We start from the raw sequence: 120,715 nt of genomic DNA, 5'->3' as shown, positions 1-120,715 counted from the left end.
AACTTTCTCCAAAGTACTGAAAATACCTGCAGGTTTATATAAGGAAATGTGGGACAAAGGTCAGTGGACCCAGGCAGGTGGGCTGTAAAGGTCAGGGCGTCATCGTCCTGGGGTCAATCGTGGGTGGGGTCTTGCTGGCTCCGGGCGGTCCTTCTTGCCTGAGGGGGTAGTTTTGGTTCCCATTAGGGGATGCTTTGCCCTCCGGCCTTTTGCCTGAGTTAAGAGATCAGCTGGAGGTAACTTAATCAATGAGAATGTTTGAGGTCAAACTTAAATAAGGTCAAAAATAAATTAATTAAGAATAAAAAAAGATGGGGCGCCTGGGTGGCTCAGTCGGTTAAGTGTCTGACTCTTGGTTTCGGCTCCGGTCATGATCTCCCGGTTTCGTGAGTTTGAGCCCCACATCGGGCTCTGTGCTGACTGTGGGGCCTGCTTGGGATTCTGTCTCCCTCTTTCTCTGTCCCTCCCCCACTTGTGCTGTCTCTGCCTCTCTCAAATAGACTTAAAAAATTTTTTTAAATAAAAAAGAAATAGTACAGTTTTATACAGTTTATAAATAATAAAGATATATATAAATACCGTAATAAATATGACATTTACGTTGGGGGGGGCAGGAATCTGTACATTTGATCGGATACAGGAGGCAGAAAGGGAGAGGCTAAGGGCTAGAAGGTCTCTAGGTGGGGAAAAACACAAGTTTTAAAACAGGTCTTCTGGGAAGGTCTAACCTCTGTGCAAACTCCCTCCAGCATTAAGTTTCTCTTTAAAAATGTAACAGACACCGCCTACTGCCCGTTAGGAAATTGACAAAAGACCTGACTAAAAATAAGTAGACCATAAAATGTAGAACTCAAGGAACCCTATGGCCATAGACCCCCCCCCCCTCATACCACCGAAATGGTCATGGGCATTCACTTCCCAATGCCCCCTCTCTGGAAAGAGAGCTTTCATACTACTCTTACTTTCTGGTCTTTTCTTTTTTAATGTTTATTCTCGAGAGGGAGGGAGACAGAGTTCCAGCAGGGAAGGGGCAGAGAGAGAGGGAGACACAGAATCTGAAGCAGGCTCCAGACTCTGAGCTGTCAGCACAGGGCCTGATGTGGGGATTGAACTCATGAACTGAGATCATGACCTGAGCCGAAGTCGGACGCTTAACTGACGGAGCCACACAGGCACCCCTCTTGCTTTCTGATCTTATACTCAAATTAACTTTTTCCTGCTGCTCATTTTATTTTGTGTCCACCTCTTCATTCCTCCAAGCAGTGAGACAACAAATCCCAGGTATCGGGGTAAAAAATCCTGCAACAATTCCTTAATAAAATAGGACAGAATGTGCCAACAAGGAGTGTGCAAATACAGCCCGTGCTTCTCTGATGGCAAAGGCTGTTGTCCCCGCCCCCCCCCCCCCAAATACCACCTCCCAGCAGCTGGTCCCATTCTACTGTTTCCACCGGAGAACGCAGTCCCAATGTTTCCAAAGTGCCTGATTTTAAGAGAAATCCCAAAGCCTGGTTTTTATGTATAAGGTTCGGCAAGTAACTCGATATTAACAAAAAAGTTAAAACATTGTAGTTTGTGAGACGACTGGGTGGCTCAGTCGGTTAAGCATCCGACTTGGGCTCAGGTCATGATCCCGCAGTTCATGAGTTTAAGCCCCACATCAGGCTTTGTGCTGACAGCTCAGATCCTGGAGCCTGCTTCCGATTCTCTCCGCCCCTCCCCTGCTGGCTCTCTGTCTCTCAAAAATAAAAACATTTAAAAAAATTGTAGTTTGTAATCGCTGATGTAGCAATTTATAAGAACCTATATTTGGTCTCCGTGCCTGTTTCTGGCACCAAGCTCCCAAATCCCTTGGAATTTTTTGAGCTGATGAGAGAGATCAAGGTGACTTTTGTCATGTTAATGAGGTGACTTTGGGACCCACCCAGCAGGGTAGGGGCTGGGTGTGATTAGGGTTTGGAGCCGTCGGTCCCACCCGCTGACCTCTGGGGGATCGGAAGTTGAATAAATCGCCAATGGCAACGAATTAATCAGTCATACCTGTGTAATGAAGCCTCTATAAAAACCCAAAAAGGACCGGGTTTGGAAAGCTTTTGGGTTGATGAACACGTGGGGGTTGCGGAAGAGAGAGAAAGAGAGAGAGGGCATGGAGCTTGCACCCTTTCCCCCACTGCCTTGCTCTACGAGCCCTTCATAATATACAGGTGATCTAGCAAGTAAAACGTTTCTGAGCTCTTCGAGCCACTCTAGCAAATTAATCCCACGTGAGGAGGGTGTCTTCATGTCCCATCTATACTGGGTGGGTCAGAAGCACAGGTGAAGTGGGGGAGGGGGCAGTCTCATGGGACTGAGCCCTTAACCTCCTCTCCAAGGAGACAGTGTCCAAATTGTGTCGAGGTGTGGGACACCCGCTGGTGTCGCAGAACTGCGTGGTGGTGTGGGGAAAAACCCACACATCGGACTCGAGGTCAGAGCGTCCCTCGGTGTCCCCATGTCACACCCCCTCCTACTCTGGAATCCAGGCTGAGCTCCTCCAGGTTGGAATTCCTTCCCAAGTTTTCTACAGCCTTTTAGAAACCCACCTTCCCCCACCGCACACTTAACCTGTCAATGCTGCTATTTGTTCTAACAACTGAAAGAAGGCAAACCCTAAGCCCTGCCGCGGTAGGCGAGCTTTCCTGGGTGGTTCAGAGGAAACCAGGTACGTCTAGTAAAACCAAGTAAATAAAAGCAAGAGGAAAACAAGACACTTTTTTTTTTTTTTTTTTTTACTTAGTAACTGTGAGACATGGGGCAAGTCACTTTCCTCCCTGTCCAAAAGGATGTTTTTTTAAAAAAAGTGTTTATTTATTTTTTAATTTTCATCCAAGTTAGCATATAGTGCAACAATGATTTCAGGAGTAGATTCCTTGGTGCCCCTTCCCCATTTAGCCCATCCCCCCTCCCACAACCCACAAATATGGAGTTTGTTCTCCATATTTATGAGTCTCTTCTGTTTTCCCACCCAACAATGCAAAAGAGACCCTCTTTCTCCGCATCCTCGCCAACATCTGTTGTTGCCTGAGATGTTAACGTTAGCCATTCTGCCAGGTGTAAGGTGGTATCTCATTGTGGTTTTGATGTGTAATTTCCCTGATGATGAGTGATGTTAAGCATCTTTTCATGTGTCCGTTGGCCATCTGGATGTCTTCTTTGGAGAAGTGTCTATTCATGTCTTTTCCCCATTTCTTCGCTGGATTATTTGTTTTGTGGGTGTTGAGTTTGATAGGTTCTTTACAGATTTTGGATACTAACCCTTTATCTGATACGTCGTTTGCAAATATCTTCTCCCATTCTGTCGGTTCCCTTTTAGTTTTGCTGATGGTTTCCTTCACTGTGCAGAAGCTTTTTATTTTGATGAGGCCCCAGTAGTTCATTTTTGCTTTTGTTTCCCTTGCCTCCGGACACGTGTTGAGTAAGAAGTTGCTGTGGCCAAGATCGAAAAGGTTTTTGCCTGCTTTCTCCTCGAGGATTTTGATGGCTTCCTGTCTTACATTGAGGTCTTTCATCCATTTTGAGTTTATTTTTGTGTCTGGTGTAAGAAAGTGGTCCAGGTTCATTCTTCTGCGTGTCGCTGGCCAGTTTTCCCAGCACCACTTACTGAAGACACTGTCTTTATTCCATTGGATATTCTTTCCTGCTTTGTCAAAGATTAGTTGGCCATCTGTTTGTGGGTCCATTTCTGGGTTCTCTATTCTATTCCATTGATCTAAGTGTCTGTTCTTGTGCCAGTACCATACTGTCTTGATGATTAAGCTTTGTAGTACAGCTTGAAGTCCGGGATTGTGATGCCTCCTGCTTTGGTTTTCTTTTTCAAGATCATTTTGGCTATGCGGGGTCTTTTCTGGTTCCATACAAATTGTAGGATTGTTTGTTCTAGCTCTGTGAAGAATGCTGGAGCTATTTTGATAAGGGTTGCATTGAATCTGTAGATTGCTTTGGGTGGTATCGACATGTCAACAATATTTCTTCTTCCAAAGGGATGTTTTTACTGCTCACTTTGCAGCAGGATAAATGAAGAATAAACAACATCTGGAGAGAAGCCCCCGACCTGGCACATCGGCTCCTTCCTTCTCCCCACACTTAACCCCATAGTTAACCATGAGCTGCCTGGTTGTCACTGAGAATCTCAGGCCTTCTTTCTCTCCATGTTGGATCCAGTGAGGAAAAGGTGCACTTTTTTTCTTCTCTCTCCGCCTCTCTCTCTCTTTTGCAGTTTTGTTTGTTGCCCAGGTCCCGATTCTCACAAACGTGGGGGGTCTGCCTTGGCTGCAGGACAGTGGTGGAGAGCAGCGGGGCGGGCGGGGGTGGGGGGGGGGGGTAAGATGCCAGAGATGAGGGGGCAGGCCGACCCCCGTCCTCATTCTGGCTTCTCTGCTCCTCGCTGTGTGTTCTGATAGACAGGACTCAAGTGCTCTGAATCCATATTCTCTCCTCTGCAAAAACGGGATGTCATAATCGTACCGAGGTGTTTTGTCAGGAAGACTCAATGAGGCGGTACCTACAATGGTCTTTATAATACTAAGATGCCACGTTTCTTGTTTTCTCTCATCATTTCACGAATGTCCAGTGGAGTTTTCCAGAGGCCACGTGACATGAGCTGTCACAACAGACTGAACACAGGAGCAGGTGTGAGAATCCAGCCGTCTTCTATTAACCCAGACATTCAAGAGCTGGGCCAGCATGCGGAGTAATGCCACGCTTCTCACCAAATCTTTCAGGAAAATACGGTTACTTTTCATAAGAGTGTAATTTATTTAACATGCAGTGGGTTTGCTATTGTTACTTTTTTTTGATTTTTTTTTTAACGTTTATTCATTTTTGAGACAGAGGGAGACAGAGCATGAACGGGGGAGGGTCAGAGAGAGAGAGGGAGACACAGAATCCGAAACAGGCTCCAGGCTCCGAGCCGTCGGCACAGAGCCCGACGCGGGGCTGGAACCCACAAACCGTGAGATCATGACCTGAGCCACAGTCGGACGCCTAACCGACTGAGCCACCCAGGCGCCCCTAAGTTGCTTCCTCATTTAAATGTTTAGTTCTATAAATTGCTGTCGATAGAACCCACATAAATGAGAGCTCTTCGGGGTTCTTGTAAAAAGTCCTAGATCCGAAAGTCCTTGAGAATTGTTGACAGGAGTCTGCATTTAGGGAAAGTCTCGTGGATATTCTATTTAAACCCAAAGGCAAACAAGGTGTGGAAAGGCACGTTCCCTCCTTGGAAAGCGCATTTGTGCACGAGGGGCCGCGCGGCAAAGTTGTTTGTACCTCCGTAGACCTTGCCGGTCAGCGTGGAGTGGGTTGTTAATGAATCAACGAGGCCACTGCTTAATCACTAAACGCTTTAACAGATCCTGAAAGATCTGGTGAGAAGGGTGGCATTCATGACAGAGAGGTTGAAGGTTGGAGCGTCACTCCTACGCACTTGGAGATCATCAGAGTGGAACAGGGCCCCGTGGAAGCCAGCTTTGCCAAAACTGCCACCTGTTGGGCCTGGGCTGCATGGAAGAGCCGGAGAGTCCAGGTGTGGGGCCAACTGTAGGGCCTGGACCAGATGCCAGGGCTCTGCCTGCCCGCTTTGGTTAAGTCCTGGCTGTTACAGCAAGTTGCCTCACCTGTCTGTGCCTCAGTCTCCCCTTCGTCAAAAGAATGATCTGAGGGGTGCCTGGGTGGCTCAGGCCTGGGTGCAGCGTCCAACTCTTGATTTCGGCTCAGGTCACGGTCTCACGGTTCGTGAGTTCGAGCCCCGCGTCGGGCTCTGTGCTGACAGCACGGAGCCTGCTTGGGATTCTCTCTCCCTGCCTCTCTCTGCCTCTACCCCGCTTGCTCTTTCTCACACACAATAAATAAACTTACAAAAAAAAAAAAAAAAAGGATTATCTGAGGTGGGGGACTGGCCAGCAAAATCTGTCCTTCTTCCTTCCCAGATGCCACTGGCCAGCCCCACAGGCGGTGGTGCGGCCAGTGGATTGAGGGGGATGTGATCTATGTGGTTTCTGCCTCCCTTGCTTAAGAGGGAGCTCCAGGGGCACCTGGTGGCTCAGTCGTTAAGTGTCCGACTTCGGCTCAGGTCATGATCTCGCGGTCTGAGTTCGAGCCCCGCATCAGGCTCTGTGCCGACTGCTCGGAGCCTGGAGTCTGTTTCGGATTCTGTGTCTCCCTCTGTCTCTGACCCTCCCCCATTTATGTTCTGTCTCTCTCTGTCTCAAAAATAAATGTTAAAAAAAAAAAAAAAAAAAAGAGGGAGCTCCAGGGCAGGCTCCTGGCTGGCTCAGGCAGAGGAGCATGTGATCTTGGGGTTGTGAGTTCGAGCCTCATGTTGGGTGCAGAGATTACTTAAGAATTAAAAAAAAAAATCTTTATTAAAAAAATTTTTTTTAATGTTTATTTTTGAGAGAGAGAGAGAGAGAGACAGAGTGCGAGCAGGGGAGGGGCAGAGAGAGAGGGAAACACAAAATCCAAGCGGGCTCCAGGCTCCGAGCTGCCAGCACAGAGCCTGATGCGGGGCTCGAACCCATGAACTGTGAGATCATGACCTGAGCCACCCAGGCACCCCCACATCTTTATTTTTTTTTTAATGTTTATTTACTTTTGAGAGAGAGAGTGAGAGAGCAAGCGTGAACAGGGGAGGAGCAGAGAGAAAGGAAGACAGAGAATCCAAAGCAGGCTCCGAGCTGTCAGCACGAGCCTGACGTGGGACTAGAACCCACAAACCACGAGATCATGACCTGAGCCTAAGTCGGACGCTCAACTGACTGAGCCACCCAGGCGCCCCTTGAGGATTTTAATGTAAACGTAATTCTTCTACATCTTTGTCTAAGCCATTGAGAAAAGCACCAAACAGGACAAGATTGTGAACATTCTGTAGAGACTTCTCTCTCTGCTCAAAAATCCCAAAAATAATTATATCGAGGGGAAGAAACCAGATCTAAAAAAAAGAGGATATACCAAATGATTCTGTCTGTGTAAAATCCTAGGAAATGTGACCGAATCTGTTACAACAGCAGATTGATGTTCATCTGGAGATGGCGGTGGCAGGATGTCACAGAGGGATGTGACAAAGGGGAACAAGGACACTCTTGGGGGTGATGGATATGTTTACCAGCTTGATTGTCGTAACGGTTTCTGTCACTTACACAGATGTTGAGACTCTTTCAGTTGGGCATCTAAATACACACAGTTCATCATATGCCATTTATTCTTCCACAAATTTCTTTTTAAAAATTTTTTTTTCAACGTTTTTATTTATTTTTGAGACAGAGAGAGACAGAGCATGAACGGGGGAGGGGCAGAGAGAGAGGGAGACACAGAATCGGAAACAGGCTCCAGGCTCCGAGCCATCAGCCCAGAGCCCGACGCGGGGCTCGAACTCAAGGACCGCGAGATCGTGACCTGGCTGAAGTCGGAGGCTTAACCGACTGCGCCACCCAGGCGCCCCCTCTATAGATGTATTCTTACAGAGAAACATAAACCACCGCAGCGTGAAAGACAAGTGTCCAGGATTAAAGCCTGGATAGGAGAATCAGGCCTGGGGTACCTGCCCGGCTTCTAGGGGTTTCCATGGAGTCAAGCACGTGCTACAGGTGTGCTAGGAAGGTGGAGAGAGTACTTGGATGTCCTGGTTCCTCTTTTCAGAGCATTTCTGCATTTTATTTATTTATTTATTTTTTATTTTATTTGAGAGAGAGCACACACAAGTGAGCAGGGGGAGGGGCAGAGGGGGAGAGAGAGAGAGAGAGAGAGAGAGAGAGAGAGAGAGAGAATCTCAAGCAGGTTCCATGCTCAGCATGGAGCCCGATGTGGGGCTCGATCTCACAACCCTGCGATCATGACCTGAGCCAAAATCGAGAGTCAGCTGCTGAATTGACTGAGCCACCCAGGCACCCCTGCATTTCTACATTTGAACGGCATCTGTTTCTTCAATTCAGTGTGAAAATTTATTCATTCACGGATTCAGTCATTTATTCAGTGCCGTTCTGCGCCGGGCCACGTTCCGAGCTCTGGGGATTAAGCAGAAAGCAGGGCAGACCTGTCCTCACGGGGCCCCTTTGCGACGTTATTCTTCTGCAGTCTCTCCTCCAGGGGCTCCCCCTCCTTCCCCCGAAAACCACACTCCAGTGTGTCCCAAATTATCAAATGCGGAAGCACACAAAAGCTTTGCTGGCCCTTTGTCTCCCGCTAGCCGTCTCTCAGTCTCTCCCTCCATAGACCAATTCCCTGGGAGACTCTTCTACACCAACCACTTGTATGTTCCCCTTCAGGGCCAAGGCACCTACGCCCCCAGCTGCCGGGAGACTGTCGCCGATGGCTCCCTGCCGAGTGCCTCACTAGGAATCATCCCGGACCAAAGGGAGCAGCCACCCTACCCCTGCATCCAGTGAGGGTCATCCCAGCTGCACAGTCCCTGGAGGTGAGCTAAGTCTCTGTTGTGACCTCATCACAGTTCAAATCCTCCTGCTGCCCAATCCTGCCTTCCTCCCTCTCTCATTCGTGTTCCCGGGGCACTTTCCAACAAACCACCTCCACTCTGAGCTCCCTGGTCTCGGACTGTGACTCTCAGGGGACACAGCCCACAATACCAGCCCCCACTTCCATTGTCCATTAGCCCCTTCCCCCACTGGGATGCGGCTTTTGCAACTACCCCACTGAAGGACTCTCACGAGTCCAGTCATGGCTGTACCCCCCCCACCCAGACTTTCTCTCTTCACAGGCAGCATTTGAGAACGTGGCTCTCTCCTTCCCTGAGATTTCCCTCCCCAGATTCGGAGATCCCATTCTCTCCTGCCACCCCTCCATCCCGTGCCTCTTTGAATTTTTGATTCTTCCTACTCAGGCACCCAGGCTCCTTTCTGTTTCTCCGATGATGGTGTTACCCGAACCTTCACTCTACATGCATTTCCATTTCCACAGCATCAGCCTTCATCTCTGATTGATAACCCCCAAACTGATCTCTCCGCTTGTAACTTCTTTCTTATACATACATACAGCTCTCTATCCATCCCTCTACCCACCCTGCCACCCATCCATCTGTCCATCCATCCATCCACCCATCCTTCCTTCCATCCATCCATCCATCTATCCTTCCATCCACCCATCCATCCTTCCATCCATCCTTCCATCCATCCTTCCATCCATCCATCCATCATCCACCCATCCATCCATCCATCCATCCTTCCATCCATCCTTCCATCCATCCATCCATCATCCACCCATCCATCCATTCATCCATCCTTCCATCCATCCATCCATCCTTCCATCCATCCATCCTTCCATCCATCCATCCACCCACCTGTCCCTTCCTCCTTCCCTCCTTCCATCCTGCCTTCTTTTCCCCTCCCTCCCCCTCTCCTCCCTCCCTCCCTTCTCCCTCCCTCCTTTCTTTCCTTCCTTTCCTTCCTTCCTCCCTTCCTTCCTTCCAGCAAATATTTTCTGAGTACCTACTATGTGCCAGGCTCTGGGCTAGGAGCTAAGGACACAGCAATGAAGAAGTATCGTGCCCACGTTACTAATACCCAGCTGCCAACTAGACAGCTCTACTGGGCTGTTCCCAGGCTCCTTGATTCACCAAGACCCAAATCAAACTCTGCTACCCCCTGCACCATGAAACCCACTCTTTTCCTCTAGGACCCCTGCCAAGATAGTAGCCGTTAGCAAAATCAGAAATTCAGGGACATCCTAGACTCCTCTCCTTCACTCTTCACAGAGGCAAGTCCATCCCACCGGTTCTCCCTCTTGCATTCATCTATACCCTCCCCTCTGCACCACCGTCCTGGTTCAGGCCGTTATAATTTCTTGCCTTAATTCCATTCCAGTTTCCCAGCGAGGAGATGGTCAATCTCCGCAGTTCAGCCACATTGTGCGCCCTGGATCTTTTTTCCACTCTTCCTGCCGGGCTCTGTGCCCCAGGAGGCTGATTTCCGTGGGCTCTATCACCTGGCCTCCTTTGCTGTCTGGCATCCAGTCACATTTGGCCAACGGGAGGAGCCCGCAGGAGATCAGAGGGTGCGGAAGGGTAGCCGAGGTATTGGAGGTGTTCCTATTTCCCCTTGCCCCTCACCAGCCCTGCTCTTTCGCTGCCTCCCTGGGGTTCCGGAAGTGGCTGCACTCTTCTGGGCCATGGCTCTGCAGAGTTCGGTAACACTGCTCCCTAACCCCTTCAGCCTTGGAGTGACTGCGCCCACGATAGCTAGACTCCAGGGGCTCCATCAGCCCTTGGTGCACTGAACGCGGCAGAAATCTCAGGAAACAGTCTCTTTATTAAATTACCTTAAATTCTTTTTTTTTAGAATTTTTTTAATGTTCATTTATTTCTGAGACAGAGAGAGACAGAACATGAGCAGGGGAGGGGCAGAGAGAGAGAGAGAGGGAGACACAGAATCGGAAGCAGGCTCCAGGCTCTGAGCTGTCAGCACAGGGCCCGACGCGGGGCTCGAACTCACAGACCGTGAGATCACGACCTGAGCTGAAGTCGGGCGCTCGACCGACTGAACCACCCAGGCGCCCCAAAATTAGCCTAAATTCTTAAATTCTCCTTTTCATGCCAGAATCTTGACTCACAAGGCATCCCACAGTCAGGATAAATTCCACGTGACACACTATTGGGATTATTCTCCCAGTTGTTTAGTTTCCCTCCTCTGTTACTGGAACTCTAGATGTGCAAGTACTTTGATTTTTTTCTGCATAAGTTTAAGCAGCTTTCCCAGGAGAGAGGTTTCCCTGGGTCTAGCTCTCTGCTCTTTCAAACAACAATTTATTTTTATTTTTTTAAATATTTATTCATATATTTCTGAGAGAGAGAGAGAGAGAGAGAGGCAGAAAGACAGGGAGAGAGAGAGAATCCCAAGTAGGCTCCATGCTGTCAGCACAGAGACCAATGCAGGGCTCAAACTCACAAACTGTGAGATCATGACCCGGAATCAAGAGTGAGATGCTTAACCTAATGAGCCACCCAAGCACCCCTCAAACAGTAATTTAAAGAATTCTTTTTTCCTCTGGGACACCTGGCTGGCTCAGTCAGTAGAACATGAGACTCTTGATCTTGGGGTCTGTGAGTTCTAGCCCCATGTGGGGCATAGTTTGTCTTTAAAACAAATTTTTTTCTGTAATGTTTATTTTTAACACACAGAGTGTGAATATTGGGGTCAATGTGGTCTCCTAGATAGAATCTCTCTAGGTCAGATCCTCGACGTGGGATGGCTGGTCCATGGAAGACGGATCTTTGCAAAAGTTTTTGACAGTGGTTTGTTTGGCTGTTCTCGATTTTGTTTTTTCAAGGATTTAGGTAGGATTGTGTGGGAAAGCCTGCGAATCTCTCTCCTAGTGAAACGATTTGTCAAGGCTTCTTCCAGAAAAAGGGAGTCACGGTGCGCCCTCTGGTGGCTGCTTTCTCCACTTACAGGCAAATAGGTCCAGGCCTAAAAGACCCCAAACCCATCAAGGGCTAGAAAAGCCACAGCAAAGGAGGGTTCCGCTCTCGCCGCCGCTGGCTGGGCAGTTTCAAGGCCACTCCCCACCACCTTGCAAGAGTACTTTTAACACTGTAATGCAAGAGTGACCAAAGGGAGCCTCTTTTCTTTTCTTTTCTTTTTTCTTCTTTTCTTTTCTTTCCTTTTTTCTTTTCTTTTCTTTTTCTTTTCTTTTCTTTTCTTTTCTTTTCTTTTCTTTTTTCTTTTCTTTTCTTTTCTTTTTTCTTTTCTTTCCTTTGCTTTCCTTTTCTTTTTCTTGGTCTTAAAAAAAAAAAGGCCATATGGAGGCATAATTGATGCATAGCAAACCATGCATTTAAGTGCCCAGTGGGCGCCCCTGTGTGGCTCCGTATCGTTCCTGTATTTTACCGACACGTCAGTGGGGACTGGGGCCATTCTCCGTCATCGAGCACGTCACTGTTTCTGCAGTGAGACTGCAGAACTTTTCACGCTATAAATAAGACCCGTGAATAGCCTCAAATCAATTTTGCACCAAGCGAGTTTGCTTACAAACTCACCAAAAAGAATTTGGTCTTTCGGAGCCTCCTGGATTTCGGAATGATAGACTCAGATTGTATCTCTATTTTACAGCCGAAGAGGCAGAAATATTAAGTATCGTGTACAGGGCCACCCAAGAAAGCATTCACGCCCTGTGTCGTCCCTGTCTGCTGGCCATGAACCACGTAGTCTCCCGGGGACCGGGGAGCCGGAAGTAAGCAAAACAGACAACCGCTTTCTCTTAGGAAGCTGGTGTTCTCACACAAACACTGTATGTGAGTGTTCACAGCAGCCTTATTCACAACAGCCAAAAAACGGAAACGACCCAACTGTCCAACTGATGAAGGAGAAACAAAATGTGGTCCATCCGTACAATGGCGTATTGTTCAGCCATAGAGGGTATGAAGTACTGATAACGTGGATGAAACTTGAAAACATCATGCTCAGGGAAATTTCTGCTGAGCCAGACACAGAAGGTGTCACCATACGTACTGTGAGACATAGAGGGTTTTATAAGAAGTGTCCAGAACAGACAGATTTATAGAAAGTGGATTAGTAAGTTGCCTGGGGCGGGGCGGTTGGAGGGGAAATGGACGATGATTGCCATAAGGGGGACAGAACGACGGAAATGTCCTAAACTCGACTACAGCCACGAGGGCACCACAGCCCATTAACAAGCTCTCGATAAAGCTGTTTTAAGGAGTGGATGCTCTTGGAGGTGGGGACAGATTAGCACAGACAAAAATGAGGTCAGTCCTTCCCAGAAGTCACCACCCACTGGACACATACACTTGAAACAGTTCTAGTTTTGCTGAGCACTGGTTTCCTACCTACCGGGCGTCCAGATACTCACCAATCGTTCCGGCCCAGCGTCCACATGCTTTCTATTAGGAGACGGTTTCACTCTGGGATGCATTAGGGTATTACAGAAAAAGAATGAAAACAATAGAATTGTGTATATATCGAGAGAAAGAGATTTTTTTTTTAAGAGTTTTTTTTAACTTTTTAAAAATATTTATCTATTTATGTTGAGAGAGAGGGAGCATGAGTGGGAGAGGTGCAGAGAGAGAGAGAATCCCTAGCAGGCTCTGTGCTGACAGCACAGAGCCTGATGCAGGGCTCGAACTCACAAACCATGAGATCATGACCTGAGCCCAAATTAAGAGTTGGACACTTGGGGCGCCTGGGTGGCTGAGTCAGTTAAGCGTCCTACCTCTGCTCAGGTGGTGATCTCATGGTCCGTGAGTTCAAGCCCCGCATCAGGCTCTGTGCTGCCACCATCAGAGCCTGGAGCCCGCTTCAGATTCTGTGTCTCCCTCTGTCGGCCCCTCCCCCACCACTCGTGCTCTGTCTCCATCTCTCAAAAACGAATAAACATTGAAAAGGAAAAACAAAACAAGACAAAAGAATTGGATGCTTAACTGAGTCACCGAGGCATCCCTAAGACTTTAAGTAATCTCTACACCTAACATGGGGCCCAAGCTCACAACCCTGAGGTCAAGAGTCACTCGCTCTACCGACTGAGACAACAAGGTGCCTCCAAAAGGGATCTGTTTTAAGGTACTGGTTCACATGATTGTAAAGGCTAGCAAGTCCAAAACCTGCAGGGCAGCTCAGCAGGCTGGAGACCCAGGAAAGGGGTGCATTTCAAGTTCAAAGACTGTTTGCTCCTGTTGCTCAGGGGAGATCAGCCTTTTCGTTCTAGTCAAGCCTTCAACTGATTGGATGAGGCCCACCCACATGGAGGACCATCTCTCTACTCAAAGGCTACCGATTTAAATGTCAGTCTCATCCAAAAATACCCCCACAGAAACATACCAAGCTGACACATAAAATTAACCATCCCGGATTCCATCCTGTTTATTCTGAAACTCCACTCTCAAATATGGATCTGGAACTTCCCCTTCTGGTTTCCAGAAACTCCGTTCCCTGCCTCTTCCAAGCGGGGCTCCTCTGGGCGGGTTGCACTCTTATCCGCGCATGCTCCCTGGCCTGGCCAGGGCTCCCACTGCAAGCCCCTCTCCGGCTCAAGCTCTTTCTCCCACTGCCATTCGTGCCCACCGCCCAGCTGGCTGTCCTTCTAGAAGAGCAGGATGGCTCAGAAGCGGCTCCCTTTCCCGGGTTCCCACAACCCCCCTGAAGCTCCAGGCACCGCCTGGGAGACCGCATCTTCCCATCCCTGAATATGGACCGATTCTACTTTTCTCAGCCAAGCCTTGTGTGTGTGTGTGTGTGTGGGGGGGGGGTGTCTGCTCCCCAGGGCTGTGACCAGAGTAGCAGGATGTCCCCAGCCCCCTTGTGGGGAGTGTGAGGGGCCAGGCAGGAGGAGGGCAGGGCCTCGCGGACCACGGAAGCAGCTTGGGGTCCGTGCCCAGTGCAGGGGGACCACCCCCCGGGGGCGAGGGAAACCTGGAGCTTTTTATTTTTTTTAAATTTTTTTTTTTCAACGTTTATTTATTTTTGGGACAGAGAGAGACAGAGCATGAACGGGGGAGGGGCAGAGAGAGAGGGAGACACAGAATTGGAAACAGGCTCCAGGCTCTGAGCCATCAGCCCAGCGCCCGACGCGGGGCTCGAACTCACGGACCGCGAGATCGTGACCTGGCTGAAGTCGGACGCTTAACCGACTGTGCCACCCAGGCGCCCCTGGAGCTTTTCAAAGGAGTAACACCCCCTCACAGGCGAATGCAGCCTCGCCCCGGCAGGTGTGTCCCTGCCACGTCGGGCAGGCCGTCTCTAATTCCCCCCCTGACTTGGGCCGAATCACACCAGAATCGAGCAGATTTGTGTGTGAGGTTTTTATAGCTCCTGCTTTTTTACGGCAAGTGGCACTGATTTTCCACACAGTGATGACATCGCCAATTTTCCTTCACCAAGCGATTGTTTTAAAAAGTTGGTCTTAGGGGTGCCTGAGTGGCTCAGCCGGTTGAGCGTCCGACTTTGGCTCAGGTCATGATCTCGAGGTTTGTGAGTTCGAGCCCCGCGTCGGGCTCTGTGCTGACACCTCAGAGTCTGGAGCCTGCTTCGGATTCTGTGTCTCCCTCTTTCTCTCTCTGCCCCTCCCCTGCTCACTGTGTCTATCCCTCTCAAAGGTAAATAAACATTAAAATAGAAAATGAGTTGGTTTTAAAAACTACAAAGTCAGTGGAGACTCAAGGTGGTTCAGTGATGTGGTAATGTGACAGGGGGTCTGAGTTGAATTCAGCCTACAGACTGTTCAAGACCCAGGGGCATTTAAAGCTTGTTTTTTTTGTGTGTGTGTGTGTCTTTTTCTGTGAGTTGGTTGGACCGCGGTACAGCCTCCCTCTCTATCCGAAGCTGGGCCCTCATCTACCAGCAGGTCTGGGTGCTCCCCTACCTAGTAGGTCCACAGCCAGCCAGGACAGGGGCATCCCCAAGGCTTGGACTGGGCTCCCGGACTAGGGGAATCACTCTCTTGCCCCTTTGCTGGAGCTCAGTCTCTGCCACCCAAGCTGACCCAAGTGGGGCTCCTGGGGCCTCACCATGGCTTACCTTTTGCAAGCATCAGAGCAGGGCACCTGGCTTTTTAAAACACTATCTGTGGATGAAAACAGCGACAGTGCAGAATGCAACACTCACATGTTTTTTTGACCCGAAGATGCAGAGCTTAAACCTGGGCACCCCAATCCCGAGGAGATGCACTTCTCCGCCCTCTGCTTAACTTTGGGGGTGTGTTGGTGGGGGGTTTGAGGGTTGCTGCGCTATGCTTTGTTTCCTGTTCCAGGGCCGCGTTGGGGTGCTCTGAATGAAGGTCAAGTGAGACAACGTGTGCAAAGCACTGGGCATGCGGAGGACCCTTGAGTTACCATCACTCTTGTTCCCCCTTCCCCATGACCTTGCAAATGTCTGCTCGGAGGAGGGCCTGCCAGGGCCAGAGGCCAGGTCTCCGGAAGGGGCTCCCAAGGCTCACTAGGGTTGTGATTCCGGCTCCTGTCCTGCGACCCCGCCGCCCGCACCTGAATTTAAGGGCTCCACAGAAGAGCGAAACTCTGGGGAAGAGGGAGGACGGCACAGAGCCAGTGCTTCGGGAAGTGGTGTCTCAGCCCAGCGGTGAGCCAGCTTGCTGGGTGCGACTTCCCTTTGTCCTTGATCCGAACATCCGCCCCCTTCACCCCAATCCCCTATCTTCACACTGTTCCCTCCATACCCTTTAACCTGAATTTGACCCCACCTTGTCAAGAACTTCACCCCGACCTTCCCTGGTACAACCAGTTTAACAGAGAGGCACCATTGCAATTTTTGGTCCTCGAACGTCAATGGGCAACAGCGGTTACGCCTTCCAGTATTTACTTAGCACCGACCACGTGACTGAGCACGTGGCTTCCACAGGCGAGTCGGAGCTCACACGGTGGCCTGGCCCAGAGCCTCGGGATGACGACCAGGGAGGGGATGACGATTTTGTAGCAAGCGGCAATGGCAGGGGGAGGGGCGGAGGTGAGGCGAGCTCAGCAGGACCGTCCTCGAGGGTAGGTAGGGTGGGAGTCATTGGGCAGGCCCGCTTGGGGACAGCAGCACCAAAGCAGCAAAGCAGAGCAGCTCAGGACATCCAGGGCCCGGCACGCGTCCAGGGGCACGGGAGCCACGCGACTGTGGCGAAAGGTCCTTAGGAACGCACGACGGGAACGGTAAAGCATTTAGGCCGCCTCCCGCAGGCAGGCGGCGACTCGAGGCTGTGGGACCAGCACGGGGCCCGGGGGACACATCGAGGTCGGGCCCGGACTGAGGCCCGAGCGCCTGAGAAGGGTTACGGAAGACTGAGGAACACGGTCGCTCGGGCAACGGGAGTTGTAGTAACGGAAGGACGGGCCAAAACTCAAGACCACTTTTTCATTTTTTAAATCAAACACTTTATTTTCCACATAACAAGCGCAAAAAACTCCCAAACACTTTAACAATACAATTAACGCAGTTATGAATTCAATTATAGATACTACTCAGAGCCCCAAAAGGTCAATCAGCTTAACGTTCCAAACATTTCCAAACGTGGTTTTTCAAAGCTACCTTTGGTTTTTGGAAAAACCAGTATGGAAGTCAATATACACTGAATGCACTGAACATTCGCTCATAGGAAGGTGTCCAGTGGCAGCTCACACCCGGCAAGCTGGAGCGCGATTTGGAGTCCTCCACGGAAATACACGCGCAGGTTTGCCCCCGAGCTCCCGCGGCCGGGACAGAGGGCCGTGAAGGGGGGAGAAAAAGGCCAGTCCAGGTTGTGGCGTTTCTCGTTTTGTAACAGAGGTATGAGTTTGACACTAGAACACTGTCAAGTCATTAAGCTTCATGTTCCAAACGGTCTCTTGCTGAGGCTTGAGGTGGGCACAAATGGTGGGGAAGATGAAGTCACAGAAGAGCTTTGGGCAACCAGATCCCAAAGATGCTCAAAGAGGGTAGGGAGGAGCAAGCTACAGTTTCCCATTGTTCTCACATTATTTCAGGGTGAAATCGTGGAGAAGTTCGGATAGAATGTTCAAATATTTGCTTAGATTTTTACTCGGTTGCTCTATGAGGACCCTCATACACAGCAACGTTGAAACGTTCATTGTAAAAAAAGAGCGTACAAATAAATTCACAAAAAAGAGACAATTAATGTTGAGCAGCCAAAAAGTCATGGTTTATTATACTGGGAGGGATTTCATAATTCAAACACAACCAAACTGTACATTTTACAATCACATTCTATTTGTAAACAGTTAAAAGCCACTGACTTCTTTTGCATCTTAGGACACAAACAGTTAGCATCAAGGCAATGAAATGATGGCAAATTCTGCGCTGTTAAAATGTTTACCCTCGTTTGGCCCGTCTTCTTTGACTAAGCAAGCATTATAATACCATTTGTGGGCAAAAAAAGGGGGGGGGGGGCGAGGAGAGAAAGGAAGTTTAAAAACGGTGTAACTCGTTAGTTTGCAACAACATTTAAAATCTTTATACAACGAACAATTCTGTGAGCCCAATACCTTGGCTACAGTATGCATAGTTACTGATTTCGGCTTTAAGGTACAACAGTTCAACATTAACACAGTCACAAGAGAGCAGAAACAGAGAGCCACTTGATGGGATTACAAAAATTATTATCACCTATTGATTATTAGCAAACCATCATCACTCACTAATAAAAAGACAGCATCTGAAAGCAGAATGTCGACTCCAGCTTCAAGCGTTTTTTTTGTTTTTTCTTCTTTTTTATTTTTTTTTATTTTTGGCAGAGAAAATTCTTGAACAGAGCAATGTGTAGTATCAGTGCTAAAAGTCGGGGTTTTCTTTTTTTCCTATAAGAAACTACAAGGAGGTTTTTTTTTTTTTTTTAATTTTTTATTTTTTTATTTTTTCCTAACTGGGGAACTGGTTTTCCTGAGAACCATGCTCTTCGATTTAGGACAGGAATAGAAAAACAAAAGAACATGGCCAAATGCTGCTCCTTTTTCCCAGAGATAGAAAGCATCTTGTAAATCATCCTCCATTTTTTTTTTTTGTCTTTTACATTTTTTTTAAATGATGGAAGAGTAAACATTTTTTTTTTTTCTCAAAAAACAAACAAAAAAATCTGTAAACAAGAAGGTTCAACGTGGGAACCTTCAAAACAAAATGGAAAGCCTATTCAAAGTGCAGGGCCCGTCCTGGGTGGCAGGGGGGGCTGCAAGTCACAGCTGTGGCCACAGTTTTTCAAACTGCAGAGCGAAATTCTTTAGTTTTAGAACATGAAAACACTGGTGCAATACTTTCATTATAGTCCTAAGTCAGCATCAGAACTCGATGTTTTAAACTCCACAACACCACAATAAGGTAGGCAAACATCAAGGCATAGTAGAGAGCGCACACCTTTTAAGAACATCCTTGAGTAAACATTTACACTGGAACAGCTGCCCCCCCATATTGCCGATGAGACGGAGAGAACATCATTCAGTGCAAAGTTAAAAGCTCATACATTATCAGCCCAAAAAAATGGTTTTGCCAAAAAGAAAAAAAAAAAAAAAAAAAAGGAAAAGAAAAAAAAGAAAAGGGGGGAAGAAAATGAAAATGGGGTAAGGGAAGGGGAGGGAAACAAGGAAGGCAAAAAACAAAAAAACAAAAAGAAACCAAACCCAAAGGCTAAACATGATGACTATACACGTGAGCTCATTCTATACGGTTTAGCATGTATGGCGCTATTTGGGAGTGTAAATAGATAGATACCTTTTCACATTATAATATTGGCCTGCATGATTCAAGTATTCAAACTGATATGTTTCAGGGAAAACAAAGTGGAAAATGTGCAGAGAATAGCTGTTCCCACAGGTGGCCCCTGGCTGCAGGCGGCGAGCCCAACTTAGTGCTCCTTTCTTTCGCGTCTTGAGGTCACAGTTCGTGAGTCTGCGTCTACGCGCTACATGGACTCTCCACCCCCACCCAGGTGGTCAACAGAAAGAAAAGCATTAATGGGGGACGGGCTGCTCATTCCCCGGGGGTCGCTGCTGCTGGGAGGCCCCCACAGGCTTGTGGAATAATGGGGGGCCCCCCAGAGTGAAGTGCCGTGAAGGTCTCCACAGCTCGTTCCCGACAGCCCAGCACCATTCCAGTGATTGAGATCGGTCCGGCTGGAGAACGAGTGCGAACAGTCGAGGGAGCCCAGCCGGCTCTGGCTGGACCCGAGAGACTGCCAGCCGGGAGAAGGGGTCAGAGACTGACTTTGTGCAAAGAAACGGCTGATCTCCTCTTCACTGGCAAACTCAGCAAGAATAGTAGTGTTCCCCAATACACACCTGGAGGGAAGAGACACGGGGCGTGGTGAAAACTCAGGGTGTCGAGGGGTCTGACCCTAAGTGGGGGGAGAACTCAGCCTCTGCTCCAAGGGTCAGGGGAGGCGGGGAGGCGGCGACAGGCTGGCTGCCGGGGCGAAAGCTGCCCCGGGAGTGTGGCTGTGCCACCAAGACCAAGGCTCCGGTCTCCTACAGGTGACTGAAGACGTCTGGGGGCCACTGTGGCGGAAGACGCTTCGCCTCCGAGTACTGACCCGGGAGCCTGAGACACGGCGAGGCTGCCGCCCTGTGAGGCGCTCTCACCGCGGGGCCCTGCACGCGGGCCCGGAGACGCCGCACAGTGTCATCGGCTGTGCCCTCGCACAGGGAACCCCAAACTCTTGCATTGTGAGGACGCTTTGCGGGCGTCCTGCACCGGCCGGAACTTACATGTGCAGAGACTTCTGTGCCTTCACTACCTCTTCTTTTGAGCTGTAACGGACCAGAGCATTTCCATGTGGGAGGTTCAGGTGGAATGTTATCAGTGGGCCGTGCTGCATGCACAGAGTACGCAGAGTTGAGCCATCGATCTAGGAGACAGTGTGGGGAGCCGCCCGTCAGACCAGCGCCACGGGGACCATCCAGGGAGGCTGTCCCCGGCTGGGACGCCGCTGCTCTCTCTCCTGCTGCCACTGGTCACTGGGGCTCACTGCTGTGATGGGGTACAGTGCCCCCCTCCCCACCTCCACTGGTCCCAGAGCCGTACCTCTGTGGCCTCTAGACTCCTGGACACTCCCCAGATCCCCACTTCCTTAGTTAGCCATATGCCCCTGCTGTGGCTTCGTGTCTTCTCTCTTCCCTGCCCTGAGGACAGGATTCATCAAGGCACTGCTCCCTGGGAGAGGAGGGGGTGGGCTCTTAACATCCGGCCTCCAGAGGAGGGTGGTCCGGGGACTAAGGAAATGTTCTAGTCTGAGAGGGTGGACCAGGGTTTCTCGAGTGCAGGAAGGACCAGGACCACCTGCTCCAAACTGCTTCAAATGCCCTTATGAAATGCAGACCCCGAGGAACCTGTACTTCGGTTGGCTCCTGGGTACATTTCACAGGGTAAAAAAAAAAAAACCCAGGTCGGACCATAGCCTGCCTGAGGCACCTGAAGATCGTGCCCTGTTGTGTCCTCTGCCCGGCCTTGACATCTGCTTTGTCCCACTTAGCGGGCCTGGGCAGAACCTCCTCTCAAAGCAGACTGGACCCCTTTGCTCCTGTGCTGGCTGGCGTGTGCCCAGCAGCCAGGATGCCTGGAACTCTTACCTGAGGTGTAAGGTTCTTTAGAACAAGCCAATTTGTTATTCTCCCTGAGCTGCTCTCACCCCAGCTGGAACCTAAGGACAAAAAAGGGCGAGTCAGTTTTCCAAGGCTGTGGCCTGAATGTCTTTTAGGACACACACTTCCCAGTCAAATGACAGCTATTCAGGAGCATCACCTGGGCCCGTGGCACGCATCACTTCCCTCTTACCTGCACTCGTACACGGGGCGCTCTCCCCCCAGGCTCAGAATGCCAGCTCACCCCAGCTCTGACTGGGCCTGACTTCCTGGGACACGTGGCTCTGCCTCTGGGGAGAGTGAGCTCAGACAGCCCCCAGCTCATCACTTGGCAGGCGGGTGAGGTACAACAGGCGAGATCCCTTTGTGACCTTTTCAACTGTAAAGCTAAAACTACCTCAAAAGGGTGCTCTCTGGGAAAGGCCTCAGTTTGGGACGACCTCGGGTATCCTTCCATGACTCTGCATGCCTGTCGTACAGAGCGTGAAGCTCTAAGGGGACATAAAAGCTTGCAATCGGTATCCATCGACAGATGATGGATAAGGAAGATAAGGAAGAGGTGGTTATACACACAACGGAATATTACGTAGCCACAAAAAAGGAAGAGATGCTGCCGCGTATGGATGGCAACAACACGGATGGAGCTAGAGAGTACGATGCTTAGCGAAATACATCGGACAGAGAAAGACAAACACGTATGATTTCGCCCATATACAGAATTTAAAGAACAAACAAACGAACACACAAGGCAGAACCAGACCTATACGTACAGAGAACCAACCGCTGGCTGCCGCGGCAGGGGGCGGAGGTGGGCAACCTGGTGGGTGGGGGAGGGTAGGCATAGGCTTCCAGCTGTGCAATGAATAAGGCACAGGAAGGAAAGGCACAGCATCGGGGACACGGTCAGCGGCACCGGAACAGCGTATGGGGACAGACGGTCGCCACACCGGTGGCGAGCAGTGACGTGCAGGATTGCTGCATCATACGTCCTGCACCAGAAGCCATTGCAGGGCTGTGTGTCAGCTGCACTTCAGCTACAAAGAGAAAGCTTGCAATGGCCCAGATGTTCCCGCTTCTGCCTGGGGGGGCCAGGAGCCCCGAGCCTGGCCTTCCGGCTCAGCCCCAGGGCACCTGCTCCCAGAACTAAGACATGCTCAAGTCATCCCTACGGGTATCCAGGGTGCCTCACAGAGTCTCCAATATGGCTCGGGAAGACGCCGCGGGACAGGGCTCCTGCCTGCTCCTTTCTCCCCCTGCGTCTCTAGTGACTCCGCCCAGGAGCACCTGCGCCCCAGGCACATGCTACTCCCTCTGCTCTGCGTGGCTTATTCACCCTCAACTGCACCCACCCTCATAAGGGGGTGGGGGTGGGGGTCCCGGGGCCACTTTCACCATCTCCCCTCCCTGGGTACTGCCACCAGCCACTTGGCCATGCCCAGCCATGCCTGGGGCCTGAAAGATCCACTCACACACCCAACACCAATGACATTCATTGGCATTTAGCAGCTTGGAACACATTCAAGTGTTCTTTTCATGTAATTAAAACTCCACCCCCCCCCACTGTCCCCCCAAGTGAAACACTGCCAAGCTTTCTTTCAGCCAGTCACGGGTGTAAAGATCAGAAATCACTGGGAGGTTTTACTACTCTTTTCAGCCTAGAGATGGGAAGGCGGCTACAGTTCTGGGCCTGGGGGAGAATGAAGACTGGAACTGTATTTACTGGTAGAATCGGTACACAGCTCTGAGTTAAATCTGTGGCTGTGTGAGTGTGTGTGTCAGGGCGGGGACACAATGCCCGCCCAAATCCCGTGCTAGGGGAAGGGAGGAGGGGAGGCGTGTGTGGCGGTGTCCTGGGACAGGCTGCCCTGTGCCTGCTGGCCCCACGGGGTTAAGTCAGCACCGCCTTTCACCCTCGTGTGCCCCTGCTGAAACAGCAAAGGTCAGCATCATCTGGATCACAGGCCAGGCTTCCCTGAACAGGGCCCAATTTGCAAAGCCAGGCGGCCTGCTTCCATCTTGCCCAGCCTCTACGTGTCTTTGTGACACGGCGATCCTCTGCGGGATACTGCGACCCGGAAGCTGTCGTACGGTTTCAGATGCGTTCCCGAGGAACCTCTCAAAGAGAGGTGATGCCCGTTTCGTGAACCGTGCCACTGACTGTTGTGTGTGTTTGGGTATAAGTGTTCCTAAGTAAACCAGACACAAAGTAAAATTTAAGAGTGACAAAGACATGGAAGTTGCGGAAGATGGCGATGACGGAGAACCGTGTGTTTATTTAAGGTCTAATCCTGCTCCACAGAGGGTAATGCAACATATGCTACTTCGGTCTCTGTTAAACTCAACTGTTCGTGCCGGTTCTTGTTCAGCAAATAAAGCACACGAGACCACCCTGCACATCTCCTCCATCTTACCTGGGGTATACCTGGCGTCAGAATTTCCCCATCCTCCACCTACACGAAGGGGAGAGTTATCCCACGTAGACAAGGGTGGCTTCTGACCAGTCAGTCCCGGAGGTGGGCGGGACGGAGCAGTGATGTTTTTAGGTGGTAAAGGGACCTTCCACAGCTCATGAGCCAGAGAGGTGTTTGTAACTGAACCAGGAGACCATGTCAATTTGGAATCACTATTTCTGGCTACTCACAGGGAGAAAACACAGCAGAGAGGGGGGAAGATAATACTTTTAGAAAAGAGAAAACTTAAATAATGATAGCACCCATTCTCCCACGAAAAGCAAACCAATCAAAAGACTGTCAAAAATCCCCAAATCAAACTAAACAGCCCAAAAACCACAAAAACCAAAATGAAACTGCTCCCTTGACTCAAAACTCAGACCATTCATCTAATATTCTTAATAATTTCAAGACTTGTGAAATTCTTAGCCCAGTGTACATTACTGTAATCGAAACTGAAACAAAGCTAAAAACACTCTGAATTACACTAAAATAGCAACTGGGAGCACATTCCCTTCATGACCATAACTGAGCCACTCGAGACCGCCACATGGATCATTACACAGATTTTAGAACTCTCTGGTTTACACACAGGAAAAAGGACCACAATAGTAGTCAGGCGGTCTCCTCAGGGGGTCTCCACCGCAGACGTTCACTGGGGGCCTGTGTGCGCTAAGCGCCCAGCTGCTGGGCACTTGGTGTGTGCTCTCTCTCTAGTCCTGACACACATCCTACCGAGGAGCACAGAGGTTAAGCAACTTGCCTATGGGTCCCGCACACAGCCAGGATTCAAACCTAGGCCTGTGTGGCTTAAAAAAGAAAGGGGGAAAAAAAAAAGCCAGGAGGCTCACTTCCTGAAGCATGCAGCCTCGTGGCAATCGGGGTGCGTGGGATCAGGCACACGGTAAACTATTTCAAAATAATGCTAAAAAACCCTGGGGGGGGGCGGGGGTGCAAGAGGATAGAGAATTTTATAACTTCTGTCACTGTCCACCATTTTTCTACTTGATTCATAACGTGCACGTCCTGTAAGTCAGCGTGACTTTGAGTGTGGTCAGAAGACTGGTCACAACAGTTTCCTACTGGTGTGTGACAGCCGAGTACAGAAATTCAGAGTGAGTGTCTGTAAACTGACAGCAACGTGACATTGCCACAACTTGCACTTTTCCAGCAACTCCAAGTTCAGATTTACTACACTTCATAAAATTATCAGTCTGTGAAGGATTAGAAATTACAAAAATAAAAGCTGCTTCATTGGAGAAGCGCTTTGAGAGAAAGCGCACTAACTAAGCTGGCTCTCAGACAGGAGTGACAGCAGGCTGTTTTCGGAAAAGACTGCTGGGTACGGTCCATTTGAAAAAGGGATCAATGGGTTTACAAGTGCTTTCCCAGGCTCAGAAATATACTCTCCTCCCTCCCCGAAAAGCCTTTAGACAAAAAAGAGAGGGCCCCCCCCACCCGCTCTGATGGGGCCTCGGCAAGCCCGGACGAGCCCACCTGAAGTGCTTTGTGCTGTACTGCTGAGGGGAACGTTGTAGTTGGAGGCACGAATGGATGACCAGGCACTAGTTGAAGGCAGCGTGGTGTTCAAGGATGAGGATGACCCTACGTGGGGGAAGAGCCCAATTAGTCATCCCCAGAGCAAGGGACGTACGTGGTGCCTGAGAAGCAGCAGAAGCACCCGGTGAGGCTGCAACGCGACAGCACGGCCCAAGAAAGGAAAGCGGACGCCGGGGTCCGGGGCCGCTGCCCGTGCCCACGACTGCACCTTCCTGTCCGCTCATCATCCTGCTGCGGCTCGGGGACGTGGCTCCCCTCCTCCGCCTGATTCTCAGCACTGTCCGTGTCACTATCCGTGACACGCTCGGGGACAGCGGGCCTCCTAGTCCCAGTCCCCGCTCCAGGAGGGCTCGATCCTCCTGCCCCCAAGCCCCGTCTCAGCTCCAGGGACTTCTTGGTACATGCCCCCTGCCCAGCACCACTCGCTACTCTGGGCTGGACCGTGACAGCTCTGTCCTGGCTTCCCACTCCAGTCCCCCCCGCTCGCCGCAGCCAGCCCTCCCGCCCACCTGTGACCACAAGTCTGGGGCTCAAAACCTTCAATGGTGTGCTTTTCTAACATCGAATCCAAACTCCTCTTCTGGCTATCTTGTACAAAAAGAAGCCCGTTTCTGCAAGCCACCGGATGCTTCCGTTAAGAAGCTGTGAGGCCCTACGCTTGGCTCTGTCCCGCTTTCCTCTGGGAGAGCAGTGGGTACGTCCACTACTTCTATACAGCGGTCTAAATTCAGCCATTTTACAATGAGGAGGATGCCGTCCTTACCACTGTGATATGGCCAACACCTGTTCACGAATGATGCATTTACTGTAAAATGCTGACTGCTTTACATTTTATTATAAGCTGGCTAGCGGAATAGGAGGGATACAGGTTTCAGAAACGGAAAATGCTTCCATCTCATTCATCCTTCTCCGGGAGTGTGCACAGAACCCTGCAACTGGGCTGAAGAATAACCCTATGGGAGGTGGCGGGACGATTTCCTCTGATACCCCACTAAAACGTGTGTCTGAGCGGGACCCTTAACATGGCCTTAATTTTCACTTTCGGAAAAACAAGGAAAGCTCAACTGCTTCTTCCCACGAAGTCCTTTAACACCCAGAGTGCATAAACAATTAACGACAGAAAATCTTTTACAAAAAGCAGCACCCGTTTCTTAACCATGTCAACACTGAAGCCACATATAAAGCAGATAAACACCTTTTAATTGTTACTACAATTACTGGAGAGCAAACGTTTGCTGGAGCTTTGTGTTAACTGATGCAGTGAATATGTTTGTTTACCATATCAGGTGCTAATAAGTCCCCATCGTTTCTAAAGTGGCAAAGAGTCACCTCTGGGAAAACGGCGAATTCTCTTTTTATGTTCACTATTCCCTTGGATGTCAGGTGCTGTGCTGTTAAGTTTCACATCTGCTTTGAACCATTCTTAAACCATATCATCCAGCATCATTCAGAAATTCTGACTGGTGCCGCCTACGTACCACTGTTCCTGTCCCTGAGGTGGTCAACTTCCCGCACAGTATTAATTGAAAGATTGTTTATGACACTGCCAGGAGTGACGTAAGGGTCAGTTTCAGGGTCGATGTTTGGATAACCTTTCCATGGTTCACCAGGGCGAAATTCTGGGAAGGAAATACTTAAAATTAGTTCAGGCTTATTTGTCACTTAAAAATCCGTTATTAAATATCCAAAACTTTTATTCCTAAAGTCCACGCAATTCTCCTGATTCAGTTACCAGAATTAGTGTAACATAAGCTGCTACTTATGAATAATTTGCACATTTTTGCTAGTGAAATAATTTCTCTGCGCTTGCATATTTTTAAACACTAACATTTTAAAGCGCTTTATTAAATCACAAGCCATAGCAACGCAACAGAAAAGGCGGCCGTAAGTACATTTCTGGTGACTCTTCAGCCCACACGGTCAAGTTGGTCCCCCAACACGGCGAAGAGGAACAACGAACGGAGGTTTTGTGTTATTCTTCACGCTGGCCTGCGGGACTGACTCCGCTCTCGCCGCCTGGAGCACAGGGGCACTGGTAACGGGCCAGACCCGCTCGCTGGCCCAAGACCTGATGCTCAGCTTTCCATGCATCCTATCCGTGTCCCCCCTACCCTCGGCCCAGGACTGGGCTACAGTAGAACCTACAACCTCTAGAGATAACGCAACCTTACTGGGAAGAAACCCTCACGGAGGAAGCCGGCAGCACTTTACCTGGTGGCCAATTAACACTGCTAGAGCCGTTAGGCGATTTGGCACGTGGCCAGCCGTCTCCTATTGAACCTGGAGGACTGGCTGGAGAAGTACTGCTGTTCATAAAGTCATAGGGAACAAACGGAGACTCTTCCAGCCTGAAACCACTTGAAATAGCACCTACAGAGGGAGACACAGGGCGGTGAACATGAGGCAAAATATATGCGTGAATTTATCTCTTGCGGTTTCTCCAATAGCAAGAGAGAACTCGTCATGGGTCTGCGGGTTCCAAGTTGTGTTCTGCAGGCCATGTGAAAAGGCAAGGTGAAAACAAGGCTCTGCACTCGCCCAGACTTCAGTCACTTTTCACGCTCTCATGTACTGAGATCTGGAAATTATCATCATGAATTTTATTTCCGGAAGGATAATAAGGACCAGAGCCATCAACAAGTGACCCGGGTACGAGTACACACTTATTTTCAAATCGTTAAAACACTGGTATCTTGGCCTAAATGGAGAACGAGCACAGTGAAGTTTCTGTCCAGGAGGTGTGTGTGGGGGGAGGATGGGCAAGGGGTGATGAGGAGTGATGGAGAGAAGAAAAGAACCGTGGAAAAGGAAGAATGACGGTGGGGAACACTGTGAGTGCCAAAGAGGTGTACCCGAGAATCGAGACTGCTATGCATGTAATGAAGACAAATATCCTTTTTTTTCAGGATGTTTATATTTCTACTTATACACACCCCCTCGTGACTATACCACATTAGTGAAGCTACCTGTTATCAAAATTGAGTGTGAAATCCCACAAAAAGGCAATTTATGCTCACTTAGAAATCGTCACTTGTTTCCTGATGATTTATTCTCCACACTGATCTTTGTTTTGCCTTATTAAAATTTTGTTTTAATCTGTATTTATTTTTTTGAGAGAGCATGAGTCGGGGAGGGGCAGAGAGAGAGGGAGACACAGAATTGGAAGCAGGCTCCAGGCTCTGAGCTGTCAGTGCAGAGCCCGACGTGGGGCTCGAACTCACAGACCGTGAGATCATGACCTGAGCCAAAGTCAGACGCTTAACCAACTGAGCCACCAAGGGCCCCTGTTTATTTTTAATAGATATACCTTGTCTATTTTTTGCTGACAGCAGAGCGCCTGACGCAGAGCTTGAACCCACAGACCGTGAGATCATGACCTGCACCAAAGCCAGACACTTAACTGAACTATGCGGGGGGCCCCTAATTACCTTCTATTAATCACTTCATGGGAGAAGGTGCAGAAGATGGGAAGTGAGATTGCATAGGCGGCAGGTGTAGTTGAAGCAAGCAGAGCTGGATTTATGCCACAGAAATGCTGTGTCTTAGAGGCGGGGCGTGTGAGCGGTGACCATAAGGAAGGCCAACACCGCCTGGGCACTAGTGTCTCACCCTGTCCTAGTGCTTGAGTGCTTCTGAGGTGTTGCCTTATTCACCCTCCAAACACCATAGGAGGTATTATTATACTCCCATTTAGCAGGTAAAGGTTAAGTTACTTGCCAACAGCTAATAAACAGCAGAGCTAGGCCTCAAATCCCAGGTCTGTGTCTATTTTGCCATTTTGCCATCATGTCAACTACCACTCCCACGCTGAAGAAAAATTCCAAATGTGATATGCCACTGAGTGGAAAATGTAACTTAGAATTCAGGTCTGTTTGATTCAGGGTTCGATGTTCTTTCTACCATGTGACCATTTCACCTTCCGTTTCTGATAATCATCAGTCCAAGGTTCACAAACTAGCAAACTGACCTTTAAGCCAAGTTTAGTCAAATAAAGTTTCAAGATACAAATCCACTGGAGAGGACCGAATGTCACAAACGTGTTAATCAGAGGGACAGATTTGATGCTGCTTAGGTTAGAAACCAGAGAGCCTCTCCTGGCTGCCACCCAACCCCCCCCCCCCACCCCACCCTCCACCCGGCCATTATCTTAAATCACTAAGTCCTATCAATTCTGCTTCCTACAATTTTTTGTTTTGCACAACTGCAACAATTTAGCTTTGATAGAACGCGCATGCTGCTGAGCGAGTGAAGGCAGGGCAGAAAGAAGAGGGAGAGAGAGAATCCCAAACAGGCTCCAATCTCAGTCCAGCTCGGGGCTTGATCCCATGACCCTGGGATCATGAGCTCAGCTGAAACCAAGAATTGGATGCTCAACCGGCTGAGCCACCCAGGTCCCCCAAATGCAGTGATTTCTGAATTATTTTGTTTTGGGTCCCTTGTATGCAAAGAGTTGGATTTTGCTTTATGATTCAATCTGAATTTATTTTGATAAATTACTTTGGCTCATTTATGCTTATCAATTTTATATATATTTTGGTTCTAGTTTCTCATATTATTTTATATGATGCCTTTTATTTCTTCACAGATTCTTTTTTTTTTTTTTTTAAGTTTACTTATTTTGATAGAAAGAGAGAGAGAGGGAGGGAGAGGGAGGAGAGAATGAGAGCAGGGACAGGCAGAGAGAGAGAGGAGAAAATCCCAAGCAAGCGCTATGCTGTCGGCACAAAGCCCAGACTTGGGGCTCAAAATCACGAACTGTGAGATCTTGACCTGAGCCGAAATCAACCGTCGGGTGCTTACCTGACTTAACAACCCAGGAGCCCTGATTTCTTTATAGATTCCTTAAAAACTCTAAAAATATGGTACCTGTTTTTCTCTTTTCTGAAAACGTGGAAGGCTTACGTTTTTGTTTCAGTGGGTGTCTTTGTAACTTGTTTAATCTCGTCTTCAAAAAATTCCGAGATAGAGCTGACGTATAGCACTGTGTTAGTTTCAAGTGCACAACGTAAGAATTTGATGCTCTTATGTACTGTGAAATGATCATATAGCTCTTGAGTAATGACTACACTGGGTCAGGCTACACTGTCTCCTGTTTGGCTAAGCTCTGGATCAGGCACAGAAGTTTCCCAGCTGATCTCCACTCCCCAGGTCTCCACAAAGCAGCCAGAGTAATCCCAAACACAAAACATGCCACTTCCCAGCTGAACGGTCTCCAACAGGTCTCCATTGCAGAGGGGGGAATACTCAAACTCTTCAATCATTTATAAGGCCTCCACCCATCAGCCCTGGGTTCCCCTCTCATCACCTCTGCTTGGTTAACTCCTGTTATCTTTCGTATCTCAGCTTAAGAGATCACAACCTTCTTCTGGAATCCTTCAGCTACTGCCCCCAACCCCAAGACGGAAATAAATATTCTATATATGTACCCCCACCACAGAACAACGTGCTGGGTGCTGACGAGGGGAAAAGATTTTATCAACTGCCTTCTAGTTGTAGGATCTTAAGACCATAAAGCTTCCCAGATAACCTGGTCCAACCCTTCTGCGACGCACGCACAACTTCCTGGTCAGATGTCCTTGCCATTCCACCCTACCTCACTTAACGAATCTGTCTTTTCTTACTCCGGAAGGTGTGAAGTAAAGAGTTAGGACAGTAGGCCCAGAGTACACATTACAAAGAGCTACGAGACTGGCCCTCCCTCACTCCTGGGCTCCTCCAAGCCCACAGCATATCCTGCAGATAAGAGTACCTTTGCATACCCTGTACCTCAGCCAAGCCAGATAATTTCTGGTAACAAGGTGACTTCTGGTGAACATCTACTTCTGTCTGCCCGAGGCCTGGGTCATACAGTATTTTTATCAGATCTCTGAGAGGTCTGCGGGGGTTGGAGACCGCATAACACAACCACGCAGGTGCTAATGCCTATGTGACTGACCCCCCGATAAAGACCCTGGATGCCAAGGCTTGTGTGAGCCTCTCTGGTCGGCAATACTTTGTATGTATGTGGTTTCACACACTGTGGCTGGAGAATGAAGTCCGTGAAACTTCACTGGGAGAGGACAACAGGAAACTTCTCCTGGACTCTGCCCTATGCGCCTTTTTCCTTTGCTGACTTCCGTCTGTATTCTTTTGCTGTAATAAAGCATAACCATGAGTCATACAGCTTTCCTGACTTCTGTCAATTCTTCTGGCAAACCAGTGACCTTGAAAGTGGTCTTGGGGACTTCTGACACAGAAGGTCTCCTGGGCTCACCCTTTCTTCTCTGCTCCACAAGTAACTTATTACTAGCTCTCTATGGTGATAAACAGAGACCCCATCTCAGACAGTGTTGTGAGCAGTCAATGCTGGCCAAAGCCTTCCCCACAGGCGGCTCCCTTCCCCAGCCTCAGCTCGGGTCTGACGCGAGCCTGAACACTACCATCACATCCCTCCCCCTTAAAGATGATCTCTACCCCGTTCCACTGCTAGGGGACAACAGCCCCTCTCTTCTACAACATGGAAGCACAAATGCCAACATGAACTCAGGGTTGATGAAGAAGCGAGGGAGGTTTGCTACAGGCAAACTCCCATGGTCCTTCCCCAAATGGGAGCATGACTAGAGAGCGAGATCTCTCTGGTTAGGGACCGTAGGAAAATCTCTTTCCCCCAGTGGAAGGGAGGGCACAGGCGTGAGGGGAGGGAGAAGAGAAACGGAACAAGCCCCGCACTCCCAAGTACGTGCAAACGCAAATGGCAAATGCTGCCACCCGGGCTGGGCAGGGGTGGGGGTGGTGGGGACCACGGGGCGGGGCAGCGAGCGCACCAGCAGGCAGCTACCCCGCTCCGGGTGTGCACTGCTCCGGAGCTCCGTGCGGCCAGGCCTGCTTGTTTCTAAGAGACGCCACAAGTCTGAATTTGTGCGTGAAGTTTTCTGAATGTTTACACGGATGTTGAAAACGATGATTTCAAAATCGTGAGGGTCTAACAAAACATAACACGTGGGCTGGCACCTAGCTGAACACCGACAGCCAGGTGTGAATTTTATTATAAGTGAAAAAGGCAAGCCACAGTGAACTATCAATAATGGGAATAGGATGATTAACATTCCTCTCCCTCTTCTTAATATAAGGAAAGGGGAAAACAAAGCCAACAAATAAGATTCCGAGTCTCCGCTGGGAGAGAGGCCAGCAGGAGCCACCGATCAGGAAGGAGAAGCCCCAGGAGGGGAGAACGTGAGAGTGTGAGGAACTGGAGGGTAGTAGTGTAAGAAAAAGCACTTCTTTACACAGACTGCAAAGCTTTTTGAAAAAGCCAACACTCTAAGACTCGACATTTAGCAGGCTCTCACATACAGATATCAAACCGTCTTTCCTTCTGGAGCTGAAGACCAAAACCACAACCGGGTCAAGAAGTATTTCCGAAATCATTTTTACAAAGGAGGAAAAAATACGACGACAAAGAAAGAATCAAAGCAACAAAACAGAATACATCAGATCAAACATTCTTGATTTTGAAGAAATTTTTGAGAGAGAAGGAGAACCTGTGCAGGGGGTCCAGGGGGAGGGGCAGAGAGAGAGAGAGAGAGAGAGAGAGAGAGACAGAGAGAGAGAGACAGAGAGAGACAGAGACAGAGAGAGAGACAGAGACAGAGAGAGAATCTTAAGTAGGCTCCATGCTTAGCTCGAAGCCCAACACAGGGCTCAATCCCACAACCCCGGGATCACGGTCCAAGCTGAATGCAAGAGTCGGTCGCTTAACTGACTGAGCCACCCAGTGCCCCATTCTTAATTTTTAAGGGGATGAAATGTAAGTCTGGAGATATCGAAATAATACCTATGAAACAAAAACCACTGGTCTTGGGTTAGTTACTGTCAGCTATGCCACCTGCTCAAGTACAGACAAGGAGAACATTCTGGGAGCAGAGAAGCATGTAAATATTAAGTAATTTGTATAACTAATAGAAATATTTTTAAGAAAAGAAAGAATGACTAAGTTTCAAGCATCAAATTAAGTAAATAAAGAACAGCAGGGATCTAGACTGGAGCAAAGAAAAAGGATCAACCTCTTCCTTATTCGGAAGAAGAGCACTTTCCTAGAACATATATAGGAATAAAAGTATTTACTGTTTAAGCTAGTAACTAAAAAACTTAAGAATTTACTGCTTACACTGCAGATTTATGCAAAAACAGTCCATGCGATAAAATGAGTGGAAAAAAAAGATCAACATTAAGTTGTAAAAGAAGATAAAATATAAATACAAAATCATTTGATTAATTGAAGCCAATGAAGGACACACGGGAACGGGCTGCTTACAGGAAGGCCCAGCCGCCCAAATGGCCACACGCCAGGTGCCAAGCCACAAGGGAAGAGCTTGACGGCTGTTACCGCATTCAGTCCCTTTAACAATTCTGGGAGGTCTCATTTCCTTTTGCAGGTGCAAACACTGTGGCTTAAGGAGTTTAGGAACTGGGATGAAATCCTAAGTGTATGTGACTTTAAAATCTATGCTGAGGACCCCATTTATGTGACCCACACCATGTACCAGCGTGCCCTGGGTCAGTATGCCGAGCACTGTAGGATACATGAGGGATGTGACACCTGCCACAGCAGAGCACGGAAGGCAAGAGGTCATTTTTACAAAGAAATTGAGGCTCAGATAAGCAGGGCAGACATGGAAAACTCCATTTTACCCCGAGAAGACAGAAAACCATATGACAGAAGCGTTTCTCTGGCTCTCTACATCTGACCTCTCCAGCTACTCCTTTCACTAGAGCCACACCCGGAGGCTGTCCTTGTTCTTTTCTAGGCCCCACTGCTCTGGGCAACCTTGTTCACGTCCATGACCTCAACATTCTGATGAATACCAAACCTTATTCTAGCTCAGATTTTTCTTCTGAGTGCTGGCCTCTATTCCTGATTTCTTTAGAAAACATTTGTTTTTAATGTTTTATTTATTTTTGAGAGAAAGAGACCAGGAGCAGCGGAGGGGCAGAGAGAGGGAGACACAGAATCTAAAGCAGGTTCCAGGCTCTGAGCGGCCGGCACAGAGCCCGACGTGGGGCTCCAACTCACAAACTTCAAGATTGTGACCTGAGCCGAAGTTGGACGCCTAACCGACTGAGCCACCCAGGAGTTACCCCCCCTTTTTAAAGTTTATTTATTTTGAGAGACAGAAAAAGTGTCAGCAGGGGAGGGGCAGAGAGAATCCCAAGCAGGCTCTATGCTGTCAGGGCAGAGCCTGATGCAGGGCTAGATCTCATGAACTGTGAGATCATGATCTGACCCAAAATCAAGAGTCGGGCGCAGGGCGCCTGGGTGGCTCAGTCGGTTAAGCGTCCAACTTCAGCTCAGGTCATGATCTCATGGTTCTAGCCTCACAACGGGCATTGTGCTGACCGCTCAGACAGAGCCTGGATCCTGCTTCAGATTCTGTGTCTCCCTCTCTCAAAAATAAATAAACATTAAAAAAAAAATTCTTTTTTTTTTTTTTTTAAAGAGTTGGGCACTTAACCAACTAAGCCACCCAGGCACCCCACCCCAAGCCCAGTCTTAAAGGTCAAGGGGTTGGGCTGAAGGAGAGAGGCCCAGGAGGTGGGTTATGGATAATCATGTATTTGCACAAGGACTTAAGTTAGTTACCCAGCCCTTCCATTCTTAATTCTAAGGCTGTTTTTGGTGCACTCTCTCCTCATCCACTGCCTTCTGCCTCACTTACACTGCTTGGAGTCTTCTGTGTCTCTGGGTTGAAAATTTAAGATGATTTACGGCACAAAGTGGTCTGTGATTTGCTCATTCTGGCCTCTGCTGTCCTAGATTCTTCTTCCTCCCTTTGCCCCCTCACCTCCGTGACAAGCGTGCATAACAGAACCCCGCGGGTTGTCCTGTGTTTGAACTTTTCAAATGCTCTACTCTTTTTGCCATCCTCTCTCTACCCCTTCATGTGGTCTGAAGACCCGCTTCTTAGTCTCCATATAAAAGCCTTTCCAGACCCAGCGCACCAAAAGGTTGTCGTTCCTGCCCCCTGCCACCCCCCAACAGTGGACCGCACACTGCCATCCCACGTGTGCCAACATCTCAGTCCGTCCGTGTTCCTGGCACCTACCACAGGGTGTAAAAGTTGTTACGTGCTGACTTTTGCTACCAAACCAAAGAGCTCCGTTCAGGGCAAGTACTGCTCCTGGCTCATGTATGCTCAATGGTGTGCATGCGTGTGCATGTGTATCCAGGTGGCCAAGAACGGTCCTTTGGAAAGCAGAAAATGTTCCACTAACATTTGCTAGATGGATTGATGTTAAACAGGTGAAAATTATATTTCTAAAAAAAAAATGTAATTAACGGATGAAAAGACAATAATATTGAATCTATATGATTTACACAAAGCAACAAAATACATGAAGAAAATGTGCCATTATACAAAACACTGACAGAAATCAAATTATGCCGGGAGTTTTTAATACCCTCCCCATCATACTAAATTAAGTAAATGTTAAGTAGAACACTAGAACGATCAAATCTATTGCAAAAACCTAAATGACCATTAAAGAGGGACAAATTTTTAAACCACAAATGTATACTGAATCTTGATTTTGTACAAAATCATTAATTGTGTTAATTGTGCCTTTTTAAAAATTTAACTAAGATTTAATAACTAATAAGCACTTTTTAATAATGAGGAAAGGGTCTAAGTGGATTTGGCTACAAATACAGACATTTAAGATAAAATAAAAGCCTAAATTTAATATTCTACAGGGTTTTGTTTTGTTTTTTTAAATACAACATGTAAGAATGTATTTCATACCATGTTTGCTGGAGTTTTGATCCAAAGATGTGTTCACAGAAATGCTGTCCACTGTAGTCCACTTCCTTAGTCTTGACTGTGGCTCTTTAATACTGTTCATATCCATATTTACATTCAAGTTTGAGTTCAAGCCTAAAAACAAAACAATATTTTAATAGAAAACCACTTTATAAAATATAACATGTTTTCCTTCCAATACCACGACCTCCATTTTCTAGAAAAAAACATGTAACTAATCTAATGTTTTTAATCCTGTGACCTGGGACTGTTCCTTAGCAGGTATCACCCTACAAATGTGCACAGCCAAATGATTACAGACAAGCACAAGGTAGGCAGAACACTCTGGGCCCCTGGCCAAGGTTGTGTAGAAATCCTCAATAGATATTCTAATATTCAATAACCCAATGTTTTCAAACCATGAAACTGTTAAAACTATAATTGTGTTAATGTGGAAAACTATTTCTCTGTAGAATATGATTATTTTAAAATTCCTTGGTGGGGCACCTTGGTGGCTCAGGCAGTTGGAGCATCCAACTCTTGATTTCGGGCTCAGGTCATGATCTCAGGGTTGTAGGATCAAGCCCCACATTTGGCTCCATGCTGAGTGTGGAGCCTGCTTAAGATTCTCTCTCTCCCTCTGCCCCTCTTGTGCTTGCTCTCTCTCAAACGATAAACAAACAAACAAATAAATTTCCCCGGTAAAAAGAGACAATTTTAAGGAAGCTCAATATTAAAGTTTATCTCCAATAAAATAGATTTCTTTAGCTATCCCCCAAGAGCACCACGCATGAAGAAACATAGGGAATCATGTTATCTTTTGCTTATAAACAAAAGTTTTCAACTGGCTTGCCAGCCAAAGGACACCGTCATTGGAAAGCAAAAAGGTCCTGGGGCGCCTGGGTGGCTCGGTTGGTTAAGCATCTGACTTTGGCTCAGGTCACGATCCCATGGTTCGTGAGTCTGAGCCCCGCATCAGGCTCTCTGCTGTCAGTGCGAAGCCTGCTTTGGATCCTCTGACCCCCTCTCGATCTCTGCCCCTTCCCCACTTGTGCTCTCTCTCTGTCAAAAGTAAAACAAACATTAAAAAAAAAAAAAAAAGTAAAAACGTCCTGCTCTAATAATTTAGAGACTCCCATATCTCAAGGCGCAACTTCCTTGACCTTTGGTGATGAAACACATCACACTCAGATATTCTCTGTTGGAACAGGATGGAAATTTCCATCTTGCATACTGTGGGTCAGAAAACTGTTAATCCAGGGATTTCTTCATTGTGATCCAGGGACCATCAACATCAGAATCATCTGAGATTCTTGTTAAAAATGAACACTTTTCAATGGGAGCCAGAATCTCTGGCCACATAGCCAGGTGGTTCGTATTTTAAAATTTCAAAACAAATAGTTTTCAATACTTGGGTTTGATGACAGTCCATGTGATATCAGGTCAAACTTAAAAACTTTAATAACGTGGGGCGCCTGGGTGGCTCAGTTAGGTGACCAACTTTGGCTCAGGTCATGATCTCACGGTTTGTGAGTTCGAGCCCCGCATTGGGCTCTGTGCTGACAGCTCAGAGCCTGGAGCCTGCTTCGGATCCTGTGTCTCCCTCTCTCTCTGCCCCTCCCCCACTCACACTCTGTGTCTCTCTCTCAAAAATAAATAAAACATTGAAAAAAAACTTTAATAATATAAATTCTCTAATATCATCCCAATTTTTTGAAGAGAGCAATTACATTTGCTGTTCTCTGGACTCATCAACCAGACCCAAGACTCGGCAAATTTTTCTGTGAAGCTTCAAATAGTATCTCAGGCTCCGTGGGCCACAAGGTCTGTGGGTCTCTGTGCAACTCTGTTTTAGCACAAAAGCAACCACAGAAAATACATTAACAAAAGACCATGGCTGTGTTCCAATAAAACTTTCTTTACGAAACCAGGCCACCGGCCAAATGTGGCCAACAGGCTCCAGTCTGCCAATGCCTGATTTAGACAACCATGCTGTGTTGGTATGGGTTAGGCAGACCTCTTAACCAGGAAAATGTATCTCTCTGTCCTTGCTGAGAGTCCGCAGCAAAACGAGGGGGAGCCAGAGTGAAGCGAAGCAGGGCAACAGCAGGCCCCACCCCACCCACGGCCAAGAGCAGGCTAGCTCATTAGCTGTCTTCAACACACTTGGGCTGGCAACCAAGCTGGCTTTCGAGAAGCCATTTTAAGGGAAAAGAGAGAAAGCAAAAGCAAAATCAACAATCAAGGCTCAAAATATAATCAAAGGCACAAAGAGAAAAGAGACCCAGGGAGGGGGAAAACATACAAGCCTGAAGTTTCCAGAGGGAGACAGGGAAAGAAAGGAAGAGGGGAGCTACTGCAAGGGCAACAGAGGCAACCCTCCCGCCTCTGTGTCCTACACTCAACACTCATGCCAGAAATCACCCCTAAAGACTCAGACAATCGTGACAATTTCAGGCGCTGCCCCACAGAAGCCACTCATCCCAGTTATTCCCCAAAGTGGCACTGCTCCGGGTGTCTCTGGCATGTGGTTACTAACCACCCTCCCCCCCCCCCCCCCCCACTCTACGAGGAAACCACCTGGGGCTCGAGAGCAACTTCACCTTTATTCTAACCCACTTTAAATGAGCAGGGAGTTTTTGAAACAGCACGGTTTTCTGGAATGGAGAGAGGCCTTCCTGGAAGCAGGGAGACAGGCTGACCCTGGGACAGGCAGGGCAGCTCCCGGAGAGGAACAAGCCACAGAGCCAGCGTGGTTCCGAGGGGACAGAACTGTGTCGCCAAGGGAGAAGACGACAGGCAGCGGCTCCTGGTGTCAGGTGAATGCCCCGGCCAAGGAGAAACCCACCTATAGGGAAGTTGCTGAAAGCATTTATTGGTGACGGCCCTTTCTGCAGCTCGGGTGTAGTGTGGGGCATGACGTTCTCGAGGAAAGGTTTCATGGCTGGCTGATGGAGTGGCTGCTGCTGAGCTGGCGGGGTCTGTTGCTTCACCAACAGGTTGGGGTCCAGTTGGCGAGACTGCTGCATCATTTGCTGCTGCACACTAAGAGGTCGACCCTGAAAACAACCAAGCGATCGGGAAACACTGGAGAGAAAGTCTTTAGGGATACCCAGGTATTCCCCCCTCAACTGCCGAATTCCCCTCCTCCCCGGCAGGAAGGTGAATAATCACCATACTCCAGTTAACACGACCTCCGGGCAAACAGGAGACTTAACGCATCACATATTTTGTCGTATCTTGATACAGGCATTTCGCCTCTCTTGTCACAAGCTCGAATGAAGGGAGTTCAGCGCAAGCGAAGCAAAAGGGGAAAGAAGGGTGCGATCTACCTGCTGGTCTTGCTGCTGCCGGTTCCCAGAAGGCACGCTTCTCTGACTCTGCGCCCTTTGCTGCTGCGCTAACAATCGCTGGAGGGGAGATGGCGAAAAGGCCGTCAGCGTCTCGTCAGAGTCGTGTCATAGAGCAAGCTTCGGGACGGCTGCAGGTGGACCTAAGGCGTGGCCTCATCTGGCGTACCCTCTTCCTGGGGCTCCCTGGCCTCAAGCCGTTGTTGAATTCGGTCTTTGGTTCGGTCTAAACTACTTGTGCTTCGGGAGGGACACGTCCCCACCCCCCCTCCCCCCCTCCCCCCCTCCCTGCCCCCATCCCACTCCCTCCGCCATCCCAGATCTGACTGGGTGGTGCTCGAAGAGCATCCCGCCTTTCCAGCTCACGACCTGTCCTCCCCGACAGACTGCAAGCTTCCTGGGGGCGACGGCACCCACTGTTTGCTGCCACGCTTCCCACAGAGTCTTGGATTTATTAGCACACAGTAGACGCTCAACAGACTTGCACTGAATAGGACTGTTAACCGACTCACCTGTAACTGGGAGATCTGAGAAAGCTGGTTTAGTTGGGATAGCTGGTTCAGCATGGCTACCTGTTGAGGGCCAAAGAGCGGATTCAGGCCACCGTTGTTTGGTGCATACTTCAGCAATGAAACTGGAACCTTAGGATCACAATGGCAAGTTAATAACGTTGATCAAATAACTCAAAACTAACTAAATGTGCTGTGTAGTCTGACTTGTCAATAGAGCAATTAAATCTGTGGACTATTACCATGGAAGGTTGGTTAAGTTCTTGCTTTGCTTTATCGTTCATATAAACTTTTCTGGGTTAACTACAAGAGGACAGGGGTGAAATCTTAAAGCGGCCAATTTACTTTGCTGTTGTCTTCCTCCCCTCAACGTGTTTTCCGGAAGGTAGTGGTAAATTTCAGGTGTAACTGAACTTGGACTCATTTTCTTGACCCAACCCACATCCGTTCGTAAGGACAGCTAATTCTGCATTAGCTGCGTCTCAAAGATGCCAGTCGACGTGATGAGGAGCACCTAACTGTCTCGTTCAAATACCAAGTGTTTCCAGGTACACAGGGGAGAGCATGCCCGCAGTCGCTACCTGAGGGGAGAGTAATGGAGGAGGCACTTGAGCACGGAGATTAGGCTGAGATGAACTAAGAGGTTGTGCTGGAGGCTGCTGCAGGCCCCGGGCTTGTGCTGCTGTGTTTCCAACACCGAACATACTGGGATTGCCATTCTGCAAAACCAAATGACAGCAACAGAACCCCAGTGGGATTCTTTAGGGATGGACGTCGCAATACCACACTGTAATATTGATTTAAACACAGTAACTACAAGTAAGAGAGATCTTATTACTTCTACAAAGCATTCAACAGAGAGTCCACGCGTGGACTTACCTGTCTAACAGAATTCAAGTTTTGCATACCCAGCCCTGCTATGGAGCCAAGGGCCTGGTTAGGTAGTGCACTATTTGAAGGGGGAAGCTTCATGCTTTGACTGGACATAAACTGCATGTTTTGGGATTCATCTGCTACAATGCCATCCTGATTGGACAGACAGAAAGATGTGCAACACCAGCCAAGCAAACAAGTAGAAGGGAGAAATCATTGCAGGAACAGAAGAGAAGTCACATGACATTCCAGCATCAACAGGAAACAGGTAGAGAACAGAAGAGATCAGATTAGTGTTAATTCTAGAGTACATAAAAAGAACCAAACACATTTTACGGGATTCAGAAGAAAATACAAAATGCAATCCCTATGCTAAATTGAAACATAAAAGGGAGAATGAACTACAAATCCAGTAGTAGGATTTGGCACTGGATTATAAGCAGTACCTTACATTAAATGCCCTAACCACTAATGAGAAAATTATGCCATTAAGTGTACTGGTTATTAGCCACAGGGGTGAAACAAACAAACAAACAAACAACAAACAAACAAACAACTTACCTTATCAAAATAAGGACTGCGCTCCATGGAAGACTCTTTGGAAATCTGAGGCCGAGAACCAGGGCCTTTCCCGACCGTTCGATTGTAATCACCAATATTTAGGCTATGTTTATCTATGTCCATTCGTTTGTCTTGTAACATTCCTAATAAAGGCAGAAAATGATGTTACCATGTAGGAAGACGATTCAGTTGGCTTCAGATAAATTTACAGTAGAAAGCAAAACATTTCCTCCCTGCGGGAGGACTTCTGCCTTGGGAAGGACATGTGAAAAATGCACTTGCATTTAGTAAATCTTGCATTCCTCACAAGTAAAGTTGGGTTTAGCAGACGCTGCTGTTTTACTGAACCAATTAACCTGAAGTAAACAGGTTAAGATGTCTTTGGTCATCTTTAACCTAAACTTTATAATAAAAACAATTTCCAGTTACAAATAACAAAAACAGCCACCACAAGAATGTGCCATCGGGACAGATGCGCGCGATGTGCCGGGCACTCACTGTCCCAAACGTGTGCTCTAATTTCATGCTGGTAACCCTACTCTTCTCGCCCCCATTCAGCAGATGGGGAAACTGGAGACAAGACAGGCTCACACCTTCTCCTCTCTCAGGTCTTCCTCTCCCCTTACGGTCCACATTCTGCCTTCTCTGCAACCTCAAACTCAATTTCTTATTCCTATATGTATCTCATCTTTAATAATAACCACGTATTGTTTACTGTCTCTCAGCTCCAAATTCACCCTTTCTGACTGCCCAGTCAAAGCACACCTGGGCTCTTTACAGTTTTTCCTTTGCCAGTTGGTGCAGAGGCTCTGTCGGTAGAGGGCGCCGGAGAGACGCGGTGGGAGGAAGTTCGATGTGCTCCCGGCAGCCCCCAGAATCCCCCCCCCCCATCCCTCCACGTGGCTCTGTAGCAGAGTCTCTAGTGAGACACCGCTCTGCGGACAGATTTCCACCAAGTGCCACCAGCACAACAGCACAGCGACTCGCGTGCCATTCAGTGAGCCATGGAGGAGGCGGGGTCTCCTCCTCACAGAACGGACCCACGGTCCAGATACGAATTTGTTTTTCCTGCCTGAAAAGCTTCTGCCATCCCCAGTCTGGCAGAAGGCCTTATATCCCCACAGCACTGTGTCTGACCACGGAACTCACTCCAGGGCAAAGGGAGGACGGTCATGGGATCACGCCCGTGGATCAAGCGGTCTGACCACATACGCCGTCACCCAAAAGTAGCTAGCCAAACTGACAGGTAGAACTGGTTACAAACCAAGTCGGGAGACAACATCCTTCAAGGATGGGCTTCTGCTTCATGGCACACACTGCCACCCACATCACCAGAACACAGAGGTCTGGGAATCAGAAGGTGAGAGTCGGCATGGTTTCTCTGTTATACCTGACAAGCCCCTCGGAATTCTTGCTTCCTGTTCCAGCAACTCTACAGATTTGGAGACCTTAGTCCTCAAGAGAGAGAAAACGCTTCTACGAGGAGACACATCAGGCCGCTGAACTGGAAGATGAAAACGGCACCCGGACATTTTGCCCTCCTTGTGCCACTGAACCGCCAGGCAAAAGGGGTTCATCTGCTGGCTGAAGTGACTCTGATCACCAGAGGAAATGGGCTTTCTGATACAAAACGAGGGCCGCGAGGACTCTAGAACCCAGGGGGTTCTCTGGGGGTGCTCCTTCGCATGTCCGGGCCCACTAGTAAAGGTCAATGAAGAGCCAGAGCAACCAAGAAAAGGCAGGACGATTAAGGGCTTGGATTCTTTGGGAACAAAGACCTGCATCCCTCCAGCAGCAAAGGAACCCGGGGGCGCTGAGGTACTGGTGACAGCAGGGCAGTGTGGGACGGGTGCCGACAGAAGCAAGCCAGGACACCAGCCACAGGTCCGACCAATCACAGAAACGAGGTCAGTACAAGCTCTGCACGTTTCCTACGGCTTGTTACATGAGTGTGGTTACCTGGATAGGCCAACCTTCTCTCTCCCATTTTCGTTTTATCCACTCTGAACTGATGAAAGTTCCTATCCTATCCAACTGTTGAAAGTTCGCTCTACAACTCGGTCTTTCAGTCTCAACTGTGACTAACTTTGAGGGGTAGTAATACCGCCAATGACAGTGCAATGACTACTGGGACCTGTGGGTCTCCTCAGTTTGGTGAGAGGGCAGACTTCCTCACCCGTCAGAAAGAGAAAGAGAGCCGCGCCTCGTTAAGACAGAGCCGCTCTGCCACTGTAGTGGGACAGGGCAGTGTGCGCACAGGGTGCGTGTGGAAGATGGTGGTCGAAGGGCGGGGTGAACTGTGCCATCCATCCACCTACCGCCTCTCAGCTCCAAATCCACCTCGTCAGCCCTGGACCCTTTCCGTATCTTTCCCTTGGCCGGCCGACACTGCAGCTTTGCGGGTAGAGGGTGCAGGAGACACTGCTGTCTCCCGGGTGCAGGCACCCCCTCCTGCGGCACAGACCTCACCCTGCCGCGGCACCCCCGGCAGCGGCTCTGGCGGTCTAGTGGCAGAGCGCCTCCCGTGAGACACCTCCCCACGGGGCACAGCTCCTGCAGTTCCGCGTGGGCGACACCACCGTGACTTCTCTGCCACGCGGTGAGCAGAGGCCAGGTCCAGGAGTCTGGACCCCCTGCACGGGCACGCCACCTCAGTCCTAAGGTCAGAGACCTCTCCTTGCCTCTGCTAGTCTATCTTCAGTGTGCTCCTCACCTCCTACTAGGCAAAACCTCGTCACTCGAATAATTCCTTAGATTTGTATCAAACCTTCCTGTTCAAATCGCTGCACAGTCCGCTCTCCTGCCCGGACTCAGACTAACAGAAAAACGGCACCACCTACTAAAGTTTTCAGGCAAGAAAGTGGAAATCAGCTTTTATCACACCCGCTCCCTCACCCTCCACAATGAATTGGTTCAGACTGGTTACCAACTTTCGTTGATTCTAATTCCTGAATCTCCACAGAATTAAGAGTCTTCCCACCTACTATCTTAGAGTTTTGAAATCCTCACTGGATTTGAAATCCCACTCCAACAAATCTCACACTGGTTCTGGTATCTTGTCCTTAGTCCTCTGCCGCGAATCTTTCCTGTCCTAAGACATTTTCAACCTGCAGCCATAACAATTTTACTATTATTATTATTATTTTTAAAGTTTATTTATTTTGAGAGAGAGAGAGAGAGGGAGAGAGACAGAGAGCATGCATGCATGAGCAGGGGAGGTGCAGAGAAAGAGAGGGAGGGAGAGAATCCTAAGCATGTTCCATGCTGTTAGTGCAGAGTCCCACACAGGGCTCAGGTGAGATCATGACCTGAGCAGAAATCAAGAGCTGGGCACTTAACTGGCTGAGTCACCCAGGTGCCCCTACCATCATAATTTTCTTAAAACATAAACCCAAATCATGGCATTCTCCTGCTTCAAATTATTTAATTCCGTGCTTTCAGAATAAAGCTCAAACCCCCCAGCTCCTTATGTTTTAGCCTCTGCCTCATTTCTAGCACCTTCCCTAGGCAAAGCTTCTTCATTACCACACTCCCACCACCACAACCAATTTACGTTTCTTCTCCCACTGCATGGAACTACTTGCCATTTCTCTAGCTGTCTTATACTGTCTCTGTCCTATCGTCTGAGCCTTTACACATACCATTCCCTGAATTACTAAGACTCTATCACCCAACCTGGATGACTCCTCCTGACAGGACTAGATTTGAGGTAATCACAGACTGGTATCACCATGACCTCAGACCTTGCACAGCGATGTGCACTTGGAAGGCTTATAAACCACCGTACTCTAACGCGGGCTGGAGAGCACAGGATACCGTAACGGGAACACAGACCTCCCCTCTCCTGGCCCAGGTCAGTGCTCGCTTAGTAGGATCATGTCACAGATCCGTTTGTCCATCAGTGATGAATACAAACTCAACCTGATTTACCTCCAGAAAGGTCCATCTTATTGCTCTGTACGTTTTCTTCTGGTGAGTCTCTCTGAAGGAAGAAAATGGGGGATGTTAGCAGGCCTTCATTCATCGATGAAAAGAAATTAAAAACGAAAACCTTTACTTCGTTATTTGTCAAAAGGCAAAGAGGATATGTGACCGATGTTTTTAGCTACGACTATAAAAATAAAGAAGGCTTCATGGCCCACTTTACTGTAACCTCCAGCAGACTCATAAGGCCTCAAACGTAAGTAATAATTTGTTAAGAAAACAAAAAATTAAATTAGGGTAATTTAACCACCATTATAGGTGGTTAACAGACCACCTATAACATTATGGGGTATCAGACCACCATTAAAAGGGGAGGGGGCTGCTGGGAAAACACACTTACCGAAAAACTGATATTTGAAAACTGTTTAACGAATGGATTTATCCATGCTTCTTCTTGTTTGTTTCCACCTTTCATGGTTCCCTTTGCAAAACAAAAGAGTAGAAAGCTGCCACGGCCACCTCTATTGATCTGGGTACAGTGATGGATTACTATAACTTCAAGACAATTCCCAACTCTCATTTTTAGCCAATTAATTTCTCCTTCAACCAACTCTTATCCGAGTTGTTAACAATTACAAATCAACTTATTTGATTTTCAACTTCCTTTGCTCCAGTCCTCTGGTATAGCTGTAATGTACAGAGAAATCCCTAAAGGCAAGCAGTCAGAAGGAAAAGACGGAAGCAAAGGGCCTTGATGACCCACACAAGGAAAAAAGGTCCTCGGACTAACGGAGAACTGCTCGTCACACAGTTTCCAGTTTATAACTGGATGGTGCTCTGAGAGCTTACTCATAATCTGGATCTGTGGAGCTCTCACACCACGCTAATGTAAAAGTAGTCATTAGGTTTCTCGGGTTCATCCAGAGAAACCCACATAACGCGTACTTTAGTTATGCTGCATGCGCTGTACTGAAAAAGCACCACACGTTTCCAAATGAAAGACTTGAAAAACTATGATCTGTGTTGCCAAGAACACAGTACCCCAGCAGCAGCTGAGGCTGGGGGCCCCCCTTCCACCCCGGTGCTGGCCGGGAACAGGCGGTACAGAAACTACCGAGACATGCTTCGATGGGGTGAATGGTCCACGACATGCCCGGTCGACCGGGAGGCGGGAAGCCACAGGGACCAAGGTGTCCCGTGAATGTGAAGACCATGGGGCCATTCTCGGTCTGCTGCCTTAATTTCCCTTTCCCGTTGCTACCGCCTGTTCCTTCCGACTGTGGGACAGAACACAGCTTCACAGTCCGCCCCCCACCCGCCAAGTGCAGGTCTCTGAAGCAAGCACCTAACCCTCGCCGTGGTTTCTGAAGTCGTCCTTGATTCCTCTGCCTCTCACTCCCACCCGCACGCCTAACTGGCTGCCAAGGCCTTCTGTCCCTTCCATTTCAAAATGTCTCTCCAATCAGTCCTTGCACTACACATCCATTCTTGCTTCCCCATTCAGGCCCTCACTTCTCACCCGAATGAGTGCAGAAGCTTCCTGAGATCCCCACCTCTGGTCCCTCCTCAGTGCCAATGATCTTTCATACGATCACTGGTTAGCTTTCTTTAAAGTGAGTAATTTAAAAAACCCAAGTTCATGTTGCCTTCTATGCAATTTCACTGGCTCTGTATTTTAAACAGAATAAAGTTCAAATTCTTTGGCACGGTACTGAAAAGACTTTACAACCTGCCCCTTCATCTAACTATAGAGCCAGATCTCTTGTCACCTCTGTCCAGAGATTCCACATTTTAGTATGTCAGGCTACTATTCTCCTTAGCACATCCCACCCCCAGGCACCTTCCAAATTCAAGTGGGCACTCCTCAGAGCTCTCCTATGGCCCCACACTAGACTCTGAGCTCCTTGAAGGTGCAGCTCATGTCCTAGTGGTTTTGAACCCCCAGCACCAAGCACAGTACCTGGCACACAGCAGAGGCTAAATAAATGTTTGCAGTTGCTTTCTAAAAGATTTTTACTAGCAGAAACAAAGGAGAAAGAGTAAAAAGGCTACACACCCTTTCCCTTCTCCTTTTTTTGCCACTCAGACCCTGTAAGGAAAGACAAAGTCACAAAACAGCATGGTCCAGTGGGAAGAACACAGGGTTTGGAACTGGAAGGCCTAAACTTAAGTTCCCGCTCTGTCACTTACTAGTTATGTATCTCTGGGCATGCCACCACCTTTTCCGGTCTCAAATTCCTAATCAGTATTCTATCTCAAAAGGTCATGAGGATCAAATGGCTTATGTAAAATATGGGAAAACACTTCATAAACTACATGGAGGCAACAGGCAAATTCAGCCAAATGAAAATCTTTGTAAAGGAAAATGGCAGGTCCTAGGCTGAGAATCCCAGGATTAAAAGGGAGGGACCCTGGTGGCCAGCTAGGGGAGCTACTGGATATTTTACCTGCAAGGTCCCTCGGGGTGGGGAGGGGGGCGTAAAAAACAAAACAAAACAAACGTTTCTCAAAAAGGTGGCGGGGGGGGGAGGGGGGAGATCCCCCGGGGGAGGGCCCCCCAGGGAGAACCACCTGGGGACTGGGCATATATTTTGAAAATGGTCCCCAAGTGAATCTGACACCAGCATCCAATACCATCTCTTAAGAACCTGTGCTTTGTGTCAGTGGTCTCAGACCTGGCTCTGCATCAGAGACATTTGGGGTCCAATTTCCAAAACTACAGTAAGTCTGGGGTACAGGAGGTTGTGCTTTTAACAAATGCCATTACGATTCTGATGTACCAACAGGTTTGGGGGTAACATTTGTCCACATATCGGAGACAAACCAAACAACTCTGATCATTTCTGGGCATTTCTGTCACAGGACCTTTCGGGGTGAGGGAAGGGCTGAGGACGGGGGATGAGAAAGGAAGACGGTGATTCTGGGTAAAGGGGGGTTGGGGGCTCCGGGTGAAGCGGAATGGGAGATGAGCTGGCAGTGGGATGGAAAGAGTCAACATGGAGATTTGCCCTTCTCTTCATCCCCACCACTGCGGGCACCACTCTGGGTGAGGGGCTGTCCCAGGCAGCACTGGTGGAAGGGGAGGAGGAGAGAAATCCCAAGCTGTAGCAGTGGGGAGAAAGGAAGTTCCTGTGGTCTTACGGTTTTCTAGGTGGCTGCCCGTACACGAGGCTACACCTAAATTGGGGACTGCCTAGACTGTACTGGTCGCCATAAATGGGCAGGCAGGACAGCAATTTTTTCTGAGGGTAAACTACCTTTGGAATTCAAAGTTTCAAGGGCTGTGCCCTTGAAATGTTTACCTTCGATGACATTTTCTTTGTATATGGTGGCCAATTTAAAGATGAGTTAAGCTCTTGAGATGAATTACTATTCCACATTCCAATCTCTACATCCTCTTCCTCTTCCCAGCCAGTGGGGCGATTTCCAGGCAATGGCATATCATCACCACACCAGCCATCTTGCATAGATTTTGGCCCTGATTGTGGATTTGTGATACAAAGAGAAACATGCTTTAATCAAACAATTCTTTCTAGAGGATGAGAACTCATTAACAGGGTGGGGCGAGACGGGGGTACCTAAAAAAACCCCGCTTTTACTTCCCTTCCCAAATCTACAGGGCAAAAGTGTATGTTTTATACTGAGTTGAAAGTTCCATTAGGCAAGAATTTTTTTTTCTTTTTATAAGTAATCTCTACACCCAACATGGGGCCCAAACCCACGACCCCGAGATCAAGAGTCGCATGCTCTACCGACTGAGCCAGCCAGGCACGCCTAAGCCTGAGAATTTTTTTTAATTAAAAATTTCAATGAAACATCTCCCATGCTTTTACAAACAGAAGGTACCTAAGATGGAACAATGGTAGCCTTCTTGTTCACCCTTAACACTCTGCATGGCCGCGCACAGGGCAGAGGATAGAAAAAATTTAAAAGAATTCATTTTGAAATACATTTTCAACGAGCACGGCCAAAAAGTATTGCAAATCATAAGCAGAAAGTATCTCATCTCTACACTCAGCCTTTGGAAGTCCTACGGGGTGCCCCCCACACAACTTATGGGACAGTGACTGTATTCATCTAAACAACAGGGGTCCTTCTTGAACTTTGTTCATTTTACATATAATATTCAGGGAATTATCTGAAACCTCAGCCGGACATTTTGGATATGCGTCTACATGACTATTCAGTCACTCATGCCAGACAGCATAAAAGTTGCTTGACCGTTACTAGATAATCTTATTTGGTAAAATGTAATTTAGATTTGGTGAAGTATATGCAAATCCTTAATAGTTAGCTCAGTTCTAAGGAAAGGTAAGAAAATTCACAACGATAAAAGAGCAAACCAAGTTACGAATTCAAAGAGTCAGTGAAATCATCCAGTATGATAATACAGGAATACATTTACAATACAAACATTAACTGATTATTTACAGTCCTAGTCAATGACCGATCACCACTGTGACAAAATAGCTACCAGGAATTATCAACAACTTACCAGATTTGCTTAACGCTTGAGGACCAACAGAGCTGGAGCCCCACGTGGACGTGCTGGATGCCGCAGCAACGGGCTCCCCCCAGCTGGGACCACTGTCTATGGGTTTACCCCATGCTGAAGTACCATTATCCACAGTTGTGGCTGGAGTAGAAGGCTCCCCCCAGGGCTCACCCCAGCCTTTAGAAAGTGTGGGAAAAGAAGTCATCAGCACATGGTAGGGTGGGGCGGTGGAATAAGGGGCAGTAAGGAATACTTTAGGGAACAAAAGATGAAGACCTTCACATTCACGTATCTAATAATGATGCTGTGATGCGCAAAAACAGATGGCATCTGTTTTATGCAAAGATGACAAGTCATTTCCCATTATGATAGTTTAGCCAGTGATGTGACTTTTTCCACCTCTTCTTTCCTAACTGCCCTCTGGGTGTAGAGCAGACTGCTTCCAATAACCCCGATTATGGCAAGTTATCTTCCTTCGAAGACGAACTTAATTCCTGGGAAAGTCAAGTCACTCTGAGCCAAACCTAGTGAATTCAAGCGGGTGATGAAGCCGCGTAACAGCGTGTGGATGACATTTGTACCCTAAGGGCCACCTTTCAACATCACTGTTCTGGGATAAACAAAAATGAACTGCCAGACTAACAAAAGGTAGGCATCCGATTTTTATACCTGCTGGACAATGCTTCTTAAAAATTCTGAAGTGTTAAGTTGCCCAAAGCAAACCCATCAACATTGTTTAAAAGAACCAAAACAGCCTTTCCCTCAGATACGCACCTGTTTCTTCTAAGAATTAAATTCAAATTAATACAATAAGCTCTACTTGGGAGACTAATTAGATGCTGAGAGGTTAGTTTATGAAAACACTGCTATCGCTACGTCCGGTGGGATTATTATTCAATAAAACCTCCATTAACAAAGACAATGCATTCCAGTGACACTTAATGAAAACCTCATTGTCAAGATAATCTGCAGAGATGGGAATCAGTTCCTTGTTATGGGAGGAAAGTGGAACATACCACCAGAAAAGTATTATCAAATGTGTTAAGCACACATACACACTGTGTGTCTAACAGACTTGGATTTCAGGCCTCCTTAAATAAATGTCTTTGAAGGCCAAATACAGCACCTGGTGTTTAGAGTATTATACTTGGATGCTTACTGTATTTCTGGGACTACTGTAGTCAGATAACAAAACCAAGAAGTGACGGCTAGGCTCCGGAGAAGTGGGAAATGTACGGCATTCCCACTCGACACCACTTTTCCGACTCTGCCTTCTGAAGCCTTCCTAACAGAGAATGGAGCGCGTGAGGGTCACAACCAGCGCGGCCACCGGCAGAGCTCCGCTCCCTCATGTTACACACCTTGCCTGTCACCATCTTCCCTAGGAGCTTCTCCTGCATTAGAGCAGAAAAGCCCCTTGCGTGCACATCCAACTACTCTGTGAAACAGATCTTAACAGCAGCAGTAAACGGAAACGAGGCTACTGCAGTCCTGGGGGGTGCTGTGTGACACCACCAGACTCGACCCGGTGGAAACTTACCGGAGCCGCCGCCCGCCTCTTTGCTGGAGATGGCACTTGCAGACGGGAGCAGCTGCTGGACCTGTGCTTGCTGGTCTGAACGGCCGCTGCCGTTCGGGACGTTTCTGTTCCACATGTTCACATTTTTGTAGTTGTACTTGCTTGGGTCTCCCCAAGCCGAAGTTCCGTCATCAATCTCCATTTTGCGACGTATGGATTCCGGGGATGGTTCCTCCCAGCCTGTGGGCTCTTCTTCCTTTGTCGGGGCTGGTATAGGTCCTCCCAGCCAGCCTGTACCGGGAGGTTTGCCTGTAGCTGGCGGGATCCCCCAGGATCCGACAAGGTCTTGTGGCTTGTTCCAGTCTGGAGAACCGACTGGCTTCGACGAATCTCCCCAACCTAGAGACTGATTAGACTTTGGAGGATCTCCCCATCCCTGGGAAGGATTAGGTTTAGAAGATTCATCCCATCCTGATGAATTATTTGGATTTATGTTATTTCCCCAAGTAAAAGAACTAGTTTTACCAAGTTCGTTCCAACCGGAAACGGACCGGTCACTGTCACTACCTCCTGAGCTAGATTTCTTATTAGCCTCACCCCAATGGTTACTCCTCGAAGTTTCTCCCCAGTTATCGCTGGCGGACACGGCCCACCCTTGGTTTGATTTTTGCCCGTCACCCCATCCCTGTTTGCTCTTTTGCGAATCATTCCACGTGGACTTCTCTTCTTTGCAGTTCCCCCACTGATTGCTCTTGACCGTTCCTGTAGCAGCAGAATCATCTTCCCATCCCCCCTGGCAGTTCGAGCCTTTGGAATCTCCCCACCGCAGAGCAGGTTTGGGATCTCCCCACCCCGATACAGATGAGGTATCGTTACTAGTAGGGCTAGTCTTATCTACACACGCCCCTGAGTTAAAAGTCTGTGTGGCAGAGCTTCCCCAGGCTTCTGTCCCATTGTCAGTCTTTCTTTCCCCTCTAGGTGAAGTTTCGGTGTCCCAGGCAGTATTCTGCTTAATCGGAGTCTGTCCCCAACCAGAGTTGGAGAGGACACGTGGATCCAAGTCAGTCCTGTTCACGATGCTTTGGAGTAATGTGTGCTGATCAATTTTCCTCCTATCTCTACTCTGACTTTCCCCAGTTGCTTTTTCCTCGAGGCGTCCAGTGCTTTCTGTACTACCTTCACTCTCCACTGTTCCTCCTGTTTTGGCCCACACGCTGTTCTGCTCGTTTGTCTGGGATGTGGCAGCACCCTGATCCTCTTCCTCAGTAGATTTCCATCCGTTTGTAAACTTCTTACCATTGCCGTTTGCACTGTCATTGGAATGCTGATTGCTAGGCAGTTTGCTCCACTCCGCGCCCGGTAGATTAGTGCCAGTGTTTTGTGCGGGAGCTCCCCACCCTCTTCGACTTCCTCCAGAACTGGCGCCATTCCCGCTTCCCCATGACGCACTCTGGGAACCCGCTGCCCCGGACTCCCACACGCCTCCTCCTTTATTTGCGTTAACTTGAAAGTTAGTGCCCACAGGCCCATTCATGCCAGGCTGCATTAGAGTTGCATTCACAGTGTCACCATTAGCTTGGCCGTTAGGGCTCGAACATTTGTCTCCAGAGTAATTAGAACCATAGGCACCCCACGTAGTACCGTAAGAGCCTCCACTTTTTGACTCTCCATTGCTAAGGTGAGAAAGGGAAGTGCCATTCATAACTGACGGAGCCTGTATCTGAGGAGGATTCATTGTGCTCACACGCCAGGCCCCTGTATTACTAGGCAGTTCATTATTCTGTACTGAACCGGGGTTTGGTAAACTAGAGGTCATAAAGTTAGTAGTGTTATTTGGTCCAGTCATTTCAGTGGTAATATTCTGAGGTTGACCACTGAATGAAACCTTCTGTGTACCACTTACTTCAGATTCACAAGTTTCCTGAAGGCTTCCCCAGGTACCATGGGTGGCAGAACCACCCACTTTAGAGTTAATACTCTGATTGTTAGGCATCTGGCCTATGGTACTGCACTGAATATTGATGCCGGAACTACCGCTCCCTACAGGCCCTTTTAGGGCAAGTCCGTTGTTTTCTAATACTGGCCAGGCACCATGGTTGCTAGCTGGATTCAAAGTGCTTGGATTTAACCCTCCATTTGATGAAGAACTTACAGTGCCCCAAGCATTCATTCTATTGTTGCTACTTTCTGATTTGCTTTCAGGAGCATCCACAGAGACCTGACATGTGCTTATTATGGCTCCATGGGAAAAACCCCATGGCCCAGTACTACCTCCATGGCCCACATTATTGCTGCTGCTACCAACCACAAACTTGTTTTGGGAACCAAGTCCAGTGCTATTCCGAAGGCCATCTTTTTCACCACCTGTGTTCCCTGAAGCCATGATAGTGATGTTTCTCTCTGATTCAGAACTGGAGACAGAATCAGCATCCATACATTCTGAAGCCAACTCTGGATCACTGCCAGGGACTGAGGGCCATACTTCTTTCTCAGGGGAGTCGTTCACAACAGCATTCTTACAATTTGTGCTAGAGTCACTCGGAGAAGACACAGGTCCCCGCTGCGAATTTTCATAATGGGATCCTGAAGTATTGTGGTTTAGATCTAGAGTAAAGGAGAAGTACAAAAACACTTAGGAAGGGTCTGAGAAAATGATAAGTACGTTATAAATGTATGTGGTTCCGCAATACTGACAAATACGATACTTGGCAGTATGGTTACAAAGGCACTGGGTATATGCCAGCCGCCAACGTTTCTCATCCAGTTGTTAATCCCACACGGGAAGGGTATTTTGCTGCTTTGTTCACTGATGTTATCCTATAAGCCTAAAGCAGCACCTGGAACATAAGAGCCCCTCTCAATAAATATCTGCTGAATGAACAAACTGTTACCTTACCAGCAAAGAAAAGAATTTTGGTGTCAGGAAGGACTAGGTGATAGTAAACGTATTAGGATAATGAGGCAACCCAGGCCTAGAGGCCTGACATGAGAAAGAAGGGGTTGGAAAGTAGATGGGTAAGGACAGACAGACAAACTTGATTAAATGTATTAGAAATATACTAGAAATGCTTTCTTGTCTTCCCTTTCTTAGAACAGCTTTTCCACCCAACTGTTTTTGGGTATTATAACATGCTTATAAAAATTACAAAGTCTTTTCCATTATATTTCCATTTCATTAGTGTTTATACTCAACCTGAAATACTGCACACAAGTCAGCATTATTTTAGTTCCATTCCCCTTCATAAAAATTTAATTTACTTTCACAGCCATGTTTTTTTAGAAGATCACAGAATTGTGAGGATTAAAAAATCAAGGGCAGACACTGGACACTATTAACGACCGACCAGTCATATAATCCTATACTCTTGGCCTCACCGCTGTATCTCATCATCTTGTTATTTTGCTGCAGGTAGGGGGCAGGCAGTTCTCATGTTTCTAATACCTTCCCAGATTCATTACTCTCATTCGGCTTAAGGATCTGGTAGTTAGAAGTTTCTCAGAGATGCTAACCTGCATAAGATGTCTGCATTTAGACTGCCTTTAGGGGGTCGCTTATGTTGTAGCTCTCGACTAGAATGGTAATCAGAATCCTATGTGGTGCTTCTAAATAACCCACGGGCTCAAGTCATATCCCAGACCCAATGAGCCAACCGCCAGGGGCTGGAGGCCTAGAAAACAAATATAACTCACTGTCAGGATGTTGCTAATGTGGAAAACCAGGTTCACCTGGTATCATTTTGTCTCAAAGCACAACCTCCAAGCAGCAAAACATTATGAGCTAGAAAAGAGTAGCAGAAAAAAGGACTAAAGAGAAACCAAAAGCATGTATATCATTCACTAAATACATGAAATTTAAAGTTCTTTGAGAGACTCTGGTCTCTGCTCCCTGTTTGAGAGTCAGGTTTTTTCAGCTGCCAAATCAAGTTTGCCATCTTTCATTGCCTGTGAGAAGGATTTTTGTCACAAAACACAAGACACTGAACAGTCTGTCTCGTTGGGCAAAAACAAGCCAATACACGGACTAGCACCTGCACCGCCAGCAACATCATTCAGTACCATGGGTCATGTGTTTTCTATGCATTTTTGTCACTGACTCCTTGGAACGACCCTAGAGCACAGCTATTACCTTCAACTTTGTAGATGGGGAAATCGAGGCCCAGAGGGTAAGTTATAGCACAGGTGAGGAAGAGCGGATTCAGCACTTGGGTAAAAAAACTAGGTGGCTAATAACAACACGGCTGGAACTCTAGAGACACAGAGGTTCAAGTCCGGGCTCTATGCAGCAGCTGTATGACCAAGTCTGCAGACTGGGGACACAAACAGTACCACGCCACCCAGCCGGGAGCTACACTGTCCTGTGTGAAGTATTTAGTTCAATACCAGCTTCGAGTAACTGCTCCACGGAGCGCCAACTGGGTACAGTGAGTAAGAGCACAGCTCTGTTGCCAGACTGCTTGGACTTAAAAGCTGCCCTGCCATTTACTAGCTGTGTGATCACAGGCAAGAGGCTCCGTCTTCCTGCAAATTAGTTTCCTCATCTGTAAAGCAGGGACGATAATAATACCCATCACAAATAGCTGGAAGATTGAATGGTTAATAATTAAAAGTGCTTTGAACCATACCTGATCCAGAGTAGGTACTTAATAAATGAGGGCGGTTATTATCACTAATTAATATATAGTGACGATTACTGGGATTTTTCAGGCCTGTCTCCAAAGCACATTTTTCACTCCATCACGTCTATCTCAGGAAGAACAAAACTGGAAAGCATACAACAACCTGCTTACTTTAGATCTCTACATAACTCACAAAGAATGCTAATTCCTGAATTATTCCCCCACAGGCACCTCCTCTCAAAGGGGGAAAAAAGTTCCTGCTTCTTTATTGCTTTTCTTCATCTCAGTAAGTTTCCTAAAACCTAAGATTTATCCTTGCTTGCTTCCTGAGCGTGGCAAATCCTAAACACTGCCAAGCCCCAAACCCATCCACATCTCCAAATCTAAATAATCAAGCTGCCACCACCACCACCACCACCATCATCATCATCATCATCTCAAAGGCTAGAGCAAAAGTACTTGTTTCCATTCTTTGTTTTTCTACAAGCGCGTGTTTTCTTGCCACTTCCAAATAGCAGGAGTAAATAAGATCAAGAATGTTAGACAAAACTACCTAAGCTGAAAATAAATGAACAGACCTGGAATTTAACACTTAAACAGCAAAAGCATTCCCATAATGACAGGAAAAAGGTAGTGTCGTCACAAATTAGGTGTCGTCAACACTAATACGCAGCCTTGTGCTGGAAGATGATCCAGAGAAAAGGTAAGGAGAGCAGACAGGAAACAAAGCAGGTTAACATGTAAAAGCAATGGTTTTCCTATATACCAGAAATAGTCAATGAGAAAATGTGATTGAAAAAGGATCCTAACTGCAACAGCCACAGAAACTATAAAGGAGCTTGGAATGAAGCTAACAAAAATATTTAGTCATTTATGATTACATTTGATTGCAGGCCACAGAAGACAACTTGATTAAATACAGAAACTTGTTCCTGAATAAGAAGATAATAATAATATTCTTTCTTAAAGTTTAATTCAATTAAAAGAAATTGCCAGCAGGAGTGTGTAACTTGGTTTAAGTGACTTAAAGATTCATGTAGAACATAAGAGAATTCCAAAAAAAATCTCAGGAGTGGGAGAGGGCGGGGGGAACCGCATGATCATGCAACAGCTAGCCAGTGCTGCACTGCCCGAGTGTCGAAGCTTTAACCGAACAGTAAAAGCAAACCAGAAACAGATCCAAGCATTTGTGAAATGTTAGCATTTTAAATCAACAGGAGAAAAGGAATATCCAATACTTTAAAAAGATTTCTTGAAATGAGACAAATTTTGTCAAAAATAATTTCATATGATTGTGTTAAAAGATGAAACCACGAAGTCACCAGTGAATGAGAATTTTTTATACATAAAAAAGTAAAAAAAAACAAAACAACAAAAAACAAAAAACCCACAAAACAAAGGACCTAGATCTGACTACTTGCCCCAAATGCGAAGCCTTTTTATGTCAAAATACATCAAAAGTAGCAAGCAAACAAACAAAAAACCCCCCCAGCAAACAGCATGATACATTTTGCAAACCAAATTCTATCACCTTTAATGTCAGTAAAAATTTCTCAGAATCTAGTCATGAGCTGGTTTGGAGGTGGTGGTGGTCTAAATGTGTCTTTTGCTATATATTTCTATGTATTTTAGGAAAAGTAGAGATCCATCAGCACTTATTAGCTAAAATTCCATTTTTAATCTGAAAACTATTTGATACTTTCAAAAAAACCTAAAAGAGTATTTTGAAAACTGTTTACCAAGGACCTTTTGGTTATGAAAAACGTGCAGTTTAGACAGAGGTGGGGAGATCCTCGTCTAATTAAGGTGTAAAAAGAAGAGGGTTCCTCGGCGATTGCAACTAAAACATTTCAGAGACTGAGATTATTTCAGAATTGGGAGAGGTCAAATTTTTAGTATGTTTCCCTTACAGATAAGGAAACCAAAACCCATCATCACAAATGATCCAGAGGATAAACCCAGAGGAACCTTATTAACAATCCTGTTAAGTTTTTCCAAGAAACAGCAAGCAACAGCGAGACTGTGAAACCCCGTCTTGGCGTGAGGAAAGGGGACAGTGGAGTTTTACTGAGTGTGGTGCAAAACACAAATCTGTACACACGGCAATGATGTGGGCAAACTAAGATCCGTATGACTGTGCTTTAACTGCAGAACACTGGAAATGCAAACTACCACCGGCTCCTAGTCTCTCAAGGGTGCTGGGGGCAGCTCTAGCATCACATCTCAAGAAGAAAGGTGTCACTTCCTAGAGCCTCTGCACAAAGATCAAAGCGGGCATGTGCAGGCAGAGCACAGACTGGCTATAATTCAAGTGATTTGTAAATCAACAGTATAATCTGCTCAGGAAGAATTTAGATTCAAGAAAGTTCATTTACTTTTCTTATTAAATATATAGCATATAACAGATTTAACAGTTAAACATGTGCTTTCTGCCTTAAAGACTTCATTCTCACCAGAGGACGAAGTCCTTCAGAAGTAAATAGTACTTCGGTGTCACAGTATTTCTGGGAAGGACGATGCAGTATCACTGGGAATATGAGAGGCTGACATGCACAATTTCAAACAGCACTCAAGGGACAAAGTCTAGAATGTTTCTTTCAGTTATTCTGGCCTCTAGTCCAGGGGCTGGGAAAACTTTTCCCGTGAAGGTCCGATTAGTGAATATTTTAAGTCTTGCCAGTCAGATGGTCTCTGTGGCAACCACTCTGCCACTGTGGCCTGGAAGCAGGCATAAAAACAATGTGGACACGAGAGGCGTGGCAGTCTTCCAGTAAAACTTGACTGGAATGGGCTGCAAGCCATCCTCTTCTAGATTAAAGAAGACAAAAGCAATACTACCAACCAAATGTGATGCACGGATCATGGCTGGTTTCTGGTTTGAGACACGAGGTGAGGCTGCTGGGAGACAACCATAAAAGACAATCTCGGGGGTGCTGCTCCAGACCAGATGGTGAGTGCCTCGATGGGGCCAGTGGTGATGGCCATCCCCGGGAGAGAAAAGCTGAGACATGTGGGAGATGAACCAGCAGGACCTGGACAACCAGTGGCCCGTGAGACATGAGTTTAAGATTTCTAGATGACTGGTGCTGGATGATGGGGATGCCAACCTTCTGAGCAATGGAACCCAGAAAGAGACACTGCAATGTGGCTGGATGAGAAGTTCCATTTTGGACGTGTGGGGTTTGAGGGGCCTCACATCAGCTGAAGACATCCAGAGGACATGAGCCTAAAACTGGGGAGAGATGTGAAGCAAAGCCATGGGGGGGAATAAAACCTGAAAACTGGTCAAAGAAAAGGGAAAGAATGCAAGAGCTTTCAGGAGGAGGGCGCGATCAACAATAAAAATGTAGGTGTCTATTAAGATAAAAACGGAAAAGCCTGTTTTTTGCCACAACTAAAACTAAAAATAAGTTAGTCTGGATTTGTCGTTCAGAAGATCAGTGACCTTAGGAAGAGCTATTTTAGTCAAGTGAGCAGGAGCCAGACTACAGAGGACTGAAGTGATGTATCAGAGTACAAATATAGACCACTCCGCGAGACGGTGGAGGAGAGAAATTCTGTGATTCCTCAGGAGACTGGGAGTTTAAATTTTTCTTAAAAAGACGATACAAGCTTAACTAGGTTTATAGACTAAGGGCGAAGAGGTGTGAATAGAGAGCAAAAAGCAGAAGCTCCGGGACAGCAAGGACATGAACCACACTGAAAAGGCAGTAAAGAGCACAGGTGGATGGACAATATTTTCGTCTTGAAACATCTCTGGAAACCTTAACATTCTCTTTTTCACTAAAACAGCCCCATTTCTTGGTCATTCCCCATGATAGCTCAAATGACCTTGAGACTTCTTTAAAAAAAAAAAAAAATTCAAACGTAGTAAAGGCTATGAAAAGTAATGCAGACAATACCCACATGCCCCTCCCCGTGAGAAATAACTAATACAAAAAAGTCCTGTGCACCCTTCTCTGACCACATCTCCTCCCTTCCCCAGTGAGTCACCGAGGGTAACCACTCAAAATGCTGTATCTAAACTCATCTCTAAGCAATACAGAATGTTGTTTTGCAGGCTTTATATTTTATATAAACGATATCCTACCATAAACAAACAAAATGACATTCTTGGAAGAACCAGTGGAACTGTGAACACGAACTACGTATTACAAGATACTGAACATGTCCCCTCTTTGCGCAGGGGTGGATCGTGGCATCATGGTTGCACAGGAGACGATCCTTATTCTTGGGGAACTTCCTGTAGCAGTATTAAAGGTGAAGTGTAATGAATGTGCACGTGTGTGCACACATATGTACACATGATGGGGAAGTGTACACGTGAAGGCAAGGGAAGGAGGTGTGTATGTGAAATCAAGGTGGGAAACTACTAACAACCGCTGGATCTGGGTGCAGGGTACACGGGGATTTCTCTATCTGTTTAGCTCTTTGTCAGCTGGATAATAAAACGTGGGTCGGAACACTTTGGCCCCGTAAGAACAATACTGCTGCCAGCCCTGTTAGGTGCATCAGCGCCGCCCAGATCCTTTATTACCTAAAGGCCTCTAGGTCCCCCAAACTGAAGTGTTATTTGGGCAGCAGCAAAGCCCAATACCCGAAGGCTCTAAGTCCCTTGGCACGGACTGAAAGCATCATGCGTGTTTGAGGCCCGGCCACAAATGGGAAGCTGGGCACGCAGAGCAGTCTGGTTTGACCAGCGCAGCAGGGTTCTAAAGGCTGGCACAGGTATTTCGGAAGGGTACAAAACTCAGTACAGTTGCCCCAGTTCCCATCACTCTTTCTTATCTTCTACTTCGCTTACTTGCTAGGCCCTCAAAGGGGCTGAGCTTGTGACCTCTGATTCACGAAGTACCTGTTCTCATCTAGGTGAGACCCCTGCTCCCTGACTGCACTGAATAAACGAGAAATGAGTTCTGTGAGGACAAGGGAGGTGTATCCAGCACTCCTCACTTTTATCATGAAAACTTTAAGCAAATAGCTGCGTATTTATTGTATGTACTGATTAACATGTCAAATCATCTCCATTAACTGCATCTGTTCGGGAAACAAAAATGTCAAACACGGATACAAAAATTAAAAGTTAAGATCATGTTCGTACAATTCTGAACTGCATGCAGTTCACGACACCACAGCTTTTGTGTCTGTGGACTACTGCTCAAGCTGTTTATAACATAGGCTACGCCGCTCCTCACTGATCACTAGCCTAAGCTCGAATCTGTAAAATGAGGCTTAAATGTGTTCGTGAGGTGTGTGCATCGTAGCGAACACCTGCTAAAGGTCAGTCATTACTGTTGTAAATACCCCTCAGAGGCCAGGGCAGGCCTGACAGTCTCAGGCGGCTTCCCGGCTCACAGACACCCAGTGGTCTCTTACGTGGCTAAAGTCGCTCCTACTCCGAGTAGCGCCTACAAAGATGTTTTAATGTAAACATGTGACATATGCTGGTAAGGGGGGTTCCCAAATGTTTTCAAAACAGATAAAAGCACAAGTCTGGTTTCTCGGCAGAGCACTCTGCCTTTGTCATTCACAAGCCTCCGGGCTCAGCCAGACTGCCGACTGCCGCACCCTCCTGGCTTCCGGCTCCACCTCCACATTAACGCAGTGCCCCCTCGGAAAGTCCTTGGAGAAACACGCAGGATACTTTTCCTTTTCAGCCTCTGTTGAAGATTTCTTCCTATGCTCACATAGGCCTTCTTTTCATCTGAATGCACATCTGTCATACTTGGGGATTTCTGACCACTACCCACTTTTGAGAAAAACACTCTTACACTCCTATTGGTCCATTTCAAAAACACCTTTGTTCTTTCATTTCCCAAACTGAAAAAGCGTATTCAACATCATACCATTTTCTAAATTTACTGGCCCACTTCCCTGTTTGTTTTGTGAACTCCGATGCCACCAGTTTGGTGTGTAGGTACTTGAGCACGTGTTGTGTGAGTAGCCTCTCCTAAGGTTTCAACCACACTTTTAGAAAACATGCTGATGACTCAATACATCTGTTCCCAATCTGATTTCTCAGATGAACTTCACACCAAATTAACTGCTTGGCATCATATATAATGTCTAAACCAGACTCTTCTTCCTGAAAAGTACAAGTTCTTCTGTAAAAGTTTTGGGGAAGATAATTCATTCAGCACCTAAACATTAGGCGCCAAGCTACGTGCTTAAAACACATCGCACAGTTTAATCCTCAAAGCAACCATATAGGTTGGGCATTAATGTCCGTACTAACAGATTAGGAGAAGGTCCAAGTAAGTTAAGTGATTGGGCAAGCCCACACAAGGGAGTTAAGTGGCTGGGGTGTGGGGGGAGGGGCGGTGGTAATTTACGTTTGCATCCTTTCCAATACTAATGTGCTGCTCTGATCACCTATGCCAGAAAGATCACAACTGTGTCCTCTTCCTCCTTCCCCACCACCGTGCAGTATGGTGCCCAAATACAGCACGGCTGTCAGGAGCACAGCTCTGGAGCTGGAACTTGAGCTCTGCCCCTCATTAGCTGGGAGACATGGTAACATGACGTGCAGAGGAGTTCCTGGTGTACATAGGACAGCAGAGAGAGAGAGAGAGAGAGAGAGAGAGAGAGAGTGTAACTCTTGCCGGGATGGTTAGTAAAGGCTGCTCGGATGAGAGGCAGGCTCGTAGCGCAATTAAGTGACATGTCCAAAGAGCCGGGATGTAAAAGCCAGGTCCATTTGGCTCTAGAAACTTTGTTCATAACCAGGATCTGCTAGTGTTTGCATGTGTGGGAACCTTGATTCTCCTCAAGTCTCTATCTGGCTTGTAGTAAATGCTTCCAAAACAGTTTGAAAAATGAAGGGACAAACCATCAGAGCCCGTCAGAACATGTTGAAACAAACCGAGCTTTGAGAAAACTGTAATCACATACACTTCCTGCCTCACCACCCTTGCTGATCTGTGGCAATAACTGAATGGGTGTGCTGTCTGAATATAATTTCCACGTGCAACAGTCTTTTAATGGCACATGGTAACGGAGTGAGGTTAGGCAAGTTAGCTAATGTCTTGGTGCCCCAGTTACCTCTGTTGAAAAGTGAGGATAAGAACAACTTATGCCTCACAGAGCTGTCAACAATTAATTGCAATAATGTGTATAACTACTTAGCACATCCCTTGGGGGAGGGTGCTCAATCTGAGCTACAGTTTTATCGATTTAAGCTATAAGCTACTTACTAAAATGGGTAGAACCTGGAGGGACAGTGATTAATCATTTAAAAAGCAGGATGGGCAGTCAGCTTACAGGAAACATTTTTAGGGTTCCCCATTCATAACTCCCTGCACGGAACTCTTATTTGCAGACACTGACGAACACAAATACACCCCCCAAAAGCCATGAATGTATACACTTGCTACGCTGCTAATGATGACAGTGGGAGTCTCGTAAGAAATGCCTTCTCTCACCTGACTGGTTTTTGCTGTTCTGCACCTCTCCGTTATTTTGTGGCTGTTGATTTGTTAAAGCACTGCTTTCTGACTGGCTGCTTAACACTTTAACAGCAGATCCCAGGTTTGCTGCTATGACAGGAAAATGCTGACCCCTCTTTAGAAGCTGTTTGTGTTCCTGGTGGCGAAATCGTGGTGGTACTTCCCGAGGATACCGAGGCAAGGCCTGTGGTGGCTGCGGCTGCGGCTGCGGCTGCTGCGGCTGCTGTGGCGGCTGTGGCGGCTGCTGCGGCGGCTGCGGCTGCTGCGGATTGTTGGCTGTGGCTCGCTTGGCATTATTATTAGTGCTGGTTGCTGTGGAAGTGCCGTTATTAGAGTTGGCAGGCTGAGGCTGGCTTACACTGGGCTTTATCTGTTCTGGCACTAATCCCAACAAAAGAAAAGGGGTGGAAAAGATTAGCCAGTAAAGTGTACCTCCACAGTAAGCCATCTAAGTAAAAAGGCACTAAGAAAAACAACCCTAAAGGAACGGAAAGTTCAAGTGCGTGAGGATATCCTCACTCACAGGCTAGGGTTTTCTTAGGAGAGAGTCAAATTTTTACTTCTGCTAGCTACCTCTCCAATAAGGGCATGGACATCATCAGCACCCCCTGGCCTGGACAGCTCATGCTCACCAGCTCCGTCCCATATTATTCTGATCAGAGAACAAGCACCTGATTGTGCAACTAGAGAACTCACAGTAGCTTCAAGAACAAATGTGCTGAATTGAATTTTGGTAATCCTAAAAGAATCCTCGATTCTCTGGAAACTGTTCTTAATCTGCCTCATTTTTAATGTGTTTGGTTGCTATTCTTCATCTCTGAAAGACTGAACACAAGTAACAGGTAGAAAGGATAGAAAACAATCTGACAGTTTCTTTAAAAACAGACAAAGTTAACAATATTTTTTGCTGTTAAAACATAAAGTCTCAAATAGGACAAACTCAGAACGGGGAAGTGAATACAAAGACAACAGAATGACATCTATGAAACTAACCAAAATGGGAGAAGTAACATAGATAACCTCTCTTAAGCAGAGCTGAGAAATAGCCATTTGTCTACTGTATGAACAATCTGAAATTATAAAGTGTATTTTTAGACCCTTAAAAGAGATCAAATAAGTAAACTAATGGAAAGGACTCAAGCCGGTGAAGATATACCTAGTCTCTAAACTACATCAATGCCGCGTGGTATAAGAACTTTCAGTGCTGGATGGACCCAGGTTTTAATCACAGTGCTGCCTTTACTGAGCTCTGTGTCTTTGGACAAGCTGTATAGACGTGACCGAGCCTGTGGTCTCCCCCATCAAATGGGGTAACACCTATACCCTGCAGAGCTATCCTCGAGTTAACTGTTACTGCTTACAGAGCACCAAGTACAAGGCGATACAAACAACGGGTATCTGTTAATGATCGGTACAATACCACCTTTTGCGGCCGTTTAACGTTTCCGTGAGAGTTCGACACATCTTTACAGATGCCACTGTCAGACAAATAAAGTGAAATGTATCCATGTGACCAGTGAGGATGCTCGGAGAAAATGCTGCCCAAGGGTTGAGAGCTCCAGGCCTGAAATTAGAACAGCTGCCACTAGAACTGGGTCGTCTGTGTGTCTTTCACCTTGCCCGTACAGGCAGTGTTGATCTAGTACCCAGCACAATGTAAAAACTCCACAAGCAGAAGCTATTCTGTGGACCAAATACAGGAAATATTTGTTAAATGCCTACAATGCGTATGATGGTGTGATAAAGAGGTCACCGGTATCATTTCCAGCAGCTACCTGCTCCCCCGTCCCCACCCCCACCCCTTGCAGCTCTAGAGTCTCCTTCATGTAGGTCTGGCCTCACTAACCACCTTCTATCTCCCGGCCACTGGTGTAGTTTGTCTACGTCACTAATACTAGTATTCTTTAATATGGGATCTGGTCTCTTATTTTTTCATGTGATTTTGATTCCTCTAAAGTAATACAAGCAAACTGTCATTCAGGAGGACTGCACTGAAAAAATTACAAAATTACATTCCATCTATTGCTTGGAATCCCTTCCATTCTTGAAGGCAACCAAAAAGCCTCACATTAATAATTTGAGCCAAGTACATTCTAGGTCTAATTACTTTATATATGAAACTTTTGTCTCCCAGACAATTTAATGCTCCCAGAAAGCAGCAATAATGTATATTCCTGTCACAAGGAAAACAAGGCACTAGAATATTCTAAAGTACCTCTGAAACCAAAAGAAAGATAAAGTACACATAACTATGAAATCATAAAAAACACAAAAACTCCAACTCAACCTTTGCATGTTTAGTACAGGTTCAGCACTGTATCTGGCAACTGAATGTAACCTTGTAATACGGTTATCCACTGCTAAAACACAGGCTTGCCTGCCACTGTATTACTAAAAGGAAAAGACAAGATTGTAACAATTTAAAACCCAATGACATTATTTATATGAGACAGCAACAGGAAAATGGTCTTTAATACATTCAAGGAATTAGAAGATAACCTATAGGCAAACACTTGTGAACGATTTATGTGAATAATGTAGGAGAACCTTAACACTATGCCAAAAGTGACCAGGAATTCAGAAGCAGTATTTCCGTCTGTCACCCGGCAGCCCCATCCCTGCCTCCAATTCAGAGAGCTGCTGTACTCCTCAGTCGAGTGTCATGGGGAAAGTAAGGCCGAGATAGGTCCTCATTTCTGGGGCCAGAAGAGTTAACTAAAACCAGTAAAAATATTAAGACAATGTAACTACTGATTATAAAACTGAACTAAATAATCTGAAGTGAAATCCCAGATATGAACATGACGCATACTGGAAGAGTAAAGAAGTTAACTGCGTGTGAAGGTAGGGTGGTAAGGATGGGGTTGCTGGGTAACAGACATAATTACTGCATGATTTTTGGCTAGTGTGTTTGTGCAGTTAAAATTTAGGTTAATTACATCAATAAATATGCAAACCACTGAAAAGAGAAAAAAAATGAGCAAATAAGAAAACTCAATCCATTCAAAAGATACAGAAAATGCAATAAAAATAATTATTTCAGAATTGCAGTTAATATGAAATATAGATTAAGATGCCACGCATGAGCTCCAAACGATCTGTAATCAAAATAAATGTAAATGAGGGGCACCTGGGTGGCGCAGTCGGTTAAGCGTCCGACTTCAGCCAGGTCACGATCTCGCGGTCCGTGAGTTCGAGCCCCGCGTCAGGCTCTGGGCTGATGGCTCAGAGCCTGGAGCCTGTTTCCGATTCTGTGTCTCCCTCTCTCTCTGCCCCTCCCCTGTTCATGCTCTGTCTCTCTCTGTCCCAAAAATAAATAAACGTTGAAAAAAAAAAAATCCTTTAAAAAAAAAATAAATAAATAAATAAATAAATGTAAATGAGTTAAATTTACTTATTAATAAAAGCTCTTTAGCTTTTTTAAGAAAAGAAAAACTTTAAGGAATGTACTTTGCAAAAATCACTTCTAAAACAAAACAATACAGGAAGTTGAGGGGGGAAAAGTATACGGATATATGACCAAAAATGCTAACAAAATTTAAATAAAAGCAGTATTAACGTCCAGTTTAAAAAAATTCAATCAGAAAAGCATTATAAAAAACAAGATGTTTCATACTGATAAAAGAAACCAACTAAAAAAATTTAAACAGCTAAAGAACCTTTATATACCAAAACTTAGTATCAAAACATGTATATCAAGTGGAGACAGAAAAACTGGGAAAAAAGGCAAAACCATCTATCTTGATGGACAGAGAACACCTTTTTTGACAAATACCGATGAAACAGTATAAGAGTACGTACACACACACACACACACACACACACACACACACAATATAGTACTGAAGAAAACACCACTATATTGCAAAAAGTACAAATAATACAGATGACATTTCTGGATTACAATGCAACCACATTAGAAACAACAAAACTAGCAAATGAAACAGCCTTAAATAAATTTTGAGCTGAAAAAGAAAAAGAAATACCAAAACTGTAGAGTTACCAAGAAAACACTAGTGAAAACAAAACACATGATAAATTTTAAGATACGGCTAAACCAATGCTTAAAGAAAAATTCCTAGCCTTAACTATTTTCAACAAACAAGAATGAATAAAAAGCATCTTATTGAAGTTAAAAAATGAACTAAATGAAGCATAAGAAGAAATTAGTGGAGATAAAAGGAGAAACCAAGGACTTTACAAAGTAAACTAGTAACTCCAAGGTGTGGCTTTATGAAAAAAATAAACTGGTAGTTAACCTGATTTTTTAAAATTAGGAAAAAATGAGATGATTTTCTAAAATGAAGATATTTCTTTAGGCTCAACTCTATAACTAACTCGAAAAGATGGAAGAGAGACTTAACTCTGACCCTGAAAAAGGCAAGAAAATAAACAGTAATTAGAACAGAAGAAATGGAGGAATTTATGAAATCACCCATCAGGATCAGACAGTTTGACCAATACTGCCATTCAGTGTTTTTTGTTTTTACTAGAATACTTCTAAGAAACATGTAACTCTAAGTCTAATGCTATTTAAATCGTTGAAGAGCACAGCAGAAAAGGGAACACCCAACAGTGTTACCAGGAAGTCTGACAAAATTTTAGTAATCCCGAACAATGGGGAGAAAAAAGAAATACAAACAGTGCCGGGGATTAAAAAAGACAGAATTCAAAATGTAAACAATGTTCCATAACATGGCTTGGCAAATCTTTCCTGTAAAGAGCCGGATAGTAAACATTTTATAGGCCATTTTATAGGCCACATCTTTCAACTACAACTCTGCTATGGTAGCACAAAAACCAGCCACAGACAACACATAAATGAATGGATGTGACTGTGTTTCAGCAAAACTTGGAATACAAAAATAGGCACTGGGCCAAATTTGCAAGCTATAGGCCCAGTGTCTGCCCTATAAAGTATAATTACCCAAATGAGCTTATAGAGAAGATCCTAGAACAACATCAAAAAACACTGAAAAAAGTCCTCCAAGATTTACCTCTCTAAAAAGCACCAGGCCCAGATGACTTTATAGGGAATGTGCATATAAAATCTTCAAGAGGGGCACCTGGGTGGCTCAGCTGGTTAAGCGTCCAACTTCAGCTCAGGTCATGATCTGGCGGTCCATGAATTCGAGCCCTGAGTCGGGCTCTGTGCTGACAGTTCAGAGCCTGGAGCCTGCTCGCATTCTGTGTTTCCCTCTCTCTCTGCCCCTCCCTGCTCTCTCTCAAAAATAAATAAACATTAAAAATAAATAAATAAAAATAAAATCTTTAAGAAACATGTCCTATCAATCTACACAAACTGTTTCAGAATAAAGAAGTGCAGGTTCAAAAGACTGACTAGATTCAAATCTTGGCTCTGCAACTTACTAGCTGTATGACCATGGGCAAGCCACTTAAGAACCTGTACCTCTGTTCCCCTCATCTGTAAAACAGGGGTAAGTATTAATACCTCTACCATGCAGGGTTGTTGTGAGGCTTTAATAAGACAATGGATGTAAAGAACTGAGAATAGTACTTGGCCCCTTGCGAGTACCCAATAAATGTTAGTGATCACTACTGCTGTCTAGGTTAAAAAAGGGGGAGTAAGGATGACCCTCAGATTTCTGGCCTGGAATGTGGGTAGACAGTAGTACCATCTACCAAGATACTGTAATAGAAGACAAAAACTAAGTTTGGAAAATACATGAGAATGAGCTTTGGTTTTGATGTTAGGTTTACTGTTTCTGTATGACAGTAATTCTCAAACGTTTTGGTCTCAAGACCCCTTTGTGCTTTTAAAAGTTATTGAGAACACCAAAGATCTTTTGTTTATGTGGGTTAAAACTATATTTACCATAGTAGAAATTTACAGAGATATTTAAAAATATATTAATTCATTTAAAAAATAAACTCTTGGGGCGCCTGGGTGGCTTAGTCGGTTAAAGCCTCTGACTTTGGCTCAAGGGCTCAAGCCCCGCATCCAGCTGTGTGCTGACCGCTCGAAGCCTGGAGGCTGCTTAGGATTCTGTGTGTGTGTGTGTGTCTCTCTCTCTCAAAAATAAACATTAAAAAAAATTAAAAAACACAAACAAAAACAAAAACTCTTGGAGTGCATGGGTGTCTCCGCTGGTTAAGCATTCAACTCTTGATTTTGGCTCAGGTCATAATCTTACAGTTCATGGGACTGAGTCCTGAGTCAGGATTCTCTCTCCCCCTCTCTGCCCCTTTCTTGTTTACTTTCTCTCTCTCTCAAAATAAATAAATATTTAAAGAAAAAAATAAACTCTTACACGAATATGTATTTTCACTGAATGAATATATATTTTCTGAAATAAGTTTTCCAAAACAAAAAGAGAGTGAAATGTATGCATGCACTGTTTTTACATTTTTCCAAACATCTTTAATATCTGGCTTAATCGACAGAAAGCAGGTCGATTTCACATCTACTTCTGCATCCAATTTGTTGTGACATCCACATTATGTAGTCTCTAGAAAACTCCACTATGTACTTATGAGAAAAAAGAGTGAAGACCACAAGTAAACTTCCTATCATTATGAAAACAGTGTGACCTTGTGAATTTCATGGAAGTTTCAGACAGCCTCTGGGGAGTCCTCAGATAAATTCTGAAAACCACTGCTCTAGAATATCCATGTGTAGAATGCAGCTGAACATATGGTTCTGAAGTTCGGTGAAGTATGAACCAGAAAAATCAACTTAGCATTCAGCAGAGAGGTGGGAGAAAGGTGACGCGAGCAGCAGAATGAGAAGCATCACCGAGACCCAAAGGAGAGGCTACTGTAGCCGACAGAAGAGCAGTAGTGGCCAGAGAGGCAGGACAGAAAGAGCTTTTAAAAATGGCCTCCCTATTTACTCAAGCAGGGACTTGTTCCCCAAATTCTCCCTATCCCTCCACGTTCAGGCAACAGGTCTGACAGATTATCTACTGGACAGCATTCAAATGCATCCTTATCATCTCCAATGTCACTGCTGTGATTTAGGCCCTCCAATTTACTCTTGCAAAAACCTCTTACTTGGTCTCTGGGGCTTCCATCTTGACTCCCCTCCCCAAATCTATCATCTCTCTGCCCCAAGTTGTCTGTATCATTAAAGTGCTTTCAGAAATCATCTAAAGTCCTTAGCAAGGCCCCAGTCTACCACTTCTCCAGATTCATACCCCATTGCATAAACATGCATTTCCTTCTCTCTCACACCAAGAACCTGCCATACTCCAAAAGGTACCATTCTTTTTCAGGATATTCTTTGTGCCTAAAATGCCTTGATACTTTTCTTTTCTTTTTTTTAATGTTTGTTTATTTATTTTGAGAGAAAGAGAGACAGAGAGAGCACATGAGCTGGGGAGGGGGAGACAGAGAATCCCAAGCAGGCTCCACACTGTCAGTGCAGAGCCTGACGTGGGGCTTCAACTCACAAACCTGCGAGATCATGACCTGAGCCGAAACCAAGGGTTGGACGCTCAACTGACTAAGCCACCCAGGTGCCCACGTCCTTGACACCTCTCTTGAAAATCTTTCTCTCCACCTTTCCTAGGAAACAATGAACTACCCTGCAACCCCTCCCCAGGTTCTGCCAGCCTTAAAAGCATTTTATGACAAGCAATTTCCCCTCCTCTTTCCCATAAAACTCTTAATGCATCTCTCACCCTGCACATGCTTAAGTGCCACCTTCTTGCTCCTCCCCTTTATCACTGGCATTCCCAAGCACCACACACAACCAAGAACTACTGGCTGAATGAACAACCGAAGAACTGTCAGCATGACATGAACCCAAAGAACAATGTAGAATGATACTGAAGATGAAAACACTGAAACACTGACATTTAATCGGTGGAAGAATCAAGAACTGGTAAAGAGAGAATGATCAAAAGAAGAAAGAGTTAAGGACGATGATGGTAGCTGGCTGGTATGTTGCTGAGTAACTCAGTGGTTAGAAATCTCTGCTCTAAACAAACAAACAAACAAACAAACAAACAAACAAAAAACCCAGAGCTGGCATCCACAGAACAAGTTCAGTAAATATGATTGTTTATCTGGGAAGTTACCCTAATTAGCCACAACATCATGTTATCCACAATACCAGAAAAATATTTTGAAGGAATTTCATTAGGCCAGTACAAAACACACATACCCACTAAAACTTTTTTATTTTACATTTTTTTGCCATTCTGTGACCCAACTGGTCTTTTGTACAGTTTAAGCAGATGGACAAAATTATGAACTGGCCCAGAAATCACCAAGTTTTAGAACATTTTTTAGAATGGAAAAGTTACTCATGCGAAGAATTTAAACCAACATTTTCCTAAATCGTGTCCAAATCAAGACTTCCCACTTTGCAAAAAAACCGAAAGAACCAATGTGACAATTAAATTAATTTGTGCTACTTTCATGTGTTTTGAGATTTCTTATGCACAAGCACGCTATCACTCTGTAAACTGGAAGCTGCTCTGAAAAACGTCTATTAACTGGGGGAAAAAAAACCCACAGCAATTGTCCTACATTCAAGTAAAATACTAGGACTAGATAAGAGATATTTAATATCCAAAATCCTAAATATACAAGTTCTAAATTTGTAAAATTTTTTTTTACTTATTTACTCAGTCATTAGAAATTAAAATTATATGAATATTTACTTCTTTTAATCTTTAAGATAACATTTTAAATGCCATCTGAATAAATTTCAGAAAACAGTAAATAAGAGAACTTCCTGTTGGCTATCTACAAGTTTAATAGAAACAACAGTTGAAATACAAAGCAGCCATCAGTATCATGAATTGCTTACCAAACTCCCCAAAACATGAATGACCAAATCTTAATACCTCAAGCCCTTCCTTTAGTCCTACCCTTCCAAAGCCTATAATTTAGCTTTGTGTATGAGTCTTCATATTGGCTACATTGTGAATCTTCTAGAAATACTGGCATAAACAGCAGGCATAGGATACAAAAATGCCATTTAAGACATGATTTCACTTTTAACAGAATGAAATATTAAATTGACCTCCAAAACATAGAAACCATATACAGATTTGTGTTTGAATTCTTAAAAGAATTGAAATAGTTGACATCACCAGTTTAAAATAATACTTAATTAAGTATCTATAGAATACACAGTGCTTTTAAAGACTTCTTTTGGCAAACTTTAAATTTACCTAAAGTAAGGGGCACCTGGGTGGCTCAGTCGGTTGGGCGTCTGACTTCAGCTCGGGTCATGATCTCACAGTCCATGAGTTCGAGCCCCGTGTCAGGCCCGCGTCAGGCTCTGTGCTGACAGCTCGGAGCCTGGAGCCTCCTTCAGATTCTGTGTCTCCCTCTCTCTCTGCCCCTCCCCTGCTCATGCTCTGTCTCTGTCTCAAAAATAGATAAAAAACATTAAAAAAAAATTTACCTGAAGTAAGCATGCCTACCCTTAGTACACGTCATCATACAGGAAAAGACAAGTGTCAAGCGTCAAGCTCTCTCTGAAGACACATGGCAAAAGCACTCATGAAAGGGCCTCGGCTGGAAAATGTCATTCTCACATAAGAGCAAAAGTCCAGGGTTGTCCTAAGTATTTCTTATTTTTATAAGAAAAAACACCCTACCTTCTCAAACAAGTATGGGGGTAGGTGTAATTGACAAGATAAAAATGTACTGACAACAAGCCAGAGTTTCCAGAAATTAACATTTCTAGCTGTCAATAATTAGGCTCAACTCCAAATGCTTGATGGTTAAGAAATTCTTACCTTTGCTCAAACGGTATTTTAAAAAATAAATGTCACCTATAAACATTCTTTGAAGTCTTCACTACAGAGAATGATTTTATGCTCTTAAAAGCCACAAAATAAAGTAACTTCTGGAAGAAAAGTCAACATGTTACAAACTAGTATATTTAAACTGAAACTGCTCATCAGGCAACACCACATACAAGATTTGCCTTTCTTCCCTACTGTTAATGTTTCCAGTAAGTAATTATAATCTCTTTAAGCCTAAACTCTCAAATCAATTATTCTAGCTGCCGTGCTAAAATAATATGGTAGTTTTCAATAGAATCTGCCTCATGATCAGAGGAAAAGCAAACCCATACAAGTGAAATCAATTCTTCCCGTTTTCCTGATTAGCAGCAGTAGCAGCAGCAATGTCACAGGGGACAGAGTTTCAAAAAGCACAAACCTGACAAAAACTTCAAGCAGATTAGAAAATTCTCTACACCAAGAAATTCTAAAGAAAGGAGCTTCCAACTTCTGTTGCTTTCCCACTCCATAGCTTTCTGCAGGAAATGCAGAAAGGCACAGTGTCACTGAACTGCTATGGAGGTACAGCTCACCAACTTCCCCTGTATTTGAGGCACAATAACTCAAATTCCATCTGCTTACATTTTAAGAGGGACAGGGAAAGAAGCAGCCAGCTGGTTAAACAATGCAAAGAGCGTTCTGGTCAATTAAGATGAGCCTACAAATCAAATTTATCTAAAACTTAGCCAAACTTTGTACTACTATAAAAATCCTCTTACTCATTAATAAACACACTGGAGGATTTAGAATATGTTTCCCCTGTATAATATACATTCCCTGTCCTATACTGACTTTGGTGAGTTCTGGAGTGCTGAAGGGCACTGAATGGCACAGAAGGGGCAAGTCTGGCTTTTAAGTTGATACACACAGATGTAAATGCTAGAATTTTCACTGTGGACAAATGGCTGCAGTGTTAAGTGCCACTGGTCAACCTGGACAAAATACCTAAATACCTGCCAATCCATCAGCTTCTGTTAATCCTTAGCAAGTAGGCTGAACTAGATGGCTATTTAAGAAGTTGAAGACTTAATGGGGCGCCTGGGTGGCGCAGTCCGGTTAAGCGTCCGACTTCAGCCAGGGCACGATCTCGCGGTCCGTGAGTTCGAGCCCCGCGTCAGGCTCTGGGCTGATGGCTCAGAGCCTGGAGCCTGTTTCCGATTCTGTGTCTCCCTCTCTCTCTGCCCCTCCCCCGTTCATGCTTTGTCTCTCTCTGTCCCAAAAATAAATAAACGTTGAAAAAAAAAAAAAAACCTTTAAAAAAAAAAAAAAAAGTTGAAGACTTAAAAACTAATATGAACTATAACAAGCTGTATTTATATTTTACACAGGCACAAACAAATCTTAATATATTTGTTATAAAGTTATTAAAGTAAGGAAAAATCCCAAGCGGCATCATAAACAACTCAAAATTAAATACTGAATTTAAAATGCGTATTAAATTGAACTCATTTAGTTGTAATTCGCTTCACATGCCCTAGAGAAATGGGAAGCATACCTGTTCCCGAGTCTTAGGAAGCACCCACTTCTAATCCCTCAGGGAACATGATCTTCCTACTCAAACATTTCCCACCTCAAATTACTAACGCAAAGAGAAACATCGCTGATTTGCCTCCATACAATCCTCAACTCTTCAGCCAAATGCCTGAGCAATCTGTTCCAGAGTATAGATCTTCTCTAACAGCTGGAGGATACCCACACAACATTCACAGCATGGTATTTCCAAGATCTTTAGTTAATCTATGCATCAAACCTTGTCCTGTAAGTATGTGAGATTCGAAACAATGGGATGATGGAAAGAGTTTTCAGGCAGATGTACATGCTTTCAAAGAAAAAACAAGTCAGATGCCCTTAAGTCTCTTTCATAACTTAAATTCTAGAAGTGATCCTTAAGTTTGTTTAACTAGCGCTGTTAAGGGAAAGTTGTTTAAAAAAACAGATTCTTTAGCCTCACAGATAAATCAGAATCTATATTTCTTAAAACAAATGTCACATGTGGTTCTCATGTCTGAATAAATGTGGAAAACTGTTATGACAGATACTGTAGGAATATCTGGAGAGCTTCTGAGTTCCATTTGTGACTCAAAAAAAAAGAAAATACCTAACAATTCAACTAAGAGTTAGTAGCAGTAACAACAAAAGTCCCAAACACACTGAAGCTTAAAAAAAATTAAGGGGCGGGGGGGGGGGGGGGTGTCACCAAATTTATGCAATAAAGAAATTGTCATAAATTACTGAAGATAACAAATTATTTAGGAAATACAGGATGGTTAGTTGATTTGTCTTAATTAGAAAAAAATAAAGTTCAGATAAATCAGTTAATAATGTCATAAAGTGCTGGCATTTTTAAAAGCTTTTAGAAAAGAAGCAAATTTTTTTCTAAATCTGGATAAACAGCAGGCTTTATAAAAGTCAAGTAATCAAAAAGTAAAAGATTGTTAAGTTTAACCCAATGAAATTATGCAGTGCAACTTATTTTTTCAAGGGTGTGTGTTTATTCCAAATTAAAAGGCAAACTGGAAAAATATTTGTCCTTTGGAATACGTTAAAGGGATCCATTCTCTCTCCCCTCCCACTGCCTACCCCAATTTTCCCTAACAGAGGGAGGGAAAAGAGGTACTGTTTTGGTTTAAGGCCCCTAAAGCTAACATAGGGAAATATTCAACAGAGCCACTAGAATTTAGGGCCAGAGTTCAAGCTAAGAGTATAAAAGTTATTTAATTTTGCTTTTCTTCTTCTGACTATATATTTTTACATCCTCTGCATACATATACCCCCTTATGGGATCTAGTATTGGGCAAAATTTAGATATTTTTGTCTGGTATCTCATCCTCAGAACAACTTCAAACATATGACATAGTCTGTAATGTTGGAAATATTTCCATCAAATATATCAGACAGAATGCTAATAAGTGTATTACACAAACAGCTTGTGCAAGCTGATAACAAAAGCTCTAGGCCCAAGGGGTGAATGGGTTACAAACAAGAATGGGTAATTCATAGAATGAAAAAAGTACAAGTGATTAAACATGATATTCCATTTTACCAGTAAACAAATGTAAATCAAAGCAAAAAAATACCAATTTTGGCCTGCCATATTTATAAAGATGCTATGCCCCATTTTCATGCTGCAAGACATACTCCTTGCACTATGGCAGAGACGCTGCCCTGTGATTCACCCAAGCTGGGTTGGGCCCTACTTTAGCGAGAGGAAAAAGCAAATCATCGTCTGGGTGAGGGAAAGCCCTGAACTGATCTGGACACTGTATGTGGTTTCTGGAGACTGAGACTGCCAGGACACTGCACAACCACAGTGGTGGTAATTAAAACTTACCAAGTATCAGCTGGATGCCAGACAATATAGCTGGTATCTATCTTCAGGATTCTATAAACTTGAAATAGTATTTCCATTTTTACAGATGAGGCAACTAAGGCTTAGAAGAAGGCTGCCCATGATCCAACATCTACTAAATGGCAGAGCTGAAATGTGAAACCAAACTGGACCCCCAAACCAATGTTTCTCCTAGTATAAAGTAAGTTTCCTCTTACTTATAAGAGCAAAATCAAACTCTCTGAAAATACAGAAATCACTGATTAGGGCTTAGCCACTCTAAAAGCTGCAAATCAAAAATTTCTATCATAAGATGTCTATATTTAGCATTTACTAACCTCTGGCCCAGTGATTTATGTTCTATATTATTTCATTTCCACAATATCAAGTAGCCTGGATTATCTCTTTTTAACCAAGTCAAACTGAGGCTCAGGGGTTGAGAAACGTGCCCAAGGTCACAGAAATAAGAATACAAAGGCGATATTCAAATCGAATGCTATCTGACTCAGAAGCCTGGACTTTTAACACTATGCTGTGTTTACACTAGAATTCCAAGATTATCATCTTCAGTAGAAGATTCAATACTTTCTGCTTCAGGCCAAATGCTGTCTTTATGCACGATTTTATTAAGTGAGTTTTCACTAAGACTACAACACTGAGCGTGCTCGCACTCAGTACGCATTCTGAAACACAGCTACTACTCTTATTAGAACTAAATGAAGAACATAAAAGTGGAAATGACGACCCATGCTGTGTTATTTGCTAGTCTGGAGCTTTCTCTTACCTGGTCATAGCTGATAAAGCTATTCTTGCTAATCTCTCCTGACTTCTCAAAAATTTAAACCAGAGGACTCCGGGTTTGTTTCCTTTGAAACTGAAGACCTAACTGTTGCCAAGGCAGAATCTCAGGGTAGGACACAACCTCAGGATACTCCCACAAGCTCCCCAACAACTATGGGATCATTGGCCACTGAATCTACTTTCCAACAACAGTTTGCCTGCTGACTGCACGGATCTCTGCTTCTCTCCTATTTCCTGTCTTTGTCCTGCCCCAGCCTCATCACAGATCTCTAAAGTTACAAAAATCTTTCATTTCTACTTATTTTAATAATTTACTGGCATTTATAAGCAAACATACCTACGTTGGCTAGAAATAAAATGTTCCTTACCTTACAAGCAAAAAAGGGGTCCTTAAGTGTCATTACCTCATTGATCACATAAATGTAGATTTACATGTATAAACATATATAATTCATTTCTCTTTCTCAACAGGAGGAAAGGAAAAATGGTGGCTTTGATATACCTAAACAGAGTAATTTTACTATTTCCCTGGGAAGCAGAATTTTCCCTTTCCAGTTAGTGCAGAGCTACAAAAAGAGTTACTTACAAAGCTCAAAGACACCTCCCATGAGAAGAAACACCTTTGCCATTAGTAAATTCTTCACCAACAGGAAACCTGCTTCTCCTTCAAAGAGGTCAGCACATATTTGCCTTCAAAAAGTTACCAAGATGGCACATCTGGGATCAGAACCTGGTCTGTCTCTATGACTTAATACCTGCCTATAACATAGAAGTCGTGTTTCTACATTATACTATGTGTGTGTGGGGGGGGGGGGGGGACACTGCATGAAAGCCCCAATTCTAACAGAACTTCCCAAACTGTGTGACAAAGAGTCACAGGTGTGCTGAGGGGAGGAGCACCTCAGCGGCTGCACAACCAGACTCTCTGGGACTGTCAGCCTCAGCTGGGGGGTGGCCACTGCTGTTTACCTTAACAGCCCCACCAATACCATTTCCACGTGACCCACTATGTGATCAGGTCAGGCAACACACTTTGAGTCACATCTTTTTGGGTCTCAGCTTCTCCTCTGAAAATCTATGCAGCACAGGAATTCTTGACCAAGCCACCAAGTTCCTGAATTTCAATATCACAGGACTGTGACTGAAAAACTTAAGACCTTATGAAGGAATAAGCCGAGACCACAGGTAAATATATTTACCTAAATATAAATATATTTACCTATATCTGCACTAACACAAAGATGAGAATGGGAACACAGTGGGGGACAAGGACTTGGAGTTGGTTTTGTCATGAACAACACTGACAACAGTACACGAGACGGGATCAGACACAATAAATACTTCATGAATGTTAAATGAACAACAACAACAACAACAACAAAACAATGACATTTATGGATCCTAACTTTGGGAAAATGGGTTACCACACAATTATTTTACATTTATCTTTGTTTCCCAAAGGTTGTGAAACATAGCTGACACTGGCAGTGACGATTAAAAGAAAAAGCAAAGAAGTGCTTTATTTATTAATGAGAAGGGAACAAATTACACACTTTTCTTCCTTGGGCTGAAATTGAGTCATTTCCATCATATTCCCAAAGCTAAACTGTGTCAGCTTCACCAAAGAGCATACTAAAAAGAAGGGACTCTTCAGAATATACTTCTCCATCCTTCTGAAGAGTGCGTGACATGGAGGCTCTGCGGTTTTTTGGTCAGAGTCTCTTTACATCCTCCTTAATTAAGGAGCTGGAGCAAGGCATTCCAAGCTTAATTAGAAGTCAGGTTTTGTACCAAAAAGGGATTCATTCATTTTCACTGTGTGGAAGTCTGACACACGGTGAAAGCTTTTAGAAAATTCGCTTCTTACTTGGTCCTCAAAACTCCCATTCTTTTTCATCAACAGAGATGAAGTAAACAATTTCAGAGCTTTCTCTAGTGATTCTTGAAAAGCCAACCACTTTATACACTGCAATTGTCAGATCCTTCCCGATTCATGAAATTATGCTGGTGATAACAAGTTTTTATTTATTTCTCTGTGCTCAGGGAAATACCATAAAAACCTGTTAAAAGATCTCTCTGGAATATTTTCAAAACATGCTTTAGGGGTGCCTGTGTGGCTCAGTCGGTTAAGCATCCAACTTCAGCTCAGGTCATGATCTCACAGTTGGTGGGTTTGAACCCTGCAATGGGGTCTGGGCTGACAGCTCGGGGCCTGGAGCCTGCTTGGGATTCTCTCTCTCCCTCTCTCTCTGCCTCTCCCCTAATCGCGCTCACGCTCGCTCTCTCTCTCTGTCTCTCAAAAATAAATAAATAAACTTAAGGGGCACCTGGGTGGCTCAGCTGGTTAAGCATCTGACTTGGGCTCAGGTCACAATCTCCCGGTTCATGAGTTCGAGCCCCGCGCCAGGCTCTGTGCTGACGGCCTGGAGCCTGGAGCCTGGAGCCTGGAGCCTGCTTCAGATTCCATGTCTCCCTCTCTCTCTGCCCCTCCCTCACTTGTTCTCTCTCCCCTCCTCAAAAATAAAAAATAAAAAAAAATAAACATTAAAACATGCATTTATTTGGTTTATTCACTGAATAATATTAAAGCATGGGCAATAGCGTAGCCTTCCTGTTTTGTCTCCCATGTAAATACAGGGCTGTTTTCAAAGAAAAAGCAGCAGTAGAGCCCAGTAGAGTCAGTCCTCAAATCCTGGCTCAGCACTCAACAGCTGCATAACCAATAGGTAAGTTACTTTTCTTGGCCTCAATTTCACTTCTAAGCGGTGACAATACTATCTACTTTCATAGGGCTGCTGAAGGGAGTAAATGCAGACTTAACATTGTGCACACACACTGATAAAGCCCTACTCCCATATTAGTTTTTCAACATCCTACTTCACAAAGACTCAGAGTTCCCAGCCTGCTACCCTGGCCCCTCCCCTGGGTCCCACACATCTCCCCAAATTCAATAGCTAAAGATTACTCTTAGCACATGAAGCTTTTAGGACACTGCTCCAGTATGTGTTCTGAATCACTGGTGACCACTCATTATAAGTGATTAAATATTCAGAATATTTCCCTTGGTTAAATGAAGTAAATATAAAGCAGTGCCTGACACACAGTAGGTGCTCCAACTTAGCTATTATGGTGTCTCCAATATGACTTGACATGTAGTCAATTTAATAGGTCTTGAATATTTTGATCATTCTCTAGGAGCAATGAAGTTAAGCAATGAAATTGTGTTTGATTTAAAAAAAAAAATCCTCTAAGGCTAGAATTGAGTAAGAAGGGGTGGGGGGGGGGAAGAGACTGAGCAAGAACAAAGGCTTCCAAATGTGGCAAGGAACAAAAGTGTGTTTTAAATGTTGATCCAATTTTCATTAAGAGTTTTTAGTTAATCCAGAAAGAGAACAGCAGCAATAAACTATGCTTCCCTATGTGAACACCAGCAAACAAAAAAATCATTATCTACTATTTTCCATTACTGCTTCCATCCCAGCCTCCCTTCATCTCCTTTTCAGAGCTCTGAGGTTTGTTACTCTCTGGAATATAACTTGCTTATAAAAATCACCTGAAGAAAGCACTGGTGAGAGAGACAGAAAAGAAGGAGAAGGAGGAGGAGGAGGAGGAGGAGGAGGAGGAGGAGGAGGAGGAGGAGGAGAGGGGAGGGGAGGGGAGGGAAAGGGAGGAGGAGGGAGGGAGGAGGAGAGGTTAGCTGTCAAAAATTAACAGTGTTTATTCTTTTACAAGGAATATATAATCAGCATGTTTTCAAAACAAGCCAGTGTCAGAGCTGAAAAGCTGCTTTTAAAAAATTACTTTTCTTACTCAAGTTCCCAAGGGTGTTGTGAAACAGGGAAATATTAACTCCTTCCCTAACTTCACATTATGTAGGCCACAGGGCATTCTTAAAACTTATCCATCTATTCGCATACCTCACCCTAAATTTTTCAGCATTTGACTCCCTTGTTGTTTGAAGGAGAAACTCATACATATTTTTAAAAGACATTTCAAATATTCATTCAAATATTCATGCTCCTTACAGTTTTTCAAAAAAGTTCAAGTCACAAGGTGAGAATAAAACTTTCAAGAATTTCATTATGTCTCGCATTATGTTGGCTCACATTTTTATCCGATGAGTTATGAATCCACTGCACCCAGAAATAAACACCTACTTGTCTTCATGTAACAAAGCTGGTCAAGAATTTAATTTATGATACTTTACAAAAACCCAACTTTTATATAAACGGTCTTACCACAGGGTGAAAGCAACATGAGTGTTATTTAACCAGAAATGGCAGTAGCCTTAGAAAGAACAGCTCGTTAAAGTCAGAACTCTCTAGAGGGTGCTACAGCCAAACTGGTAATGCTCAGTCTGAACACTAAGATCTTGATAATTGACAATCAAGAAGGCTCTAGAGCTATGCGACCTAATCAAATTTAAAATTCAGTTCCTTGGTCACAGCTTTCTGCCCCACAGCCCTCTGTCACATTTCTGTCAAGTATGTGATAGCCACAAATAACTCAACCTGGGCCTGATACAGACTCTAATATGGAAAGATAAAAAATGCTGCTGACAGTATATTCTGGATTATGTGGATTCTCCTGATTTTTAAAGGTTGGCAATCAAAATTTTAAAGGATAATAAAAATACTGTGTGGAGGGGCGCCTGGGTGGCGCAGTTGGTTAAGCGTCCGACTTCAGCCAGGTCACGATCTCGCGGTCCGTGAGTTCGAGCCCCACGTCAGGCTCTGGGCTGATGGCTCAGAGCCTGGAGCCTGTTTCCGATTCTGTGTCTCCCTCTCTCTCTGCCCCTCCCCCATTCATGCTCTGTCTCTCTCTGTCCCAAAAATAAATAAACGTTGAAAAAAAAAAAAAAAATTTAAAAATACTGTGTGGAGACCAGAGGAGACTGAGGAGACAGGACAACTAAATGCATTTGTGTATTTTGCACAGGATCTTAGAAGAGAAAGAAGTTAATGGAAGAAACAGTGAAATCTCAATAAAGTCTAGAGTTCCGTTAATACCCACATCAGTTTCTTAGTTTTGACAAAGGTGTCACAGAAATACAAGATGTGAATCATGGAAAAACTGGGTGGGGTGCATATGGGAACTCTACTACCTTTTCAACTTTTCTATATAGCATCAATTATTCCAAAATCAAAAGTTTAATAAACAATAACAACTGTGTGTGCCAAACCTGTCTCACAAGCCTCCAGTGTGTAATCTCTAAACACCACGAATTCCAAATCACAAACACCTCACAGATATTATACACAGCACAAATATAAACAATACATTTTCATAAACGAGAATAATCGTGACCAATTATGAAGGGAGATGCCATCAGAAGAAGGGTAAAACGAGTAAAACGCTGGCAAAACAACATAATGTACCTTGAAGAGTTTCATAGCCTAACATTCTCAGAATTGTGCAAAGTCTAAAATCTAAAAGATTCAAATATATTCATATTTTAAGTATAGATGTACACCCATGGGCCAGGCAAAAATCTAAGATGGACTATAACCATGTGCCCCAAACGTAAGATACGTCATAACAGCCTAAGAAATCGGGAAGGGAGGACCAATGGCCACTGGAGCGATCTGGCGGGCGATGAGCTCTGAGAGTCTGGAAACATTGAAAGGGCCTCCTTGGCTGAGGAGTTGGATCAAAAAGAAACAGGGATGAACATGAAAGAGAGAAGAATGCTCTGCCAAGTATAAAGGAGTGAGGGGCAAACAGCCTGGTTAGATCATGGGAGGTCAGATCAAAGAGGGCCTTGAAAGCCAAGCAGAGAAGTCTGGCCTTGAAGCAGGGCAAAGGGACAACGTAACATCCCTACAGAGGGAAGGGGTGTGAGGAAAGCAGAGCGTGAAGAAGATGAATTTGGTCATGTTCCTACTACATTAATTTGGAAATGCTCACCCCCCTGTATCATTCCACACCCCTGTAACTTTCTCACATATCCAGGTTCAAAGCCACAATGTCACCCTCAATTCCCCCTTGATCTCGCCAGCTGCAATCCTACAAATTCTATACCTCACACATCTTTCATCCATCTTCTACCCCTGCTGCCAAGACCTCAGTTCAACTCGTCTTTACCCTGTGTGCTCCTCCTCTTCCCTCCCTGGTACTGTTTCTATTGGGGACACTAGACACCACTGACAAAGAAACATTCCTGAAGCATAGCTTATGACCGTGATCTTTGCTGGCTCTCCACTCTCTCTTTTTTAAGACTCAAATCAGTAGCTTACTTATTTTTACTTTAATTCCAGTACCGTTAACACACAGTGTTATGTTAGCTTTCGGTGTACATAATACAGTGATTCAACCATTCCACACGTTGCCAGGGCTGGCTCTCCACTCTCTAACCAGCAGGAAGCCCTACGATTTCCCCCTACCTCCAGGTCTATATTCTGTCACTTCCCCCAACACTCCCACACTTATTCTCTGAATACTCCCTCTTCTTGTCCACCTGCTTCCTCTGCCCAAAGCACCTTGCTTCTCTTAGCTCCATCTTCCAGCCAAGCCTTTCCATGCACAATGACTGACAGCTTTCAAAAAAGAACAAAAAAACAAACCATGTCACTCTTCTGCTTAAACTCTTCCATGGCTCCTGTCTATAAAACGCACGTCCAGGCTCCTGGGTCCACAGAGCATGTAAGGCCTCCATTGACCTAACTCCTGCCTATCCCTTCAGAAAAACCCTTCTACCCTCTACCTACTTACTGCTGGGTATTTGGTGCTCTAGGGATATCCACTGCCAGTATCATCACATTATTTCTTGTCTCTGTACCTTCAATCATGCTGATCCCCTCTGTCATTTCCTTCTTTCTTGGGTTTGGCTGTTATCTTTTAAGATCCATCACCCCAAGGAGATTTTCCTTACCCGCACCCCACCCCCCGCCTCCTCCCTGCGCCTTCCTGTCCTGTGTTAAAGAAGCTAACTGTCACTCCTCTGCATCCAGGACAACATCAACATTTTTACTTGAAGCAAATCACCTCATACTATCGTATGTATAGGTGTGTCCTTCTACTGCCACTTTCTCCAGTAAAATGTAAGCTAAGACTGTTCTTATTCACTCTTACACACTCGCTCCTAATAAACATTACCTTAACGAACGCTGACCTCAAATAAAAACAGGAGGTACTGGCTGCGTATCTCAACCAAATGTAGAGGACATACTTCTGATACAGCTAAAAGTAAAAACTCAGAATCTTCAAACCTAACAAGTTCAGCATCTGAGAGCCCTACACCTTTCATTACCAGGCAGTCAACTCCTGGGAGGGCAAAAAATTCCTGATTCAGGATCTGAGAGGAATTAGCATCCTGCCTCCTTACCACCCCGAAGGCTTTTGCTTGACATGTACCGGGAGCTGTTCAACCCAGCAAAATAACCATGAGGTTAGCAATCCACTATTCTTAGTAATTAAATAGAGAGCGGGCATCATTGTCTGCCTCTAGGAAGGAGTTGGGGACAACTGTATACAGAGACCAAGGAATAAAGCAAGAGACGAGGCAAGAGTCTCAGAGGTAACCCCAGATAAGAAGACTTTTAAATGGAAAACTGAAGGGAAGGTACATGTGCTCAAAGACTCAAATCCAGGGAGTATGTTAGGAAGTGGTGTTCAACCTAGGAGACAGTTGTAAGGTAGGTCTTGAGGCAGTATATTTTAAAAGTGGCAATCTACACCACAGTAACCATTAACCCCAAAGGACGTCACTGAAGAAGTCTGTCCCCACCCCTCTCTTCTTTCATGCTCTTCACTCTCCCATCCTGGGGGTTAATAAAAATGCATATCAACAACCTTTATGAAAAAAAAAAAGGATAAAAATAGCTTTAAACAACGTACCTTTGATTTTTTGTTCAGTGGCCTAAAATAAAAACAAACAAACAAAAAACAATGTAAATATGAAACTGAAAGAAATGGATTGTTATGATAAAATGTTCATATATTACTATTACATAAGACATATACACTTTTATTAAGGAATTTGTCACTCAGATGAACTGCATAGGAAAAGATATGCAAAGAAAGCATGCTTTTCCCACAGATGTGCCCCATTGTCTCTGACACAATGTTTAGTAATAAAAAATTTTGAAATGTTTCTTTTAGATACATAGCAGAGAAGACATCATTGTATGATAGTAAATAAAAAAAAAAAGGGACTGCACTGTTCTCATTATTTAGTTTTTAAATGATTTTTATGTAACTTGTCACCTTTAACATTTCGTGGATCTACTGAATTTTGCGTATGTTTAAATGGCTTCAAAAATTCTTCTTTCAAATGATAAAAGATGGATTAAGTTTTCTGGAAGAAAAGCTGAAGTTAGGTTAAACATGGTTAACTTTTAAGTATTTCTTAGTGGGAGAAAATATATCAAACATATCTGTCGCTTCTGACACACCCGACGATTCAGTAAGATCACTGTGTTCAGAAGCTGAACTGCCACAAAGCCTGCCTTTCCGTGCCTGCCCCATCGCACACCCTGAGGTCTCCTCATGAGGAGCAAGGGCTTGTGACTCCAACTTCAAGGGCCCCCAAAAGAAAGAAGTGATTACAGACAGAGGCCACAAGTGAAAATCAACTTTTTTATTAAGACCAATTGCATGGGAGTCCTAAAAATAAAAGACACGAGGAGAGGCAGGGAGGTGAGGAAAGACCAAATAATTAGTAGCTGAAGAACCAGGAATTCTTCCAAAATAAAGACAAGGCTTTCCTTAAGTGCCATGGGGCATGATAATTTTGCTTAGTCATATGAAAGTACTGTCATTAAAAATATCATTTTTTGAATTAGATCATTATAGAACTAGGTGGTAAAGGACTATATGGCAATTACCCTACTCCTGAAGCCACACTGAACAATCTTCCCCTGGAGAGGCAGAGTCAGTGTGGCCAGTGAGCTACTTTACCAAGCTTTAGAGCACTATTGCTGTGGCAAATAATGGAGGCCCATCTTTTACTCTACATGGATCAAAAATTAAAAAAACAAAAAACAAAAAACAAAAAACAAAAAACCGATGGAAGGACAATGGCAAAAGACCAGTCAACTAGCTTGAACCCTTTATTTCTGGAGACACTGTTTTAAAATTTGATGGTAGAAAAACAGTCTTATTAGAGAGAACTTGGTATATGAATAGTTTATGACAAGTACCGTACCGTGTCAAACAATAAGATACCTAATTTTCTGAAGCCAAAACATTATAGCACAAAAATTATTTTACATCCTAAACTTAAAAAAAAAAAAACCCAAAAAACTCTCCTGGTCTCTTCCACAGTTTACTTCCAAAGGAAACTAAGTTACAGAAGCCACGACCACATTACTAAATCCCAAGATGGACAGCCAGCGTTGCTCTTGTAGGCCTTAACATAAAGGATGTATACTCTCCAACTCCTCCGGAAAAACGACTCCAAGTTGCTTCAGAACAGCCAACCTCATTCAGCATTCTGTCATCTACAGAGAAGGCACCAAGAAGACATCCAAAGGTGTCTGCCCATCAGGACGCTGACTACCACAGTAAAGGGACGGGAATAATAGAACCCAAGAGCGCCTAACAGATTAGGAGGAAACTGAACTCACATGTGGTCCAGGGACCTAGCGTATTACTCAGACTATTAAAAAGAGAATTTCCCAAATGGGATCAGTAATTTTAAGAGTTGTCTGCACTGTTCAAAATGGTAGCCACTGTCCACATGTGGCTGACCCGTGAAATAAAGCTAGTCCAAACCGATGTGTAAAATACCAGATTTCTATTTTTTAGTATTTAAAAAAGGTAAAAATATCTCATTAATAACAGTCATATTTTGGATATATTTGGTTACATAAAATATATTAAAATTAACTTCAACATTTCTTTTTTACTTTTACATGACCTTGTCATTTAAACCCTCTGGGCCTCGGTTTCCTAATTCTTGAAATGGGGTGGGGGAGGAGGGCAGGGGAGACTGGACTGCCTACCTTTCAGGGCTATTATGAGGCTCAAGTACAATATAAAAGATTTTTTTTTACAACACCATTCAAATGTGAGGTATCACTGTAGGACAGAATTAAAGGCTTCTGTCAAATCTAGAAGCAAAATTACTTCCATATTGAATATTTTTCCCTTAAAAACACAAAAACAGGAGCACCTGGCTGGCTCAGTCGGTACAGCACAGGACTCTTGATCTCAGGGCTGTGAGTTTGAGTCCCACGTTGGGCGTAGAGCTTACTTCAAAAAACAAACGTGAACTGTGATTCGACAAGCAATCACCTCAACTGCCTCACTTCATAAAGGTATCGGACAGGTGGCAGACACACCACACGCCAGGCTCTCTGTTTCTGTCAGGCTCTGCACCAGTTGTCCCCACCCCTGGATCCCTAAGCAGACTTGAGCGGCTAAGAGCTCAGTGTCTGAAGCCAGACTCTCAATCCTGGTTCCACCACTTAACACTATGTGACCTGGATCAAAATTAATTAGCTTCCGTAAAGCTCAGTTTCCTCATCTATAAGGGCAGAACAAAAACACCTACCCCAGAGCTGTTGTGAGACTAAAAGGATCTAATTCATGAAGAGCTCAGAGGGGAAAAAAGAGCTTAGGACAGTGCCTCGCAGGCAGGAAGCTTTCAGTAGGTATTAGCAGCTGCTGCTGTCGCCGCCCGCCCGTCACCAGCCACACCTGCCGGTGGCACTGCCGGTGGCAGTGGCTCAATCCTTTCATGCTGGGAAAAGGCCCAACTCAAACACTCCAGGTTCCCAAGTCCCTGTTTATTTTCTCTTAATCATCTACAGTATCTAATACAGTGCCAGGTATTAGAAACTAACGTTAGGGGGGCACCTGGCTGGCTCAGTCATTGGAACATGTGACTCTTCGTCTCGGGGTTATGAGTCTGAGCCCCACGTTGGATGTAGGGATTACTTAACCCTTAGGGGCGCCTGGGTGGCTCAGATGGTTAAGCCTCCAACTTCAGCTCAGGTCACCATCTCACAATTGGTGAGTTAGAGCCCCACATCGGGCACTGATCTGACAGTGTGGAGCCTGCTTCGGATTCTCCCTGTCTCTGCCCCTCCTCCCCTGTTCTCTCTCTCTCTCAGAAATAAACACAAACATAAAATAAAATCTTAAAAAAACAAAAAGGAACCTTAGGAATAAAGAACTGATGCTTGAAATCGCCTATTTTAAATGAGATAATTAGGGCTCAGAAAACTTTTCTAGGATTTCTTAGCAAGCAGCACTCAGTCTAGCCTTCAAGGCTAGATGCATACAAAGTGGCTTTTTAAAAAATTTTTTTTAATGTTTTTATTTATTTTTGAGAGAGAGAGCAAGACAAACTGTGAGCAAGGAAGAGGCAGAGAGAGGGGGAGACACAGAATCTGAAGTAGGCTCCAGGCTCTGAGCTGTCAGCACAGAGCCCGACGCAGGGCTCGAACCCACGAACCGTGAGATCGTGACCTGAGCCACAGTCAGGCGCTCAACCGACTGAGCCACCCAGGCACCCCCAAAGTGTTTAAAAAAAAAAAAAAAAAAAGACTGGAGACCAGCAAGGTGAAACAGGCAGGACTGGAAGAGAACACCTGACCGCCCTGGATGACTGCAGCACTCCAGGCCTGCTTATGTTACTGCCCAGGCTGCTGAGAAAATGTTACTTACACTGCTGAACATGATCCCTAGTCTCAGAACAAAATGGTCTTCAGGAGACATGGCGATTAATACTTAAATCTCCAAAAAAGGGGAATGAAAATTGGAAGTTTTCTATGATGTAAGTCCCGCTTAAATTCAAACTGAGTACATTTAAATCCACAAAGCCTAGAAAAATCCTCACAGCTCTTAACACAGTAACAAAAATATTCAACGGTCTGTGTTCAACAGGCTTTAAAACAATCTCAGCAGTAAAAGGTCCCAATTTGTACTGTTGCTTCCCTCCGGCCCCTCAATTCTTAAGTGCTTTCTAGGAACTACAATTACATGCTTAAAGGTTATACCAAATTATCCCTCTATAATTAACCTATTTCTCAACCTCCTTTTCCCTCCTCCCTACATTTCTCTCAAGATTCCTTCTAGAGGGGCGCCTGGGTGGCGCAGTCGGTTAAGCGTCCGACTTCAGCCAGGTCACGATCTCGCGGTCCGTGAGTTCGAGCCCCGCGTCAGGCTCTGGGCTGATGGCTCGGAGCCTGGAGCCTGTTTCTGATTCTGTGTCTCCCTCTCTCTCTGCCCCTCCCCCGTTCATGCTCTGTCTCTCTCTGTCCCAAAAATAAATAAACGTTAAAAAAAAAAAAAAAAAAAAAGATTCCTTCTAGAAATTTCTTCTAAAAACAAAACCTGGAGATAAATCCAACCTACTGCTACCACGGTTGCCCCCCCCCCCCCCGCCTTTTAATTGCTTGAGTGACTCCATTCTGAGCCTGCCTACTGCCCAAACTACATTCCCGTGGAATATCCAATTATTTCCTAAGCCTTAGAATTAAAAGATAAGTAAACAGCCATGATTCTTAGATATGAAATAGAAATATTTTCAAAAAACAAAATTAAAAATAAAGACACCCAGACATGGATCTTCATTGTGAGAGATGTACTGAGGCTGAAATATAAGAAGCATGTAATCTTTGTGTAACATTTCTTTAAGAGGAAGTGAAATACTTAAATTTATATTGAAGAAGATAAAATTTTAGAAACTACCATAGTAAAAATATTACGGTGAGCCATGTTGGTGTCGAATAATTTATATAATGAGTTAGGTCACTGGTTTTTTTTCTTGTTTTTTGTTTTTTTAAATTTAAAATAGAAAATAACCAGGGCACCTGGGTGGCTCAGTCGGCTAAGCATCCAACTCTTGGTTTCAGCTCAAGACAGGATCTCAGTTTGTGGGTTCAAGCCTTGCATCAGACTCCGCACTGATAGTGCAGTGCCTGCTTCGGATTGTGTGTCTCTCTCTCTGCCCTTCCTCTGCTCATGCTCTGTCTCTCTCAAAAATGAATAAACATTAAAAAAATGTTAAATTAAGGAAAATTTAAAAAAATTTTAAAAATAGAAAATAACCTGTGATCAGAATTCCTTAAAAATACTACAGTGACTATTAGGGACTGTTTCTGTATGCATGGCATACAGGCCTGTTAAATGCCTTACAGAGATTATCACAATATATTATTTGCAGCTTTAAAGTTCACCTTTAGGTTGGGGGCCGGGGGTGGGGGGGAGCAAGAAGTATGAAGGATACAGATGCCTGGCTGGCTCAGTCGGAAGAGCCTGTGACTCTGGATCTCAGAGTTCAAGCCCCACATGGGGTGTAAAGATTACTTGAAAATAAAATCTTTAAAAAGTAAAAAGGATAGGGGCACATGGGTGGCATGGTTGGGGGTCCAACTCTTCACTTAGTTCAGGTCATGATCCCAGGGTGGTGGGATGGAGCCCTGTGTCAGGCTCCACAGTCAGTGGAGCCTGCTTGGAATTCTTTCTCTTTCTCTCCCCCCCCCCCCCCCCGATTCTGTCTCCCCTGCTGGTTCACTCTCTCTCTCAAAAATATTTAAAAAAAATAAAAATTAAATTAAAAAGATGAAAGATAACACCATGGCACCTAGTTCTGGAAAAGTGCCAGCTGGGGGATTAAGCAGCTTCCCATCCTATTCCTAGTTCTGTTATCCTGACAAAACCATGGTTGGCCACTTAACTCACTTTAATGCTTGGGCTCCTTCTATTTGTAATGAATGGATCAGAACAGATAGTATCTGAAGACTTTTTCAGAAATAAAAATATATAGGTTTTTTTTTTTTAACATTTGCATAGATTACATAAAACAGGCAGATGGTTTTTACTGTGGTGAGTTTATGTTCCAACATTTATCTAAATGGGCCTGCCTACCTGGCTTATGTAGCTGTCTGCCACCTACCTGCATACACCTGCTGGCTCCTTCTACAGACAAAAAGCAAGCTTGAGGAAACCTGTCTGAAAAGTCTTGTGACTCACATTCTTTCATATGGACTGTACATGTGCCAACTTGGGATTCTTCTCTGTTTTGTTTTTTAATAGCTATTTGGTAACAGCCTATAGCAATACCAGCTGTCCTCGCTTCACCGATGTGTGTCATTTGAATTCAGTTATAGGCTGGAACTGGAAGAACAGTCTTATTTACAATGGCAGTCTACCCTACTACACTTAACATTTATTAGAGGTATTAAACTTTCTTTAAATGTGTTAAGTGATTAGTATTACTGTGTCTACAGGACACACAGGGTACCCTACCAATGCTCCCCCACCATTATCGCTAAGCCTCTGTGATGATTCCAGTGGGACATGGTTAGGGGGAGAGACTGGAATGGGTGAGGCAGGGATGGAGTGGAAAAGAATACGAAAAGCTGTCACTTCAGATCTGATGAGAAGCCAAATGGCACAAAGGTCATTATTCATGTATTAAAGACACTGACTTGGTGATTTAGAGATCTAGTTATGAAAGAACCTAAAGATGAACTTCAGCAATTAGAGCCATTATTTGTATTTGTCACAACTTAATTTTTTTTTTTTTTTTACTTACATTGCACATTTTAAAAGCATAACTTTTAAAGAAATCATTCCAGTGACCCCCCCTCCCTGTCTCAAAACTTCCTCAGTGAACAAGGTAAATCCTAAATAAACATGCTTCGTTCCATCATACCTTAGGCTTCTTCTCCAGCCATTTCACAGACATACCGACTTACCAGCTAACTTCTGAATTCCTCAGCAGCAGGGATCAACAGGTCTAACACAACACGCAGACACCTGCCAAACTACTGATCCTACCTAATGTACACCTAAGCATCTTCTTCAACAAGACTCTGATGTTTCTTAGTTTTCTTCGTTAAGTAAATGGCCTTCACACCGTGGAACAAGAAGAGTCTCATAAGCCTTCTCCCAACCTCAGACTTGCAGAGGATACAACTTCTCTACAATAAATCCTGAGCTAAAGACTGATCGCACTGTAAAGACCAACCTATATCAACAGGCCTCTGACAGAAGCCTAAGGCATCATCAATGCTAAAACTCTGTATTAGAAACCTGTTTCAAACCCTGTGACCCTTATGAATGCATCCCTCCCAGTCACTCCTGAGAGCAACCAAAAGCCCAAATGCCTAGAGTCGCCTCTCACCTCTTCACTCTCAGTTCTCCAGTGGTCTGTACTCTACCTCCCACCCCCTCCAGCACTCACCGGTCACGCTGTAAGCTCATCACTCCAGAAGGAAATTCTCATTCCCCCTTTCTTTCTATTTCCCTGACCTGATTAAGTGCTCCCACGATGCACTCCATCACTTAAGAGTCAACCGGTTATTCTTCCTTCATATCCCCTTCAGTCCCTCCACCAGCACCCTAGCCTCTAGTTTCCACCTCTTCCAACCAAAGTCCAAGTCCGCTAAGTAAACATTCTCAAACGCATCACCCTGCTAAAATGCCTTCGCTGTGTTCCCCAACACCTAATGGCCAAAACCCAGAGAAGAGTCGGCAGCTACCACCACCCTCTGCAGTCTCATCCTTGGACGTTTCTGCCCTTGGCGTCTCACCCCAGCCAATCAAAACCTGTACTTCTGTAAGGCTGTGGACGCTTACCTCGGAGTTGACTCTGTTTGGAATCCCTTTCTACGCTACTCCTCGCTCACCGGGCTAATTTCTATTCTAAGAAATTGTCCCCATTCCCCGGCCCCATTCCAGGCTGACTGAAGCAGTTCTGTGTGCTTCAACAGCTCCCTACCTACCGTAGATGTGTGCGCTGTTTTTCCCTAATAAATAATGCAGAGATAACTGTGCAGCCGTAACACAGTGCCTGGCACAAAAGAGGTAGAGGTTACAAATTAAAGTCATAATTTTCATTAGAATAGACAGGTGGAACAGTAATTTCACTGGGTCTTTTGGAACATTTTTAAGGTCCTTGAAAACTTGAGACAGTAGGAGAGGAGTGCCCAGCTGTCATCAGGATTCAGTATTAATTTGTAAAAATCTTTATAATCATGGACATAATCTTTTAGTTTTCTGCAATTCGTATTGCTTTAGTTACAGTTTCTGACAATGTACTGGCTAGAGATTATCTACAGTAAATTATGTCCTAGGCTAATTTTAGAGTATCTTAATGTAAATAGCAAATTCTTGAAACCAGCCCAGGTACTAAATAAAAAGTGAAAAGGAAATTGACACTTTATTCCCAATTGTGTGCATTATATGTATTACGTTATTTTGTTTAATTAAATTCTCATTTTACAAAACACAAGGAAACTAAGGCCCAGAGAGGCTAAATGAAGTTTAAGGACACACCGTTCGGTATGCTGTGTGGGAGAGACAGATTTCAATGCAGCCCTCTATGCAGCTACAAATTCCATGCTCTTCTCACGTATAGTAAGGTGTAAATATTTTATGAAAACCTAGGAAGAGTTAATTGAAAGACAAAAACCTGTATAAAGCACTTACCTTTGAAAACACTATCGGCAAGGTTAAAGAACCATGCATTAAATTGTACACACTTGGCAAGTTACTATATATGCATATTCAAAACACTGAATGTTAAAATGAATCTCAACTGAAGTTAAAACATTCAAATGCCTTAAAAAATCCAATAAGAGTAACTTTCTTTTTAAATCTGTTTAGACCACTTAATATAGAGTTTATACATATATATACTACCTTCTTTTGAGCAGCTTCCTTCTTTTTCTTGTCGTCTTTTTTCTTTTTCTTTTCTTCCATCAACTGTTCTTCTTCTTGCACTAAATCCCTGAACCACACAGTTGCAATTAACTTTCCCAAAATGTATTAAGAAATACAAATAAGGTTGCATACAGATTCATTTTCACTCTTATTAGAAGTAAAGACATGGCAAATTATTCTTTTACATTCATGAAATAAAACACAACTTGCAACCTAATCTAACCCCACAGCTACTATTTAGTACTCTTCCTCAGGTAGCAGAGCTTTTGTCTTCGTGTCATGTCAAGGAAGACAACCTAAAATTAGCAAATTCTACTCTGGGAAACAAGCTACTCCTTCCAATTCTAGAATGTAAACATCATGTGAGCCAGAGTTAACCTTGCTTCTGGCCCCAATTATCAATCAGTAGCCAACAGCAATGCCTGGGACCTCCCCACAACCCTCTCTGCCCAGGTATCTGGGGTATCTTTGGCTTTCCTTGCTCTAAAAAGCTGCATTAACTATTTTTTAAACGCAAGTTATTCATAAAAAGATCATGTATTTCAGCTTACAATAATTTCATATCCCATAAACATTCCAAATAATTCTATCAATAAAACACATGGGAATCAATAATGTACTCACTATATAAGTTTGTTTCAGTTCTTAAAATCACAAATGCTTAAAGTTGTCTGGGGCGTCTGGGTGGCTCAGTTAAGCATCCGACTTTGGCTCAGGTTCTCACAGTTCACGAGTTTGAGCCTGAAATCGGGCTCTGTGTGGACACTCAGAGCCTGGAGCCTGCTTCAGATTCTGTGTCCCTCTCTCTCTGCCCCTCCCCGCTCATGCTCTGTCTCTCTCTCTCAAAAATGAATAAACATTAAAAAAATAATAAAAAATAAAAATAAGAAAACCAAATGCTCAAAGTTGTCAACGGAACCCCTGGTTCAGAATTTCAAAACGATAGATTGGGGAAATGGGTCTGCCTCTTTCTTTCCACTCCGCCTTACTGAAATGATAGGAAGAAAAAGTAATAAATCTATCCAGAGCTGATACATAAACAAGAGCAGAGAAAGCTACAACCCAGGAAAAAACACAAGAAACGTCATGAATGGATGAATGTGCCAAACCTTGGTGGAGCTCTAGAGAGGCTCCAACAGAGCTAGGAGAGCAGGAATAGGCACAGAGGAAAAAAAGACTGCCTAAGGAATAGAAAAGCCATAACCATTCCACTCCTCCTTTTCCACTTTCCATCCCCATGACTACATGGCCACGGGCTGCAGCTGCACTTGAATCTAAAACCAAAGAAACAAAACCTTGGCAGGAGGCAGGGAGGACTCCTGCAAGGGGTTTGGGACCCCAGATCAAAGTCTTCTTTATTGGAAACTACTCTCCATCACACCAGTAAATCCTGGCAATCAACACCCTTTTCAGACAGACTCAGTATCCGTCCTTCCGTTTGAGGTGGGAGCCTCTGGGTAAGGAGGAAAGTTGGAGGAAAAGTTAGAGGACACTCACTCTAGTTAACCCATATTAATCCCCCTAGATTCTAGAACCTAAACCTTTATCCATAATATCAACAGGCGACCAAAAATCAGATACTTGAAGAAAATCACACAAAGAGAAAGTACCTAACTCTGCCCTGAGGAAGCTTCCCAGAGGGGACATTATAAATATCAGGCAGACAAGACAAGGTTCAAGGAACATGAGCTGGACATGGGGAACTGCAAATAATTGATCAAGGGTGAAATGCATATGACAGTGGGGATGCAGAAGATAAGATGAGAAAGACAAGCAAATACCTAAGAAACTGGAAGAGGGCTGCAGGTGTAGTGCAGTGAGATCACACAAAACTTAAGCTGGCTTTGTGGATGGAAGAAACTGAGAGGAGTTGCAGGTAGACAGTGAAAAACAAAATGAGGACATTACGTATGACAGATGGTAATTTAGTGAAGTTGCGTACATGACCGATAAAATCAATTAGAAGCTGGAAGAAGAGTGTAACGGTTGCTATAATCTGTTGTCGTTTTGTTCCAAGTAGAACTGTCGTGTGGCTGATGGAGTAGCACCACAGGGTCATGCCAACTACAACCATGACTCACTCTTTCGCCTCTTCCGTGTCTGGGAGGCAAGCAGAGTGCGCAAGCTCTCTGTAACCCTGGGGAAGTCGGGGATCGAGACAGCCACAGCACAGGAGAAAGTAAAATCAGCAAACAAATTAAGTTACATCACCGTCATGTTACCCATTAAGACCAGATTATTACCTCTAACTACTGAACATTCTTCAGCCTCAGTGTCTTCATTAAAATTGGAGATTAGTTTCTGCAGACATCTACTTCATAACATTTTGTAAGGATTTAATGAGGAGTGCTTACTTAACACGGTGCCTCTAGCAAGCACTCAAATGCCTAGTTAGAAGCTCCTCTCCCCAATTCTCAGCGGCACCACGACTGTATTTACTTTTGTCAAGAGTCCACGGACACTTCTTGTGCAGAAACATCAGGAACCCCCAGCGTCTGCTCTCCGTGTCCTCCTGTAAGTATTACAGAGCAGATGCTTTCCACCCTTGTCCTAGGTCAGTATTATTCTACTCCACGGCATGCTCCTTTGCTATTTACCCGGAATTTTGTCCCTCTTCTCAAATTTCATTTTGAAGGCTTTTTGATGAGGTTAGCAGGTGTTTTCTGGCCCCAAATGGTGGCATTCGTACTTACAAGATGCAGCACGTTAGCTCTTGGGAGGTATTACAGTATCAGCTGCTACTCTAAGCACAGGGGAAAGTTCTGTTCTTCAGCACGGTCACCACAGCCAACTGACCACACTTGACCCACACCTCCTCCTTCAGAAAGCCACGTGAAAAAATATAGAAATATCCTACCTGTGCCCAAACACTTTGGCTTTCAGGATTTAAATGCGAGCAGAGATTTATTTAAGACATCTATCATTTTACAGATCTATCAAAAGGAGGAAGGGGTGATGGATCTGATTGATCTACGTGGTCCATCATACTTGACACATGCTCCACAAAGAAAACATTCCAATCAGTAATCATTCATTCCTTGCAGGCTAGTAGCAGGACACCCAAATCTGCAAGCTCTGGATCTAGGAATGAGAACAAACTTCGGAGTGACTAAAATGTCCATGACTCTGCTGGGCACTTTACGCATATTTTCCCATTTATAGTTACCACTTGTTAAAAAATGATAAAGATGTAGCCTTTTATAAATGAAGAGACTGAAGCTCAGAAAGAAATGAATGGTCCAAGGTCATACCGCTAGTGCAGGGTAGAGTCAAGATTCAAATCAAGGCTCTCAAAGTCCTGCTCTTTCCTCTCCAGCAAGAAACCTCCCAAAGTAAAGTGCTAGTGCCTTTCAGGAGCCACAGAGAAGAAATCCTTTGGCTTTAGACAGGTTCCGTGATAGACCTTCTTACTTACAGCGTATCTTTTCCCCAGACTGTGTGCCTCCACAATCCTTTCCTCATTTCCTTCCACGTTTTACAAGAACACTTCCATGGCTATGTCATCAGGAGCAAGAATGGCAAAAAAATCAAAGATAAAGACTGCACAGCCACTGGTCTGAACAAGAGGGGACTGGGCACTGGTGATCTTTAACAGAGCGACGACGGCATTTGTTTCGTGAATGTTTGTGGGAGGGTGATGTGGGAGACACAAGATACAACTAGTGAACGGCTGTAAGGTCCCACATCAGAGGAGTTCAATAGCTGAGAGAAGTAGGAAGGTAGCTAGAAGGCTACCGGAAATTAGCAAAAACGTCTGTCCTTTAGAAAAAACTCATGACGGAAAATGCCAGGAGCACGACAGAATACGCAGGACACTATCATCCGTGTAAAAAGCGAGAGAGAGGACACGTGCTCTCATTCCCCTGTATGTGCACGAAATGATTCTGAAAGAACACCTAAGAAACAAACAGTGGCTGTGGGGAGGAAGAGGAAGGACCTGGGCTGATGGGGGATGGGAGGAAGGATCTCACTACAAACCTTTCCATAGTATTTTAATTTCTGAGCCATGTGTGAATGGTAAGCGTTAAAAAATTAAATATTAACAATATTTTCAAGCATTAATATTAAACGAGTACATTTTGATCTTCACAAAGTAAAAGGCTGTTCTAGGTTTCTGGTTTGCCAAGAGATTTGGTCATGTGTGCATGCTAGATTTTGTTAGGTTTCTTTCCTGTATCTATTGAAACACTTATATGATTTTTGTCTTTTTTATTTTTTTCAGATTTTTATTTAAATCCTACTTAGTTAACATATAGTATAATATTGGTTTCAGGGGCAGAATTTAATGATTTGATTTTTGTAGAAGACAAAAGATTTTTGTAGAAGACCTGCTGGCAGGTACAATTGTATTGATGAATTTTCTAGTAGTGAACCAAGCCTGCATTTGCTAGTATAAGAATTTAGCTCAGGCCATGATCTCATGGTTCTGGAGTTTGAGCCCCGCGTCGGACTCTGTGCTGACATCTCAGAGCCTGGAGCCTGTTTTGGATTGTGTCTCCCTCTCTCTCTGCCCCTCCCCACGTTTGTACACTCTCTCTCTCTCTCAAAAATAAAATAAACAATAAAAAAAGATGAAAACTATAACGTTGTATCTTTTTTTCTTTTACTAATTTTATTGGCAAAAATGTTCAAGAGTAATATCTGGTTCTGGCAAGAGTGAGAGTTAAAAGGTTCTCTCTTCTATTGCTGGTGGAAAACTACTGGAAAGTACTGTGGTGTTTTAACAACTGAAGTTATATACATTCCAGACAGCCAACCCATTCAGTAGAATGTATCTGATGATAATAAACCCACAGTATGCAAGGCCATATGCATATCAAAGTTCACTGAGAGGTTCACAACGGAAACTGAAGGTCTATCAACAAAGAAATGGCTATCCTCTCGGTTAGCATAGCACGTTGTATTGAAAAGGAGTTGCTCTGTTTGTTTATTGACTTGAAGGGATGGTCCTTTTTAAATTTTATTTTGTAAGATTTAATTATTATTTTAAGTAATCCCTACACCCACTGTGGGGCTCAAAATCACAATCCCAAGATCAAGCGTTGAACACTCCACCAAGTGAGCATGCCAACTGCCCTAGGAATGTTACTTTGTGTGTGTGTGTGTGTGTGTAGACATATAAATATATAAAGCAAGTTGCAAAAATGTGAACAATGTTATCCCATACTTTTTTCAAGCTGTTTATATGTGCTTGAACAACTTTATAGGAATTTAGAGAAAGTCACGAGGAACTATCCTCCTGAACTAGGAACATCAGAGTAACCTCACAACTGGACCAAGTATCTAAGGAAATTATTAAGTTTTTTAAAAAGTGTATCCCAGGGGTTCCTGGCTGGCTCAGTTGAAAGAGCATGCAACTCGATCTTGGGGTCGTGAGTTCAAGTTCCACACTGGTACAGAGATTATTTAACTAAATAAATAAACAGACTTTTAAAAAAAAGTATATCTCAATTTGAAATGTTACATTACAGGTACGTTACTTTTACAAATTAGTACCAAAGAAATGTTTAAAACTCCATAATGTCCAGGATTTGCTTTCACTACTCCAAGCCCCACCCCATCCCCCCAAAAAAGGAAAAGAGAAAAGTGTAACATGATTGGCACGTTGGCAACTGCTGAAACTGAGTAATGGGTGCCCGTAGCTTCTTTGTTCTGTTCTTATCTGTGTATGTTTGAAATTTTCCATAATAAAAGACAAAAACAAGTTACAAGCCTCCACACGAATGATTAAAGGCAAGGCAATATGGAGGGAGATTAGAGACGGGAGGAAGGAGCCAAAGTGTAAGAACAGGAGTAGTGGGAGCAGGAAGAGAATGGGTAAGGCGAGTGCCCATGATGGCAAGCAGGACACAGCCAGGATCAAGAACGCCTTTCCTCGTCCTGCTCTTCCTGATGCTTGATGGTCCGTTTTTCCTACATCCCCAACATGAACATCATCAAAAGTAATCACTTCCAGGGGCGCCTGGGTGGTGCAGTCGGTTAAGCGTCCGACTTCAGCCAGGTCACGATCTCGCGGTCCGTGAGTTCGAGCCCCGCGTCAGGCTCTGGGCGGATGGCTCGGAGCCTGGAGCCTGTTTCTGATTCTGTGTCTCCCTCTCTCTCTGCCCCTCCCCCGTTCATGCTCTGTCTCTCTCTGTCCCAAAAATAAATAAAAAACGTTGAAAAAAAAATTAAAAAAAAAAAAAAAAAAGTAATCACTTCCAAAGGATACTCTTGTAAACTGCTGTGGGGAGTATGGACTAATAGAGCCCACAGGTGAACAATTTGTAAGTATCTAATATCAAATTTTCAAATGTCACTATGTTATGATCCATAGATTCCAATCTAAGCCCATAAAAAAGAAATTGTACAAAAACAGATACTGCAAAAGAGCCTAAAACCCAACCAACAGAGAAAAGTTAAACACACCATAATGTACTCTTACCATGGAATCCTACCCAGTAGTTTCAGAAACGAAAGGGGGTTGTAGACTTCTACAGTATGCAGGAAAGAGTTGACACAGCAGGTCTGAGACGGTGATCCTTAGAAAGGTTGGCCCTCGGCTGGTGTCAAGGAGCCTGGGTTCCAGAGAGGTTCCCACCATTCCCTAACTGATAATGGTAAACTGTACAAGCCATACAGATCATGCTGAAAAGGCACAGTTGCACTTTCCTTTTGGGAATCTGGAATTTTGGTACATGTTGGCAGACAGCACCTCTGTGACCAACCCCTAACAGGAACCTTGGGCACTGAATTTCTAAGGAGCTTTCCTGGTAGACATTTTACACATGTTGCCACAATTTGGTGCTAGAAAATGAAGCATGCCCTGTGTGACACGACAGGGAGAGAGCTCTTGGAACTTGCACCTAGTTTCCTCTGGATTTTGCCCAGTGTGCCTTTTCTCTTTGCTGATAGTTTTGCTGTAATAAATCACAGCCACGAGTACCACTAGATGCTGAATCCCAGGGAATCATCAAACCTGAAGGTGGTCTTGGGGACCACCTGACAAACATGGCTTTACAGAGAAAGGTCTCTAAGACACATTGCCGAGTCAAAAGAAGGTCAACATTCAGATCACTAAATCATTTGTTAGAAAAACAAAAAGAAAACCCCACTAAAAGGCACACATTTTCCACAGTACAGTAGGGAAGCAGAGGGGAGCAGACCCTCAAGGTACCCAGTTGACTCTGCACTCAAAATTATTTAGTGATAGCCTATACAATGATTAGTCACTATACCAATAAAAATGTCCTATAAGCCAAGCAGTCTCTGCGCACTAGGAGAACCTAAGCATAAAACATGACTTTATTTTTTTAAATCAATTTATTTATTTTTGAGGGGTGGGGGAGGGGCAGAGAGAAAGAGAGAGAGAATCCCAAGCAGGCTCTGCCCTGAGCACAGCCTGATGCGGGGCTTGAACTCACAAACTGTGAGAACACGACCTGAGCCGAGATCACGAACCGGACACCTAACTGACTGAGCCACTCAGGTGCCCCCAGAAAACAGGATTTTAAACTATAATTTGGTAGAAACAACTGAACACACGTAAAATAAGGAAACAAGACACCATTTGGTAGAGGCTGTAAGCAAGTTTAGGAAAATAAGACATGCATACGAGCTGTTACAGCTATGGAAAGCTTCAAGAAGGTGATCTTAAAGGATCCTGAAGAGTTTTCCACAGACAGAGAGGTGGGCCTTTCAGGCAAGGGAGGACAGAAAGGCACAGACACAGCAAAGCATAGAGATTTGTTAGCATGGTGATTTCAGGGACCAGTACTCAGAGGAAATTTCAGAAAAAAGGAGGAAAAGTTAGATAAAAGTAGGAAATAAATTGCTAAATAGGGTGACAAGCCTCTTGCAATACTTAAGAGTAAATATGCAATGTCCTGAGCCACAGCGGTGGACTGGAAATGAAAAGCAAAGATCACCACACCAAGGTAACCATAAGAAGCTGGAATAGTTGATGGTATTAGTAAGAATGATAAGAGAAGCATGTTAATGATGATACCTCCAGATTTTAGAGAGCAAACATTTAAAAGTGGAGGCTCTGGTGTTGAGATGGTAATTCCATAATGGGACAAGAGGTTATATCTTGCTTCACAGAATAGAAGATTGGTGGGGGGGCAGCTTTCCACAGGGCCTAACTAGCCTGTCAGTCAGCAACCTACCATAAGCCAGCTCATCACCACACAGAAGCCAGCTGTATGTGACAAGCTGGTTATGAAAATATATTTCACATCTCCTGCCAAAAATGCTGTTCTCCTACTTTTCCCCTTACTGTCTATTCTATTTTCTCCCAGCCTTCCTGCTTCCCCTTTTTCTATCTGCTTGCCAACCCTCCCTTTTCTTTTCTCCTTCTCATCCTCCTACACGTAAATTAATCACCAAAGCCAGTCTAGCACTACACAGTACAAAGTCACTAGTAACCTTCAAAACAATAATTTCACCACATAGTAGAGATGGAAACCCAAATGCAGCAAAAATAGGTAAGAATGAAATCAGGGGTTTGGACAAGTTTTTCAAAAACTTTGGCAGTGATATAAAGAGAACACAATAAAAATGAAGTTTTTTGGATTGTTTTTAAAATAAGAAGACTAGGGGCGCCTGGATGGCTCAGTCGGTTGAGCATCTGACTCCTGATTTCGACTCAGATCATGATCTCACAGTTCAGTTTGTGAGACTGAGCCCCATATGATGGCTCAAACCCTGTGTCCGTGCTGTCAGTGTGGGGCCTACTTGGGATTCTTTCTCTCTGCCCCTTCTCCCTTGCTCTCTCTCAAAATAAACAAACATATAAAATAAAATAAAGACTAGAACTTATTTGCAGATAAAAGGGGCTAGGGAATATAAGTATCAGAGAAAGTGACAGCAGATGGGGTGACACAAGAGAGCCTAGTTTAGAGTCACAGGCAGTTTAATAGCCACACATACTGAAGGAGTTCAATAAAAGTGATACATCCATAAAATGAAATACTACGCAGCTATAAAACAGGTAAGATATCCATGTTCTTGTATGAAAGATTCTGGAAGGTATTCAGTTAGTTGGGAAAAAAAACCTGTAAAATTCAGTATACTATGTTTTGTGTTAATAGGAAGAGATAAAAATACATATCCCCTTGTGTTTTATTTGCATAAGGAAATTCTGGAAGCACACACAAACTAATAAAATATCCGGATGGCAATAATGTATATTTCTAGATACTATCTGATTTTGAACCATAGAGCACAGACAGAAAGCTTAGCTTTAGAGGCACAGGTGGCAGTGAAGAGTCCGCGTATCTTCTGCTTAAGAATTATAGGAAGGGGAGCCTGGGTGGCTCAGTTGGTCAAGTGTCTGACTCTTCATTTTGGCTCAGGTCATGATCTCACGGTTCGTGGGTTTGAGCCCATCATGCTGACAGCATGGAGCCTGTGTGGGTTTCTCTCTCTTCCTCTCTCTCTGCCCCTCCCTGGCACTCTCTTGTGTGTGCATTTGAGCGCTCGCTCTCTCTCAAAATAAGTAACTTAACAACAAAAAGAATGAAGGGAAAATAAGACAGAGATAGCGATGCATTATCCAGATGATACCGAGTCTGGATCTCTTCAAAAAGAGTTTAAACCTGAAGAGGGCTTCCCCTGGCCTCATAATCTGAGCACCAAATAATTCAAGTAAAGGATTACAATCCACCAAAGAAAATAAGAATCCGGGAGATCTTAATGATATTAATAAACGCGCGGATGGATAAATGCACAGGGTAAAGGGAAAGATCTTACAGCAGAATGTCAACAAATATGGAAAGAATAATGGCCTTGGAAAGTCACTATTTGGCAATCCATTGACTGAGGCAAGAATCCTGGTGAGAAACAAGATGTTTTACATAGTTTCAAAGTTCTCCCAACAATATAATTTTTAATTACAAAAGGAAAAATCCTAACTTTACAATTACAAACCTGACATATACCACCTTAACCAAGTAACTGAAGTTACCGTCACCAGTAACGGCACAGATGAACATCATCGACCTCCTGACAGAATGCACCAGGCAAAACACAACATTGGTTTTGTGCTATTCCTGCCCAAAATGCATAACCTGGGGCACCTGGGTGGCTCAGTCAGTTGGGCCTCCAACTCTTGGTTTCGGCTTGGGTCATGTCACGGTCCTGGAGTCTTGGGATCGAGCCCTGCATGGAGCTGGGTGTCGAGCGTGCTTGGGATTCTCCCTCTGTCTCCGCCTCTCTACTCCTCTCCCTTACTCACATGCACTCTCTCTCCCTGTCTAAAATAAAAAAAAAAATTTTAGAAAAAAAATTTTTAATGTTTATTTATTTTTGAGACAATGTGAGAGACAGAGTGCAAGCAGCAGAGGGGCAGACAGAGGCAGACACAGAATCTGAAGCGGGCTCCAGGGTCTGAGCCGTCAGCCGAGAGCCGGACGCGGGGCTCCAACTTATGAACCGTGAGATCATGACCTGAGCCGAAGTCGGACACTTAACCGACTGAGCCACTCAGGTGCCCCTAAAATAAAAAATTTTTTTTTAAATGCGTAACAACCTAACCAACAGGACACAACACACAAATATGGATGAGGGACATCCTACCAAATAACTAGCCTGTACTCTTTAAAAAATTTCAAGGTCTTAAAAAACAAAGACTGAGAAACTTCCAGAATGCCGGTGACTAATCGAACATGAAAACTAAATGCAAACTGTGTTCCTGGGCTGAATCTCCAATGAGAACAGTTTTGTTTTGTTTTGTTTTTTATTTGCTCTAAAAGGCATTATTGAGACGACTGGCAAAATCTGAGTAAGGTCTATAGCTTTACTCTTAAGACCTGCACCAATATTACTTCCCCAATTTTGATAATGGTACTATACAGTTATTAAGACATGTCGTTGATTTTAGGAAATAACTACATACGAGTTTTTGGGGCTAAAGAGGCAACATGCTTCCAAGTCACTCTAAAAGGGTTCAGAAAAAAAGCAGTATAGATGTAAAAAGAGAAAATGATAAAACAAATGTGGTTAAATGTTAGCATTTGAGGAATACAGGTGAAGGATATTCAAGAATTCTTTGATCTATTCTCGTAAAATTTCTCTAAATCTGAAATTATTTTAAAATTAAAAGCTCAGGGGTACCTGGGTGGCTCAGTTGGTCAAGCATCCAATTCTTGATTCTAAGGTTATGGGATCGAACCTCATGGTGGGCTCCACGCTGAGTGTGGAGTCTGCTTGGGATTCTGCCCTTGCCGCCCACGCTCCCTCTAAACATATAAACTTTTTTTTTTTTTTTTTAAAGCCCTTAAAATAAAAAGCTCAGGTTGAGGACAGTCAGTGAAATTAGAAACAGGAGAACAGACACCCCACCACAGTGACAGAAGCACCCTATAGTCTGCAAGTGCTCTGAGAGATTATCTATTTGAACCTGCAATTCTGACACACAGAATTGATGCCATTCCCATTTGAAACTTAAAGAAACCAATGATCAGAAAGTCTAAGTGACTTGTATGGTATATGGTAGTGGGGTAAGGCTGTCCCAAAACCTGGTTTGCTAAACTACTCTCCTAAACTCTACTCTTCTGAGGCTTAATTACTAGTTCCTTCAGGATTGTTTCCAACTCACACAAACCTCACTCTTGACCTCTAATTAAATGATGCTCATTTTCTAATTGTTTCAGATGTTAATCTCACTCTTCCAAATAGGACTACTTGCAGCTCTGAAGGCAAAAACCAGTTCTACTTGTATTGTACTCCCCAGCATTGGGCACTGCAATTAAACTCCTGCTTCCTTGCTTTTTACTAACACTCTAACCTGATCCCCACCACCAAATATGTGTTCTTTCCACTCTTCTACCCACATTCTACGTAAGGACGATCCTACTTAAGCGCTTCAATCTCCAATATCTACTTGTGTAAGCAACTTGTTTCTTTTCTCTCAAACCTCCATCTCTCCCTTTACGAGAAGTCTCAAATTATACCTCCTCCCAAGGGTTGTTGTGAAGGTTAAATTAGGTAATGCAGAGAAAGTGCTTAATGGACACAGTTAATAAGTGTACACTCCTCACTAGCTACAAGACTGAGATCCAAAATCCTGCACTAAATAAGGCTAAGGTTAGGACACAAGGAAGGGTGCAAACTGAAGAAGGGAGAACGTACAGCAGAAAACAGAACTGATGCACCTCTCTGAATGGCTCTCATCAAGAAGACAAAAGATAACAAGTGTTGGTGAGAACAGGTAGAAGAGGAACCCTTTTGTGCACTGCTGGGAATGTAAACTGGTGAACCCACTATGGAAAACAGTCTTGAAGCTCCTCAAAAAATTAAAAATACAGGGGCGCCTGGGTGGCTCAGTTGGTTAAGCGTCTGACTCTTGATTTGGGCTCAAGTCATGATCTCATGGTTCATGAGCTCAGGCCTCACATCTGGGTCTGTGCCTGACAGTGTGAAGCCTGCATGGGATTCTCTCTCTGTTCTTCCCCCACTTGTGCTCTCTCTCTCAAAATAAATAAACTTACAGAAAAATTAAAAATACAGCTACCGATGACCCGGTGATCCCACTTCTGGGTATATTTCCAAAGGAAATATAAACAAGATACCAAAAAGATATCTGCCCTCCCATGTTTACTGCAGCATGATGCACAATAGCCAAGATATGGAAACAACCTAAGTGTCCATCAGTGAATGATGGAGATGTGGGATGTGTGTGGGTGTGTACACAATGGAATACTATTCAGCCGAAAGAAAGAAGGAAATTCTGCCATTGGCAATAACTAGATGGGCCTTAGGGCATTGTGCTAAGTGAAAGAAGTCAACAGAGACAGACAAACACTATAGATATCACTTATACATGGAATCTAAAAAAAAAGCTGAACTTATAGAAACAAAGCAGAACGGTGGTTACCAGGAGCCAGGGAATGGGGGGATTGGGGAGAAGTGGTTAAAATATACAAACCTGCAATTAGAACAGGAGTAAATTCTGGAAATCTGATGAACAGAATAGTGATTATAGCCAACAATACTGTAGTATATGCTTCAAAGTTGCTAAAAGACTAGATCTCAAATGTTCGCACAAAAAAGGAATGCTAATTATGTGACATGATTAGAGGTGTTAGCTAACACTATGGTGGTAATCACACTGCAATATATAAACATTGTATCAGCACACTGTACACCTTCAACTTACACAGAGTTAGGTTTCAGTATCTTAAAAGCAAAACAACAGCACACAAGGGCAATGCACTAACCCCTGGTGGGGCAGGGGATGAAATTATTTCAATTGTCAATCCTGCCTTTATAAAGATGGAAAAAAATTAAAAAGACAAAATGAAAACAGAAGCGAATACATAAAAACAATTATTACAGCACAATGAAAAATGAGGTAGATGCCAGAACAACAATTCAAGACCCTAGATTCCAAACCAGACCCAACAAAGTACCAGGTATCAAAAGAAGACAAAGATATCAAAACTACAGACCAATAACACTTATGAGTACAGACACAAGTCGTCAACAGAAGACTAATAAACCCAATCCAGCAACGTATAAAAAGTACTAATCACAGTGCCCAAGTGGGATTTGTCCCTGGAATGCAAGGTTGGTTTAGCATATGAAAACTGATGTAATACAACAGTGTAATAGAACAATGGGCAAAAACGACATGGTGATCTCACTAGACACAGAAAAAGCATTTGACAAAATCCATCCTTTCATGACAAGTTAAAACACTCAAACTAGAAATAGAAGGAAACTTCCTTAACCTGATAAAGGCCATCTACAAAAAGCTGCCAGCTCATAACATACATAATGGTTAGGACTGAATGCTTTTCCTCCAAGATGAGAAACGAGACCAGAAGTCCACTCTTGCCAACTTCTATTCAACACTGTACTGTAGATTCTATTCAGAAAAATTGGGCAGGAAAAGTAAATAAAAAGCACTGAGACTGGAAAGGAAGTTATAAAACCATCTCTATTCACCGATACGATGTTATATATAGAGTGAGAGTCCTAAATACACACACACACACACACACACACACACACACACACACACCCCGACTAGTAGGAATAATAAACAAGTTCAGCACAGCTGCAGGGTACAGGATCAACATACAAAAATCAATTGACCGACGTGCTATGACATGGATGAACCTTGAAAACGTTATGCTAAGAGAAATAAGTCAACCACAGAAGGAAAAACATATGATTCCACTCACATGAGGCACCTGGAACAGTGAAATTCAGAGACAGCAAGTAGAATAGTGGTTGCCGGCAGTTGAGGGTATGGGAGAACGGGGAGTTACTGTTTAATAGGTACAGAGTTTCAATTTTGCAAGATGAGAAGGGCAGTGGAGACGGCTGGTGGTGACGGCTGCACAACATGGTGAATGTAATGCACTTGATGTCACTAAATGGTACACTCAGATTTGGTTAAGACGGTAAACTGGACATACCGAATTTTAAAACTTTTGTGCTTCAAGGGACATCAAGAAAAAAGGCAACCCACAGAATGGGAGAAAATGTTTACAAACCGTGTATCTAACACAAGACTTGTATCTAGAATATATAAAGAACCCTTATAGGGTGCCTGGCTGGCTCAGTAGAGGCTGCAACTCTGGATCTCCAGGCTGTGTAAGTTCAAGACCCACCTTGGGTCTTTAAGAGGTTACTTAAAAATCAAATCTTACAAAAAAAAAATTAAAAAAAGACCCCTTATAACTCAACAGAAAGAACCAAATTTTAAAATGGACACAGGATTTGAATAGAGATTTCCCTAAATCAGATACACAAATGGCCAATAAGCACACAAAGATGCTCACATTATTAGTTATTAACGAAATGCAAATTAAAAAAATCAAAACCACAATGAGATAGCACTTCATACCAAGATGACAATAATAAAAAAGAATAAGAAGTGTTGGTGAAGATGTTGAGACACTGGAATCCTCATACAGAGCTGGTGCGGATGTAAAATGGTTCAGATGCTTTGAAGACAGTGTGGCAGCTCCTCAGAAAGTCAAACACAGAATTCCCATATGCCACAGCACTGCCACTTCTAAGTAGGCACCCAAGAGAACTGAAAACATCATGGCCACACCAACACTTGTACAGGACTGTTCACAGCATCATTATTCATAATAGCCCTAAAGTGAAAACTCTAACGCCCATCAAACGATGAATGGATAAAGAAAATGTGGTATATTGGGGCCCTGGCTAGCTCAGTCAGAGAAGCATGCAACTCTTGATCTTGGGTTGCAAGTTCAAGCCCTACACTGGGTGGAAAAATTACGTAAATAAATAAAAACAAAAAAAAAAAATGAGAAAAATGTGTTATAGATGCACAATGGAATGTTTTTCACCCATAAACTGATGCATGCTACAACATGGAGGAGTGAATGGGGAATGATTGCTATAAAGCACAGGGGTTTTTTTGGCGGGGGTGCGGGGGGCGTTAGGCAATGATAAAAATGTTCTGGAATTAGGCAGTTGTGATAATTGCACAACTATGAATATACTAAACCCCACAGAATTGTATACTTTACAAGGTTGGATTTAATGGTATGTAAACTGTATCTCAATAAAGTTGCTATTTAAAAAATGGAGGGAGAGGGGCGCCTGGGTGGCTCAGTTGGTTGAGCGTCCGACTTTGGCTCAGGTCATGATCTCGCGGTTTGTGAGTTCGAGCCCCGCGTCGGGCTCTGTGCTGACAGCTCAGAGCCTGGGGCCTGCTTCACATTCTGTGTCTCCCTCTCTCTCTGCCCCTCCCCTGCTCTTACTCTCTCCCTCCTTCAAAAATAAACATTAAAAAAATTCTAAAAAAATAAAAAAAAATAAAAAATAAAAAATGGAGGGAGAAACTAACAGAAACGTTTGCAGTAAAAGTTGAGGATAGGGCAAGAATAGATTGGATAACACTAAAGAGATAGATAAGCTGAGCATAGACATGAGTCTATGCTTAAATTCCAGAGTCACTGGGGAGCCAGGAAAGGTTTCTAAATAGTGAGGGACACGCTCAGAACTGTCGCTTGAAGACGATTAACTTGCAGCAGCAGAGAGGATGCTCTTTATGCCCCTTCCTATCTTCATGTGGGAAAAGTCTCACGCACACATACACCTCACATCACCTGGAGCTTCACAAGTAGAAATACTAAGCAAAACATGTTTCTCTGACAATTATCAAGCAGTGGAGTAATGCTTAAAATCACATTTAAGACTGGTGCATATTTAAGCACCACACAGCACTAATGCCTTGTGTTTCGCAGGGATACTTCAAAAGAATAAGAAAAGACCAAAGTCAACAAAACACAGATGTCAAAATTATAAAAATATTCAATGATCGGTGCGTCAAGCTGCTCAGTAAATGCTAGCTGACTCAAAACCACTAGTAAGAACAGCAAAATAAGTGACTTGGTTGAATCTTGTTGGTTACTATACCAATCCAATCAATTGCTGTTTGCGGAAAATATCTTGTAAGGTTCCAAGTATAAAATTCCTTAACCAGGTTTCAATCTGTTGTGAATGCTCCATCGGAGACGGGAAGTCAGCTGAGTCATTGCCACACAACATACTACTGCAAATTCAAAATGCTCTCCCCTAGTTACAAGAGTAGAAAGGCTAGGATTTCTGCTTCAGAGCCAACTCACACACCCAGAGTATGCAAATCGTTTTTAAAATAAGACCACCTTCATAAGACATTTAAACTATATTTACTTCCATGGTTTTTTGTGGGTTTTTTTTTTTTTTTTTGAAGAGAGAAACTAGGCCTCTGTCAAACATTACTCTCTCTCTTTGAATCTTAAAATCTCCCTTTTTGTTGAGAGTATTCAGCTCCCTGATACCCTCCCTGTAACACACTGTCTCTTACTCTTTGGGGAGCCATGACCTTTTGAAATCCGATAAATGCTAAGGTCCATTTTTTTTTAAAGCACACATCCAATTTTTCAAACTACCTCATGCCATCTGTATCCCTGTGTGGAATCCAGGATGAGAATCTCGGTTCTGGCGGCATCCTTTTTCAGGAAGCAGATCACGAGCCCAGGCCCTATGTTTCATTTTCTTACCAAGGTTATCACCGGTCATAGTTGAAAACAAGCAACTTTTATGTCTAACAGTTAGGGAGCTACCTTCAGAATGACCCTTCAAGAAAGCTACAATCGTTACAAGCGATCAGTTTAAACATGAAGACCTGTAATTATCGTAACCTCAACTATTTAAAATGATATCTCAGTTTAAACTAATTGTCAACATATCCGAAAACGAAAAGAAACACTGAGTTAACATAAAGGTAAAAGTACAGGGTCAACTTTCAGTTAATCTGTTTAAAAACAGTGGAGGAAGGAGCCTGATGTGACCTAGTGACAACACATCACCTACGTACTATTCCTGCCGAAAAGGTTTAACTGAATCTAATCTTATAGGAACCATCAGAAAAATCCAAACTGAAGCCTGCAAAAAAGGGGAAGGAGAGGATAAAGGAGTGCTCCTGACATAAGGAAATTACAGACAACTAAAAGCAACCCTGGATTAAGGAATTTAGAGAGGGAAACCAACATATTTATAAAGACATTACTGGGGCTCCTGGGGGGCTAGGTCAGTTGAGTGTCTGACTTCAGCTCAGGTCATGATGTCACGGTTTGTGAGTTCGAGCCCCGAGTCGGGCCCTGTGCTGACAGCTCAGAGTCTGGAGCCTGCCTAGGATTCTGTGTCTCCCTCTCTCTCTATAACCCTCCCCCCCTGGTGTGTGCTCGTGTGCGCGCTCTCTCGTCTCTTTCTCGCTCTCTCTCAAAGATAAATAAGCGTTAAAAAAAAAAAAAAGACATTAGTGGGATGACTGGGAAAATGTGAATATGGACAGAATGGCATTGCAACAAAGTTAAACTTACCCGTGCATGACAATGCGATGGTTATGTAGAATGCCCTGGTTCTTAGGAGGTACACATTGTCTTACTTAGGCGTGAACTGGCATGATAAAACTCTATGGCAAAAGATTAATAATGGGTAAACCTAGGAAGAGATACAGGTGTTCGCTGCACTATTCTTGCTATTTTGCTGAAGATTAGAATTACCTTTTAAAAATTTTAAATGGGAGGTCATTTTCTCGACTTTGAGTGAGAGACCTATCAAAAGACAGTCTGAAGAGAATACATACAGCACATTCTATTTTAGTCTCTCCAATCATGAGCAGTACTTTTGAAGTCAGAAAAGAGAACTGTAAGGCATTTTAATTATTACTTGCAGACTTACTTCAGATGCCAAAAACACAAGAGGTTACAGAGTAGTACTCAGACTTTTTAATGACGTTCATATTTAAATTTTCCACAGAGGGTTGTTATGCATTTTTAAACTAAGCTTACGGTTTGATTCATTTATTCTATCAATTGATTTACCGCATAGCTGCCAAATTAAACTAGAAAGAAACCTACCATTATGAATTTGCTGGCCTCCAAACCATATCACAGGAAGGCAACAGAAAAGCGTAACAAAAATCAGAAGGCAATTTTTTTTTTTTTTTTTTTTTTTGCAGCTAAAGGCTGATGAATTACAAGAGCAGGGTCCACCTTATCTAGGGAGACCTGCTATCCTGGTTCATTCCTGCCGTCCCTAGTCTTTTTTTACGGAGCACCTGTCCCAGGCAAAAGTGCCTCAGACAACAATGTCCCAGTTTAGATGCTATTTTATATGGCATCGCAGCGTCTTTAACAAATTTTCTTAAATGATGGCATTCAATAGCTGGTTTGGGGGGGGAGGGAAATCAGCTAACATGAAACATGTAACTTTTACTTTAGATGATATACCCTACGTTATAACAAATTAACTAGAATGAGCACAAAATACATTGAGATAATTGTTTTTACATTTCCCGAAAGGAGAAACCAAAGTTATCATTTTTTTACTGTGCAATATAAAATAAAATATTGCTCAGCTGCAAGAACTCGATAGAGGTGAGAGGCCTGTTGGAATTCCAGATCTGTCACTTGAGAGAATATAACCTTGACTGCATTACTAGATCTATCTCAACCATAGCTTTCTCATCTGTAAAACAGGGGTCATGGGGCACCTGGGTGGCTTAGTCGGTTAAGTGTTTGACTCATGATTTCGGCTCAGGTCATGATCTTACGGTTTGCGGGTTCGAGCCCCATGTAGGGCTCTATGCTGATTCCACAGAACCTGCTTGGGATTTTGTGTCTCCCTCTCTCCCTGCCCCTCCCCCACAAAATAAATAAATAAACATTAAAAAAAAAAAAAAAAAGAAGGGCTCAGAATACTGGCTGGTCTCTCTGATGTCATGGTCTAGCTCTAAATACCCAATGATTCTATGGCTATGGCCTGCAAAAGAGTTTTTAAAATTAGATCAGTTGCATTCGAAAAATTTTTTTTACAACTCAAAAATGTAACTTACTATCTTCTCTCACCAAATTCCTATTTCTGTTCTGACCTCTATTCTGTTCAGAGGCTGAGTCAATCTCCCATTCATCCAAAACGGAGACCCCGGTATGTCTAGTCCCCTCTCACAACTAAACCCAGGTTAGTTACTTGCCAAATCCCGGACTGCACTTCCTCAGTATCTCCCACTCTCACGCCTTTTCTACCACCGCTGTAATCCGGGCCTCCCACACCTCCAGCCCACATCACAAGTTACCATTATTCTAGCATATCACACTACCCTCCCCAAGAGCGTATGATAGCTCCACACTACTGAAAGATCTATGCCCAAAGTCCTCAACCTAATACTGCATCCGTCCCTGCTCTTGTATGCCAATCCAACCAAACTACCCATTGCTATTTCAAAATTCCCTGTACTTCCTGGATTTTGTGCCTTCAGTTCTGTTGTTCTCACACTGCCCTTTTCTCTGCCTTTCAAAAGTGATTCTATCCTTTAAAGTTCCGTTCCAATGTGACCACCCCCATCTAGATGTTACAGTTTCCTCTTTTCAATGCCCATGATACTGACATAAAGTGACAATTTAAAATTCTTTTAATGTTTATTTAGTTTTGAGAGACAGAGCGTGAGCAGGGGAGGGGCAGAGAGAGAGGCAGACACAGAATCCAAAGCAGGCTTCAGGCTCTGAGCCGTCAGCACAGCCCGATGCAGGGCTCAAACCCACGAACCATGAGCTCATGACCTGAGCTGAAGCTGGGCATTTAACCGACTGAGCCACCCAGGTGCCGCAGAAAGTGACCATTTTAATGGCCAACTGTGAAAGAACTATAGTTTACCCCGGGTAAGTAAACGAAATTTCTGTCTTGTGCTGATTCTAACTCTCGCTCACTACCTGGCACGCTGTCTTGAGGATCTACCACTTGGCAGAGGGAACGAAGAACGGCAATACGACGTTGACATTCAGAGACTGGAGGGTTCAAAACAGGGGTACACACAGTAACATTTGGACTTCCACAGTACTAAAACACGTTAAAATTAACTTAACATTAAAAATTTGCATGTTTGGTTATCTTTGGGGAACATGAAGATCTAGAATAGTGGTTCTCAGCTGTGGGGGTGATTTTGCCCCCCAGAGAACATTTAGCAATATCTGAAGACGTTTCTGAATGTCACGCCTGGATGGGGGTACTACAGGCAGATGCTGCTGAACGCCCCACAATGCACAGGGCAGACCTCACAATAATAAACTATCTGGTCCAAAACATCAACAGAGCCCAGACTAAGAAGCTCTGGTCTGGAAGTATTATATGTACCTGTGTCTCTGCCTCCTCAGAGATATTTTCGAATTTTTCAAGGCAAAGAACCATGTCTCTAGTAACAGACGATACGACACGACCTAAAGCCTGACAGTTCCTTCAATTACTAGTGGTGTGGCCTCCTGAAAGTTCCTTAACCTTTGTCTCAGAGCAGGAATATTCCTGTAAAACAGGACCACTGGCACCCACCTCACACAGTGACCCAGGGATCAGAGGAGTCCACGTAAAGTCTTGAGAAGAGTGTGCCAGGCAGAGTACGCATTCAGTACATTAAGCTACTTCTCTTCTCCTCCCAGGTGCCTAGCCTTGCGTTTGGAACACAGAAGATGCTGAAGACATGTTTGCTAAAGGAATACAGGATAATGCCTGGATTTCCTAGGGAGAGCACAAATGCCTCCAGACAGACACACTCTCCTTATATGGGAAAAGGGAAGCACAGAGATGGAGTTGACAGAAAGCATTTGCCCGCCTAATCGCACCTCTCCCCCCTCGGAACACTTTTAACCTTTAAGCAACACTACCCTCTCACGGTCCTTAGCATACGCTGCCTTGTAACCTCCTTGATACTCGTCCTTCCTTTTCGATCTTCAAGCATGGCAGGAGATGGTGGCCTGACCTCTACATCATCTGCCTTGTATTAGTTACTTGTGCACATATTACAGTCTTCCTACCGGATTGAACAAGCTCTCTGTTGCCAAGTGTCACATTGGACTCCTTCCTATACAACCCAAGGGGCCTAACACACCTTAGCAACTGGCTGGCCCGAACCCCTTGTTTTACAGATTACACAGAGAGGCTAAGTGATTTGCCAAGAGTCAAGGTCATACTGCAAGTGACAGAGCCAGGATTCAAACTCTGATACATAGCTCATACGGAGACTCTCAGTTCTATCCAACTAGAATAGCGTATGAAAATTATACCCACAGTAGAGGCAATTTTTAATTAAGCCCCAGAAAACCTCCATAGAAATTATACTGATAGAGTTACCTGACAAAGCAAAAAAGGAAGGAGAAAGAGACTCCAATCTCCCTTCTGCTGCTGAAAATTCAACCTGTTTTCTTTCATGGTTTCATATCTTAACATTTTTTTTAAAGGTTTTGACAACAAAACTTATTACATGTCCGAAGGACAGATATTTAGTCAGAGTTGTCAGGCTTAATTTCCTTTAACCAGTCTCCATAATTATAACAGAAGATCTCTTATTTGGTAAGCCAATGATGCCCACCCTCACCAACTGAAAAGATTTTTTAATGATCACCTTAACAGACTAATTATCTATAAAACCCAAAAGACCAGCAATTTGGAATGAGTTTATGTGGTGAAAAATATTCACATGATTTGAATTGTGTTATTAACCTCACCATAACGTAAACCTAAAACTTACAGTCGTCAAGGACAAACTCCATTAAGACCTGAGACAGGAGAAATTTTACTTTACTCTGGCCAAGTGAAAAAGAATGCTGCTCACTGATAAGGTTAATCTAGAAGTTTCTCTGAGTCTCTCAATAGGATTCAAAACAAAATGGCAAATAAAAAAAAAAAAAAGACTGAGGAAATTGATGTGAAAAGGAGTTAAATACAGTGCAATGCTCTGATGCTTTAAGCGATTATGGCTCAATAAAGCTAAACATTTCCATAAAGGCAACGTTTAAAAAAACAAAAAATCCCTTTGTGGTGATGATTTAAGTTACCAGTGCAACAGCACTCAGGCCCAATAGAAATGATAACCACGCATTGGGAACAAATTTTTAATTATTCCACCAGCTGATAAAAAGAGCACACACCGAACACAGACACAAACCTAGTTTCAAAAGAAAACAAAACGCAGTTTATGCTTGTTCAAGTTCAAGGGCAAAACTGTTTCCAGTGCAACAGAACCCGCCTGACTACAATGTGTTGGAGGAAAAAAAAAAAAAAACGCGAACATAGTATCTTCTTATAAAGGCAACAATTTGAGTTACAAAGTAATAACGGGGAAGCCAAAACAGTTTGACAGCCCGCCATAAGGGCCGCCTCAATCATGAGTCACACAATGCCTGCAACCATTTACAATAGTAATTAATGCACAAGTCCCCTAATTAAATTCTAAAAGGGTGAGAATGCTTTAACTAAGTTTACAAGAATTGCTTTTCGCTGTTTTTTTTCTCTCCCAAAGAAAAGAACACACGCGTAATTACGCATCTCCCCGCAATCCCTCCATCCAGTATTCCCTCCGGCCTCTTCTCCCGTCTGCCTATTCCCTGCGTGCGAAAGAAAATGACACGGGGGAACTTCTAAACCCAGAAAGGGCGAACCAGAGTGCAAATACACGATTAATGGGGCGACAGACGGAAGCTCGCCCATCTTACCTGCTAAGATTCCTTTCTACGTCTTTGGTAGCTTTAGCTTCCAATTCTCTGCAAGAGAAAAGAAAAGGGGGAGGGGGGAGAGAGAGGGGGAGAGAGAGGGGGAGAGAGAGGGAGAGAGAGGGGGAGAGAGAGGGGGAGAGAGAGGGAGAGAGAGATGCGCGTGAAAACGGAGCTGCTGCGGCAGAAGCTCGCGCCGGGGCGGATGGGGGAGGGGAGGGGAGCCCGGGGGTGCTCACAAAGCTGCGGGGCTGCAGCCCGGACTGCGGGCGGGCTGCGCGGGCGAGCCGCAGCCCCCGGCCCGGCCCCAGCTGCGTGGCGCGGCCCCTCGGGCCTCCCGCCCGGCCTCCGCAGCGGCGCCCTCGCGGCCCCCCCCTCCCCGTCGAGGCCCGAGGTCTCGGGGACGCCCGCCGCCGCCGCCGCCGCCGCCCGCGGTCGCGGGCCCTGCGGCAGCGCCCCAGGCTCCTCCCGCCCGAAGGGAGGCCCCCGCCCTGCTCACCTCATGTGTGTAAAGTGCACGAGCAAGTGGGGCGCGGCGAGTGAGGCTCGCGAGCCTCAAGCCCTCCGCAGCGCCGCGGGGAGAGGCCCGAGCCGCTGCACCAGCGCCATTTTCTACACCGACCCGCTGCCGCCGCCGCCGCCACCGCCGCCGCCGCAGGCCCCAGACCGGAAGTGAATGCCCCGCTCGGCAACCCCTTCCGGGGGCGCCGCGGCCGCCGGCCTCAAGATGGAGGTCCTAGCAACTAACCCCGCTGACGGGACGGGCCCTTGGCAACCGCCCGGGCGCGGCTCGCGGCCGGCGGCCCGGACCTCCCTGAGGGAGTTCACTGCCTCCTAGGCGCCCCGCACAGAGGCTGGGGAGCCCGCCGAGCCCCGGGCCCAGCCTCTTTCGCCGCTGCCGGCTGCGATCCGACTGGAGTCCCGCCCCTCCTCCTCCTCCTTCTTTGCTGCGACACAAGTTTCCTTCCCTGCCGCCCGGCCCCTCCCCCACCGAAACACACCAAAAAAAAAAAAAAAAAAAAAAAAATCCTAAATCGCAAATTCTACCCCTGCCGCAGCAAGATGACCCCGCGCGGCTTGTGAAATCCGCCACTTGTAATTATTTTTGACCTTGGGCCAGTTATTTAACCTCTGTGCTCCTCTGCTTCCTCCTCAGGTGAAGAATGCATACCTGAGGTGGGCTAGGAGGTTTAAAAGCGATTTTTATCCACCGAGTTTTGCAGACCGTTTGACTCAGCAATTCCACGGGCACGGATTTCTGTTCCGAAAATAATCCTGGATATCTACAAATATTTTCACCGTCAAGATGTTAAGTGCCGGCATGGACGATGGTGAAAAACCGTGAACGGCCAAAATGTCCAACACTCTAAGGTGGCTTTAAAAACTGAGCTACTGCAAAAATGATGGGGAGGAAGGACGACGGCGAGGGGAAGGTGGTTACAATAGAATAAGTGAAGAAGCGGGTTCCAAACTCACTCACACCGCAGGAAGCATGTAAATACAATACGCTCCATTCGTGCAGTAAAGTAAAAATATATACCCAAGTGTCGATGGGAGATTGCTGCTTACCTACAGGTAGATACAGCCAAGTACCTACACGTAGATGCAATAAAATACATGTATGTGTTCGTGTGTGTATGTGTATATTCTTTCCATCCCCTCAAAACGCTTTTCTTCCCCCTAATCAAAAACGATTCCTCCTCTCTGTGCTTAAAATCCACTCCTTCGCAGAAACCTCACTCTAAGGATCATCCCGTTTCCCTCTTTCTAAACTAGGTCTTTCTTTGCACTGCCTTTAAAACATGCCCCAATCTCTCCCATTAAAAAGAAACCAAACCTCCCTTGACTGCCTGCCCAGTTCCTCTCCTCTCTGAGGCAGACGTGTAATAACTTAATGAATGAATGCATGCATGCACAAAAAGTCCTAAAACATAAGCGCCAAAACGTTAGCTGATGATATTATGAGGATTTTAAATTTCTTCTTTTAACGTATACGGCTTTTTTGTTTTGTTTCATTTTTGTTTCATTTTATACAACGAGCATGTTAAACACACACACAATTTTAAAAATCAGGTTTACAAAATGTAAAAGTAGAGGCCATCAAATAAACCCTAAGTGATTTTTTTCCCCCTGCCATTAAGTCCATACAAACGCATATTTGGTTTGGTTTTCTTTTACGGTCCTTTCTACTTAAAATGTTAAAAAATTATATTACATCATTTCTTTAGGAGTTAAAAAATATGAACATGTATTTATAGCACAGTATGTTTTCATACCAGGTTTATGAATAATTTTCCATCACAGCATAACGCAATGAAGACAACAGTATTTATTGACATTTACACAGCTGATTTTTTTAAAAAATCCTTTCTAGTCCTCCCCCAAATTGCTCTTATGCATGTCACAATTGACCTTGAAACTGCCAAACTCAATGTGACATTTCTCGCCTCATCTTGACTTAGGTCTTAGCTGTATTTCCACAACTGGCCGCTCCTACTGAGTCTCTTCTACCGGCTGTCTTGGCAACCCATTCTCCCAAATTTCTTTTTACCTCTCTAGCAATTCCTTTTTTTGTACCCTCTGCCAGCATCTCCTGCTTTATACCAAATAAATGTCGGGATCCCCAAGGCTCTGTTCCAAACCTCCTTTTCTCTCACTCTTTCTCCCTCTCTCTCTGTCTCTTTCTCTCTCCACTTTCTCCTTGGGATGGGCGATCTCATTGACTCTCTTATACTTAAATACTGTTCAAATGCAGACTTTCAAATTCATGTATTTAGCCCATATCTCACCTGTATACACCAGAATGCCAAAACGACAGATCACCCATGCAACAAATATTTATTGAGCACCTACTGTGTGCTAGATACCGTGTTAGGGCCCAGTTCCCTGCCATTTGTGAGGAACTACTTTGGTGGATGAAGTCTAATGGGACAGATTTCTTTTTTTTTTTAAAGCAAACTATAAAGTATATAATTACAAACGATGACAAACACACAGAAGGAAACGAAGGTGTTCCAAGAAAGTGTAAAACGAAGGAACATAACATAGATTATGTGGTCAAAGAAGGTTTCTTTGAAAATGTGAAGCTTCACCAGAGAGCTGAAAGCTGAGGAGAGGCAAACCAGGACCCAGGGAACAGCAGAGGAAAGGTCTCAGGCTGGAGGTTTATATTTGCGACTCCTTGTTGTGGATGAAAATAGGCTCTGTATTGCATTTGCCTTTAAATCCACTGGAGCCGCCATTTTTATTTTACTTTGCATAATCAATTCAGAACAAAACCAGAAACGAGGTCTGGTGTGCAGTGATGGGTTTCATTACCACTGCTCATTTAAGTAAGCAAATACCATTCCTACAACAAGCATACTTTCTAATTAAATGAATATTAGAATATTTTGTGTGGCGCATTGTTGAAGTTTACAGTTTGAGAATTTGTACAGAACATGAAACACCTTTCCAACAATAACTTTGTTTTAATGAAAAAGCTTGGGAAAAACACGTAACTGTGTCAGGAAACTTCTCGCTTCTTCTTGCTGAGCATAATATGAAACAGAATCTGTACCAATTTAAAAACTTTCGGGGCGCCTGGGTGGCGCAGTCGGTTAAGCGTCCGACTTCAGCTCAGGTCACGATCTCGCGGTCCGTGAGTTCGAGCCCCGCGTCAGGCTCTGGGCTGATGGCTCAGAGCCTGGAGCCTGCTTCCGATTCTGTGTGTCTCCCTCTCTCTCTGCCCCTCCCCCGTTCATGCTCTGTCTCTCTCTGTCCCAAAAATAAATAAACGTTAAAAAAAAATTAAAATTTAAAAAAAAAATAAAAACTTCCTGAAGATTTTATGTTTAAGTAATCTCTACCCCCAATGTGGGGCTCGAACTCACCACCCTGAGATTAACGGTTGCATGCTCTACCAACTGAAACAGCCAGGTGTTCCTGAATTTAAATTTAAATAAGACCTTTTCTTCATTTGTCTTTCTTCCTTGGGTTCTTGTTTCTTTGGTTTCTGAGGTTACCAAAGGTTCAACCCTTTCTTCTTCTCACTGGGAAGAGTGAATGACTAGCCTGACTTGGGAAACTAC

General features: G+C 44.5%; 1 protein-coding gene across 8 annotated transcripts; it reads right to left on the bottom strand.

Annotated features, from left to right (window-relative positions):
* Positions 1–16,853: 16,853 nt before the first annotated feature.
* TNRC6A (trinucleotide repeat containing adaptor 6A) lies at positions 16,854–117,546 on the bottom strand. Of its 8 annotated transcripts, XM_030301217.1 has the most exons (26): positions 117,145–117,544; positions 116,649–116,696; positions 111,486–111,577; positions 93,631–93,718; positions 84,868–84,889; positions 63,112–63,516; positions 51,096–53,678; positions 49,556–49,732; positions 48,363–48,538; positions 47,117–47,149; positions 45,461–45,541; positions 45,067–45,118; positions 41,137–41,279; positions 40,582–40,728; positions 40,284–40,421; positions 39,706–39,834; positions 39,176–39,253; positions 38,692–38,902; positions 35,847–35,978; positions 27,280–27,438; positions 26,547–26,687; positions 25,006–25,113; positions 23,470–23,691; positions 21,047–21,117; positions 20,186–20,325; positions 16,854–19,759 (listed from the first exon to the last, which is right to left on the bottom strand). In XM_030301217.1, exons 3-26 carry the CDS (start codon positions 111,491–111,493, stop codon positions 19,384–19,386), a joined length of 5,820 nt encoding a protein of 1,939 aa, XP_030157077.1. In that variant the 5' UTR covers positions 111,494–111,577; positions 116,649–116,696; positions 117,145–117,544; the 3' UTR covers positions 16,854–19,383. The 8 variants fall into 8 exon arrangements, 7 of the variants coding, with proteins under 7 accessions (XP_030157077.1, XP_030157078.1, XP_030157075.1 ...); XM_030301218.1 differs by lacking the exon at positions 111,486–111,577 and having other exon boundaries at positions 39,706–39,765; positions 117,145–117,545; XM_030301215.1 differs by lacking the exon at positions 111,486–111,577.
* Positions 117,547–120,715: the final 3,169 nt, after the last annotated feature.

The sequence above is a fragment of the Lynx canadensis genome, chromosome E3, assembly GCF_007474595.2.
Source record: "Lynx canadensis isolate LIC74 chromosome E3, mLynCan4.pri.v2, whole genome shotgun sequence".
Classification (NCBI taxonomy): Eukaryota; Metazoa; Chordata; class Mammalia; order Carnivora; family Felidae; genus Lynx; species Lynx canadensis.
The sequence above is the reverse complement of the archived record's forward strand: the minus strand, read 5'-3'. Positions and strand labels throughout refer to the sequence as shown.

Bases quoted from the DNA above. Each gene is read 5' to 3' on its own strand.
- TNRC6A (XM_030301215.1), bottom strand. The intron at 93,719-116,648 runs GTAAGATGGGCG...TGTGTGGTTCAG, and splicing joins GTAGAAAGGAATCTTAGCAG to GGATTTAGTGCAAGAAGAAG. The intron at 19,760-20,185 runs GTAAGTTCCGGC...TCTTCCCTCCAG, and splicing joins GCACAGAAGTCTCTGCACAT to GTGTGTATTGGGGAACACTA.